This window comes from Loxodonta africana, chromosome 5, assembly GCF_030014295.1.
Source record: "Loxodonta africana isolate mLoxAfr1 chromosome 5, mLoxAfr1.hap2, whole genome shotgun sequence".
Lineage (NCBI taxonomy): Eukaryota > Metazoa > Chordata > Mammalia > Proboscidea > Elephantidae > Loxodonta > Loxodonta africana.
In genome coordinates, this window is record NC_087346.1 from 36607009 (window position 1) to 36751187 (window position 144179).

The following is a 144179-nucleotide window of genomic DNA, read 5'->3' on the forward strand; positions in this document are numbered from 1 at the left end:
ATAAGATTTATAGAAAAAAAAAGATGTTCTGTGGGGTTCATAGTAACTCGAATGAATCTTAAGTCAGGGACTACCTGTATTTCATTTATGATTTCTTTTTCCATTATATTTCACACTAATTTTTTTCCCTCTGTTCTTTAATTTTCCCAGAGTTCTAGTTTCTTCGCTTTTATCCTTACATTTAACCCTTTTTCAATCCTGCAATTACTTTTCAGTGCAGCAGCAAGAATGACCCCTAAAATTTAAGACAGATCATCATGTCACTCCTCTGTTGAAAACCTCCAGTACCTTCCCTTACAAGGGTTTACAAGACCCTACGCAGCTGGACTCCCTGGTTTCTTCGTTACCCACGTGTTTGAATTTCTTTTCACATGTTTATTAGATATATGGATTTATTTCTTCTGTGAATCATTCCAGCACTATTTATTGAATTTTCTTCCTACTGATTTGTAATGCCAGTTCTGTTATATATTAAGTTTCTGCATGTGTTTGCTTTCTGGGCCCTGTGTTATTTACCACTGACTTGGCTGTCTATGTGTCAATGCCATGCTGTTTTATTTATTTAAGATTTATAAAAAGTGTTGATATCTGGCGTTCCTTTCCCTTACTCTGCTTCCAATCTCTCAACAAGTTCTTTCTATTCTCTTTTAAAATGCTCCCCATATTTAGTTCACTTCCCTAAGACTGCTAATTTAGGCCAAGTCCCCATCATTAGTCATCTGGACTATTGAAATAGCGTCTCCATTGCTTTCCCCACTTTTTACCCATACCCAGTCAACTCTTCACATAATAGGTGGAAAAATCGTTTTCAAAATATTAATCAGATGTCTCACCCTCCTCTTTAAAAGTCTTAAATGATTTTCCATCAGACTTAGGGAAAAAATCCAAATTCCTTGCTATAGCCTACAAAGCCATTCATAATCTGACTCTTACCTACTTGTCCAACTTGCTTTGCTCACTACACCCCAGCCACAGTGCCATTCTTGCTGGTCTCTGGATATGTCAAGGTTGTTCCCATCTCGGAATCCTTTATGCTATTTTTGCCTCTCTCTGAAACATTATTTCCTTGGATCTTTGCGTGGCTCCATCCGTCTCATCAACTAAATCTCTGGTCCAGTATCATCTTTGTTGCTGTTAGGTGTTGTCAATTCGGATCAGACTCATAGCGAACCTCTGTATAACAGAACAAAACATTGCCTGATCTTGAGCCATCCTCACAATCATTGCTATGTTTGAGCCCATTGTTGCAGCCACTGGGTCAATCCATTTCATCCAAGGTCTTCCTCTTTTTCACTGACCCTTTGCTTCACCAGGCATGATGTCCTTCTCCAGGGACTGCTTCTTTCTGATTACACAACCAAAGTAAGTGAAGTCTTGCTATCCTAGCTTCTAAGGAACATTCTGGCTGTACTTCTTCCAAGACGAATTTTTGTTTTTTCTTCTGGCAGCCCATGGTATATTAAATATTCTTCACCAATACCATAATTCAAAGGCACCAATTCTTCTTTTGTCTTCCTTATTCATTGTCCAACTTTCACAAGTATATGAGGAAACTGAAAAGACCTTGGCTTGGGTCAGGCACACTTTAGCCCTCAAAGTGACATCTTTGCTTTTTAACATTTTAAAGAGGCCTTTTGTAGCAGATTTGCCCAATACTATATGTCATTTAATTTCTTGTCTGCTGCTTCTGTGGGGCATTGAATGTGAATCCAAGTAAAATGAAATACTTGACAACTTCAATATTTTCTCACTTTTAAAATGTCTAAAATATCTCCATCCTTCAGTGATTTTAAAATCTTTTATTCTTGATGACAGTATTCACAACATTTATAACTACCATAACTCATACTGTTTACTCATTTACTTGCCTACTGTCTGTTTCTTGTCCCTTAGGGGAATTTAAGCTCCAGGAGGGCAGGGACTTTATCTCCTTCACCATTTTACTTCTAGCAACTAATGCATTACCTGGCATGTAATAGGTGCTCGATAAACATTTGATGGATAACCAAAACCATCTTGGTTAAAAATATATTTACTTTATAGGCTATTTTTTTTTCAAATAGTCAAACATCTTATTTATGGACGTAATATATGTCTTCATATATGCAGGTCTCTATATCTTTTAGTAATATTTTATCATTCTCCAGAACTTTTGAAGAATATCTTTTAGTATATTTCTTCATAGAAATTTTAGATTTCTTGTTGATATAATAAACAGGAATTCTTTTTCTATTTCCAATGTATAGGGGAACTTGGTCTTGTTTTTATGATTTTTACATTGTTTCATATTTGTATTACCGTTCCTGCATTACTAATATTTGCATTTGTCTGCTATATTTATGCTCACCTCTTTAATGATTATATTTTTAAATGTTTTTCTTAAAACATATGTTCTGGGTTTTAATCCAATGTGACAATCTTACAGTTTGATGAGAGGATTCATTTACTGAGGTAACTAATATACTTGAAGTTATTACTGAAGCCTTACTTTATGGCTGTTTATTTTACATTGTTTCATTTTTTTTCTTTACGTTATTTCCTTTATCTAATTATAATTCTAGTCATTCCATTTTTTTATCCTTGTTAATTCAAAAGATCACCTGTAGTTTTCATTTCTTTAATAGAGTCAGCTTCCTTTTCCTTCATAAACAGGCACGTAATAGCCTATTATTTTCACAATCATGATATAGTTTCCTCCTTACCAAGATATTCTACTTCCATTTTGCCCAATAAAAGATAATCTTTAGAACACTTTCACTCCATCTCTCCTTTTCTCCTGTCTTTCCCTTTATCAGTGATACTTTTGGGATGCTTTGATTCCCTACCCTAGTTCCTAGCTTTTCCGAAGGTATTCAGTAACTATTTGAACTGCTTACGAAATGTCCATTTTAAGAGTCCTTAATTAGCCTTTATATTTTTCTTTCTTGGAAAATGTATTCTTCCCCTTTTAGAATCATGCTTCTGTTTGAATGGACAAGGTTCATTCCTCAACATTTTCCACTTCTTTTCCTCTACTCTCATCTTAAAGTTTCTATTTCTGCTGTTATCTGATGCCCGGTTAGAGTTTTTCTCAATTTTCTCAGATAGGGAGTATATGTTACATATTCTTTGAATTCTTACCCATATAAAATATCTTTTTTTTTTTTTAACAGTCAGTGTTGGATTGCAACTCTTTCACTAAATAATCTATGGGCTAGCACTTGATTTGCCACACCACTGAATTTGGATCTCAACAATGCCTGTAACCTTAATAATTAAATCTGCTTAATTATTCTATTGAATATTTTGATTCAAAAATCACATGAGTTCTTTTCACTCCAGAAACTATTTTTAAGCTGCCCTTGAATCTCCTTGAGTGCCATTATTATTGTTAAAATTATCACTTAATTCAGACATTCATTATTTTTTTCTATCAAAGTTCTACTTTCACTGTCTAGATAATCCAACTCTCATCTCTGACTTAAGAGCTCGGCTGCTAACCAAAAGGTTGGAAGTGCAAATTTATCAGCAGCTCCCTGGAAACCCTGAGGCAGTTCTACTCTGTCCTATAGGGTCGCTATGAGTCGAAATCGACTCAGTGGCAATGGGTTTGGTTGTGGTTTATGTGGGTCGTCATTTTTCTTGGGTATGGTTTAGGGACGTATAGATAGCGGCAATCCTATGTTTCAAAGCTAAACTTTCTCTTCCTTCTGAGAGTTGTAAGGAAAAATATCAAGGCATCAGTTCACTGGAAAACACCTGGAAGAAAGCATTTGTTGTCTTATTTACCTGTGCTTTCTCTGTCTCAGGAGGAAAGGAAACTACCCATTTGTTCAGCACCGCAGAGACCTTTGAGTGTGAGAGGAGATTAGGAAGGACCCCTATATTGGGGCTGACATTAATCACTACCCAGGAATCCTAAAGTCTCTATTTGCAAATTTTTTTCCCTAGGGTACATAGTTTTCAAGGCCTTTCCCCACATTCCTACTTTTGGCATATGTTTGACACATTTTCTCTGCTGGTATCCCAGCAGATTGCAAAGCCTCACTTATATTTCAATGTTACTTATACGACCAACAATTATTTATTTCAGGAGATGCTATCACTTTAGAAGTAGAATTGGAAGGTAAGAGATTTGTGGTTAGGTATCCATCTTCTTTTTCATGGTTCAATTTATCAAGTTTCTGTTCTCCTTGTTTTCTAATTTAGTAGGTCATAGCCAGAATTCCTGTAGTTCCGATGATGGAATAGAGCAATGGTTCTGGTCTCCCCTGATGTGTTAGAGTCCTCACTCTGTGAGGAAAGGAAGGCATCAGGAAGCCGTGTCCACTAACTTAAATCTGATTCCTTAATTTCCTTCAACTGTAGTTGCCGTTAATTGCCGCCAAGTCAATTCCTCATGGAGACTCCAAGCAACAGAGAACTGCCCCATAGGGTTTTATTGGCTGCAACCTTTATGAAAGCAGATCACCAGGTCTTTATTCCATAGCACTGCTTGGTGGGTCGAACCATTAACCTTTTGGTTAGTAGTCAGGTGCAAACCATGTGCTCCAGGCTTGGTTGACTTAAATTTTTGACACTTTTAAATTTTCTTCTGTCCTCTGAAATCCATTTCACATTTTGGTATTAATACTTTTGTTGCACATGATTCTATGCATTTTATGATTTATATTATGATTTCTTCTTTACATCATGAATTGTGTTTGAGTATTTTTTTAGTTTACAGACATGGTCTTTGGTGTCGTATTGATCTATATGCTATTAATTATTATCAATGTGATTTTTATATTGATATTTGGAATTATTTGAGGTTTTCTTATTGGCTGCTACATGATCAATTTCTAAAATAGTTCATATATGTTTAGAAGAATGTGTATTCTCAATTTGTTGTGTGCATTATTTTAGATATATCCACTAAAGACTATTAATTGTGTTGTTTAAACCCATGTCATTACTAATATTCTATGGCTTTACCTATCAATTTCAGGGAGAAGATTATGAAAATCTCCTAAGGTGATATGGATTTTTAAATTTACTCTTAGTTTTGCTTTATTGAAGCTATATTTTTAGGTACAATCATACTAATTGTTATATATTCTTAAATAATTATTTCATTTATCCACAAATAATGTCATCTTTTCACCCTATTAAGAAGCCCAGGTGGTGCAGTGGTTAAGTGCTCGGCTGCTAACTGAAAAGTCGGCAGTTTGAACCCACCGGCCACTCCTTGGGAGAAAGAGGTGGTAATCCGATTCTGTGAAGATTTACATTTTTGGAAACCCGATAGGGCAGTTCTACTCTGTCCTGTAGGATAGCTATGAGTCAAAACTGACTCCACAGCTATGGGATTGTGTTTTTTTTTTTTTTCTTCTTCTCCCTTTTAATCCTTTTTGTCTTTTATTAGCATTTCTATCAAAGAATTATTTTCGCTATCTTTTTATGTTCACATTTTTATGTCATTGTGTATTACAACTGTCGGTAAAAAAAAAAAAAACTGTTAATGTAGTGATTCTGTTGGTAATCCAATTTCAGAATCTCTACTTTAATATGTAAGTCTAATAAACTTTTATACATTGTAATGATTCTACCATCTTATACTACTCTTTTTCTGAGTTTTCGTTTGTGGTCGTTGTTTTCTTGCTTTGTTTCTCTTTCTTTCTGTGAACTGGTCTCATCTATCCCAGACAAATGATTAGGAAGTTTAAAACTTCCTAACTCTAAGGTGGAGCTCATGGTCTCATAATTCCCTTAATTGTGTGTATTTCTCCCTTTAGTTGTTTATGTTTATATTATTACTAGTATTATTACTACTATGATATCTGCATTGAAAGAAGTAGAAAATCTAGGAACCAGGGAGATAGTAGACCCCACTTTTCTGCAACTGTAAGACCATGCTCAAGTCATGATGCTTAATTTGGAGGCATTATACTTCAAGAGTGACATAGACTATCATGTAATCAGAAATGACCAGGATGTTGGGGCGATTTGAAACCATGTTATGTGAAAAATGGATGAAGTGGTTGAGGAAATAGAATTGTTCATATTAAAGTTGTGAAGATTTGTACTCCCTTCATCCATTTTTCATGTAATATAAGGACATTCAGAATAAAATGCCTGTCATTCTGTTTCTGTCAATATGGATGACATTCATGTTTCTTGTTTGACCAGAGCTATGGCTCTAGTCAGTTTACTAGACTGTTCAGTCTCCCAGTGGTTCACAGTAGGGCTCAGGCCACTCCACTGCTTATCACTTACCAAATGTCAATGCCAATGGGTGGCTTAATCCCTGTTTACATAAGAGGATGCTAAAGATACCATTGTATTCTAGTGAAGGCCTTTTACATTTGTTTCTGGTGAAATTCAAATATGAATGATCTTTATTTATATACCAAAGAATAAATTATAGCTTTTCACACTGAGAATAAACTCTTTCCATGTGTCTTTTCTCAAAATTGTGTTGGGCCACGCATGTGGCTTGTGTGAGCCACAGATAGAGTCACATTTCTTTCTACTAACTGAAACAAGCTTGTAGAAAGTTAACCATCAGAAAGTTAAATATTTGTTATGGGTTCTACAAATGGAAAATATGAACACAAAATTGGTTTTCTTTTTCTTGAAAATATGATCTATCTGTAAAATGGTAGGATGCCAATATTAAAATGACTTGGTGCATGATAAATTCATAGCTCTATACATCAGTTTGGGAAAAGATTGGGTAGAAAAAGTTGGAACTCTGGCTTGTTATCAAATTTAAATCATTACCAGACAAGATCACACTAAAGCCCAAAGACTGTGGGTTTGGAAATATCTGAATGTATTCCAAATTACCCTTGGACAACATCAAGACAGGTTTAAATTGATCGAGCTTATGTAAGAAATTACTTTTTGTCTGTACTGGTTCCATCTGTTCTAAGCTGCAATGAACATGTCCAGGTTGTGTCTGCAACACCAGTAAAGTGTCCAGCAGGTGCACACAGGGCTGTTCACTACTAGAAGGGTCATTGAAATTTCTTTCCAGCTCTTGTTTTAGGTTTAACCCTTTTCTTGGAGCATTGAAGAAAGAAACAGAGGAAGAGAATGCTTTACTCCTCAAAGTCAAAGAACATTTTATTCATATCTTTTCCTCCCCTTTTCCATGAAGGATTTAAACCTACACATAGTGTTTTATATGGAAACCCTGGTGGTGTAGTGGTTAAGTGCTATGGCTGCTAATCAAAAGACCGGCAGTTCGAATCCGCCAGGAGCTCCTTGGAAACTCTACGGGGCAGTTCTACTCTGTCCTATAGGGTCGCTATGTGTCGGAATCGACTCGACGGCAGTGGGTTTTTTTTAATAGCGTTTTATATTCAAATACTCTAGTTAAAGGTTAATTTCAAAACATCTCTGGCCACATCTTGTTTTATATCCTCTCAGATATGTCATTTCAGTTAAGTCTTGTTCATGCCAGTTCCAGTGAGGAGAATAAAGAGAAGATTTCACATCAGCTGTCAGACATAAAGTCTGAGACACTCCAGCACTTCTTGGAAATTATGTCTTTCAATGAAAAATAGTCATAGTCTCAACCTTTCACTCTTTATTGCCCCTTCTCCTCTTCCCATCAGCACCTTATGAAAGAAATTTGCACAGTTGATGTACTATAGAAATACACTTTTAAAATGATGATTGTGTTAGTTTCTCAGGGTGGCCGTAACAGTGTCACAAACTGGATGGCTTAAAACAACAGGAATTTACTGTCTCACAGCTTTAGAGCCTAGAAGTCTGAATTCAGGGTGTTGGCAGGGCCGTGGTTTCTCTGAAGTCTGTACTAGAAGATCCTTTCTTGTCTCTCTTAGCTTCTGATAGTTCTAGGCATTCCTTGGCTTGTGGCATAGCTACAATCTTTGCTTCTGTCTTCATGTAGCCATCTTCAGCAGGAGCCACGTCACATTGCACCCTCTGTGAATAGTGCCCCTTGAGGTCATATACTGCAGTGGCCTGAGGATTTGGATCCCTGAGTAATTTGTGGGGCAGAGCCACCGTACTGGTCCCCTTGTGCCTATAATTCATATGTATGAGAAAGAAACAAACTTTTTGTGGCCTTTGTGATTTGGATTTTACTGTTAATAATAATATTTTTTAGCTGTTTAATACTCTCTTATACACTCTTTATCTGAAAGAAGTTTATAGTCTTACTGGGGAATAAATATGCATACACAAAATGATTTGAGACTATTAACAAGTTATGTGCCAATAGGGATAAATGTCAAATTAAATTACCATATATTAGTGGGGAGTTATTTAATCTCCTAAATCTTAGGAATTATATAAAAGGTGAGAATTTCACAACAAGTTACATAAAGTCAAAAACTCAGATACGTTTGTGGAAAACAGATGAAGAGACTATAACAGAGAAACAGAATTAGGCAGTAATGAGGCATGGAGACACAAAATTGAGACACGGATGCCTAAAATGATACTGACTGTAATGAGAAAATTGGTATTTTACATAGGGAGACCATAAAGTAATTTTTGACTTGTATTTCAAAGGCTTTAAATGTATCTGTGTCTTCTCAGTCTATAAATGAAAATCTCTGGATTATAGATGATAATGATTCTGTATTTCATAATTTTCTACAATGGCATGTATTATTTTGATATTAAAAAAATAAATCAATGTCCTTAAAATAAGTCATCATCTTTTTGAGCACAAACTTCAGACACATTTAAATCATGAGGAATTTGAAATGTTTAATCAGAATCTTTAAGGAAATTTAATGTCAAGAAATTACATGATATATCCTGATAATTTTCTGCAGTAATTTATGACTTAAATTTTAAATTTTTCACTTTTGGGAAACTCTTCCACATACTTAGGTTAAATAATGTTGTTTAAGTCCATTTTTCTTGATTGTACCTTAATATAGATACAGTTCCATGTCACAGGGAACAGGAACAATCATCATTTTAAAAAGGGAATTCAACTGTATAATAGTAAAAGTAGCATTTCTGCATTGGAGAGCTTTATGTGTTACAATAGAATACAAAGTGTGTATTTCTCTTAATTTTCACAATAATTTGTGACAGAGGTGTTCTTATTATCCTGAGTAATAGCTTAATATCTCTCCTGGAAATAGCTGAACTGAGAATTATAAAGTTTTTTTTTTTTTCTTATAATGTCAAATCCAGAGGGCTAACTAAGGGTGTAGATCTAGGTTTTATGAGGTCTACAATGTAAACTGGAAACCCTGATAGTATAGTGATTAAATGCTATGGTTGCTAACCAAAAGGCGAGCAGTTTGAAGCCACCAGGCACTCCTTGAAAACTCTATGGGGCAGTTCTACCCTGTTCTATAGGGTCGCTATGAGTCAGAATTGACTAGACGACAATGGCTCTTTAAATGGGTTTAATGATGTAAATGATACAATTTTAGATGTTCTTTTTATGAAAGACAATGTAACATTAAAAATACAAATTTAGGTAGAGAAGTGAGCAATTATTTAGAAAGAGGAAGAAACCATAACAGTTCAAATTTTAAAAAGCTGACATAGGAAAAACATGTCAAAATCCATACAAACTAACATTTTTTAAAAATTGTCTGGTACACATCTGTAATAATTTCTATTATTTATTTTTTTGTAGAGAATACTCTGATTTCCTCTTTATATGGCAATGATTTTGTAATTAAAAAAAATAGAATGATATCTCAGTCTATCTTCTCTAATAGAAATAACTTTTTTAAAATTGATGGATCTGAAAATTTTTACCTTTCCAATTCATTTTAGTAAGGCCATATACATTTTTAGTCTTATTCTCATATTTGGGAAAATTTTTCATGTATAGGCTATGAAATTTCATTGCATTTCAAGTTTTCTTAAGCAATAAGTAATCTTAAGTACTCTTTGTATTAACCAATTTTTCCTCTGTTAAGTCCTTTTTGTAAAGGTTTATTGTGAAGCTTTGTCTACATCAGTATTTTATGTCAAATCAGCAAGAAATTAAGACTGAACCAATTTTTATATGATTTACTCCTCTTCATTAATTGGATCTCTAAATAATCTAAGAGCCTATTCCTTACTTCTTCTCAAAATTTATCTCTTCCTTTTCATGAATTTTTGTAGTTGGCATGGTTTAGTATTTTGTTATAATTTAATTTTCAATGTGAGAATAAATTCTGTTGGTTTACGTGCTTGTTTTATTACTTTTGTTTCATACCCTATTTTTTAAAATCAGAATATTCTTTGTTGTTTTCATGAAAAAAAATTAAATATGGCTAAAGAAGTTATCCATTATTTGTCTCCGCATCAGGAGTCTTGAGCTACGTGATAGTATAACCACATGCATTGCTTGATTAATAAATATGTGAGGAATTTGTCACTGAACATGTGTTTCTTCATATCGGCTTACTGCATCTGTAACAATTTTGTATGCCTTTTCTTCTGGAACCCTCAGACTTCATCAGGCCATGATGAGTCAGATACACTTAGACACGATCCAATACACTGGCATGCAGAAAGCGGGTAATTTCACTCAAATGTGCTAGTTTCACTCAAATGCAGTACTTTCTGGGCTTATGTTCTACAAACACAGGGTTTCTGACAAAATTCTAATGCAATTACCCTAAAGAAATAAAATATATGGTGCATTTATGATTTTTTTTTAAATGCTGCATTATTAAGTATATTCCTTTCCTGATAAGAGAGAACTTAGGTTTTGCTTAGGCGTTGATGAGAAGCAAATCCTCCACTTATAATTTTACGTGTCTGGTGATTGGAAGAATTATTCAAAGACTAGCTTCTGGTTCCATTCATTTCTTTCTTTCTTTTTTTAGTGCTCCACTACCCATACATTTCCAGTGACCTCTAAGGACACACTCATGTCATGGCACTATCTCTGTGCAGTTGATTGGCAGGTGGGTTTCTGAGTGCCTTGCCTATGGCTGCTGATAACTGTACACAGAAAACCCCCCTGCCGTTGAGTCAGTTCCAGCTCAAAGCAACGCCTTAGGGTTTCCAAGGCTGTAAATCTCTATGGAAGCAGACTGCCACATCTTTCCCCCACAGAGCTACTGGTGGTATTGAACCACCAATCATTCAGTTTGTACTTGATCACTTTAACAACTGCACCACCAGGGCTCCTCACTATACACAGAAGTCACTGCCAAATCCTAAAATATATCCTGGTAAATCTAAAGTAACTATTTCCCCAAATAAATTCCTCTGAGTTGGATCTCAGAAATGTTCATGGTCACTCTATTATCACCCAAAGTAAAGGGATGGTAATAGAAGGAAGAAAATTGGAATAGACTGAGAAAGACTTCTTACAAATTCAGCTAAAATATCTTACTTTTAACTATTTTGCAAAACCATATAACCTTTAGGGTCCTGAAAGGGGCTGGTGAAAAGGAGAGGTGCTGAAGTTTCTGTAGCTTTTTGGTAGCACTGCCTTAGTACAAAGTGCTACCATTTCAAAGGTGCAGATTTTGTATCTAAGGTTGAAACACTTGTTTGGATAAAAGTCAATTTGTTGGATAAAAGTGTAAAATCAGACTTAAGACTGAGCTTATTTTAAAATCCAGATTTCTTCTGTAACTTGTCAGTTGATTAGTCATTCTGTCTTGTTTGATCATGGTCTACATGGCATCTGTCTTAGTCATCTAGTGCTGCTATAACAGAAATGCCACAAGCGGATGGCTTTAACAAAGAGAAATTTATTCTCTCTCAGTCTGGTAGGCCACACGTCCAAATTCAGGATGTCTGCTCCAGGGGATGGATTTCTCTCTCTGTTGCCCTGTGGGAAGATTTCTTGTCACCAATCTTTCCCTGGTCGAGGAGTTTCTCAAGAGCAGGGACCCCAAGTCCAAAGAGCGAGCTCTGCTTCTGGTGCTGCTTTCTTGGTGATATGAGGTCCCCAACTCTCTGCTTGCTTCCATTTCCTTTTATCTCTTGTAAGATAAAAGGTGGTACAGGCCACACCCCAGGGAAACTCCCTTTACATTGGCTCAGGGATATAATCTTAGTAAAAAAAAAAAAAAAAAAGGGTGTTAAAATTCCACTCTAATCCTCTTTAACATAAAATTACAATCACAAAATGGAGGATAACAACACAATTTGGCCTAACCAAGTTGACACATATTTTGGGGGGACCCTATTCAATCCATGACAGCATCCGCAATTAGCTGTATATTTGAATGATCTGTTGGTTGCTAATATTTTCTAGTAGTTAGTGACTATGCCACACCTACTTAATAGGCCTCCATCAAGTTTTAGTAACTGTCTTCTGCCCACTTTAGTATATTTATTATATTTACTTTATATTATATTTATTATATTTTTCTTCAGTCTCTTCTCAGTTCTACTGAAGTTGAATTATTTTGCAGTAAGCAACCAAAAATCATTGTTTTCCATCAAAGAACTTTGGTAGAAATAATGCAGAGTTCTATTGATGAGCCTATAGTATTGAAACCACCATATTATCATGTTAGTGTTTGGACATGACATTAGGAGGAACCAGTCCCTGGAGAAGGACTTCACACTTGGTAGAGTAGAGGGTCAGTGAAAGAGAGGAAGACCCCTCAATGAGACGGACTGACATGGTGGCTCCAACGATGGGCTCAAGCATAGCAATAATTGTGAGGATGGGGCAGGACCAGGCAATGTTTCCTTCTGTTGTATATATGGTCACTATGAGTTGGAACTGGTTAGACAGGCGCTAACGACAACAGCAACACCAGCTGAATTCGTGATTTGTTGAAAGTTCATACATGCTTCTGCTATGTGCATATTTTCCTTAGGCTAAAACAATGCCACGTATTTTGTTAGCTAAATTTCAAAAGAACTAATATCATGTTCTTGATAGCCCAGCCCCATGTTCTTGACATAGCTTCCTATTTCTTTGGAGAATGCAATGATACTAGCTGTATTACTTTTCCTTAGATAGTGCAACATAGAAATTAAAATATCTTTTTTCTCGAATGAACTTTTGGTTTCAGTATTTATTGCAAACCATGCTTGACAAGAGTATCACCAGGTTAAAAATTCTCCACAGCAGGCTGGTACCATGACCTTAGATTTCACACTTTTTTTAAAGCTGGGAAAAAAAAAAAAAAGTTTTCCTGGGGTTAGTTTATAATACTTGGTGATGATATATGATAAGGGCTGGGCGTTTACATTACCTGTGTCAGAATGCCTTTAGGTCTATGATTAACATGCGCACCAAACACTATAGAATTCCCTGATGAATGTACTCAGCCTTTTAACTGAATGACCCAAGTATATATTGTATTTTAATCTCCAAAAGACTGCTGCATTCTCTTTTTCTAAACATTTTATTTGGCATTTATCACATTCAGTGCCCTCTCGTTCTTTTCATCCTTCTTGTTTTATTGATGGCTAATGAGGATGTTAACACTGCTTATCTTTCCTTTGGCAAATGAAGAGTGACTTGCCTGAGTTCACAGCCTGAATCAACTGGATGATTTCTGCATGTTTGCTTCCAGTTTTAAGCCATGATTGCTTACACCTAACAGTTGCTATAAAATACACATTTGTAGGGGAAGCTCTAATCTCACAGTCAATGACAGTAATCTTATTCTGTGATACGACTATAAATGAAATCACACCTTAAAATGGCTTGTCAGATGCTCATGTAAATCCAAAAAGGTTTAATACACACACACACACACACACACAATTCAAAAGAGATAATTCAACAGTCATTCTACTTACGTTAGCCTTCCCCCTCCCCAATTTAATTACCATTATGGTGAATATTCTTAAAATTCTCACAATTTTAATAATCTAGCCAGATATATATATACTTTTTTGTTCCTAGAGAAATGGGTTATATAACTGTGATGGAAGTTTGGATTCTGAAATCATAATGACATGAAAAACCATATCAGTCTAGGAAAAAGTTGTATTAGGGAAGAACTCTCAAGTAACACGTATTCTGAGGATGCTGAGTGGTGAGAAAATTTGGAAGTTTCGGGGAGATGTCTCATAGATATTCAGTGGTGCCTCAGTTACATAAAAATCAAACCCAAACCCATCGAAGTCAAGGTGATTCTGACTCATAGAGACTGAGTAGAACTGCCCCACAGGGTCTCCAAGGAGTGACTGGTGGATTCGGATTGCCAACCTTTTTGATTAGCGGCCAAATTTTTAAACCATTGTGCCACCAGGGCTTCAAATATCAGAATAGCATATATTATTCTAAAATAGTTTTTATATGATGCAGTGTATACTAGTTCTTTAGTCTGAAGCAACCATTGTTATTCTCTCTTAATATCCATATACATATGATTATATATAATATACATGTTATATACGTGTGATATGTTGTGGTTGCCAGCTGCTGTTGAGTCCATTCCAGCTCATGGCAACCCCATGTGTGCAGAGTACAACTGCTCCATGGTGTTTTCAAGGTTGTGACCTTTCGGAAGGAGGTAGCCAGGCCTACTGTCAGGCCTATCTTCCCAGGCTTCTCTTGGTGGGTTCCAACTCCCTACCTTTTGGCTAGTAGTTGAGCACTTAATCATTTGTGCCACTTGGGGACTCCTCATGTACAATTGGTATGTATATACTAATCCTCCATCAGAAAAAAATGAACTTTTATATCGCATTTGGCTAACTAAGCAACAGCTCTGGCAACTTCGGCACTTTAAATCCAGCTCATTCCTCAAACTGCTGAATTTATCTTTTATAAAAAAAATGAAATTGTTCTTGCATCTTACCTTTTAAATCTTCATGCTGCTTTGATTCTTCCTGAATAAGAATCCAACTAAGAGGCAGATTTGAATTTTACCAGTCAAAACTTCTGTCATTCTGCTTAGTCACACTAGATTGATACTTAGCTATCATCAAAGATTTTGCTAGAGCAGATCCAGCCACACGTTCTTCTGTTTTCATTTATTGACTACAGCATTGTTCATAGTTGTTGTTAGCTGCCTTTGAGTTGGCCCTGACTTCTGGCAACCACACGCGCAACTGAAGATGAGGAGACATTTTTGTCAGTGAATAAAATTCCCTTACTTTTAATATTATGTACCTTTAAATCTGCAAGTAGTTTATGCTGTTTTTGTTGCTTTAACATGGCATTTTTATTTCCTCTTTGGGATACAATGGAATTTAAGCAAAGTATGCGAAGTTAAGAAATATGCAATAAAGAAATGAGTAAGTGGGATAAAGTGTTCCACATTTACTAAGAAAATAACTAGTTCTGTTTAACACATATATTTTCTAAATATGCCATTTCTTCTAGAATGCTCATGAGATTTTTGAAGAGATGCCCCAAAAAGTAAGTAGGAGTCGGCAGTAATAATAATAATGTGAAAGCTGGACAAAGAATAAGGAAGACAGAAGAAGAATTAATGTCTTTGAATTATGGTGGTGGCAAAGAATAATGAATATGCCATGAACTGCCAGAAGAATAAGCAAATCTGTCTTAGAAGAAATATGGCCAAAATACTCCTTGGAAGCGAGGATGGTGAGACTTTACCTCACATACTTTGGATATTTTATCAGGAGGTAACAGTCCCTAGAGGACATCATGCTTGGTAGGTAAAGTAGAGGGTCAGCAAAAGAGAAGAAGACCCTCAACGAGATGGATTGACCCAGTGGCTGTAACAATGGGCTCAAACATAAAAATGATTGTGAGGATGGAGCAGAACCTAGCAGTGTTTCATTCTGTTGTACGTAGGGTCACTGTGAGTTGGATCTAACTGAACCACACCTAACAAGAGTCAGTACAACATAAGTAGACCACTGTGTGTATCTCGACAGTGGTATAATAGGCGAGGATATTGGAAGAAAATCAACTTTTCTCCATAAACTAAAACTAATTTCTTTTAAAACTTAAGCCCAGGCCTGTAAGGTTGTTTTTCATTGGAGAATCTGTGCTATAGTTTTACTTATATGAAGATACCCTTAAGTGTATGAACCCATTTCAAAATGTGTAAACTCTCAAGATACTCTGCTCTTGCTTTTAGGTCAAATAAACACAACTGTTTCAAATTGAAAACAGTAGAAATATTTCATAAAACTTTTGCGATGCCTTCAAAAATCTGTTGTTGTTAGGTGCTGTTGAGTCGGTTCCATCTCATAGGGACCCCATGTGATAGAGTATCACTGCTCCACAGGGTTTTCTTCACTGAAGCAGAGCACCAAGTCTTTCTCCCACAGAGCCACTGAGTGGGTTTGATCTGCCAACCTTTCAGTCAGCAGCCGAGGTCTTAACAACTGTTGCGCTACCAGAGCTCCTTAAAAAAGTCTGTAGTTCTCTGAAAAATTAGACAGAAACCTTAGGGGGCAGTCAGTTTATGTTAATGGGGAAGGAACAACTCAGAAAAAGCAGGTGAGAATGGTTACAGAACTTAAAGAATGCAATCAGTGTCACTGAATTGTACATGTAGAAACACTTGAATTGGTGTATGTTTTACTGTGTATATTCTCAACAACAATAACAAAATAATTAAAAAAATGAATTGCTAAAGAACAGTGTAGTTCTCTTAAATTCTGTTTCAATTAATCATTTTGCAAACTGATAGAATGTATTTAAATGTCACTAATCACATGAATCCATCAAATTGCTAATTTTTAAATTTTTTATATGTACCTTCTGGTGCTCTTGGTTGATGTTATAAATTGAGCATCAGGCTGAGCATAAGGTTATTTTATATTGAAAATACGTGCAATCTAAAGGACTGGGTCAGAGTTCTGACTTGGCCACTTGCTAGTTGTTTGACTTGGGAGAGGTAACTTTGGCCCAGTGAACTTCAGTTTTCCTGAGATAATTAAATGATATGTGCACGTGATTTTATATATGTATTGATTGTCTCTCATCTTTATATAGTAGTAGATTTTAGGTACCATCATTATTATAGTTAATAAGTAGAAAATAACCCAATCATGATTTCTCTGTCATGTCTCTGAAAAGAGCAAATACAAATAATTCTGTGAGCAAATATCCAGTACAGTGGATGGATGCGATTATTATATGCTAAGAAGCATTTCACGTATACTCGTGCTCACAGCTGATGAAAAGATAGTACTGTAGATGCCATAGTTTAGGCTTTTGTTTTAAGGGATTAAACTTGAAAGAGGAATATATACATTCACATAAAGGAAGGCATTTCTGTTGGAGAAGTCATAGGATCAGGAATCTGTTTCCATTTTATCAATTCATGTTGAAAATTATTATTAAGTGCTAAAAGTTCCATAAAAAACTGTTTAAAATATTTCAAGGAGACCAAGTACAGCTGTTTGGCACAATTTACTTATTGATAATAAATAAGCTTGATAGCTATTGATATAAAACAGCGGCACTTCATTGAGCTTAAGCAGCCCACTTTAGCGTGTGTCAAAGCTATAAATCTTTTTTGGGAGTTACGTTATGTAACATCACATGAAATCAAACACTAGCAATTTTTAAAGGTAATAAAGTTAAGGGGTAAGTAGGTTACTTTCATAGCTTTTCCATCTCTCAGGCTAGAGCTTGTTATGATCATTTAAAATATAGGGAGACACTTTGGCAGTCTTTAAAATCAATTCGTAATCTCTGCGCTGATATTATACAAGTAATTCTAAAAGCATTACAACCTCTTGAATGGCTTTAAAATACCTTTCAGTTCAGAAAAGAAGAGAATAGAGGAAAGAAAGAAAGAAAAGAGGAAAAGAAAATGAAAAATAACAGCAAAGAAAGGAAAAGAATCACTTTGTTTACATAATTATGCAGGGGCTGATAAAATATGTCAGTGAATGTTACTATTAATCCCAGGTAAAATATATGGATTTACTGCATGAAAAGTTTCTTAAAGGTGTTTATAAAAATGACAAAAAGTTTTTTAAAAGTGTCAAGTTGGTTCTCTCCTAGAGTGATTTAAACCTATTCATGAATTTGAAAAATTCTCTATTAACAATTGCTTCTTGCTTTTGATGTTCACTGCAGGTGCTCATAATTACCAGATTCCACAAAGGGGTTTGGCTCTGTTCATCCTTTAGTGGGGACGTTTTTTTCTATCTTCAGTATGATATCTTTAGAACTTACTAGTCAGTCACTAATTTTCCCGTGAGTGACCTTAATGGTGATGTTTGTCTAATGACAAGCATCCAATAAGAAAAATAAGTAAAATTATTTTACAAAAAAATAATTTTTTTTTCAAGTAGGTATTCATTTACATCAACATTTGCTTTATTGAATACATTTTCTATACAGATCATTATCTTTGGAGGTATATTGTTGCTGTTGTTAGGTGCTGTCCGGTCTGTTCCAACTCGTGGTGACCCTATGTATAACAGAATGAAACAGTGCCCTGTCCTGTACCATCCTCACAATCTTTGCTATGCTTGAGCCTATCATTGTAGCCACTGTGTCAATGCATCTTGTCGAAGGTCTTCCTATTTTTCACTGACCCTCTACCAGTCTAGTGTCTGTCAAACCACTGAGAATCATAGCCTATCCAAGTTGGCATAATATTAACCATCACAGTTGGCTTGCTGTGTCTCTACATACCATAATAATTAATCTTAATTTTCCTGTAAATACAGTCATGAAGACACCATTCTTAGAAAGTTTATAGGGCAGGTTTACAGCAAGGAGTATGTGGGAACTTCTGGATCCCTTCTGAGCTAAATGGGAGCCAAGAAAAACTTGGATGGTGTCATGGATTGAATTGTGTCCCCCCAAAATATGTGTCAACTTAGTTAGGCCATGATTCCCAGTATTGTGTGGTTATCCTCCATTTTGTGATCACTATTTTATGTTACAGAGGATTAGACTGGAATTGTAACACCTTTAGTAAGGTCACATCCCTGATCCAATGTAAAGGGACTTTCCCTGGGGCATGGCCTGCACCACCTTTTATCTTACAAGAGATAAAAGGAAATGGAAGGAAGCAGAGAGTTGGGGACATCATACCACCAAGAAAGAAATGCTGGGAGCAGAGTGCATCCTTTGGACGTGACGTTCCTGTGCTGAGATGCTCCCAGACCAAGGGAAGATTGATGACAAAGACCTTCCTCCAGAGCCAACAGAGAAAGAAATCCTTCTCCTGGAGCCAGTGCCCCGAATTCAATCTTCTAGCCTACTGGACTGTGAGAGAATAAACTTCTCTTTGTTAAAGACATCCACTTGTGGTATTTCTGATACAGCAGCACTAGATGACTAAGACTATATTTGGTACCAAGAGAGTGGCTGCTGCTCTAATGAATACCTAAAATGCGGAAGCGGTTTTGAAACTGTGAATGGATAGAAGACTCAGAAGGAAGTGAGAACTGTTAACACGAGAGAAGGCGCAGGTGGTGAGAAAAGGCAGCAGTTAACTGGCAGCAGCAGGGAGCCGGCAGCCACAGAACCAGGAGACCAGCACAAGACAGAGGTGGGGGCAACCCACAGAGTGAGAAATCTGAGTCCCTGTGAGCAAGAGGTTTCCTGGCAGAGTAGAGTGCCTCCAGGCACTTATTGGTGGAGTTGCTGATCTTTGGAACACTTGCCCCAGCAGGCCAGATATGGGCACGAGGCCAAGGAACACAGGAAGCCAAGCTGCCTCAGTCTCAAAAGGTATGGCCATGACCTCTGGGGTTTCAAAGGGTGAAACCATGGTCCCTGGTGTGTCTAAGTCTGGAGTTGCCCCTCAGAGGGACAAGGAGAATGGTGTGTCTAAAGCCAAGGGAGCAGAATTGCCATCCCAGTGGGTCTGGCAGGCAGAGCAGAAGCCCAGGGCTGAGGGGCCACCACTCAAAACTCTGAGAGTGTGGCCAGTTCCTGGAGGGCAGGGCCATTGTATGAATGGTCTCAGAGAACAGAGGATTATTTTCAAACCTTGAGGGCTAAGGTAAAGTGTTCTGCTGACTTGCTTGGTGCCTGTTCTCCCTTATTTATTCCACTTTCTCCCATTTGTGATAGAAATGTCTAACTTGTGCCTGTTCTCCACTATACCTTTGGAAGAAGATAACTTGTATTCTAGATTTCACAGATGAGGAGGAATTTTTGAAGTTTGGATTTGGAGTCGATTTGAGACTTTTGCTATGATATGATGGAGTGAATGTGTCTTACATGTAGCAAGGTCATGAATTTTGGGGGGCCAAGGGGTACAGTGTCATGGATTGAATTGTGTTCCCCCAAAATATGTGTCAACTTGGTTTAGGTCATGATCCCCAGTTTTGTGTGGTTGTCCTTTGGACCCAGAGTTCCTGTGCAGAGAAGCTTCCAGACTAAAGGAAGACTGACGACAAGGACCTTCCTTCAGAGCCAACAGAGATAGCCTTTCTCTGAAGCTGACACCCTGAATTTGGGCTTGTAGCCTATCAGACTGTGAGAGAATAAATTTATCTTTGCTAAAGCCATCTACTTGTGATGTTTCTGTTATAGCAGCACTAGATGTCTAAGACAGATGGTGACTCAGGTCTGCCTTCTGATTAACCACACTGTGCTGCCTTTTCAACTTTTCTGCAAGTTCCCAGACAGAAAAGACAATTCACCTAGAAGTACACTTAAGGGTGCTCAGCACTCAAAGAAGAAATAAACAGAACCTCTAGAGACAACAAGAAGGGCTCCGATTTCTCTATAGTAATATTCGATGCCAGACAGCAAATACAGCTTGATGACAATTTGAACAACAACAATAGAAAAATAATTAAAGAATCCAAGGAAATACAAATACAGAATTAAAAAGACCTGGAATAAAAATTAACTATTTTTAATTTTATATTTCAGTAGATAAATTCAGGGATCTGCTCTTGAGCTTCATCTCTTAAACCATTGAGAAATATATTTTTTTCCTTTTTAAATAAGTGAAGACATGCATTTCTTGAGTTCTTTCATGTTTAAAATAATATGTCCATTGCCTTTTTATTTGAGTAGTTTCTTAGCTGGGTATCAAAGTTTTGCATCATACTCATCAACATTGTGCAACTGTTTTCTGGCACTGAATATTTCTGTGGAGAAATCTGAGGCTGCCTTGATTTTTCCATCTAGTGGGTGAATTGCTTTCTCTGTCTTGAGGCTTGAAGAATTAATTCCTTTTCCTTGAAACTTTATGGGTAAACTATAACTGCACGTTGTGTCTCAAATTTTTCTATGTGCTCTTCAATCTACAGATTTTTTTTTTTTTTTTAATTTCAGATATATATGTTCATGTAAATAATATGAAACACATCCTCTGGTGTATTTCCTGGGTTTTATACTTCAGGGACACCATGTTCTTATGTTCATTTTGGCTTATCTTTCATGTATATTATTCTTTCTTCTGATTCTTTAAGGTCTTGAGCTCGTCCATCTGCATCCATGGTTATCATCTCAAGCATTTTATCTATGCCAACTAACTTTTCAGACACGTCTATTCTGAGCATTGTGTTTTTAATTTATTATTTATTCTGCAGTAAAGTTTGTTTTGTTCTTGCTTTGCTTCCTCAGTGCTGAAGAAACCTGCTTCATCCTATTCTGAGTTTTAACATCTCAACTCAATTGATCAATAGGAGATCTGAGTAGTACACTTTTCTGTTTCATTTAATTCATGTTCTTACTGTGTATTTTATAGTATGGAGAAGTTTTGATGAATCATCTTTTGTTCATTGATTGATATTTTCCTCCAGATTGGGTTCTTTTAATCTTGAAATGATTTGATACTTTCCTTGTACTGATGAGAGGTAGAAAATGTTGCCGGAGAGCAACCAGTGAGCAAGCAATAGGGCTGATTCTCAGATCGAAATGAAGCCTCTAGTGGTATATACTTAATTAAAGGAACGTTACGAAGTCCAAGGCAATCTCCCCTGGGATAAAATACATCTCCCATGGGAAGAAGTGTCAACACCATTGCTCATTTTTCAACAGCTTGTCCACTTCTCATCAATCAGAAGAGGAAAAAGGAAATTCATTCAGTATTTTTAATCCACATGTAGAAGTATTAATAAAGAGTCTCAAAACTTATTGACTCATAAAAAAAATTCATGAGAATTAGAAACTGAAATGTGTTCTTCTCTTTGTTGTATTCTAGACATATTCCATACTTGGTCATCAATTTTTGAAACTTATTAAATTATAATTTGTTTCAACTTTCTTTGTTTTATTGCAGTTGAGACTCTTTTAGCCAATTTTATTTTATTGCATGCCACTTATTATTTGGAGAGTGAAATTCTGCAATGTAATTTCAAATCAGCCAACTAAAGAAAATGAAAAAATTAACATATATAAGGAGATCAAATTATTTATCCACCCGATGTATACACACATAATGTTGGATTACAGAACACTTAGAAAAAATTCTAATAGCTTTTAGTAAAAAACACAACAATTACTAAATGAATTTGGTAAATAAAAATAAGCATATGCAATGCAATGTATCCTCTATATAAGCAACAATGAACTAAAATGAAATTATTAAAATACCATGCATATTACTGACAAAAAAAGTCATGCATATTGTTTTCAAACTCTTATGGAATTAACCAGAAAACTATGAATAAAGGTATAAAAATATTTTAAAGTAGTAACATAAGAACCGAACAAGTGAAAAGATAGACTGCTACTGGATGAAAGAAAATATCATAAACAGTTATTACAACATAAGTAACATATAGGTTAAATGTAATTGAATTAGAATCTCAATGGATTTTTTTTGGAATTGATTAAAATAATATTAATTTTATAGAGAAGAGTAAATATCAGAGGTGAGCTAAAAGTTATTTAAAAATTGATAGGAAAATAATTGTAAAGATATTAAAATATATCATAAAGTTGCTGTGATAATATTAGTATGCTATTTGCAGAGTGTAAACAAAATAGTAGAACAGAGAAAGTTCAGATGTAGATCCTATTAATTATGACAAATGAGCTTTTTTTTTAATCAATGTATTGGGAATTGTATGGTTTACTGAATTAATAGCGCCAATTCAACTAGTACTCTATCTGGAAGAAAATAAAGTGGGAAATCTGCCACATAGTGTGCTCAAAATAAATTCCTAATGGATTAAAATTTTTGTGAAAACAAAACAACAAATGGAGTAAATAAGTATATTCTAGTGGATTAAAAGACTTTTTAAACTAATCTAGAAATTTTGAAGAAAATATTTGTATCCATACTTAAGATTGGTGGAAAGAACTATCACAATCTCCAAAGGTATTCTGTAGATTGAAAAAAATCTATTTACAATGCATATGATGAATAAAAGTTTAATATCTAGTCATGCAAACTCTTCTACAACTTGAAAGTGAACAGACTTATGACCCTATAGTAAAATGAGTGAAAATTGTGATTGAGGTATGAGTAGAAGTGCAGGTCCAAAGGACCAAAAAATACATGAAAGTATGTTCAGCCTCACCAGTCTTCAGAGAATTTCACTTCAAATGCTTCTCCTGAAGTTTCTAATGATCCCCATAATTCCCATAAAGTATCTGTAATTGTTTTCCATTAAGACTTTAAAACTATAATGGAATAAAAATAGAAATGCTGGCATTGATTTTCTTAGCAAATTCTGCACATTGATTAATTTGCTAAGGTTTTATCAAATATTTTAAGGCACAAGAAGTGCATTTCTAATAATGAAGACACATTAGCAATAGCAATTTTGATTTAGGCTAGATGTCATTCATACCATGTCAAACAATCTTATCCTGGGTGACCAGTCTTTTGTGGTGAAAATCATTTTTCTGTTATTCCATTGTACTCTATTATTTTTTTTCTTATGAAACTTTATTTGCCTACCTTATCTCTTCTCGTAGGTTTTACTTCATCTTTTCATCTAATCCTATGAAATCATTCAAAAGCATAAGGAAGGGATCAGAAGGATATAGAAAGGGAACATGGTCTCCCCATCTGTCACAGAGAGATTTGGCTTGAGGAAGTGCTCTCAGCGCCTTCCTACTGCTAACCAAGAGCTGATGAAAGCTTTGTGTGAGGGTTCATTGTTATAAACCACCCCTCCAACCACCGCCCAGTTCTTCCCACAAACCTTAATTTACTAATAAGAGAAATGTGCCACTGAGCCAGGGCAAGAACTCAGATTTCCCAATTTCAGCCCAGAGACCTTTCCCTCTACACTAGTAATTTCCAGATTTATTTTTCTTTTTTATCCCTATAAATCCATTTTTATTATTATAGGGAATCTTTAAAAATCCACAGAAATTTTGAAAATTATATTTTTTTCATGACAAATGATAAAAAAATAAGTAGTGTATTACTAAACTGTATTATAGAGCTTTTATAATTTAATCATTAATACTGTTTTTTTACACCACTTATTTATTTATAATATAAAACAAGTTTTCAATTAATGAAATCAGTTTAATTTAAATAGAATATGTAAAGTAATAAGATTGGCAACTAAGAAATTTGAAAATAACCTGTCACATTTAGTTTGAGAACAACTAAAATAAAACATTTACAATAAAATATAAGTAGAGTTTACATAATCAAAATAAAAAAATAAAAGTAAATAAAAATATTGGAAAGATTTTTGAAATCTTTGGAAACGTTAGAATTTTTGGCACTTTTTGCATAAGAAAATAATTGTTTTGATAATGTTTAGAGTTTTATTTTTCTTTCTAATTGACGTAGACTGTTTAAGGCTATCATTTTGTTTATAAGATTTCCTCCATGTCTGACATTGCTGACATGGGTGGTCTTTATTCCTTAAAACTGAAATGCCAAGCTAGAAATAATTGTCACAATTTTTTTTTTTTTTTTTAAAAACACTGGATTTTTTCTCCTATAAAAGATACAGCTTGAGGTGCACACAATCATGCTGATCATAGGGGACCTGTAGAACTTTGTGAAGTGAACTCGCAGATCACAACTTTGGGCTCTGTGGCAGAGATGGTAATGCTCACAATTCTCCACTGGCTTCCTTACATCTCTTAGCCACCTTGCAGTTAGTTAAGACCATATGACTAACTTTTGCTAAGGGACATTTTTTGAAGAGAAGATGATACATGTCATCTGGGCCAAGACTATGTAAAGCTCATTCAAGATTCTCCAGTCTTGTTTCCTTGGTGACTCCAGATGGTGTAGTTACAAGATGGTGACATCTCCATCATCTTCATCATTTGGTAGAGTACCTCTTTGGTAGAATACCTCTTTCCTTTCAACTACCACCACCCAGTGCTGGCTACATTTGTGAATGAGAAATACACATTATTTCCGAGAATTTGGGATTGTTTGTGTCCACGGTGTAACCTAGCTAATCTAAACAAATGTAAGCTCTTTGTTGTTGTTGTTAGGTGCCATAGAGTTGATTCCAGCTCATAGTGAATGAAACACTACCCCGTTCTGCGCCATTCTCAAGATCGTTGCTATGTTTGAGTACATTGTTGCAGTCACTGTGTCAAGCTAGCTAGTTGAGGGTCTTCCTCTTTTTTGCTGACCCTCTATTTTACCAAGCATGATGTCCTTCTCCAGGGACTTGTCCCCCCCCAATAACACATCCAAAGTATGTGAGACAAAGTCTTGCCATTCTTGCTTTTGATGAATGTTCTGGCTGTACTTCCTCCAAGAGAGATTTGTTTGTTCTGCCAGTTCATGGTATATTCTTCACCCACACCTTAATTCAAAGGCATCAATTCTTCTTCAGTTTTCCTTATTCATTTCCAGCTTTCACATGCATATGATACGATTGAAAATACCATGACTTGGGTCAGACTCACCCTAGTCTTCAATGTGACATCCTTGCTTTTTAACACTTTAAAGAGATCTCTTGCAGCAGATTTGCCCAATGCAATGTGTTATCTGATTTCTTGACTGCTACTTCCATGGGTGTTGATTGTGGATTCAAGCCAAATGAAATTTTTGACAACTTCATTCTTTTCTCCATTTTTCATGATGTTGCTTATTGATACATTTGTGAGAATTTTTGCTTTCTTTATGTTGAGGTGTAGTCTTTAATCTTCATTAGTAAGTGCTTCAAGTCCTCTTCACTTTCAGCACACATGGCTATGTCATCTGCATGTCTCAGGTTGTTAATGAGTCTTCCTTCAATCCTGATGCTCCTTTCTTCTTCATATAGTCTGGTTTCTCGGATTATTTTCTCAATATACAAATTGAATAAGTCTGGTGAAAAGATACAACCCTAACCCACACATTTCCTGATTTTAAACCATGTGGTATCTCCTTGTTCTGTTGGAATGACTGTCTCTTGATCTAAGTATAGGTTCCTCTTGAGCACAATTAAGTGTTCTGGAATTCCCATTCTTCACGATGTTATTCATAATTTGTTAAGATCCACACAATTGAATGCCTTTGCAAAGTCAATAAAACACAGGTAAACATCTCTCCACTATTCTGTGCTTTCAGTCATGATCCACCTGACATCAGCAATGATATCCCTTGTTCCATGGCCTCTTCTGAAATCACGTGGTGGGTAAGCGCTTCATTACTTTATAATTATATTGAAATAAGGGTCCATTATGGATTCAAAATAAATCATTAGGCTATGGCTAAGAACAAAAATAATTTACCACACAATGGTCAAAAATATCATAGTTTGTGTATAGCTGAGGGGTGAATCTCTTGAGTGACTGAGGCATGGACGTGCTCATATGATCTTCATGCATCCTCAACGAAATTCACTTCACGTGTCTAGATGTTTTCACATTCCTCCATTTGAGAGAGGAAAAATGTAACTAGTTAATTAATTTATAAAAGTGGAAACAGATAATGTCATATTTACCACCTTCAATGAAATGAATCTTTGGAAACATTTTAATGCTCTGTATGACATGCTCAGAAGGCAATTCCAAACGCTCAGTTCCAAAGGGATTTTTGAAATCAGCATTGTTATTTGTAGCCTCTTAATATTATGAAGGGGAAAATATAAGCTAAATAAGCAAGTTCAGGTTGGTTTTAAGACTTGTCACAACTAATACTCAATACTGATGTTCAGGGAATTAGCTTATTTCAGCACGTAATCACAAAAACATGTAATGTGTACTTTGAAAAGATATAATTGAAGTCAGTATATTTGCTAAGATTCACCTCAAACTACTCTTTTTGTTTGTTTTTTAACAGAATTTAAAAATTTAGAAGAATTACATAAGAGTACCAAGCTGCTGATAAAACATGGATATGTTTGAGTCTCAGAAATAACTAAAACAGAATATGATTTTGACATTGACAAACCTCTCTGTCTCTCACCACTGTTTTTCTCTGGATGCTCATTATCTTCTTTTTTACTGCAGACTGACTTTATCCATTAGCAAGAAAGAAAAGGTATTGAAAGTTCTGAATTTTGCGTCTATCAGTCTTAAATGCCTGGTGACAGAATGAACTAACTCTTTTGGCCTCAAATCCAAAACTTCCTGGAAAGAAATTCATTTTCCCAGTTTGGGACAGAAACCTACATTTTTTCTTACCAACTATAGGTTTTCAGGTTGTTTATCAATATTTTGAGGTCCTTGATTGTCCATTCATGCTTGAGAATGAAGGGCAAACTAATTATTCCAGATAATTTATTTGGGCTTTCTCTTTTGGTTAGTAGGAATGTATATTCTGGAGAGAAGTTTGACTTGGTACATGGGATAAAGTTGCTGACTAATAGGCTTTACAGTGAAGTATGGGATTGGAGAGCAGAACTACTGACAGACAATCCCGTAAAAACAGAATTACCAAAGATTTTTATAAGATACCAAAATCCACACTTGGATCTACCCAGGAAAAGTGCTCTGTGCAGCACCTCTAGTTTTTGTTTGTCAGTAACAGCTGTGTGGGGAGGATGCAAAGAAGACAACTGGTACAACCTTAAATTAAGGCCTATTTATGAAACAGCTGTTTCATAAATCGATCTTAATTTAAGCCCCATGTTCCAGTCCAATTCTTCCACCTGTTTTCCTTTTCTTTCTTTGTTTCTTTCCTTCCTTCCTTCCTTTTCTTTCTTCTTCTTTCTCCCTCTCTTTTTTTACTACCAAGATGGTACACTGGGATTCTCTAAGATTCTTCCAATAGGAGTAACTTCTCCTTCCCCTGCAAGACCTTCATTTAAGTATTCTGGATTTAAGTTTCCTTTTTTTTTTTTTCTAGTCTGTTTTATCTTTCAACCCACTTCTATCTACTTTGTGTTTTCTGTGGTTGTTCGTGCCATTGAGTTAGCTCTGACGCATAATGACCTTATATATAACAGAACAAAATATAACTTGGCCCTGCACCATCTGCATGATCTTTGATATTTTTGAAGCATTGTTGATGCTATTGTGTCAATCCATCTCATCAAGGATTTTCCTCATTTTCGGTAACTCTCCACTTTACCAAATATGATGTCTTTCTCTAGAAATTGGTCTTTCCTAATGATGTACCCAAAGTAAACAAGATGAAGTCTCAATATCCTTGTTTCTAAAGAACATTGCAGTCGTATTTATTCTAAGGCTGATTTGTTTGTTTTTCTGGCAATCCATGTTATAGTCAACATTCTTCACCAGCATCACAATTCGAATGCATTAATTCTTCTGTCTTCTTTTTTCATTGTTTAGCTTTTGCATACACAAGGCAATTGAAATGGCCAAGGCTTGGATCAGGTGTACCTTATTTCTCAAAGTGACATCTTTGCTTCTCAGGACTTCAAAGAGGCTTTATTTATTAATTTTCTAGCAGATTTGCCTAAGGAAAAACATCATTTGATTTCTTGTCTGCTGCTTCCATGGGCATTGGCTGTTGATCCAAGCAGAACGAAATCCTTGAACACTACAACTTCCATTTTCTAGAGATATGTTAATATTTTATGTCCATTATTGATCATGAGTTTGATCTATCTTTGATATTCAAAATATTTAAAACTCTTGTGGCATAGAAAAAGTAAGGCAAGGAATTGATACTAGTATTAAACAACTGTGAAAACTGTCTGAATGAATAACAGCCTTGGTTTATTCCTCTCTGTTCTTCTATGTCGTTACTCTTGTAAAAGATTCTTGGAAGAGAGGAAGTGTGGTAAAGCCAGCTTAATTTAGCTTTAGAATCATTTATACTTTTTTTTTTTCCTCAGTCACTTGCTTCATATTTGCATCTTGTGAGGCAAAAAACCCAACACAATGAATGTTAGAGTCTGGATTATAAAGTCAATCTTCTGGTCCTTGATCCTATTTTCACATCAATCTTTTCTAAATGTTTTAATCTTACATATCTGATGGGAAAACAAAATATTTGACTAAAGTAGCTTTAATTAAATTACAATTTAGATATAGCTCAATCTGAGGGAGGTCATTACACCATAAACTCTTATAGGTTGTGAGGTTCATTGTTTTATTATAAATACATGTCCTAAGGGAAACTATGTACATCTGTTTTAGATTAATTTGGTTATATTTAAATCATTAAATTAGTCTTATTCAGAAGCTCTTAGGTGCTGCACACATATATTTATTTCCCCTATTACATTCTAGGAAACACTGGTTGTGTAGTGGTTAAGAGCTATGGCTGCTAACCAGAAGGTCAGCAGTTCGAATCCACCAGGTGCTCCTTGAAAACCCTAAGGGGAGTTCTACCCTGTCCTATAGGATTGTTATGAGTCAGAATCAACTGGATGGCAATGGGTTTGGTTTATTACATTGGGATTCCCTAAGAGATGGGAAATGTCTGTATACACAAGTTTCACATCCAGGGAACAATCCCAAACATATACATTTGGGCTAAGATACAAATTAAATGAAAGCTACCTGTTTTTATCTCCATTTTGTATTTTATTAGAAAAAGAATAGAACAAGTTTTTCCTTTGTGTCATAATGATTTTTCCTTCATTTCAATTTATGTTCTTAGTCCCTATAATGTTATATTTTCAGATAACTATATTATCTGAAATAATCTTATATGTTATATTATCAGATAATTCAGGTCTCAAATAATGCAATTAATTGAAAAATTTATCCTTAATAAGTTATTTTTTAGAAGAAATTGATAAAAAAAAAATAGATACTGTGTTGCCTTGCTCATAGAAGATCATGCAGTGATTATACTAACCACAGAAATAAAGAAAGGTAGTGACTCATTTAATTTTTGAAAGCTGTCTTCAGTTAATGTTGACCATTATTTGTTATTCCTCATGCTACTGATGTGGCCCAGAAATCAGTGTGTTTTCCGTTTTGCTCAAGAATTGATTTTATTAAATTACCATTAGCTAATACGACTTTGGTCTACTCTTATAAACTCATTATTTTGTTTGTTCTAAGAATATCACAGAAAACTTTGCTTACGTGATTACAGTCTCTTTTTTATCAAGAACAAGGAAGCAGTTTTCGATACTAGTGACAGGAATAGTAGGGTTTCTGAGAATTTTATTTTATTTTAAATCTTACTGCAACTGAATTATGAACTTGATTAGGTTTTCACTTTGAAATACAAAATGACACAGTTAAGTTTGTTGGTCATCTCCCAGTAAGCATTATATGTATTAATCTTACTGTTGGCTTCATTTTAGTTACCCTTACAGTATTTTCCCTTTGCCCACATTCTCATTTACTTTTATTTTTAGTATGGCTTTTAAACAGGCTTTAGGATTTGCAAGTTGCTTAAGATCCTTTTTGGGCAAAGTTGAAACTAAATGATATTTTTGTGAAGAGCTATTAGAATAATAGTTTCTGCTTAATTAATATAAAGGTGAACTTGTTTGTAGTAAAATTTTAATTTAATATATGAGCAGCTGTAGACAACATTTTTCTCTTTCTCTTTTTTAAGAGAGAAATGCTTTTATTTCAGGAAAGATAGTCACTGATCTGTATGTGTAGGTGACAGTTCAAGGGACAAGAACGTTCGCATGCACCAAAACATCAGAATCAGGGGGAGACAGCTAACCATAAGTTACGGAGACCTCTTGCTTTACATTTGAGAGGGAGAAAGAATGAGGAGGGAGTAGAAAGGGACGGAGAGAAAAAGAGACTGAAAAATGGCAAAAGGTTCCATGCCCTGGAAAGTGACCACACCAGGTGCCCTCCAAAGTCTTCAGTAAGATGGGAAGTGACTGTTCTCTTGTGCATACTGAACGGAAGCTGACTTTCATGCCAATGTCCATGTGATGCTGGACAGGGACACCTGGTGGGTATGTACAAGGCCAGAGGCAGGTGGGCTGAGGACAAAAGTCCCCTAATGATTATCTGAAATCTAGGAAAGGTTATGAACTTCCTTAGGCCAAAGAAAACTGACAGGGTACTAGAATAAGCCCCTAACTTGTATTTCATTTTTACTTGTATATTAAACAATTAAATGTAAATGCTTTTGAAGTTGACTGTACAAGTGTCTTGTAGGCTCTCAGATCAACTTATATTCTAGGTGGACCAATATAACACACTTGAGGTTTTTAGTATTTTTTAGCTGTTCCAATTATCTATTACATATACTGTGTTTTTAAGATCTTTTTGGTCTTTATCATATCTTATGGCCTTTCATTAAACACATATCATATATATATATGTATATATATATATATATACATATAATAAAAACACAAAATCTTAACTTCTGGAAATATGCAGCAGTTGTGGATAATCTTACCTAACAGCTATTAAGGAAATTAATAGTATGTTTATAAAAATGTAGATTGCTACTTTCCTTTAGCAAAAATCAATGGATGATTATGATTTTAAAGGATATTAAATAACTGAATGAAATCTGATTTTAGTTTTTATCAAGACCTTTTTAAAGTGTTGAAACATAAAGATATCACTTTGAGGACTAAGGTGCATCTGGCCCTGGCCTTGGTATTTTCAATAGTCTCATATACATGCGAAAGCTGAAAAATGAATAAGGAAGGCCTAAAAAGAATTGATGCCTTTGAATTATGGTGTTGGCAAAGAATATTGTATATACCATGGACTGCCAGAAGAATGAAGATTTTGTCTTGAAAGTTTGTCTTGGAAGAAGTACAGCCAGAGTCCTCTTTAGAAGCAAGGATGGTGAGACTATGTCTCAAGTACTTTGGACATGTTATCAGGAGGGACCAGTCCCTGGAGAAGGACATCATACTTGATAAGGTATAGGGTCATCAAAAAAGAGGAAGACCTCTATGACATGTATTAACATCGTGGCTATAACAATGGGCTCAAACATAACGATGATTGTGAGGATGGCGCAGGACCAGGCAATGTTTGGTTCTGTTGTACATAGGGTTGCTATGAGTAGGAATAGACTCAATGGCACCTAACACCAACAACAGATCCCAATATTAATAATTCTAGTCAAGTTACTTTTACTCACTTCACCTCAACTCCCTCCCCCCAAAAATAAAAAAATGCCAACGAACCAAACAAAGATGACATACTCAATGACATGCAATAGATACAGAGACAAACAAACATTCAGCTAATATTTAATTTGTGCCTCTGTGTTCTGAGCATTTTCTAAATCCTGAGAATAAAGCAGTGGAAAAAATAGACCAACATATCTGTCCTGATGGAACTTTATTCTCGTAAGAAGAGTTAGACAATAAATAAAGTAAATAATAAAACATAATGTATAACATTGTGAAACTTGTTAAGCAGAAAAATAAAAGTGGAATTGGAAGGAATGTGGACATCAAACATTTAAATAGGATGAAGAGAGAAAGCAACATGAAGAAGGTAATATTTGAGTAAAGATGAGAAGAAGGTGAGGGGGTGACCTGTGTATTATTTGGGATACTAGTCAACAGCAAGTACAAACGCCTTGAAGAAGAGCACAGTCAGTGTGTTGGAGAAACAGCAAGGTGAACTCTATCACTGGAGTGCAGTGGGAAAGGTAGAGTAATATAGTTGATGGTCAGATTTTGTAGGGCCGAATAAACCATTAAGAAGCTCTGGTGGTTAAGCACACTGGCTGCTAACCGAAAGGTCAAGGGTTGGAACCCACCAGTGGTTCCGTAGAAGAGAGTACTAACAATCTGTTTCTGTAAAGATTATAGCTTTGGAAACCCTCTGGGGCATTTCTACTCTGTCCTATAGGGTTGCTGTGAGTCAAAATCAACTAGATGGCAACAGTTTAATGGGTTATAGTCCTGGCAGTCTACTTCTGAAAAAGTTAGCCAGTGAAAACCTTATGAATAACAGCAGAACATTGTCTTATATAGTGCCAGAAGATGAGCCCCTCAGATTGGAAGGCACTCAAAAGACGACTGGGGAAGAGCTTTTACCTCAAAGCAGAGTTAACCTTAATGACCTGTATGGAGTCAAGCTTATGGGACTTTCATTTGCTAACATGGCATGACTCAAAATGAGATGAAAGAGCTGCAAAACATTCATTAATAATGAGAATGTGGAATGTATGAAGTATGAATCTAGGAAAATTGGAAATCATCAAAAATGAAGTTGAACACATAAACATCGATATACTAGGCATTAGCGAGCTGAAATGGACTGGTGTTGGCCATTTTTAATTGAACAGCCTATGGTCTACTATGCCAGGAATGACCAGTTGAAGAGGAATAACGTCACATTTATCATCAAAAAGAATATTTCAAGATCTACCCTGAAGTACAATGCTGTCAGTGATAGAATAATATCCATACTCCTACAAGGAAGACCAGTGAATACAACTGTCATTCAAATTACCAACCAACCATTAAAGCCAAAGGTTAAAAAAATCAAAGAATTTTACCAACTATTGCAGTATGAAATTAATCAATATGCAATCAGGATGCATTGATGATTATTGATGATGGGAACCCAAAATTTGGAAACAAAGAAGAAGGATCCGTATTTGGAAAATATGGCTTTGGTGATAGAAATGATGCCAGAGATCACATGATAGAGTTTTGCGAGACCCATGACTTATTCATTGCAAATACCTATTTTCAACAACAGAAACTGCAATTATACACGTGGAACTCACCGATGGAATACACAGGAATCAAATCGACTACACGCATGAAAAGAGATCATGGAAAAGCTCAGTATCACCAGCCAGAGCAAGGCCAGAAGCCAACTTCAGAAAAGACAATCAATTGCTCATATGCAATTTCAAGTTGAAGCTGAGGAAAATTAGAACAAGCCTGAGAAAGCTAAAGTATGACCTTGATTATATCCCACCTGAATTTAGAAATCATCTCAAGAATAGATTTGACGCAGTGAACACTAATGGCAAAAGACCAGATGAGTTGTGGAATGACATCAAGGGTATCATACATGAAGAAAGCAAGAGGTCATTAAAAAGACAGGAAAGAAAGAAAAGACCAAAATGGATGCCAGAAGAGACTCTGAAACTTGCTCTCGAACTTTGAGTAGCTAAAGTAAACGGGAGAAATAGTGAGGTAATAAAAGATCCGAATGGAAGATTTCAAAGAGTGGTTCAAGAAGACAAAGTAAAGTATTATAATGACACGTGCGAAGGCCGGGAGTTAGAAAACCAAAATGGAATAACAAGCTCTGCGTTTCTCAAGCTGAAAGAACTGAAGAAAAAATTCAAGCCTCAAGTTGCAATAGTGAAGGATTCTATGGGCAAAATACTAAACAACGCAGGAAGCATCAAAAGAAGATGGAAGGAATATGCAGAGTCAGTGTACCAAAAAGCATTTGTCTATGTTCAATCATTTCAGGAGGTAGCATATGATTAAGAACTGATGGTACCAAAGGAAGAAGCCCAAGCTGCACTGAAGACATCGGCAACACACAAGGCTCCAGGAATTGACAGGATACCAACTGAGATGTTTCAGCAAATGCAGCCCCGAAGTGCTAACTCATCTATGCCAAGAGATTTGGACGACAGCTACCTGGCCACCTGACTGGAAGGGATCCATACTTATGCCTATTACAAAGAGAGGTTTCCTAACCCAATATGGAAATTGTAGAACAATATCATTAATATCACATGCAAGTAAAATTTTGCTGAAGATTGTTCAAAAGCTATTGCAGCAGTGCATTGGCAGAGAACTGCCAGAAATTTAAGTCAGATTCAGAAGACATGGAGGGAGGGGCATTATTGCGGATGTGAAATTAATCCTGGCTGAAAGCAAAGAATACCAGAAAGATGTTTACCTCTGTTTTATTGGCTATGCAAAGGTATTCAACGATATGAATCCTAACCAATTATGGATAACATTGTGAAGAATGGGAATTTCAGGACACTTAATTGTGTCCACTTAATTGAATCTGTACATAAAGAGGCAGTAATTGGAGCAGACAAGGGGATACTTTGTGTTTTAAAATCTGGAAAGTTGTGCATGAAGGTTGTATCCTTTCACCAGATTTATTCAATCTGTATGCTGAACAAATAAACTGAGAAGCTGGACTATATGAAGAGGAATGTGGCATCAGGATTGGAGCAAGACTCACTAACAACCTGTAATATGCAGATGATGCAACTATGTTTGCCGAAAGTGAACAAGGCTCAAAGCACTTCCTGATGAAGATTAAAGGCTACAGCCTTCAGTATAGATGACACCTCAACATAAAGAAAGCAAAAATCCTCACAATGGGACCAACAGACAACATCATGATAAACACAGAAAATATCGAAGTTGTCAAGGATTTAATTTTACTTGGATCCACAATCAATGCCCATGGAAGCAGCAGCCAAGAAATCAAAGGATGCATTGGATTAAGCAAACATACTGTAAAAGACCTCTTAAAAGTGTTAAAAAGCAAAGATTTCACTTTAAGGACTAGGATGTGCCTGACCCAACAGCCATGGTGTTCTCAATGGCCTCATATCATGGAAAAGCTGGGCAATGAATAAGAAAGACTGAAGAAGTGATGACTTTGAATTATGGTGTTGGCAAACGATATTGAATACACCATGGACTGCCAAAAGAATAAACAAATCTGTTTTGGAAGTACAGCCAGAGTGCTCCTTAGAAGCAAGGATGACGGACTTTCTCTCACATACCTTGGGCATTATTGCCAGGAAGGACCAGTGCCTGGAGAAGGACATCATGCTTGATATAGTAGAGGGTCAGTGAAAAAGAGGAAGACCCTCAAAGAGATGGACCAACAATGTGGCTGCAACAACGGGCACAAGCATAAGAACAATCATGAGGATAGTGCAGGACCGACGGGGCAATGTTTCCTTCTGGTGTACCTAGGGTCTCTATGAGTCTGAACAAACTCGAAGGCACCTAACAACAACAGACCATTATAATGCATTGTTTCTTTTTCTTTCAGTGGGGGAGGGAAATTAGGTAAAAAGTTGTGAGAAGAGCACTGCAATCTGAAATGCTGTGAAAAGAAGCAGTCTAGCTGCTCTGTGAAGGCTTAAGGGGAGTGGGAACAAGAAGGAAAGCCTAAAGACTAGTTAAGATGTCAATGCAAAAATCCACGTAAGAAAATAGAGTGGCTTAGATCAAAAGGGAAGTAGTTGTGAAGAGTGGTTGGATTAGAGTATTAAACCCGCAGGGTTTGTTGAATAATTTGATGTAATCATTGTTGTTAGGTGCCGTTGAGTCGGTTCTGACTCATAGTGACCTTGTAGGACAGAGTAGAACTGCCTCATAGGGTTTCCAAGGAGTGTCTGGTGGATTTGAACTGCCGACCTTTTGGTTAGCAGCCGAGCTCTTAAATACTATGCTACCAGTGAAGATGCCGTGATTGTGTTCTGAACAACTGGAAGAATGGAGTTTCTAGAAACTAGGCTGAGGAATGTTGCTAAAATTGGATTTGCTGGGAAAATCTGCAGTTCAGGTTTGCTCATTTGAAACTTTAAATGCTTATCAACTACCCATGTAGAGATGTCAAGCGGATTCAAAATTACCCAGTATATTGTGTCTATGTAACTATACACAGAAACACACAACTCCAATGATCCAGAAAGCTTGGAGAGTCCTGTTTCCAGCTGACTAGATCCGTTTTTCCCTGTGATATCTCTATGTATTTCTGCTGCCTTTGGCGTCTACTCTAAGAATATCGGCTTCTACCTTGTTAACTGAGGTTCTTAATTCACTATTCATACTGAAATGAAGATAAGCTTTCAGGAAAACAAAAAGTCCATAAATAACAATAAGTAGTTCCTCATATTCTCATATGACTTTCTAGAGTTCCGTAAGAAATCCAAAGAGAGAAAGACAGAGGAATTTGATACAGAATAGGTCACAAAAATCAAAAGAGCCTGGTTCTTTCACTTTAAAAAGCAACTGAGGGTGAATAAATGTTTGTGGCTATCAAGGACCTTTTGTATTAAAGGGGGGTCCAAAATGACCAGGTTGTGTCTGGTGATATTATTAGCAGGACACTTCCCCTGAGAGAGCCTTGCTAGTTAAGGCTGTAAAAGGAGCAACTGATAAGGTGGAGTGCTCACAACTTAGCAACAGCTTGGAAAGTGTTGTCAATAAATGCTCCAGTTTGAAATGGGGCCACGTGATAGGATGTGATAATATTGTACAATTGAAGCAGCACTTCAGTATCTAATCGTGGGATTAGAGAAGATCTGGAGGTTCACACCACTGAAACCATGTCAGGGTGGAATTTATAGCTCTTCTCCATTGATATTTACAACAGTCACAGATTAGTGGAGGCAAACTTTGATATAGTTTACTTCAACAGTCTATGATAAAGCTTGGAAACTCACTCTTCATATCAAGAAAAAAAGAAGGAAAGAAAAAAAAAAAAAAAGACCCACCTCCCAAAAGTGTTGTGATAGAAACTAAAGCATCTGGTTCCCATTATCACCATTTAAAAAAAAAAAAAAAAAAAAATTATGCTTTAAGTGAAAGTTTACAGAGCGAATTAGTTTCCCATTCAATAGTTTGCACATAGTGTTCCATGACATTGGTTGCGTTCCCCACAATGTGTCAGTACATTCTGCATTTCTGCCCCAGGTTCTCTGTTTCTTTTCTTCTAGATTTCCTACCCCTTCCTACCTTCTCTTCTTTGCTTTTGGGAAAATATTGTTCTTTTGATCTCGTATAATTGATTGTTCTAGGGAACATGGTCCTCCTGGGTGTTATTGTTTATTTTATGGGCTTGTCTATTGTTTGGCTGGAAGGTGGTTTCCAGCAATGGCTTCAGTTCCAGGTGAGAAGGGTGTCCCTAGGGCTATAATCTCAGGAGTCCCTCTAGTCTCTGTCAGACAAGTAAGTCTGATCTTTTTTTGTGAATTTATTTTTCATCCTACATTTTTCTACTGCTCCGTCCAGGACTTTCTATTGTGATCCCAGTCAGAGTGGTCGGTAGTGGTAGCCAGGCACCATCTAGTTCTTCTGGCTGTGTAGGCTGTGGTTCATGTGTTTATCACCATGTTTTATGTAAGCGTTTCCAAAGCCGTTGTTCCATGATAATGACATTGGTAAATTCATTTAAGAAAAATTGGGCCCCACACCAACATTTCCCTATACAACAATGACTTTACAGGTGAGAAAGTCATTCTCCAGCCCAGCCTTTCATAGTTAGCATAATGCTGAGACAATTTGCATTTTGTCCACAAGAGGCAACAGGAAATCCCATGGAAGCGTGTTACCACTTCACAAACTGCTGACCCAGGAGCCAGGAGGGGAGGCAAAGGGATGACTACAGAAGGAAAAAGAGGATGAATGAAGAAGGGGAGCATGGAGAGTAATGGAGTGTGAGAGAGAATACAAATTGAAAACAGAAGCTTCGAAGAGAAAACGCCATCTTAGAAAGTAATCTTTTAAATTCTGTTTTTTAAGCCATGCCTAGAAGCTGTCTAAACTACAGCCAAATAATGATTCCCAATCCCAGCACTGTCAAGCCTGGTTAGTGTGATGTCTATAATATATTTGGTGTGGTTACTTTTTGTTTTGTAGCAGCAGCAGGACTCGTCTATATTGGATATAAATTGTTTACAGGTTTTGTTTTTGTTTTTTTCATTGCTGAATTTGCATGGAAACTTCAAAAATAACATTTTTTCTTTATGATTCTTCTTTTTTTTTTTTTTTTTAGACCAACTGACAGATACAGCTACTTCAGCAGAAACGAACATTACTACACCAAACAGTAATTCTCTTACGTGAGAGCTTCATGGTACTTTTATATCAGCATGACAGAAATCTCGTTAATTTTTTATTTTGGTTTGAAGTATATCACGACACTATTTTAATAATAAAAACGATTAATAATAATAACGATAATAAAACCAGTACCAACAAGAAAATATGGCTACATTTGGAAAGTTTAATCTGACGCGTTCCTTGTTTATAACTACTTCCTACATTTTCCTCATCGTATCTCAGGAATGTTTATTTATGGTTCAACACACAGAGTTTTTGAAAGAAGAAAACAGAATTATGACTAAGACGTGACATTGACATTAATTTTTAAGCTCACGATTTCACTAACTCTTTTTTATTCTTTTCCACTGGGAAAACTATATTTACAATTTCATTTCCTAAGAATGTTTACAGGAAACCCACTGCCATCAAGTCAATTCTGACTGACAGCAAGCCTATAGGACAGAGTAGAACTGCCCCATACAGTTTCCAAGGAGCGCCTGCTGGATTTGAACTGCTGACCTTTTGGTGGGCAGCTGTAACACTTAATCACTACACCACCAGGGTTTTCATGCTTACGAGACTGGTTAGTAAATGTTGGTCATTTCCCAATTGTCTACACCTCAAAATATTGCTATTATTAATAGTTCTGGTAGTTGTTAGCTTGATATGTCTATAAAGCAAAATTAGCTCATTTTATGGACCTTGTTCTTAGAAACGTAAACTAAGTTCAAATTCTGTGTTGAACACAATCTGAAAATATAAAGTCCGCACACCTGAATGGAATGGAATTTCAGTATGTTCTGATTTCTATCTCAGGCCCTTAAGTAATCTTACGTTAAGAATTAGTTACAGTAACATCTGAGTAAACAAGCTGCTTGCGCTGCTAAGGCCTGATGAGGGGCCAAATGATAACAATGTTGTTGTTATTTTTACTGTTGCACAGAACACATCTGAATAAAAGAAAAGAGAAAAATAGAATCTGGAGACTAAGATGTCCCGGAATTGCTGCACTTGGTCACTCTCTTAAATGCAAATTCTAATTCTCATTTGGAGTGTTCTGGCAGGGCTTTATAATGAATTAGCTTGGAACGTTTTACTGTTCTCAAACAAAGACTCTTGGAACTTCAATCATCTAGCCCTATAAATCTGCAGTGTTTCTTTTTTTTGTCAATAGGCACTCGGAGAGCCTTAAAAAGACACGTTTGTTTCATTTATGAGAAATTAAATCCAGATTTAAAGTTCTTCTGTCACCCACTACTGTTGGCTCTCTTTAGAATGATTCTGTGGTGGTGGTAGGCCCCAGGAAGCGTTGTAACATGTGTTGGCAATCTTGCAAACCAAATTTAGAGTCGCTTAGATTCAATATCAGGGTATTTATTAGGAGGAACGCTTGCCTTGAGCTTTTTCCGTGGGTTTATGTTAAGCCACTGGCAATGCTTCTAGGGTGAGTTTTTCTTGTTTATCCCTGTTGATGTTTATTACAAAAGCTAATCCACTTCCTGGGACATCCCACTGAGGTATAAATCACTCTACTAATAGCTAGCAGTCTTGGCTGTGATTTCCCACTGGGCTACGGAATTAGTGTCTATATCTTCTAGGTAGCTTTCATTTATACAAATCAAAATTTTCTTGAGACAATAGGAAAAAGATGAAATGAAAGAATGGAAGTTTTCTCTTGTTATTTATGACGTATTGCTGAACATTGTTTTAAATGTACTTAATTTGTTCTGAATTACTTTTTGAAACATTGTCCACAATTTTGGAAATGGGGCCAATTTTAATCTAAAAACTGTAATGACAGAAGACCTTTACTGTTTAATACTATCAGTTTGCTTATCCAGTTGAGAAAGGACCAGTTGTGTGCTGGTAAATGTTTAGCAACTGACTCTCCAGAAGAAAAAACAAAACAAAACATAGATTTGTAGCATTCATTAATTGTTTTGCTGTTGTGTGTCATACCAGGGTATAAATACTCCCGCCATGGTCAATTCCAAGCTACCAATCTGACGTCAATTGGCTTTCAAAATTCCTGAAAGTCTAACAATTGGATCTAACTATGGCTGGCCTCCTGCACTCCACTAACAAAGCACTCTCTGTTACATACATATATCTTCTGCGTTACCAAATGTAATCCTTCCCAAATTAAAGGACTGAAAATGATACAGTCTTTCCAGAGAACTTAATGATGTTCTCTGCAAAAGCGTATTGTTTGGATTGACCAACTCTTTATGTTTTAGAATCCCAGAAATTTGGGTGGACTTTTGTGAAACTCTGGTTCCACATTTTCATTTTGAAGAAACCGAGATTCAGAAAATACAGTGTGATTTTTATGTAAGCTCAAAATGTCAGCAGTAAGACTCAAAGCAGTTCTATGGAGCCTCGGCTGAGTGTTCTTTTCATTAATTTATACTTGTTTCTTAATGGCCCATCTGGATTATTTTGAGTTGCCAGGTATTCTTGATGGAGGCAGTTATATGGTCAGCTGTTTAACTCAATTGTAAAATTGTAGGAGGACTGAGCCATGAGTTGGTAATGAGTTTTAATTTATTTAGTGAATGTAGATAAGGAGTGTCGATTCTTAAAAAAAAAGTAAATCTTGCAGAAGAAATATATGCCCTTATAAATAAGATGATTCCCTCCATTTTATCACTTCAGATCTCAGCCAAACATGCAAAAAAAGTGGCATGACTTTTAAATTCACAACTTTGATCTTTTGTAACTTTTAACTAGAAAGTCATTTTAATTTTTCTGCTATGAAAGCCCTAGCTGGTATCTGCCTTCACGTGCTACCTTGCATAAGTCTTCCACTACAACATGACTAGATTATTTACCTACAAGTCACTTTCATGAATGCCACCTCTTTGTTTAAACTAACAAAAGTAGTATCTGCCTTTTCACCTAACCCAACAAATCCAAACTCCTTAACCCAAACCACTGGTGACAGGGATCAGATGTACTTTGCTCACTCAGTGCCACCGCAATGCTTGGCTCATATTGATAATTATCTTACATGTATCATCGTATGTATTCTAATAACACCCTGATGGTAGGCACTTTGAGATCCCTAGTTTATGCCTGACCAAATAAAAGAAAGTGAATCACAGTTAATTAGCAGCAATGCCTAGATTTGGACCCAAGTCTCCCTATTGTGCCTTAACCACCACATACCATACTACCTTGCTGTTATGTATTGAATTGTGTCCCTGAAAAATATGTTTTCAATCCTACCCCTATACTCACCACTTCTCTGTCAATTTGTTGTACTGTGGTTTCTTGAATGTTGTTGTAATTCTGGAAACGGTTCTACTAGTATTTCAAATGCCAGCAGGGTCACACATGATGGACACGTTTCAGGGGACCTTCCAGGATGAGAGAGATTGGAAAGAAGGACCTGGCGATCTACTTCTAAAAAAATTGGCCAGTAGAAACCTTATGAATAACAGTGAAATACTGTCTGATATAGTGCTGGAAGCTGAGCCCTTCAGGTTAGAAGGCAATCAAAATAAGACTGAAGAAGAGCTGTCCCCTCAAAGTAAAGTTGACTTTAATGACATGGATTTAAGAAAGTTTTTGGGATCTTCATTAGCTGATGTGGCATGACTCAAAATGAGACGATACAGCTGCAAACATCCTTTAATAGTTGGAATATGGAATTTACAAAGTATGAATCAAGGAAAATTGGAACTCTTCAAAAGTGAAATGCAATGCATAAAAATCAATATTCTAGGCATTAGTGAGCCAAAATGGGCTGGTATTGGCCATTCAGATTTGGGCTATCATGTGGTCTGCCATGCAGGAAATGACAAATTTAAGAGGAACGGCGTCACGTTCATAGTCAAAAAGAACACTTCAAGATCTATCCTAAAGAACAACTCTGTCAATGACAGGATAATATCCATACACGTACAAGGAAGACCTGTTAATATGACTATTATTCAAATTTACACACCAACCACTAATGCCAAAGATGAACCAACTCAAGATTTTTACCAACTTCTGCAGTCTAAAATTGATCAAACATGCAGTCAAGATACATTGATAATTACTGATAATTGGAAAACAAAAGTTGAAAAAACAAAGAAGGATCTAAAATATGGCCTTCGTGATAGAAACGATGCCAGAGATCCCGTGATAGAATTTTTCAGGACAAAGGACTTACTCATTGCAAATACCTTTTCAACAACATAAACAGCAATTATACATGTGGACCTCCCAGGGTGGGCTACACAGGAATTGAATTGACTACATCTGTGGAAAGATTTGTTGGAGAAGTTCAATACCATCATTCAGAACAAGGCCAGAGTAAACTGTGAAAGAGACTATCAATTGGTCATATGCAAGTTCAAGTCGAAACTGAAGGAAATTAAAACAAGTCCATGAGAGCCAAAGTACAACCTTGAGTGTAACCTACCTGAATTTATATACCATCTCCCCAAGAATAGATATGATGCAATGAACGCTAATGATCAAAGACCAGATGAGTTGTGAGATTACATCAAGGACACCACTCATGAAAGAAGCAAAAGGTGATTAAAAAGAGTGGAAAAAAAAGAAAAGACCATAATGGCTGTCAGAAAAGACTCTGAAACTCACTCTTGAATGTAGAATGGCTAAAGAGAATGGAAGAAATGAAGAAATAAAGAACTAACTATAAGATGTCAAAGGGCAGCTCAAGAAGACAAAGTAAAGTATTATAATGAAATGTTCAAAGACCTGGAGTTAGAAAGCCAAAAGGAAAGAACAGGTTCAGCATTTCTCATGCTGAAAGAAACGAAGAAAAAATTCAAGCCTCAGGTTGCAATATTACAGGATTCTATGGACGAAATATTGAATGATGCAGGAAGGATCAAAAGAATATGGAAGGAATACACAGAGTCGCTGTACCAAAAAGAATTGGTCAATGCTCAAACATTTCAGGAGGTAGCATGTGATCAAGAACTGATGCTATTGAAGGAAGAAGTCCAAGCTGCACTGGAGGCATTGGTGATAAACAAGCCTCCAGGAACTGATGGAATACCAATTATGATGTTTCAATAAGCAGAATGCAATGTTGGCAGGGTTCACTAATCTACGCCAAGAAATTTGGAAGATAGCTATTTGGCCAACTGACTAGGAGAGACCCATATTTGTCCCATTCCAAAGAAAAGTGATTCAACAGAATGTGGAAATTATCTAACAATATCATTTATATCCCAAGCAGGTAAAATTTTGCTGAAGATAATTCCAAAAACAATTGCAGCAATATATCCGCAGGGAACTGCCAGAAATTCAAGACAGATTCAGAAGAGGCAGTGAAATGAGGGATATCATTGCTGATGTCAGATGGATCTTGGCTGAAAGCAGAGAATACCAGAAAGATGTTTACCTGGGTTTCATTGACTATACAAAGGCATTCAGGTGTGTGGATCATAACAAATTATGAATAACATTGTGAGGAATGAGAATTCCAGAACACTTAATTGTGCTCACGAGGAACCTATACATAGTCTAACAGGCAGTCTTTAGAACACAACGAGTGGATACTGTGTGTTTTAAAATCAGGAAAGGTGTGCAGTAGGGTTTTATCTTTTTGCCAGATTTATTTAATCTGTATCCTGAGCAAATGATCTGAGAAGCTGGACTATATGAAGAGGAAAGGAGCATCAGAATTGGAGGAAGACTCATTAACAACCTACATTATGCAGATATACAGCCTTGCTTGCTGAAAGTGAAGAGGACTTGAAGCACTTAGTGATGAAGATCAAAGACCACAGCCTTCTGTATGGATTACACCTCAACATAAAGAAAGCAAAAACCCTTACAATTGGACCAATAAGCAACATCATGATAATGGGGAAAATATTGAAGTTGTCAAGGATTTCATTTTATTTGGGTGCACAATCAATCTCCATGGAAGCAGAAGTCAAGAAATCAAATGATGCATTGCATTGGGCAAATCTGTTGCAAAAGACTTTTTTAAGTATTAAAAAGCAAAGATATCACTTTGAGGATTAAGATGTGCCTGACCCAAGCCAAGGTATCTTCAATGGCCTCATACACGTGTAAAAGCTGGGCAATGAATAAGGAAGACTGAAAAAGAATCAATGCGTTTGAATTATGGTCTTAGCGAAGAATATTGAATGTACCGTGGACTACCAGAAGAATGAACAGATCTGCATTGGAAGAATTACAGCCAGACTGGTCCTTAGAAGGGAGGATGGTGAGACTTCATCTTAAATACTTTGTGCAGGTTATAAGGAGGGACCAGTTCCTGGAGAAGGACACCATTCTTGGTAAAGTAGAGGGTCAATGAAAGAGAGGGAGACCCTCAACAAGATGAATTGAGACAGTGGCTGCAATAATGGGCTCAAACATTACAACTATTGTGAGGATGGCGTAGGACCAGGCGGTGTTTCATTCTGTTTTACATGGAGTCTCTGTGAGTAAGGTTTGACTCAAGAGTACCTAACAGCAACAACATTCCTGTGGTTACAACCCCCCTTGGGAATAGGGTTTTGGTTGTTATGTTAATAAGGCAGTAGGGTGTGTTTTAAACGAAATATCTTTTGAGATATAAAAGAATAGATTAAACAAGCAGCCAAAAAACACAAACAGGGGAACACAGATAGAATGCCACAGGAGATCTCTTAGGAACCAAGAAACAGAAGCTGAAATGAAACAAAGACGTTCCCCCAGAGCCAACAGAAAGAGAAAACTTTCCTCTAGAGAGTGCCCAATCAATTCAGACTTCCAGCCTCCTAAACTGTGCTTAAATATACTTCTGTTTGTTAAAGCCTCCCATTTGTGGTATTTCTGTTATAGCAGCACCCGACAACTAAGACATTTGCTGGATATTTTTTTTTTTTTTTTTTAGCAAAAGGTGAAAGGCAATTACATTACTGGAAACATGTCAATTGGTGGTCTTATAGCAGTACCTAATTCAGAAGATTTTCTTTGTTTAAAAAGTGTAACGTCATAAAAAATCACTTATTATAAGACTAACTAAATAAATACATTTTAAATAAAGTCTGTTGAAAATACTTGGTCCCTTTCACTTTTTTTTTTATATTAACTTTTATTGAGCTTCAAGTGAACGTTTACAAATCAAGTCAGACTGTCACATATAAGTTTATATACATCTTACTCCGTACTCCCACTTGCTCTCCCCCTAATGAGTCAGCCCTTCCAGTCTCTCCTTTCATGACAATTTTGCCAGCTTCCAACTCTCTCTATCCTCCTATCCCCCCTCCAGAAAGGAGATGCCAACACAATCTCAAGTGTCCACCTGATATAATTAGCTCACTCTTCATCAGCATCTCTCTCCTACCCACTGTCCAGTCCCTTTCATGTCTGATGAGTTGTCTTCGGGGATGGTTCATGTTCTGTGCCAACAGAAGGTTTGGCGACCATGACCGCCGGGTTTCCTCTAGTCTCAGTCAGACCGTTAAGTATGGTCTTTTTATGAGAATTTGGGGTCTGCATCCCACTGATCTCCTGCTCCCTCAGGGGTTCTCTGTTGTGCTCCCTGTCAGGGCAGTCATCGATTGTGGCCGGGCACCAACTAGTTCTTCTGGTCTCAGGATGATGTAGGTCTCTGGTTCATGTGGCCCTTTCTGTCTCTTGGGCTCTTAGTTGTCGTGTGACCTTGGTGTTCTTCATTTTCCTTTGATCCAGGTGGGTTGAGACCAATTGATGCATCTTAGATGGCCGCTTGTTAACATTTAAGACCCCAGACACCACATTTCAAAGTGGGATGCAGAATATTTTCATAATAGAATTATTTTGCCAATTGACTTAGAAGTCCCCTTAAACCATGGTCCCCAAACCCCTGCCCTTGCTCTGCTGACCTTTGAAGCATTCATTTTATCCTGGAAACTTCTTTGCTTTTGGTCCAGTCCAATTAAGCTGACCTTCCATGTATTGAGTGTTGTCCTTCCCTTCACCTAAAGCAGTTCTTATCTACTAATTAATCAACAAAAAGCCCTCTCCCTCCCTCCCTCCCCCTCTCATAACCACAAAAGTATGTGTTCTTCTCAGTTTATACTATTTCTCAAGATCTTGTAATAGTGGTCTTATACAACATTTGTCCTTTTGCCTCTGATTTATTTCGCTCTTGCTGGATATTTTTGACAGCCTAACTTAGTAAGGAATGTTCTCCATAGTTTGGTAGGAGTCCATCTCTCTAGGTTTTCTCTCACTAAGCCTCTGAGCAGTCTTGTTTTTAGGCAAACTGATCTTCTCATGGAAGCCCCGGGTGGTGCAAATGCTTAAGCACTTGACTACAAACTGAAAGGCTGCTGGTTTGAGCCCACTCAGAGGTGAAAGAAAAGCCTGAAGATCTGTTTCCAAAAGATTACAGCCTTGAAAATCATGTGAAACCCAGTTTTACTCAGCAACACGTGGATTTCCCATGAGTCAGAATTGATAAGCCAACAACTGATTTGGTTCAGTTGTTGTTTGGTCCTCTCATGGAGTTCCTGATGGAATGAACAGTTAACACATTAGGCAGATAACTGAAAGGTTGGAGGTTCAGTTCCACTCAAAGGAGCCTCAGAAGAAAGGCCTGGGAATCTACTTCTGAAAAATCAGCCACTGAAAACTCTGTGGAGCACAATTCTACTCTGACACACACAGGGTCTCCATGAGTCTGAATTGACTCTAAGGCGACTGGTGTACTGGCAGCCCTCGTTTATGATCTAAATGGGCTTCAGAAATCCTCTGTGCCCTTGCTAAAACTGTTTTCATTGCCCTTATCATTGGAATTCCCCTCTTTTACCTTCATCCACCTACTAATCTCCCTTCAAGGATGTTCTTTAACCTCCTCAGCCTCTCCTTCTCCGAGTGCTCTCTTCCCCCCGAGCTCCATTAATGGCTTTGACTTCTGGTTGCCTTTTCTGTGCGTCAGGTCTCCCCAGGCAGTTTATATTTCCTTGAGAAGTGACAATACCTTACATACCATTATACTATGGGCTGTAATCAGCACAGTACTATAGTTATTGTATAATGCTTATTCAGCATATGTTGATGATAATTTCATTTGCCAATTATGCAGATCATTCAGGGATTTTGACCGCACCTGAGAAGTGAAATTCTGGAGAAGAGGATTGTATTGAAAAACATCTTTGGCAGGTTGAATGATGTCTAATGGAGACAATAAAGAATAATTCACCTGTGAAGAGAAAACTACCCTAAATACACAAGGCTGAGCATTTCAGAGTGAGGCAACAGCAGCAGAAAAATCATGGAATTAGACTGGATAACAAGCTAAACAGGAATCGAGAGTGTGCCTTCAGGAACCCTGCGTAAATAAAAGGAAGCACAGTGCACAGGAAGTCTATGCTAATCCTTTTACTGGATTTTGCATAGGTCAGGCTTTCTTAGGATCACTCACCCAGTTCTGAGTTGTTCTCTTTCCACTGATGTGATGAGGACGGAATGTAGCTGGGAAGATTTAAATTAAAAGTGAGAAAAATATTAGAAAAGAAAAGCAGCATAGAATTCTTCCAGCTTTCTGCCCTTTGAGAATTATCTAACCCATAAACCCAGAGCCAGGAATTTTTAAAAAACTGTTCTCAAACCAAACCAGAAGGGGCGTTAGCCTTGTCTACACTTTCCTTGGAGTTCCTGGGTGATGAAAAAAGCTTAATGCACTTGGCTGCTCAGTGAAAGTTTGGAGGGTCATATCTGCTCAGAGGTGCCTTGGAATTAAGACCTGGTGGTGCAGTGGTTAAGTGTTTGGCTGCAAACCAAAAGGTTGGTGGTTCGAATCCATCAGCTGCTTCTTGGAAATCTTTTGGGGCAGTCCTACTCTATCCTATGGGGTTGCTATGAGTCAGAACCAACTCAACAGCAAGGTTTTTTTTATTTAATCTACGTCTGGAAAATCACGCATGGAAAATCCTCCAGAGCATGTTGTACTCTGACACATATGGAGTCTCCAAGAGTCAGAATCAACTCCGTGGCAACTGGATTTTTTTTTTTTTACACTTTCCTTAGAGTTCACAAGCTCTTTTGGCAACACTGCTTTGGCTGCACAAACCTGATCATCAGGGACTTTCTCACAATACTGACTCCCAAAGAGTCCTGCTGTGATCTAGGTACAAACACTACTGCTCCAAGGAAAAAAAAAAAAAAAATCCCTGAACTAAAAGTATCTGTATTACAGAGATCCTTATTGGGGAAAAAAAAATAGCGTACAATTACAGTGAGGCATCTTTTTAAGAGTCACTTACAGTAATTCAAATCTGTTAACATTTGAGCTTCTTAAGTGCTCTTTTCTGTTATTAGCATTGTTACTACCAGAGGTTGCATTTTTACCATTTGCTTTGTTCCCACCATTTCCTTTTTCCATTAGGGCTCTGGGGCCTCCTTGAAGTATTGGTTGTTTCACTCCTATAGGCCTAATGGTGGAGTAACTTTACAGTAACCTCTTTAAATGGCTATCCCTTGACATGCTGATTTTTCACAAAGCTAGAACTGCAGTCTGTTAAAAGTAAATGCATTCCTTCCAGGCTGGTGGATTCACATGCAGATGACCCCTTGACATTTTACAGGCATTGGTGAGGTGCTGTCCTCTCTCTGGAAATAATCTAAACATTGACCCCAATGAATGGAGGAGAACCCTAGATAAGCAGAGACAAATGTGTTTATACATATTTTCAAATCATTCAAGCTGTGTTACTGAGGGGTACGTGCTTATGCTTTCAGAGAGTAGGTGCTGGGGAGGAAAGCATTACTTCCAAACTCAATTAAATATATTTTTTAATCCTCATGTAGAAGCGACCCCTGGGGTGCCTTATTAAGTTAGTAAAATGCAAAGTGTATTTGTTTCCTGTTAGGCTAAGGGGTAACTCATATTGAAAGAGGTGGGATAACATTAGATTATACTAAATAAAATCCTCCTTTCACTCTCTACACATTTTGGCTGTTACAAAAACACATTAGTTTAAAACATGTATCAGAGAACATAGATTTGATTTCACTGGACACTTCTGATTTGTTTAAAAATTCTAAATCATTTTTGAACAAAAGGGCTATAATGATTCTCATGTTAATAGAGGCACTTGATGTTTTACAAATTATGCCCTAGGAAGAATGGTTTAACTTTTTGCAAGTCTAGCGAACTGCAGCTCTTAATCTAAGCCTCAGTGGAGGGTTTGCTTATTTTGATAGTATTATGGGTTTAAAGTTCCAGGTAAAATATGTTCTCTAATATAGAAAAAACAATAGCTATATACATATGAATTTTTTTTTTTTTCAGAACTTATTTCAGGGAAATAAATTTTTGAGCAGCAAGCCAGAAACGTTCTCTAGAATGTAGCTTCCATTAAGGCCAAGAATTTCGTCTCTTTAGATTGTTGCTTTATTCTTAATGATTGACACAAGGTAGATGCTTGATAAATGTTTCTGAATGAATGAAAAGCCAGCTGAGGAGTGTTTACACTGTCCAGGAGAATTTGACTGCACTGAGGACTTGCTTGCCTGGGCAATGGTATAGTCCTCTTGTGCATATGGGCACCTGAGACTCTCTTAGATGTCATTATACGTTCAAATCACATAAGTAACTGCACTTGCTATGCTCTCATTCTCATCAAGAAAGCATTAATTATAATATGTTTTTCCATGTTGCTTGCCTATAGGTTAAAAATGGCATAACGTTAGGAATCCATTGTCTAGTATTCTGTGACCTTGCAAATCACTATTCTCTTTATAAACTAATAAATTGACGTTGGCTTTATAGTCAGCTATTTCCAGAGCTTGGCAATATTCGTCTGTCCCTGGGAGATAGTCTATATGTGGATCAGTATAATATACTAAACACTGCATGGGGATAGAAAACAAATATACTCCTGCCCTTCGAAGAGGAAACTGGATTGAGACACAAATGAGACTTAATCCTAAATAAACCACATACTGTCAGTGCATATTTATGGGACAAAATATGTACATGTGAGAAAGGAAGCACAGAAGTAAAGTTAAGGAAGGCTTCCGGGAAGTATACGAATAGATTGGCCTGGAATAAAGAGGAGTATCCCAGGGAATAAAAATATTATGGGCAAGAGTTGTAAAAATGGAAGCAAGAGGTTATATGAAGAATAGGCTAAGTAGATTCGCTTAAACAGAGTAAAGAGTCTGTGTTGGGAAAAGTGAAGCATGAGGTTGGTGTGACAGATAAAATAATAGCTTATTATCAAAAAGTAGAAGACATTGGGTAGAGATCCTTATATTTCATCGATAATTACAAAGATTTTGAAGATTAGCATATAGTTTTGCAACTAATACTAGATGTTTTGGTTATCCTACCCAAAGCTAAGTGACTTAAAATAGCAATGTTAATTATTTCTCGTGTTTTTGTTGATTGATATGGGTACAGATGGATGGTTCTGCAGGTCTCTCTTGGGGCCACTCATGTGACTGTGGTCAAATGATGGTTGGATCTAGAACGTCCAAGATGGCTTCACGAACATTTCCAGTGCCTTGGCAGGGATGGCTGGCAGGTTGGAGTCAGTAGGGATGATAGGATGGCTAGACATTTTTTTATCTCTTTGTGTAGTCTCTAAGGTCTTACTTCTCTTCATGGCTGTTATGGATTGAATTGTGTCCCCCCAAAATATATGTCTACTTGGCTAGACCATGATTCCCAGTATTACGTGGTTGTCCACCATTTTGTCATCTGATGTGATTTTCCTATGTGTTGTCAATCCTACCTCTATGATGTAAATGAGGCAGAATTGGAGGCTGTTATGTTAATGAGGGAGGACTCAATCTACAAAATTCGATTGTATCTTGAATCAATCTCTTTTGAGATATAAAAGAGAGAAGCGAGCAGGGAGAGAGAGGGACCTCCTACCACCAAGAAATGAGAGCCAGGACAATAGCACATCCTTTGAATCCTGGGTCCCTGTGCTAAGAAGCTCCTCTACTGGAGAAGATTGATGACAAGCATCTTCCCCCAGAGCTGACAGACACAGAAAGCCTTCCCCTGGAGCTGGGCTCTTAATTTGGACTTCTAACCTCCTAGACTGTGAGAAAATAAATTTCTCTTTGTTAAAGTCAACCACTTGTACTATTTCTGTTGTAGCAGCACAAGATGACTAAGAAAATGGCCTTTCCACATGTTCTCTCTACAAGATCTCTTTCCATCAAATTAGCCAGATTTTTATCCATGGCTCAAGGTTCCTGGAAGCATAGGCTTTCTTGAGGCTTATGCCAAAAACTAGAATGTTGTTACTTCTACCATATTCTATTGAATATGGTTGAAGCCAGTCACAATTTCGCTCGATATCCAATGTGGAGGTATACTACACAAAGGCATGAATGTCAGAGACTCATTGTTCATTGGGGACATCTCTGGAAACTATCATAATAGGTAACTTAAAGCCATTCTTATTCTCATCAACATCATCACAATAGTATCAGCAAAAACAAATAATGTTTATTAAGCCCTTACTGTGAACTATGCACTATAATACATGTGTTAATTTACTTAACTCCAGAGAAAAAGAATATTATAATCCCAATTTTAGAGACGAGGAAACTGAGGCCCATAGAGATTAAGAAACTTGCTCAAATTTATGTAATTTATAAATATTCAAGAAGGAATTTGAGCCCAACCATTCTGACTTCAGAGCCTGTGCTGGTGATTACACTGTTTCTCTTGTAGAGGTAGAAGAGTCCATGCATATCTGTCTTTCCATCTACCTACTTACCTACCTACCTATCTATCTATTATCTATCATACCTGAAAATCTACACTGAATTACAAAATGTCCAAAAACATTTTAAAAGTATGTGATATTCCTCATTATTTTTACTATTCTCAAAATGCTTCTGCACAGCTCAACAAGATAGCACCATTTGCTCTACAAAGGATCTTACATATACCAACGTCAAAGTTGAGTTTGACAAAGCTGAAAGGCTATGATATTACCCAGCTTCAGGAGGCTATGCACATTGTAACTGATGTGAGTAGAATCTCCTAGAGATATGCAAACCCCATATGTTTACGTGGACCACAATATGAATGTGTGCCCTGGTGCTGTGAAATGTGGCCAGTGGATGGTATCAAATTTACAGGCCATTATTTTAGATCTGCTATTTCCAGCTAAACATTACAAATTCCAAGTCTAGTTATTCTGTTTTTTTCTACTACTTTTTTTGTATATGTCTGTTTATACTAATCTATGATACAGGGACAATAAAAGTATTTCCTCATCTAAATATATAGATTGATTGATTTGCTGAGAAGATACACGGTTCAAGGCATCAAGAGCCCGTGAACTTTAAGCTAGAAAAAAAATGGGCCTTAAGCTTCATTTACATTCTGTAATATTGGTTGTGCTACTGTAAACAATCACCTGATTCCTCTAAATTTGAATATAGCTCTGTGGCCTTAAGAAGTCATTTGGGGCCACTGACATGTTTCCATAGCTATAAAATTGGGATGAGAATCCTCAGCTCTTAGAGATATATGAAAATGAAATGAATATGTAAATTTTTGTACACTAAAGAGTTCCTTGTAATTAAATGAATACAAATACAAGGTAGTATCAAAGGTTTCTGGGAAAAAATATATAGCTTAATTTATGTTTTCTAGCCAGTATTAGAAACCACTTCAATAATATTAACTGAACAGCCTACTGATCTTTCGGGCATGGTATTGAGATCCCCCAAATTTCAAGATTGGTTGAGGAAAAGTCTTTGAATATGTGAAAGGTAAAAAAAAAAAAAAAAAGGAAATTTATTTCCTTTGAAAAGAAGCTTTTATTAAATTTATATCTAGCTACTCAAAATATCTTTTTTAGTTTATCTATCATTCTTTTTGTCAGCTTTCATTGAGTGCCTCTTTCCCATGGGATATGCTAGGCAAGCACTGTCTAATAGTCATCCATGATGATGAATTGTCTTATATCTGCCCTGCCCAGCATGGGAGCCACTTGCCACGTGTGCCTATTGAGCAGTTGAAATGTGTCTAGTACAACTGATGGACTAAATTTTTAATTTTAACTTAAATTTAAGAAACCACGCATGACTGGCAGCTGTTGTATTGGACGGTGTCATTCTAGACACTATATCGTTGTATCCTACCTTCTTTCCCATCTGATCCTTTTTCTGAGCACACATGGAGTCATTCATCCTTTGACAGTGACAGATCTTGTTCATTCACACTCTTTAACCTTGCTCTTCTTGAGTTAAGGGCACACATTTTCAAGATGCTGACAAATGTTAGGGAGGCCCTCTGGCCCAGAGGAGTGCTGGTAACTGTCCTCTACAGGCATGTGAAGTTCATGTCTTCTACAGGCATGTGAAGTTCACGATTTTGTCTGATTTTCCTCAAACAAAATATTATATATTCTATGTATATGGGGTTATATATATGTATACACACACACACATATACGGAAACCCTGGTGTTGTAGTGGTTAAGAGCTATGGCTGCTAATCAAAAGACTGGCAGTTTGAATCCACGAGGAGCTCCTTGGAAACTCTATGAGGCAGTTCTATTCTGTCCTGTATGGTTACTATGAGTTGGAATAGACTGGATGGCAATGAGTTTTTATATACATATATACACATTAATGACAATATTTTTTTAAAAAAATAAAAAACTAATTGCATGCTCAATTCCCTAATTATAGTTTGAGAAAAATAAATCAAACATAATGGGTAACAAAGAGCTATTCTAACTAATAAAGAACCAGCATTAGAATTGGAAACAGTGGCTCCTCGAATTCAGTGTCTTACGTGATTTAATCTATTAGTCTGGCAAAAATCAAAATTCATTTTGTTACACTCTTTTCACTTAATTTTTAAACCTTTTGGAAAATTCAATCCATATGTTTATGATCAGTGTAGATGTAACTCATTGAGATGTGTTTGGTAAAAGTTGTTTTGAAGACGTTCCAGAAATTCTATGAGTCTTTAGATTAAGGAGAAAGACTGCATCAGTTTTGCACAAAACACCCATCTGGCCAGAGGTGATTTAGTCAAATGTCCAAACATCTACCAGGTCAGCTGAGCGCTGAGGCAATTTCCCCTTCTGTAGCTGGCTATGTGTGAATATTTAGAAATATGTTATCTCTGCACATACAGTTTCGGACTCAAAAGAGCCTAAAATTCACCTACCTCTTTCTTGTCAATGTTAAAAATGAGGAAACTATGACTCAGAGAGCAAAACAATTTGTGCAAGGTCTTTAAAGTAGTTTATGACAGATCTGAAATTTGAACCCAGGCTATCTGGTTATTTGTGATGGCCACTTTTCAACATAGCACACGCTCTGATCTTCTTTCTTTAAAAGACAATGTGAAGATTAGAGAAGTATTTTGATCTTATTGAGAGCATACAAAGATTCCTTTTATTTTGACAATTTTTTCTTTGATGATAAGTGATTTGACATTTCATATGTATATATATATGGAGTCCTGGTGGCATAGCGGTTAAGAGTTCAGCTGCTAACCAAAAGGTTGGCAGTTTGAATCCACCAGCTGCTCCTTGAAAACCCTATGGAGCAGCTCTACTCTGTCCTAAAAGGCCACTCAGTCATTGTCTTTAGGAAAAAAAAAAAAGTTTTAATGACACAAAAAAATGTAATTCTTACCCTGACTATCTACTAGAAATTTCTCTTGGCCGCCAGTTGTTTTTCGATCAAAGGTAAACGAAAAGAAGAGAAAAGATCTTTGCCTAATCACTTTCCAGAGGAAAAGAAGCGGAGCCATATTCTACATGATTTGTTAACATAGAGGCTTATAGAGTGATACGATATAATCCAAGGAATGAATGGTGTTTCAGTTCACACCTGATGCCTGGAGACCAGATTTTTTTTTTTTCTTCCCTAGGGATTTTAGAAAAGAGGTGTCACTTAAACTCTTAAGTGCTATCAGTTTGTCTGGGGAATGTCTGACCGAAGGAATCTTGCTGTCTCTAAATTCTCGTCTGTTGCTGTCATCAATTCAATAGCATTATAGCTCCTCTCTAAAAATTTATAAGCTAGCAAGATGGCTGAAGCTGGGAAGATGAAAAATGCCTATTGTGTTATCTATCATTTGCTTGTTTCAGAAATGTTTACACATGAAGGCTTTTTGTACAGTGACTATTCAAGCTCCTGACAATTTACAAATACTTCCCTAGATAGATTTTTAAAAATTAGCCTTCAGGAGAATGAGGAATGCGGAGTGGGAATGGGGTGTTTTGGGTACAGCCCTCTCCGTGCGTTTGATTAATGGGAATTCTGGGGATAAGACTCTGAGTGTCAGAGATCTTGGTTCCAGTCTACACTCCTCCTCTGTTTGCTCTGTGACTGAACAAGCTCTTCAACTGTCTGTGTTCATTCTAGTTTCTTAGTCTTTAAAGAGGGGAGATCAATTCCGTGGCAACCAAAGTGTTATTAATAGTTAAACAACCAAATTCACTGGAAATTGTCTTCTTTAAAAACCAGATTTTGTTACAAGAATCTGACTTTAATCTCATCCCAAAAAAATTCTATTATTGATTTTTTCTTTTTAAATGCGACTTCTAAATATTTTCATACAACAAAAAAAATACTCTCCTGACAGAATTAAGGTTATAAAAACCTCAAGAAAGAGAGGTGGACTAGAAAGGCTATACATTAAAAAAAAAAAAAGTGTTAAAATAATAAAAGCAGGTGCGCATCCTAGAATTTAAATAAAAAAAGATGTGAAGTTTAATTAAAAGGAAAAGAACATGATTAACAGAAAAATTGTAAATGGTCAAAGTTTTACAAAGTTATCAGTATACTATCCTAAGTAAAATTTCTCTGTGATTTTGATGAGGCATATAAGTTTTAAAATAAATACACGATATTTACTAATATTAGTAACATGATCAAACATGTTTGAGATCAGATATGTAGTTCTGTGGTTTGAATAAATCATATGTTAAAATGAATCAATTCACAGGTCATTTCAGGTTTCCAAAAAAAAATTTGCAATACATGTGGCCTAGTAGGCCAGCTTTAATTCCGATAGGCCTTGTTTATGCACCTTGCAGAATATTCACATTTTATCAAACACCAGAGAACAGCTTTTTCACCACTGGTCATTTTATTACCAAGATTGGATTTGCTATAACCTCAGCTCTAAGCAAGAGAATAAAGACTTCGATAATGTCAAATAAAATAGCATGCGTGTGTAAGTGGCCTTGTAATGTACTATTATTGTGTCATAGTCACATTTAATGATAATTATTCTTTGGAGAACTTTTCATTATGTGGTTTCGGTAGAGCTCCATGTGATTTAGTGAAAATGGCGTTCTTTTTAGTGATTACAGATTTAAAGGATTACTGAACCCTTTGGATTTTAAAACAACAGAATATCCAAGAGGATTTTATTTTCAACTCGTGTTTACTTCCTAAATCATGCATTAATGCGGTGTTTGGAAAATGCTCTAAACGTTCCAGTGCTGAACCAGAGCCATCTAGAATGTGAATTAGAAAAGTGGAAACAAATTACCCATGTGCACTGGCAATCATGTGTTACACACAAATGCATTTAAAAATAAAGCACACTGTAAATGTAAAAGCATTTACAAAAAGGCACGTTAAAAGTAGGGGTGTGGGGTGTGGAATGTGCACCTTGTTAGGAAATAAACCTATTTTTTGCATGCATGAGGTGACTTTATGTGAATCAAAGGGATTAATGTATTAAAATACATAGAAGAGTGCCTAACACAGTAAAAACTCTGCAAGTATTTGCTATTTTTGTTGTTATATTATCATTGTTATTCACCCTTCCTCTTTCTGGCTTCTTTGATCTGTATACTAAATTTAGATTCCTGGCTCAACTACTTTAAAAACTGTCTTAAAAGCCTACTCAATTCCTTCCTCCTTTTGCTATTCTACCCCAGCCTTGAGACAACTCGATCTTTCTCTTCCTCCAGAATTAGAAGGTGATGATGGAGAAAAAGGAGTAGGAGAGGCAAACAGCTAAGCGCTTGATTACTAATGGGAAGATTGGCAGTTCAAACCTACACAGAGGCGTTTGGGGAGAAAGTCATGGCAATCTGCTTCCAAAAGTTCACAGCCTTGACAACCCTATGGAGTCCAGTTCTACTCTTTACACATGGGGTCACCATGAGTCAGAATGGACTTGATGGCAACTGGTTTTTAGATGGGGAAAAATATTCACCTCCGCTATTTGGAACAGCAGCGTTTGAAATTGAATTTGCCTTAGGACTGTTCAGCAATCATTTTACTTATCTCTAAAACCAAAACCAAACCCACTGCTGCTGAGTCGATTCCAACTCATAGGGACCCTATACGGCAGAGTAGAACTGCCCCATAGGGTTTCCAGGGAGTGGCAGCCAAGCTCTTAGCCACTGCCCCACCAGGGCTCCATTAATTTTCCCATCTCCTAAAGAGGAAATTTCACAATTTTATCCTCCTTCAAACCTCTGCCTCAACTTATTTTTCCCTCTGTCTTTCAGTAAATGATCTCATCTCACTTTCTACTGTTAAATAAGTGAAATTATCAAACTCACACCACACACACACGTTGTAAAAACCCCTCGACTTGTCTCTCCTATGGCTAGAAATAACATCTGTGTCCCCCTAGATTTTTTGTTGTTGTTGTTGCTGCTAGTTTTGTTTTTCTCCCCTTTCCTTCCTGCCTCAAGAAAGGACTGCGCATATATTCTTTTCTGGGTTCTCCCCTCCTGCTATGCTATTGATCAAGGTCCATTTTATCTTCCCTCAAATCTTGCTCTATCATCCCATCTCTAGCATATTTTAAATGTATCCCTCTTCTCTGCTTCCTTTCTCTTATACATTAAAAAGAAACCCTAGTCTTTAAAAAATAATGAAAAATTCTCTTTTCTCTCAAGTTAGTCTGATAAATATTTTTGTTTACTTCCATTTTTTTCATAAAAGTTTGAAATATTGAGAGTACTACCTTACTTATCATTGACCTGCACACCATTGCCTCTAGCAGGCTAAGCATGCAGGAGAAACCTTCCAATTCCCTCATCAATGGACTCTCCTCAGTCCTTATCTTGATTAACCTTTCTGCAATTAGGGGTGAAAGCTGCTTCTGCTTTTGTGAAGTCCTTCTCCTCTGGATTGTGTGACATTCTCCTTGCTGTCTCTCCTTTCCTCTTCTTGATGTCTTGTTTTAATATCCTTCTCTCTATTTCCTGTAGTATTTCCTTTTCTTGTGTCTGTCCCTTACGCGGTGGGATTTCCCAAAGGTCTATCTTTTGCTTGCTCTTGTTACTTCATTTTCTGTCCCCTTGAGGGATCTCCTTTTCTTTGTTTACTCCAAAATCTTGACCTTTCCCACATTTTCAAATAGGAGAAACACACAGTACTTCCGTCTTACGTATACTACATACACTTGCATATACAGCATCATTACCGGTTGCTTTTGAGTTGATTCCAACTCATGGCTGCCCCATGTGTGTCAGAGTAGAACTGGGCTCCAAAGAGATTTCAATGGCTGATTTTTCACAAGTAGATCACTAGACCTTTCTTCTGAGGCATCTGTGGGTAGGCTCGAACCTCCAACCTTTTGGTTAGCAGTCAAATGAGTTAACTCTTTGCACCACAGAGGGATTTCATATATACAGGAGCCCTTTGTGGTGCAGTGGTTAAGTGCTCAGCTGCTACCATAAAGGTTGGCAATTCAAATCTGCCTAGCAGCTCCTCGGGAGAAAAGACCTACTGATCTGCTTCCATAAAGAATTTAGCCTAGAAAGCCCTATGGGGCAGACCTACTCTGTCATATGGGATTGCTATGATTTGAAATTGACTTGATGGCACCTAGCAATAACACATATAAATTATGATGGAAGTACTATAAATTCTACCTGTATCAGTGATCTTTCTTCTCTCCACAATTTATCTATTTCTGGCTCTGTTCTCTCTCTGGAACTACTGACACACATTTCTAACTACTTACTAGCAGCATGACCTGAATATCTTGAAGACTTCTCTCTCATTACTATTTATGTCCATTTATACACCAATTCATGACAATTTTATTTCTAGAGGAACCCTATATCCACCCCTTTATTCATATTCCTGGTTTAACAGTTCAAGCTTCTCTTCTTACCTGAATTATTTGAGTGATCTCACCATGATTTTGTTTTTAATTGACTTTTGCTTGCATTTATTCAGGAATCACCAATTCCAATCCATCTTTAACTTTTCCAACATAATTATTCTTTCCAAAAATCAGATATAATCTTATGGCTCCTTTGCTTAAAAATTTAACCTGACTCTATTTCCTGTAGGATAAATTCCAAATTTCTTATCATGGTATCCAGAGAGTTCTTCAAAACCTGATCTTACTCTTTAATCTTTAAAATATTGCCATCATTTCCCCAGTGTACTCATGTATTGGGTATAAAGGACCATGTGAAGCTTCCTCTATTTAATATTTCAACTCTGGTCAAGTCTGCTATTTTCTGCAAAATCACCTTCTTTCACACTTATCTGAAAGTGACACACATAAAACACTTAGAATAGTACACATCATAATCATTTAATGAATATTGGCAAATTTATTATTCATTGTTTTTATTTTTCTTATATTTTCAGATTCAACTACAGTATCACCTCTTCTATTTTGCCTGAGCTGATTCTCTCAAGTGGGAATTCACCACTCTCCTCAATTTCCCATAGTGCTTAATACATTCTGTCGTGTCTTATGGCTGGTTATTGATTTATTTGCCTTTCCCATTCAAGAACATAAGCTAGTGTCAGAGGGATCTGAATTCATATTTCAGATTTACCACTTGATGGCTTGGCAACTTTTCAAGTTACTTAGATTAGACCTCATGGTCAAAATATAGAGCATATGGCCTACTACCTACTTAACATTTAATAAATGTTAGTTTTTGTCATTTTTCTCCTTTCCTTTTATTTTCCATCACCTGGCACAGTACATACAGTATATACTCAATTATTTTGTTCTTGTTGCTGCTTCTTATAAGAAATCAAAATATCCACCTGACAGTATTTTGGAATTATTATTGGTTCCATCTTTACTATCACATGATAAAAAAAGACCTTTGCATTGTTAATTATAATTACAACATTTATCGGGCACTGTCTGGAACAGTACCAAGTACTTTTTATACGTTGTTCATTTCATCCACATATTAACCTCATGAAGTAGGTGCTTTTATCACATCCAGAGTCCTGTGGACAGTAATGGGTAGGAATGTAAACCTAGGTTGAAACTCTTAACCACTGTTACATTAACTTCAGTTCTACTTCTGCCCTCAGTACTTCCATTTTTATATATCAATTGATAAAACATGAAGACAAATATTAGAGAGTCAAAATTGGGTATTGGGAAAGACTGAAAATATAAACCCAGGGAGATCAAATCTGAATATGGAATTATATGGCCAATGGAAAGAATTGAAGGGATAATAGGATCAGGGTATAATAATCAAGAAAGATCTGGACCATTAGAATGGTAGATCAAAGAGTAAGAAAAACTAACACTTTATATGGCCTATATAAGCACTACTCAACCAGTTCAGTGGTAAGTTTTCTCAATTGTGAAAGAAGATATGATATACTGGAGTCATATACCACTGTATTTCTGTATGACTTGTTTCTGATCCATTTGATAGACAACTCTGTGTAATGACTCTGATCTCCAAGAAATAAGTGCTTTGTGTACTATGCTTTGGGAATACATATATGTTCCTTTTCTTTTTTTTTTTTTTTTAAATAAAGTATGGTTAAATAAATATTAAAAAATTCCTGTTATTAGCTATGGAATATTTTTCTTGCTATAACAAAAATTATGCATTTATAAATCTCAGAATATCAAAAGTTCTTAGAAGAAAGTTGATAATATGGGAATGCACATTGTTTGCCAAGTCCAAAGAAAATAAGATTTTAGAAACAATATTTTTATGTAATGGATTTACAATGAGAATTATATGTGCCATTTCAAAAATTAATGTGTGCATTATAAACAATTTCCACTCAGTTAAGTTCTTGATTACTGTGTAATTTTCCCCTAAATGAGACGCCGAGCTTAATCTAGAGATAGAGTAGGTCATTCATGTTCAAAGCCTATCTTTGACAGCAAAGTGGAATACTTATTTGAACAATAAAACAACAGCTTATGGAGGATGATAGGGCAAAAAAGATTATGAAGGCTTTAAAATGTTTGCAGGAAGAAAATAGAGGACAAAACTCAGCTCAAAATTTCACAAAACCTGGGAGGTGTTGCTGCATTGAAAGCTTCTGCACATAGGTTGTTTTGTTTCTTGAATTAGTTATGTGATAATTACTTTTGGACTTTAAGCATTAGTACATCCTGAGAATCTTTTTGGTATACTTTTCATAAAATAAATAACTTTTTTTTTTTAATCTGTTCTTTTTATAACTGTGAGATGCCGGGTGTAACTTTTAATTGTAAACCCACTTTACTTTTCAAAGGATGTTGCTCTTCTAGAAAAGACACTCTGCTAATGGTTATGGGCTCTTGCTGTAAGGAATGCTAACGTGGTCATCTTCTAGAGGTAAACTAGTATTAACATTTTATTGTCTAGCACACCGTTCCTATCTGAAAAAGGCATGAGGCCTGAACAGAAATTTCATCATAAGGAAACAGACTTAAAATGACAATCACTTTACACTAGATAAATTAGTGAGAGTCATGACCACCTACCAAGAAATCAGTAAGTGACTATTGTCACTTGTCATTTTCTGTATTGTAAATTTTTTTCTATTTGGGGGAAAGACTGATAGGAGCTCTTTATATCCTTGAGCATCTTTAAACTGGAGAGAAGTAGAGTTTATTTTTTGTTAAAAAATTTGTGACCACGTTGGCTTTAATTTATGTGTGTTATGTACGGGTACCGCTTTACTGCCCTTTGCATGGGTGCTGCAGCTCAGCTCCTGAATTGAGATCTAAAGATTCCCATGGATGCTTTGACTGCAAGGACAAAGCAAGTGTCCCCAGGCCTTAGTGTGTCTGATAGATATCTCCATAAAATGGAGAAATGAAATACAGAAACTAAATTGATGGTATTCTTTCAAATTTCAAAAATGTATCACCCTTGAACTAGTAATATTTTCAAAGGATGAAGAGTGAGCTACTTGTATCAGATGGACAGTTGAGACTGTATTGGCATCCCTTGTCTGGTGGGGAGATAGGAGGGTAGAGAGGGTTAGAAACTGGCAAAACTGTCATGAAAGGAGAGACTGGAAGGGCTGACTCATTAGGGGGAGAGTAAGTGGGAGTATGGAGTAAGGTGTATATAAGCTTATATGTGACAGACTGACTTGATTTGTAAACGTTCACTTAAAGCTCAATAAAAATTATTTTAAAAAAAAGGAAGAACTCAGAAATAAGCATCTGTTGGATGCATATTGTGGAGGAAAAATATATATCACCCAGGAAATACTGCTATATGTATAAAAACAAAGAACAAAACAAAACAAACCGTTGTCATGGAGTTAATTCTGACTTGTGGTAACCCCATGTGTGTTAGAGTAGAACTGTGTCCATAGGGTTTTCAACTGCTGACTTTTTGGAAGTAGATTGCTAGGCCTTTCTTCCAAGGCACCTCTGGGTTAATCGCTGAGAGTGCTGTTTGCCCCACCCAGGGACTCTGATATATGTGTTATGTATTGAAATGAAATTTATAGAGCTAATTTTAAGCTGACAGTTGGTTCAGGTTTTCTATTTTGAATGAAGAAAGCTATACAATCATTATAACCTTTTGAAAAGTGAGGGTCTCATTTGAAGTTCAAAATGATTAAAATGGTATAAGTTTGGAATTAAAGAAAACAAGATTTTCCCAGACTTCCTTAATGAAATGGGCCTACTAACTTCTGCATCTTTGTGGGAAATATTGTCACTGATGTATTGAGTCTTCTTAGGAGATAGTCAGATAGCCTAACCCCACTGTCATAAACTTCTGGCATCATGAAGGATAAGGATATCATTTTTCCTGTGCAGGATTTGTACAAATAATTTAGAAATGTGTCTTTCCTGTTTTTCACTTAAGCGAATTGGTGTTAATAGGCTTTAACAATAATATCTGTAAAAGGCATCCCAACTGTATGTAATGCGGTTTAGTATTTGTGTGAAATTGCATTGATGTCTCATTTACACAGCAGCGGAGGATGAGATAGTTCAGGCAGACATTTTCCAAATAACTCAAGCTTACCCTTTTATATGGCAAACCATTTTATGTATTTATTATTCTGGATTAAGTTGTTATAAAATATATTACGCATGTTCATGCTTTCTAGCACACAGGATTCTACACTATATTTAGCCTTTTCTTGATTACTCGCATGCATCATTTTGAAAAACATGCATTCCTATATAGCAGTACATCTCAACGTCTCCGTTTTTCTTGTCACATCTCTTGATGTCAGCCTGTCAATTGTGACTTCATTGCTGTCAGAGTAGCTGTCTCTGAATTTCTATGGCCACCTCTAAAACCTTCATTCTGTTTGCTATAATTTTCTGAGCACGGGGAAATCATGTAGCACAGCTTTAAAAAAAATTCTAATTATAAATGTATGTTCGTAATAGAATAAGAGTAACAGAAATAAAAATGAAAATAGGAAATGCCAATAGTTTTATTGTTGACATTTGATCTAATGTTCTTTTTACTATGGGTACGCAATATTTTTACAAATAAGTTAATCTCTGAATGAACTTTGAAGGAGCACCATCCAGTGACACAGTTACTTTGACATGGGTCAGATTTCTAGGGAGTTGGGAGTGGTCCGCAGAATAAGTAGGACTAAACCAAGAAAACCTTAAGCCCTATCCATGAGTGAGAGCATTTTTTCAGAATGAAGAATAGTTAAAAATGAATAGGCTTGAACAAGCAGACAGAGTGAAAGAACTAGAGGTAAATGTGGTAGTTGGGCAAGAGTGGTGAATTGGTTTGTTTTCTTCAACCTGGAGCCAAAGCTAAGCATACAGATGACTGTTGTACAAAGCAGTTTCTTTTTTTTCTTTTTCCTCTTAATTTTAAATACCATATAACTGATAATTCTAGGATACTTTGGCTTTGAGGGGGAAAAAAATGGATTTTTTATCCTGTTTGCAAGGTGCAAAGGCACAAAATGTTATATTTGACAAAAATAAGCTGGAAGTTTATAAGAATATAATTCATTTGAATAACTATTAATATGTCATTTTTGACAGTGTGGAAGAATATTGGCAAACAAGGATCAGAAATAGAGTTTGGAATAATAAATGTACATTTCTGGATTCAAACAGAACATTTAAAATTGACATTGATGATTGCCCCTCTGCAGCAAAGACCTAAAAAACTAATTAAAACAGATACAAACTTCAATTCTGGAACCCTAAGCATCAAATGAAGGGTTTAAGAACTAGATCAAACACCAGATGGAAGAAGAAACTGACAGAAAACAGAGAGAGAGGAGAGATACAGAGTGGAGGTCCCCTGCCAACTAACATGGTATACCATCATCATCTTGGAACACAGCCGGCAATGACCCTAGACAGGGAGTATGGGAAGACAGCTTCATGGAGCTCTCAACAGGAGACAGAGCACCCAGTAACCAGAGAAGCACACTTCCTCACCCCTCACCCTTCTGCCCCATACTCCACATCCACCTCTTCCCAATGGGCCACACTGTGCCACTCAGCTAGAGAGCCATCGACCTTCTGCCATCCTAGGTCTGCCCCACTCCCACCTGTCAGCTCCCACTGTACCTTTTTTCCTTTTTTTCCCCCTTTCTTCCTTTTCTTTCCCCCTCCCACCTAGCCCCATATGCCACCTCCCCACATTACCATAACCCCTGGTATACCCAAACTCACCCACAGGCTACCGTTTTTAAAAAAGTTTCTCTCTTTTCTTTCTTTACCTCACCTAGCCCTATATACAGCCCCCAACTTCCTGCCAGCTGCTGCCATGCTGCCCTGGCTACAGCATCCCAAGGCCTGCTGTTGTACTGGACCTGCACGACATCTCCCTTCCTGCCTCTTGACCAAGTGCTGAATGGTGGGAAGAGAGCCTGCACCACTCACCATCCAACACCCTCGCTTATCTAGTGAGGGGATGTGAATGCTCCCGACCTCTGAACCAACAACAGGAGGCAGACAGCCCACACCTACTCTGACCTCTGCCATCTTGCCAAACTAGTGTACATTGAAGTGGGCTCACCCTGACTGCTGCTGTCCTGTCCAGCTGGTCATGGTGGTGGGAGCTATCATACTCACAGACGAGCAAGCAGCAAAACACTACTGGCCCACCTGCCCTAACATATCAACACAAAACAAAGAAGCAGGACTAAACAAATGAACCTACAAGCAATAAATAAGAAAATAATACCTTAATGTCTCAGAGACAGCAGACAATACCAAAATATATTTTTAAAAAAAGCAAGAAAAGATGGCTGTAGCAAGTGTCCAAAATAAAGAATCAGATGATTCTTTAGAAGAAAAGACAGTGGAACTACCTGATATCGAATTCAAAATACTAACACTTAAGGCTCTCCAAGAGATTAGGAAAGAAATCAAGAGAAAACATAGATAAAATCATGGAAAGCACAGACAAAACCAATGAAAACATAGCCAAAATCAAGGAAAATACAGACAAAGCAATGGGAGAATTCTGGAAAATAATATAAGAACGAAACGTCAAAAAAAAAAAAAAAAATTAGAAATCATACAAAAACAGCAACTATAAACCCAAAAGATAAACAACAAGATTTCAGAAATGGACAACTCATTAGAAGGTTTTAGGAGCAAATTTGAAGCAATGGAAGACAGTATAATCAAGATTGAAGACAAATCCATGGATGCCACTTTGAGGAGAAATTAGAGAAAAAAAAATGAAGAAAACCTATGAATTCTGAGGGACACAATCAAAAGCAAAAAATTGCATGTAATTAGAGTTCCAGATTGTTGAAAATTTGGTGGCAGAAAATTTCCCATATATAAAAGACAAAAAGCTGATCATTCAAGAAGCTCAATGAACCCTATATAGGAAAGACCCAAAAAAAAGTTACCAAGACATCATAATCACACTGCCAAAACCAAAGACAAAGAAAGAACCCTGAGAGTAGCTCAAGAAAAACGAAAAGTCACTTACAAAGGGGAAGCAATAAGACTAAACTCTGATTATGTGGCAAAAAGTATGCAGACAAGAAGGCAATGGATGATATACATAAAAACTTTGAAAGAAAGAAAGAAAGAAAAAGCTGCCAACCAAGAATAATATATCTTGCAAAACTCTCTCTAAAATATGGTGGCGAAATTAAAACATTTCCAGATAAACAGGAATTAAGGGGATTTGTAAAAACCAAACCAAACTTACAAGAACTATTAAAAGGAGTCCTTCAGTTAGAGAAAAAAAAAAATAATAACAGACAACAACCAGAGTTGAGGACACAGGACACCATTAGCTAGCTACCAACTTAGGTAAAGAACCCTTAATAATAAAACAGTGATACAAGACTTAAAACAGAAACAGAGATGACAATCTGTAAATGACTACAACATTAAAACAATAAAAGGGGGAATAAACAATGTTGGTATAGAACTTACAAGTGGAGAGGAAGACAAGGTGATGTCATTGATTAAAGACTGGTTCAAACTTAGAAAGATAAGCGTAAATTTCAAGGTAACCTAAAGAAAGTTAACAAATCTACTTATCAGAGTAAAATAAAGAAAAATGAGAAGTCTCAAAAAACACAAAACTATAATAACAAAAGAAAAGAAAAAGAAAATCCACAAAAAAAAAGGAATTCAGCTCAGGAAATTAAGAAGAACAAAGAAAACATTAGCACCACAAAAAAAAGAGCACAACAATGTGACAGAAATAAACTCATACCTATCAATAATAACACAGAATGTAAATGGTTTAAATACTTATGTAAAGAGACAGAGAGTGGCAGAATGGATAAAAAAGCATGACCCATCAATATGCTGTGTACAGGAGACATATCTTAGAAACAAAGACATAAATATATTAAAGATCACAGCATGAAAAAACATATCAAGCAAACAGTAACCAAGAAAGGGTAGGAGTGGCAATAATCTCAGATAAAATAGACTTTAAGGCAAAATCAACCATAAAAGACAAAGAAGGACATTATATAATGATTAAAGGAGCAATCCACCAAGAAGACATAACCTTAATAAATATCTATGCACCCAGTGACAGGGCTCCAAAATACATAAAAACAAACTCTAACAGTACTGAAAAGAAAAATAGATAGTTCCACAATAATAGTAGGAGATTTCAACACACCACTGTCAGTAGAGGACAGGACATCTAGAAAGAAACTCAACAAAAATACAGAAGATCTAAAGGCCAAAATCAACCAATCTGACCTCAAAGACATATATAGGACACTCTACCCAGCAGCAACAAAGTATACATTCTTTTCCAATGCACATGGAACATTCTCCAGAACAGACCACATTTTAGGCCACAAAGCCACATGCAATAGAATTCAGAACATTGAAATAATACAAAAGATTGTCTCTGATGACAATGACAAAAAACTAAAAATCAATAGCAGGAAGATCAAGAAAAAAAAAAAAACGAATACATGGAAACTGAATAACACCTTGCTTAAGAACAACTTGGTAATAGAAAAAATCAAAAAGGGAATAAAAAAAATTCCTAGTATCAAATGAGAATGAAAACACATCTTACCATAAATCTTTGGGATGCAGCAAAAGCAGTGCTTAGAGGTGAGTTTATAGCAACAAATGTACACATTAAAAAAGAAAGGGCCAAAATCAGAACATTAACCCTACAACTTGAACAAGTAGAAAGAAGGCAGCAAAAGAAGCCCACAGGCATCAGAAGAAAGGAAATAATAAAGATTAGAGCAGAAATAAATGAAATAGAGAATAGAAAAACAATTGAAAGAATCAACAAGGCCAAAAGTTGGTTCTTTGAAAAGATGAACAAAATTGATAAACCGTTCTCCAAACTGACAAAAGAAAACCAGGAGAGGAAACAAATGACTCAAATAAGAAATGAGATGGGTGATATCACAACAGACCCAACTTAAATAAAAAGGATCATAACAGGATACTATGAAAAACTGTACTTCAAAAAATTTGAGAACCTAAAGGAAATGGACGAATTTCTAGAAACACACTACCTACTTTAACACAAGCTGAGACAGAAAAATGAACAGACTCGTAAGAGAAGAGACTGAAGAGGTAATAGAAAAAACTCCCAAGGAGGGGAAAATAAAAAAGCCCTGGCCCAGATGGTTTCACTAGAGAATTTTACCAAATATTCAGAGAAGAGGTCACACCAGTACTACTCAAACTATTTCAGAACATCAAAAAGGAAGGAATGCTCCCAAATTCATTCTTTGAAGCCAGCATAGCCCTGATACCAAAGCTAGGCAAAGACATGATTAAAAAAAAAAATTAAAGACCAATATCTCCCATGAATGTAGATACAAAAATTCTCAACAAAATTATAGCCAATAGAATTCAGCATCATATCAAAAAAATAAAACATCACTACCAAATGGAATTCATACCAGGTTTGCAAGAATGGTTCAGCAGTAGAAAATCACCACAGAAAATAGAACACAATAAAAGAATCATATGATCATCTCAATAAATGCAGAAAAAGCATTTGATGAAGTCCAACACCCATTTCTGATGAAAACTCTCAATAATTTAGGAATAGAAGCAAAATTTCTCAACATAATAAAGGGCATCTATACAAAATCACAGAACCCCTGGTGGTACAGTGGTTAAGAGCTACAGCTGCTAACCAAAAGGTCAGCAGTTCAAATCTACCAGGCACTCCTTGGAAACCCTATGGAGCAGTTCTACTCTGTCCTTCAGGATCACTATGAGTCAGAATCGACTCAAAGGCAATGGGGTTGGTTTTCTGGTTTTTTTAAATACAAAAACAATGAGCCCTGGTGGCACGGTCATTAAGCACTCAGCTGCTAACCAAAAGATCAGCAGTTTGAATCCACCAGGCACTCTTTGGAAATCCCATGGGACAGTTCTACTCTGTCCTATAGGGCCACTATGAGTTAGAATTGACTGGATGGCAATGATTTTTTTGTTTGTTTGTTTGTTTGTTTTTGATTATACAAAACCAGCAGGCAACATCATTCTCAGTGGAAAGGGGCTGGAAGCATTCTCTCTGAGAATGGGAGAAAACAAGGTTGCCTTTTATTGCCACTCCTATTTGTTATTGTGCTGGAAGTCCTAGCTAGAGCAATAAGGTGAAAAAAAGAAATAAAGGGCATACAAATTGGAAAGAAAGAAGTAAAACTATCCCTATTTGCAGGTAACATGATGCTATACAGGGGAAACCCGAAAGATTCCACAAGAAACATTACTGGAAGTAATAGATCCCGTGGAGTAGCAGGATACAAGTAGCAGATCCATATATCAGTTGTATTCCTATACACCAACAAAGAGAACTTTGAAAAGGAAATCAGGAAAACAATACCATTTATTATAGCCCCTAAAAAAGATAAAATACTTAGTAGTACATCTAACTGGGGATGGAAAACGTCTATACAAGGAAAATTACAAAACACTATTTTTTTTTTTATTGCAAGGAACCAAAAGAGACCTACATAAATGGAAAAACAACCCATGCTCATACATAGGAAGACTCAACATTGTGAAAACATCAATCCTACCCAAAGTGATCTACAGATAAAACGTAATCCCTATTCAAGTACCAGCAGCATTCCTTAACAAGATGGAAAAGCTAATGACAAACTTTATGTGGAAAGGAAAGAGGCCCTGGATAAGCACAGCATTATCGAAGAAAAAGAACAAAGTAGGAGGCCTCACACTACCTGATCTCAGAGCCTACTATACAGCCACGGTAGTGAATATAGCCTGGTAATGGTATAACGGCAGACACATAGGCCAATGGAACAGTATCGGGAACCCAGGTGTAAATCCATCTACCTATGGCCTGCTGATCTTTTACAAAGGACCGGAGGTCCTTAAATGAGGAAAAGACAGTGTTTTTAACAAATGATGCTGGCAAAACACGATGTCCATCTGTAAAAAAAAAAGAAAAAGAAACAGGGCCCATACCTTATAACATACACAAAAACTAACTTAAAATGGATCAAAGACCTAAATATAAAACCTAAAATGATAAAGATCATGGAAGAAAAAATAGGGACAATACTAGGGGCTCTAATACATGGCATAAGTACAGTATAAATTGTAACTAACAGTGCACAAACACCAGAAGATGAACTAGATAACTGGGGGCTCCTAAAAATTAAACACTTTTGTTTATCAAAAGGCTTCACCAAAAGACTAAAAAGACAACCTACAGACTGGGAAACAATTTAAGGTTAAGACATATCCAACAAGGATCTGATCTCTAAAATCTATAGAATACTTCAACACCTCAACAACAGAAAAGGCAAATAATCCAATTAAAAAAATAGGCAAAGGATATGAACAGACACTTCACCAAATAAGACAGGCAGCTAACAGACACATGAGGAAATGCTCACAATCATGAGCCATTAGAGATATGCAAACCAAAATTACAGTGAGAGACCAACTCACTCTGACATGACCAGCACTGATAAAAAAAAAAAAAAAACAGGAAATAACAAATGTTGAAGAGGTTGCAAGGAGACTGGAACTCTTATGCACTGCTGGTGGGAATGCAAAATGATACAATTATGGAAAATGATATGATGCCTCCATAAAAAGCTAGAAATAGAAATTCTATATGATCCAGCAATCCCACTGCTAGGAATATAAGAGCCATCACTTGAATAGACATATGCACAACCATGTTCACTGCAGCATAATTTACAATAACAAAAAGATGGAAACAAACTAAGTGCCCATCAACATATAAATGGGTAAACAAATTATGATACATACACACAATGGAATACTACCCAAGATAAAGAACAATGATGAACCTGGGAAACATATCACAACATGGGTGAATCTGGATGACATTATGGTGAGTGAAACAAGTCAATCACAAAAGGACAAATATTGTATGAGACCACTATTATAAAAACCCAAGACATAGTTTACACACACACACACACACACAAACACAATCTTTGATAGTTACAAGGGAGGTGTGCTGTGATGAGGGGGAATCACTAACTAAAGAGTAGACAGGTATTAATTTTGGTGAAGGGAAAGACTACACACAAAATAGGGGAAGGCAGCACAACTTGACCAAGACAAAGCCATAGAAGCTTTCTAGACACATCCAAACACCTTGAGAGACAATTACTGGGGCTGAGGACTGGGAACCATGGTCTTGCAGGACATCTAGGTCAATTTGCATAACATAATTTATAAAGAAAATGTTCTACTTGCAACTTTGGTGAGTGGCGTTTGGGGTCTTAGAAGCCTTCGAGAAGCCATCTAAGATACCTCTATTGGTCTCATCATGTTTGGAGCAAAGGAGAATGAAGAAAACCAAAGACACAAGAAAAATATTAGTCCAAAGGCCTAATGGGCCACATGAATCACTCTTCCACCAGCCTGAGCCCAAAAGAACTACATGGTACCCAGCTACCACCACCGACTGCTCTGACAGGAATCACAGTAGATGTTCCTGGGCAGAGCAGGATAAAAATGTAGAACAAAATTCAAACTCACAAAAAGAGGCCAGATTTACTGGTCTGACAGAGATTGGAGGAACTCCAAGACTACGATCCCCAGACACCCTGCTAACTCAGAACTCTAGGCACACCCAAAGTCCACTTTCAGCCAAAGATTAGACAGGCCTATGAAACAAACAATAGCACATGTGAGGAATATGATTCTTAGTTCAACCAAGTGTAGGAGACCAAATGGGCAACAGCTGCCCAAAAGCAAAGATGAGAAGACAGGAAGGGACAGGAAACCTGGATGAATGGACGTGGAGAACCTGGGGTGGAAAGGGAAAGGGGGAGAGTGCTGACACATTGCAGGGATTGCAACCAATGTCTCAAAACAATTTGTGTATAAATTTTTGATTGAGAAACTAATTTGTACTGTAAACTTTCACCTAATCCACAATAAAATTTTTTAAAAAATGGTATTGTCATTTTGCCTCTATTATTTTTAAAGAAAGCTTTCAGATAATCAGATCATGCGAGTAAATCTGATAGATTCATAAAATTCTGGAATTAAAAATGTTCCAGCATTTTCCATAATTCCTTAAAGCACCATCCTTTCTGATGCCGCGCACCATTCTTTGTGATGCTGTGCCCATGCATGCACACACACACACACACACACATACACACACCCATCCCTATATTCCTTTGTCAAATAACTCAGGAAACATTCCAAGCTATATCTCCCTTTCTGAAGATTTGTGATACACTTCGGTATTGTAAAAATTATAAGTCCTACAATAAACAAAATCTGTTTAAACAAGCATTTCCAAGTGTATTTGAACAGAGGGCACTTTGCTTGCTTTGCTAAGGTTTTAAAATCTTATGAGGAACAACCTGTGGGATATGTTGATTTTGTATTAAACCGTCTTTTCACTTAGAAAGAATTATGCCCAGGAAGGTCCTCAAAAGTAATGGTAGATTCAGAACCAAAAACTAGGCTCTGCAACTACCAAGCTAGTACTCTTCCCACATGCCTTTTTAAGCCTTCTTTAGTGACTGTCTTCTTCTGCCTTGCAACCTTGTGTTCCCTTGTGTTCCAATCACCCCTTTTTATTCTTCTCTGGCTTGCCTACCCTTTGAACTTCCTTCTATATTCACTCTTGGGATGGTTCACCCACTTTCACAGCTTCATATACCACCTCTATGCTGATGCCACCTCCCTGTCCTGCTCAAACCTGACTGCTCACCAGAGTGTCATTGTAGAATTACAGGCACCTGTTGGATTTATTTGTTCTGTATCATGACTTTACTTCAAACTCATCTAAAGCCAAACTCATCTTCCCAGCAAATTGATTCTCCTTGCAAACTTCTCTCTGTCTACAACTGACAACAAAATCCTCCTGATCCTGAACTCTTCTTTATGGCAGTCAATTTTGAAGTATTAGGGTCATTGAAAAAGAGGAAGAACCTCAATGAGATGGACTGACACAGTGGCTACAACAATGGGCTCAAGCATAGCAACAACTGTGAGGACGGAGCAGAACTGGGCAGTGTTTCATTCTGTTGTGCATAGGGTTGCTATGAGTTGGAACCGACTCGATGGCACCTAACAACAACATTTCTTTTATTATATTTAGATTCAGTTAGGTCCTAATTTCTCAAGTATTTTGAAATATTTTTTCTCGGATATTATTCTAATTCACCATCTCTTTTTCCTTCTCCATTCTAGACTTGCATTTATATCTGCATTGCTAAGAATTCCACCTTTCCTGACTCTCACACCAGTCTCTTTCCATTTTGTCATAATTTAAATATAATTCCCAGGTTATTCACTCTAAAGCACGGTTCATCTTGTTACTTCCCTGCTCAAGAGTCTCTAATGGGTATATATATTTCTTTTTTTAACGTCCTTTTTTAAAATTGTGTTTTAAGTGAAAGTTTACAGCTCAAGTTAGTTTCTCATACAAAAATTTATACGCATGTTTCTGTGGCTCTAGTTACTCTCTCTATAATGTGACCGCACACTCCTCCTTTCCACCTCGTATTTCCAGTGTCCATTCAACCAGCCCATGTCCCTTTCTGCCTTCTCACCTTGCCTCCAGACAGGAGCTGCCCATTTAGTCTCGTGTATCTACTTGAGATAAGAAGCACTCTTCAAGAGTATCATTTTACGTCTTATAGTCCAGTCTAATCTTTGTCTGAAGAGTTGGCTTTGGGAATGGTTTTAGTTCTGGGTTAACAGAGACTCCGGGGGCATGTCTTTTGGGGTTCCTCTAGTCTCAGTCCGGCCATTAAGTCTGATCTTTTTACGTGAATTTCAGTTTTTTACCCCACTTTTCTCCTGCTCCGGCAGAGGCTCTCTGTTGTGTTCCTCGTCAGGGCAGTCGGTGGTGGTAGCTGGCCCCATCTAGTTCTTCTGGTCTCAGGCTGATGGAGTCTCTGGTTTAAGTGGCCTTTTCAGTCTCTTAGGGTAGTATTTTCCCTGTGTCTTTGGTGTTCTTCAGTCTCCTTTACTCCAGGTGGGTTGGGACAAATTCATTCATCTTAGATGTCTGCTTGCTAGCTTTTAAAACCTCAGACACCACTCACCAAAGTGGGATGCAGAACACTTTCGTAATAAACTTTGTTATGCCAATTGACCTAGATGGACCCTGAACCCAAGGTTGCCAGACTCCCACTGCTGCTACTCTGTCCCTCAAAGTGTTTTGTTGTATTCAGGAAACTTCTTCCAGTTGTGCTGACTTTCCCTGTATTTTGTGTTGTCCTTCCCTTCACCTAAGATAGTTCTTGTCTACTCTCTAGTTAATGAATGCCCCTCTCCTTCCCTCCCCACCCTCCTAACAATCAAAGAATGTTCTCTTCTGTGTTTTAAACTTTTCTTGAATTCTTATGATAGTGGTCTCATAAGTATTTGTTCTTTTGTGACTAATTTCATTCAGCATAATACCTTCCAGGTTCATCCATGTTATGAGATGTTTCACGGATTCATTGTTGTTCTTTATCGTTTTGTAGTATTCCATTGTGTGAATACACCATAATTTGTTTATCCATTCATCTGTCGATGGGCACCTAGGTTGTTTCCATCTTTTTACTATTGTGAACAGTGTTGCAAAGAACATGGGTGTGCATATATCTATTCATGTGAAGGCTCTTATTTCTCTAGGGTATATTTCAAGGAGTAGGATTGCTGGATTGTATGGTAGTTCTATTTTTAGCTTTCTAAGGAAGCGCCAAATCAATTTCCAAAGTGGCTGTACCATTTTACATTCCCACCAGCAGTGTATAAGTGTTCCAGTCTCTCCACAACCTCTCCAACATTTATTATTTTGTGTTTTTTGGATTAATGTCAACCTTGTTGGTGTGAGATGGTATCTCATTGTAGTTTTGATTTGCATTTCTCTTGATGGCTAATGATCGTGAGCGTTTCCTCATGTATCTGTTAGTTACCTGAATGTCTTCTTTAGTGAAGTATCTAATCATATCTTTTGCTTACTTCTTAATTGGTTTATTTGTCTTTTTGTTGTTGAGGTTTTGCAGTATCATGTAGATTTTAGGGATAGGCGCTGATCAGATTTGTCATAGCCAAAAGCTTTTTCCTACTCTGTAGGTTGTCTTACTCTTTTGGTGAAGTCTTTGGATGAGGATAAATGTTTGATTTTTAGGAACTCCCAGTTACCAAGTTTCTCTTCTGGTATTTGCGCATTCTTAGTAATGTTTTGTATTCTGTTTATGACATGTATTAGGTCTTCTAGTGTTTTCTCTATTTTTTCTTCCATGTCTTTATTGTTTTAGATTTTATATTTAGGTCTTTGGTCCATTTTGAGTTAGTTTTTGTGCACGGTGTGAGGTATGGATCTTGTTTCATTTTTTTGCAGGTGTATATATATAAAAAAAAATGCCAGCACCATTTGTTAAAAAGACTGTCTTTTCTCCATGTAATAAACTTTGGGCCTTTGTCAAATATCAGCTGCTTGTAGATGGAAGAATTTATGTCTGGATTCTAAATTCTGTTCCATTGATCTATGTATCTGCTGTTGTACTAGTACCAGGCTGTTTTGACTACCGTGGTGGTATAAAAAAATAAATAAAAGGTTCTAAAATCAGATAGAGTGAGCCTCCCACTTTGTTCTTCTTCTTCAGTAATGCTTCACTTATCCAGGGCCTTTTCTCTTTCAATATGAAGTTGGCGATTTGTTTCTCCATCTCATTAAAAAATTTCGTTGGAATTTGGATCTGGATTGCATTGTATCTATAGATCGCTTTGGGTGGAATAGACATTTTCACAATGTTGAGTCTTCCTATCCATGAGCAACGTATATTTTTCCACTTATGTATGTTTCTTGCAGTAGTGCCTTGTAGTTTTCTTTGCATAGGTCTTTTACATCTCTGGTTAGATTTATTGCTAAGTATTTTATCTTCTTGGGAGCTTTTGTAAGTGGTATTGATTTGATTTCCTCTTCGAAGTTCTCTTTGTTGGTATAGAGGAATCCAAATGATTTTGTATGTTGATCTTGTGTCCTGGCACTTTGCTAAAATCTTGTATTAGTTCTTGTATTTTTTTGGTGGATTCTTTGGTGTTCTCTGTGTATAAGAACATATCATCTACAAATAAGGATACTTTCACTTCTTGCTTACCAGTTTGGATGCCCTTTATTTCTTTTTCCAGCCTAATTGCTCTGGCTAGGACCTCCAGCACAATGTTGAATAAGAGTGGTAATAAAGGGCATCCTTGTCTGGTTCCTGTTATCAAGGGGAATTTTCCTTCTATGCCTGTTTTGTTGAGAGTTTTTATCATGAATTGATGTTGAACTTGTCAAGTGCCTTTTCTGCATCAATCGATAAAAACATGTGGTTCTTGTATTTTGTTTTATCTATGTGATGGATTACGTTGATTGTTTTTCTAGTATTGAACCATCCCCGTATACCTGGTATGAATCGCACTTGGTCATGATGAATTATTATTTTTTTTTTTTGATATGTTGTTGGATTCTATTGTCTAGAATTTTGCTGAGGAATTTTGGGTCTAATTTCATGAGAGATATTAGTCTGTAATTTTCTTTTATTGTGGTGTCTTTATCTGGTTTTGGTATCAAGGTTATGCTGGCTTCATAGAATGAGTTTTGGGAGTATTGCAACCTTTTCTATGTCCTGAAATACCTCTAGTAGCAGTGGTGTTAACTCTTCTCTGAAATTTTGGTAGAATTCTCCAGTGAAGCCATCAGGGCCAGGGTTTTTGGGGGGGGTGGGAGTGGATTTTTAAATTACCTTTTTAATCTCTTCCTTTGTTAAAGGTTTATTTAGTTGTTCTACCTCTGTTTGTGTTATTTTAGGTATTTAGAGTGTTTCTAGATATTTGTCCATTTTCTCTAGGTTCTACTCTGTCCTATAGTGTCACTGTGAGTTGGAATTGACTCAATGGCAACAGGTTTCAGATTGATGAATAGGCTAGCTCCAAGTCAAGATTTGGTCAGAATGAAAATCATAGCTGGTTCTCCATTTGAACATAATCATCAGTAGATTATTTAAAAGGCCACATCTGTTTCAAATAACATTACCTTGTGTTAGCTTACTATATGTTATCAGTTCATTAAAAAAGATACTTAAATTGTCCAAGCATAAGAAGGCATAAAAAATCTAATTAACATAATTTGCTGAGATGGAGAGGTGCTAACTGAGGAGCTTCATTATCTTTCACAGCTTTACCCAACATCTCTCTCACTGAGGGCTAGCTTTCTCCCCATGCCTGTTGGAAAAGTAGGATTCAATTCCAGCAAATCTTCTCATTATATTGTCATGATAGAATATCCTGTAGAGCTTTTCTGTATTACTTCGGTATGTAAAGTGGTTTGTGGAAACACTGGTGGCATAGTGGTTGAGAGCTACAGCTGCTAACCAAAAGGCCAGCAGTTCAAATCCACCAGGTGCTCCTTGGAAACCTCTGTCCTATAGGGTTGCTATGAGTTAGAATTGAGTCCATGGCAATGGCTTTTTTTTTTTTTTTTTTTGGTTTTTGAAAAGTGGTTTGGCAAGCTAATTGAACAAAACTGTATCAAATAATAATGTAATGATAAACATCGTGGTATGCAAGAACATGGCGTAAATATATGGAAAGAGACAAGTAACCTTTCAATATGTGAAAAAGGTGGTGAAAACTCTCACCAACTCTTTTTGTTGACTCAGAGTCCAATGCTAGAACTTCAGGAGACACTTAGAGATTCTGTTCTTAAGTAGGTCAATTAGTCCAGTTCATCCTAAGATATGAGAACAGGTGGTTTTATATATATATATGTAATATTACATTCAATCCCTCAAATTTGGCACCATCTGAGATCATTAATTTTCCTTTGTAGAGACGGCTTTCTTATTTGAAGAAGGTATCTCACTTTATATATTTAGGTGTTTTATATGTTGATATTTTCCAAAAAGTCAATGAGTGGTTGATAAAAAGCAGATTTCTTCTTTACTTGGTGGAGTCACGAAAAAAAGCATCACTCCCTTGCTGGTACAGATAAGGAAAATTGATGGTGGGAGCGGATAAGAGACCATTTGATTCCATTTTGCAAATTTTATGTATAGAGGAACTTTTAAATAAATCACTTTATGAGAACATTGAAAAAAATTGTTACTATCTTGACTTCAAAAAAATAGAAGCACTTATGAAATTATTCGCCATCAGTATTTCAGGTTGCAGCAAGTGAGCTCTTAGCATTTTATCCTAAGTGCTATCAGCCCCACTACTCTCTCTTTCCTTCCTTCTGACTTCATTCCCTAATTTATGCCTCATTTCCCTTTACTCCCTCCTTCCACATGTTCATTCAATAGACATTTAATTTTTTATTTTTCAATATTTCATGTTTGCAGAACTATCTGCGAAAAGTGACAAACTATTTTCTAAAAATTTCTTTCTACACCAGTAGTGCAATTCTCTTCCCGCAACTCGCCCCCTCCAAAGGAAAGATAATATGCCAGTTCCACTTTTCCTATTGCTTTAGGAATAGACATTCAAATCCCCACTTTCTTTAAGAAAATATATACTTTGCATGGAGGAAAAAGTAACATACTTTATGACAAAATAAAAGAAACTTGAAGGCCAGTGGAAAAATTGTATGTGTATTTAAGACAGATAATGTGTGCACGTAAGGACCGAAGACTGGGCTATTTATCGTACACAACTACAAGGTCCAATTTGGAGGGGAAAAAAAGTATTCCCACTGAGTTGATTCTGACTCATAACGACAATCTAGGACAGAACAGACCTGCCACATAGAGTTTCCAAAGCTGTAATCTTTACAGACCATCACTCATCTGTCACTTTATCATACTATGGTGGCTTGTATGCTGCTACAATGCTGGAAGCTATGTTATCAGTATCTCAAATACCAGCCGGATCAGCCATGGTGGACAAACAGGTTTCAACAGAGCTTCCAGACTAAGACAGACTAGGAAAAAGACCTGGTAATCTACTTCTAAAAAAAAAAAGTTGATCAGTGAAAATGTGAATAGCAGTGTAACTTTGTCTGATACAGTGCAGGAAGATGAATAGCTCAAGTTAGAAGGCAATCAAAATATGACTGAGGAAGAGCTGCCCCCTCAAAGTTGAGTTAACCATAATGTCTTAGATGGAGTGAAACTTTCAGGACCTTTATTTGCTGATGTGGCATGATTCAAAATGAGAAGAAACAGTTGCAAATATCCATGAATATTCAGAATGTGGAATGAACAAAGTATGAATCTAGAAAAATTATAATGTATCAAAAATGAAATGGAATGCATAAAGATCAATATCCTAGGCATTAGTGAGCTGAAATGGACTGGTATTAGCCATTTTGAATCAGACAATCATATGGTCTACTATGCCAGGAATGACAAATTGAAGAGGAAAGGTGTCTCATACATCACCAAAAAGAATATTACAAGAGCTATCTTAAATTACAATGCTGTCAGTGAAAGGATAATATCCATACACCTACAAGGAAAGTCAGTTAATACTACTGTTATTCAAATTTACACACCAACCACTAATGCCAAAGATGAAGAAATCAAAGATTTTTTTTTTAATTGTACTTTAGGGGAAACCTAATAGCTCAAGTTAGTTTCTTATACAAAAATTCATACACATATTGTTTTGTCACATTATTTGTAATCCCCACGATGTGACAGCACACTCCCCCTTTCTACCTCATTTGACCAGTTCCTGTCCCTTCTTGCCTTCTCATCCTGTTTTGGACAGGAGCTGCACATTTGGTCTTCTGTATCTGAACTAAGAAGCACACTCCTCACCTGTAGTATTTTTTATTTTATAGTACTTTCTAGTTTTTGTATGAAGAGTGGGCTTTAAGAATGGTTTCAGCTCTGAGTTAACAGTGCATTTGAGGTGATAGTTTTAGGGGTTCCTCCAGCCTCTGTCAGACCATTAAATCTGGTCTTTTTATGTGAGGAAATTGAAGATTTTTACCAACTGTGCAGTCTGAAACTGAGCAAACATGCAATCAGGATGCACTGATAATTACTTGTGATTGGAATGTGAAAGTTGGAAACAAAGAAGGGGATAATAAATTAAGAAGTGGTCTTGGTTATAGAAATGATGCCAGAGATTACATGATGGAATTTTGCAAGACCAGTGACTTATTCACTGCAAATAACTTTTTTCAACAACATAAACGGTGACTATTTTTTTTTTTATATACATGTGAAACTCACTGGTTAGAATACACAGGAATCAAATAAGCTACATCTGTGGAAAGAGACAATGGGAAAGCTCAACATCATCAGTCAGAATAAGGCCAGGGGCTGACTACAGAGCAAACCATCCATTGCTCATATGCAAGTTCAAGTTGAAGCCGAAGAAAATTAAAATAAGTCCACAAGAGCTAAAGTACAACCTTGAGTATATCCCACCTGAATTTAGAGACTGTCTCAAGAATCGATTTTACATGCCGAACACTAATGACAGAAGATAAGCTGAGTTGTAGGATGATATCAAGGATATCATACAAGAAGAAAGTAAGAGAACATTAAAAAGACAGGAAAGAAAGGAAACACCAAAACAGATGAGGGAAGGAATTCTGAAACTTGTTCTTGAACATACAGTAGCTAAGGAGAATGAAAGAAATATGAAGCAAAAATCTGAGCAGAATATTTCAAAGGGTGGTTTGAAAGACAAAGTAAAGTATTATAATGAAACGTGCAAAGACCTGAACTTAGAAAACTGAGATGGAAGTACAACTTTAACATTCCTCAGGTTGAAAGAAATGAAGAAAAAATCAAGCCTTGAGTTGTAATATGGAAGGATTCAATGGTAAGATATTAAATGCTGCAGGAAGCATCAAAAAAGGAGATGGAAGGAATACACAGAGTCACTGTATGCAAAAGATTTGGTCAACATTCAACCATTTCAGGAGGTAGCATATGATCAAGAACCAATGGTACTGAAGGAAGAATTCAAGCTGTACTGAAGAAATTGGCAAAAAAAAAAAAAAAAAAAAAAGCAAGGCTTCAGGAATTGATTGAATACCAATTGAGATGTTTCAACAAACAGATGCAACACTGGAAACACTCCCTCATCAATGCCACGAAATTTGGAGGACACTGCCCAGCCAGGTGACTGGAAGAGATCCATATCTGTACCCATTCCAAAGAAAGATGATCTAGAAGAATTCAGAAATTATCAAATAATATCATTAATAGCACCTGCAAGTAAAATTTGCTGAAGATAATTCAAAAGCAGTTCCAGCAGTACATCAGCAGGGAACTGCTGTAATTCATGCCAGATTCAGAAGAGGACATGGAACAAGGGATAGCATTGCTGATATCAGATGGATCTTAGCTGAAAGTAGAGAATTTCAGAAAGATGTTGTGATGGTTAAGCTGTATGTCAACTTGGTTGGGCCGTGATCCTCAGTGGTTGGGCAGTTATTAAGAGTGTGGCAGCTAAGCAATGATGTAATCCTCCCCATAATGAGATTTGTCAGTTTGTCGTACCATGGGGGCTTGTGTGTTGCTGTGATGCTGGAAGCTATGCCACCGGTATTCAGATACCAGCAGGGTCACCCATGGAGGACAGGTTTCAGCTAAGTTTCCAGACTAAGACAGACTAGGAAGAAGGACCCGGCACTCTACTCCTAAAAAGCATTAACCAGTGAAAACCTTACGAATAGCAGTGGAACATTGTCTGATATAGTGCTGGAAGATGAGCCCCCCAGGTTGGAAGGCACTTGAAAGATGACTGGAGAAGAGATGCCTCCTCAAAGTAGAGTCGACCTTAATGACACGGATGGAGTAAAGCTTTTGGAACCTTCATTTGCTGATGTGGCATGACTCAAAATGAGAAGAAACAGCTGAAAACATCCATTAATAATTGGAACCTGGAATGTATGATGTATGAATCTAGGAAAATTGGAAATCATCAAAAATGAAATGGAATGCATAAACGTCAATATCCTAGGCATTAGTGAGCTGAACTGGACTGGTATTGGCCATTTTGAATCAGACAATCATATAGTCTACTATGCTGGGAATGACAACTCAAAGAGGAATGGTGTTGCATTCATTGTCAAAAAGAACATTTCAAGATCTGTCCTGAAGTACAACTCTGTCAGTGATAGGATAATATCCAAACACCTACAAGGAAGACCAGTTAATACGACTATTATTCAAATTTACGTACCAACCACTAGGGCCAAAGATGAAGAAATAGAAGATTTTTATCAGCTGCTACAGTCTGAAATTGATCAAACATGTAATCAAGATGCATTGATAATTATTGGCGATTGGAATGCAAAAGTTGGAAACAAAGAAGAAGGATCAGTAGTTGGAAAATATGGCCTTGGTGATAGAAACAATGCTGGAGATCGAATGATAGAATTTTGCAAGACCAACGACTTCTTCATTGCAAATACCTTCTTTCACCAACATAAACAGCGACTATACACATGTACCTTGCCCAGATGGAACACACAGAAATCAAATTGACTACATCTGTGGAAAGAGACAATGGAAAAGCTCAATATCATCAGTCAGAATAAGGCCAGGGGCCGACTCTGGAACAGACCATCAATTGCTCATATGCAAGAACAAGCTGAAACTGAAGAAAATCAGAGCAAGTCCATGAGAGCTAAAATATGAACTTGAGTATATCCCACCTGAATTTAGAGACTATCTGAAGAATAGACTTGGCGCATTGAACACTAGTGACCGAAGACCAGAGGAGTTGTGGAAAGACATCAAGGATGTCATCCATGAAGAAAGCAAGAGGTCATTGAAAAGACAGGAAAGAAAGAAAAGACCAAGATGGATGTCAGAGGAGACTCTGAAACTTGCTCTTGAGCATCAAGCAGCTAAAGCAAAAGGAAGAATTGATGAAGTAAAAGAATTGAACAGAAGGTTTCAAAGGGCCTCATGAGAAGACAAAGTAAAGTATTATAATGACATGTGCAAAGAGCTGGAGATGGAAAACCAAAAGGGAAGAACATGCTCGGCATTTCTCAAGCTGAAAGAACTGAAGAAAAAATTCAAGTCTTGAGTTGCAATAGTGAGCGATTCCATGGGGAAAATATTAAATGATTCAGGAAGCATCAAAAGAAGATGGAAGGAATACACAGAGTCATTATACCAAAAAGAATTAGTTGATATTCAACCGTTTCAAGAGGTGGCATATGATCAGGAACTGACGGTACTGAAGGAAGAAGTCCAAGCTGCTCTGAAGGCATTGGCGAAAAACAAGGCTTCAGGGATTGATGGAGTATCAATTGAGATGTTTTAACAAACAGATGCAGTGCTGGAGGTGCTCACTCGTCTATGCCGAGAAATATGGAAGACAGCTTCCTGGCAAACTGACTGGAAGAGATCCATATTTATGCCTATTCCCAAGAAAGGTGATTCAACCGAATGTGGAAATTATAGAACAATATCATTAATATCACACACAAGCAAAATTTGCTGAAGATCATTCAAAAAGGGCTGAGCAGTATATCAACAGGGAAATGCCAGAAATTCAGGCTGGTTTCAGAAGAGGACGTGGAACCAGGGATATCATTGCTGATGTCAGATGGATCCTGGCTGAACGCAGAGAATACCAGAAGGATGTTTACCTGTGTTTTATTGACTATGCAAAGGCATTCTACTGTGTGGAACATAACAAACTATGGGTAACACTGTGAAGAATGGGAATTCCATAACACTTAATTGTGCTCATGAGGAACCTTTACATAGATCAAGAGGCAGTTGTTTGAACAGAACAAGGGGATACTGATTGGTTTAAAGTCAGGAAAGGTGAGTGTCAGGGTTGTATTCTTCCACCATACCTATTTAACCTGTATGCTGAACAAATAATACGCTGGACTATATGAAGAAGAACGGGGCATCAGGATTGGAGGAGGACTCATCAATAATCTGTGTCATGCAAATGACACAACCTTGCTTGCTGAAAGTGAAGAGAACTTGAAGCACTTACTAATGAAGATCAAAGACCACAACCTTCAGTATGGATCACACCTCAACATAAAGAAAATAAAAATCCTCACAACTGGACCAATGAGCAACATCATGATAAATGGAGAAAAGATTGAAGTTGTCAAGGATTTAATTTTAGTTGGATCCACAATCAACAGCCATGGAAGCAGTAGTCAAGAAATCAAAAGATGCATTGCATTGGGCAAATCTGCTGCAAAGGACCTCTTCAATGTGTTGAAGAGCAAAGATATCACCCTGAAGACTAAGGTGCGCCTGACCTAAGCCATGGTATTTTCAATCGCATCATATGCATGTGAAACTGGACAATCAATAAGGAAGACAGAAGAAGAGTTGACGCCTTTGAGGTGGTGTTGGCGAAGAATATTGAATATACCATGGACTGCCAAAAGAATGAACAAATCTGTCCTGGAAGAAGTGTGGCCAGAATGCTCCTTAGAGGCAAGGATGGCGAGACTTCTTCTTACATACTTTGGACATGTTGTCAGGAGGGATCAGTCCCTGGAGAAGGACATCATGCTTGGCAAAGTACAGGGTCAGAGGAAAAGAGGAAGACCCTCAAGGAAGTGGATTGACACAGTGGCTGAACAATGAGCTCAAGCATAACAACGATCATAAGGATGGTGCAGAACCGGGTAGTGTTTGTTCTGTTGTGCATAGGGTCGCTATAAGTCGGAACTGACTCGACGGCACCTGACAACAACAACAATCACCTCCATGATTAGATCTGTTAAGAGCAACCAATCAGTTGAAAGGGAGTTTCCTTGGGGGTATTGCCTGCATCCAACATAGGCGGGTTTTCTGGCAAAGTTCGCTGGCTTTTGCTTGCTCTGGATCCTGCAGCTTGCTCCTGTTTATCAGACCTATGTTTCTGGGGACTTGAGCTAGAAGCTTACCTGCAGATCTTGGGATTCATCAGCCTCCACAACCTGTGTGCCAGAGGCTGCCCTTTCTTCCTGTTGATCTTGGGATTCATTGACTTCTGCAGCCTGTGAGCCAGAGGCCTATTGTCTAACCTGCCGTTCTTGGGTTCTCCAGCCCTTGCAGCTACATGAGTAAGAAGAAGCCTCTGGCCTTACCCACAGACTTGAGATTTTCCACCTCTACAACCATGTGTGCCATTTCCTTGATATAAATCTCTCTATATACATATTTATACAATTCACTGGTTTTGTTTCTCTAGATAACCCAACCTAAGACATTTGGTACCAGGAGTGGTTCTAGAGAAACAAAATTGTAAGGATAGTTTCTAAATTGGTTCTTAAGTCCGGTTAGTCTTAAAGATGTTGCTGATTCTGCTTCCAGTAGTAAAGAGGGCATGTTTGATATCTTTCTACAATTTTGTCAGAATGAGGAGTATAAGGAAGTTAGTTAGTTGGTCCTACTTTCTCTAGACAAAGTGGTAAAAGAAAGAGATGAACTTAGGGCTTCAGAGTCACAGCTTAAGTGCCACATGAGAGACTTCAAAGTTTCTACCTGTGCCTTGAGAGAAAGCCCTATTTCTTTCAGTAACAGAGCTGATATTGCCAAAAACTGAACCCGGAATTTTATCATAAGAGTGGCTGAATTATAATGCCAATTGAATTCTCAACCTCAAATGATGTCTGAAGTTAAAGTGAGGGCATTGATTAGTGAGAATTGAGATCCTGAAACTTGGAATGGGGCCATATGGGCAGATAATCAGGAAGCTGGGGACACTGGGCCTCTAAATTCAGTTGAATCGCTCCTCCCAACAGAACCAGCCCTCTCACTCCCATATGAAGTGATTACTCCACCTTTGCCTGGTAAGCCACCCTCCCCAGCAAAACCATGAGCCCCTCTACCACTATCTGATGAGATTAACCCAGCCGTGTGTGAAGAGCCTTTGTCTGAGTCATTGCAGATGCTTTGCTGAGGCAGATGCTTTATAAGACATTGCTGAACGTTCTCAGAACACATTATTTTTCCTTCTAGAACTATAACTAGGCTTAAGTCCCAGCAAGCCCCAAAAGATGAAGTACAAAGTGTGACCCAGGAAGAGGTATGCTACACTGCAAAAGAACTGCTTGAGTTTTCTAATATGTGCAAACAGAAACCTGAAGAATATGTGTGGGAATGGCTATTAAGGGTGTGGGATAATTGTGCTAGGAACATAGAGTGGATCAGTCTGAATTTATTGATACAGGCCCACTAAGCACAGATCATTCATTCAATGTTTCAGCCCGAGAAGTTAGGAAAGGATTTAATAGTGAATTTGGCTGGTTTGCTAAAGCAGGAATTTTGTGGTGGCCCACACTAAATCAAATTGAAGTGCCAGACCTGCCTTAGTGTACCGTGGAAGAAGGAATCCAAAGGCTTAAGGAAATTTGCATGTTAGAGTTTGTTTATCAGGTTAGAACCACAGAACCACACATGGAGTGCCCAGAGGACACATTTTTACCACAATGATGAGGAATAAATTTGTGAAGGGAGCCCCAGCATGCTTGAAGACTGCTGTGATTGCTATTTTATGTAAGTCAAATTTGACGGTGGAAATTGCCTTAACTGAATAAAGACACCTAACTACAATGGGGCTGATTGGATCCTGTGTTGGCATCAACAAGGACATGGTGGGCTTTGTTACCATAATGGACAGAGGAGTCAAACAGTAATCAGAATGGTCTGACTTCTGTGAACTTATGGAATTGGCTACTTAGTCATGGTGTCTTCTTTCTTAGTTACCTAGTGCTGCTATAACGGAAATACCACAAGTTGATGGTTTTGCCAAACAGAAATTTATTCTTTGACAGTTTTGGAGGTTAGAAGTTCAAATTCAGGGTGCCAGCTCCAGAGGAAAGTGTTCCCTCTCTTTCAGTTCTTGAGATAAGTCCTTGTCAATAATCTTCAACTAGTCTAGGAAATTCTCAATGTAGGGACGTTGGGTCCAAAGGACATGCTCTGCTCCTGACACTTCTTTCCTGGTGGTGTGAGGTCCCTCTTCTCTCTGCTTGCTTCTCTCTTTTATATCTCAAAAGAGATTGACTCAAGATACAAACTAATCCCCTAGATTGAGTCCTACCTCATTAACATAATTGCCTCTAATTCTGTCTCATTAACATCATAGAGTTAAGATTTACAACATGTATATAATCACATCAGATCACAAAATGGTGCACAACCACACAATACTGGGAAGCATGGCCTAGCCAAAAACACACTTTTGGGGAACATAGTTCAATCCATAATAAATGTTTACCTGTGTTTTACTGACTATGCAAAGGCTTTCTACTGTGTGGATCATAATAAATTATGGATGACATTGAGAAGAACGGGAATTTCAGAACGCTTAATTGTGGTCATAAGGAATCTGTACATAGGCCAAGAAGCAGCCGTTCAAACAGCACAAAGGGATACTGTATAGTTTAAAATCAGGAAAGGTAAGCCTCAGGGTTTTATTCTTTCACCATACTTATTTACTCCTGTATAATGAACAAATAATCCAAGAAGCTGGACAACATGAAGAAGAACGTAGCATCGGGACTGGAGGAAGACTCACTAACAACCTGTGATATGCAGATAACACAACCTAGCTTGCTGAAAGTGAAGAGAACTTGAAGCACGTACTGATGAAGATCAAAGACTACAACATTTATTATTGGTTACATCTCAACATAAAGAGAAAATCCTCAGAAGTGGACCAATAAGCAACATCACGATAAATGGAGAAAATATTGAAGCTGTCAAGGATTTCATTTTACTTGGATCCACAATCATCCCTCATGGAAGCAGCAGTCAAGAAATCAAATGACGTAGTGCATTGGGTAAATCTGCTGCAAATGATCTCTTTAAAGTTTTAAAATACCAAGATGTCACTTTGACAACTAAGGTATGCCTGTCCAAGTCATGGTCTTTTCAATCACCTCATATGCATGTGAAAACTTTATATTTAAAAAGGAAGACTCTAGAAGACCTGGTCCATTTGAATTATGGTGTTGGTGAAGAATATTGAACACACCATGGAGTGCTGGAAGAATGAATAAATCTGTCTTGGAAGAAGTACCGAGAGAATGCTCCTTAGAAATGAGCATGGTGAGACTTTGTCTCACGTACTTTGGGCTTGTTATCAGGAGGGACCAGTCCCTGGAGAAAGACATTATGCTTGGTAAAGCAGAGGGTCATCGAAAGACAGGAAGGCCTTCAAAGAGATGGATTGACACTGTGGCTACAACAATGGGCTCAAACACAGCAAGAATTGTGAGGATGGCACAGAACTGGGTAGTATTTTTTTTGTTGTTGTTGTTGTTCATAGGGTTGCTGTGAGTCAGAACCGACTCAATGACACCTAACGATGAAACAACAATCTTTATGGAAGTAGACTTGCCACATCTTTCTCTCATAGAGTGGCTTCTGGGTTCAAACTGTCAACCTTTCATTTAGTAGCTAAGTGCTTAGCCACTGTGCCACCAGGGTTCCTTGGCAGCAAACAAGCTTCCCATAAAAAAGTATTGGGATGTCTTGGGAGAGAGGGAGGGGTTACTTGCTCCCTGTGTAACTCTAGGGGATTCTCTACCATGATAATCGCTTCTATTTTTGCCTTCAAAATATACCCAAGAAGGAAGCTACTTATACTGGCCTGCATGCATTTCAAATGATTGGTGATGCCAAATCCAATTACTCTCACCTACAGGACCACTGGTGGTGCAGTGGTTAAGCACTCATCTGCTAATGGAAAATTCAGGAATTCAAACACACCAGCTGCTCTGTGGGAGAAAGATGTGGCAGTCTGCTTCAGTAAAGATTTATAGCCTTGGAAGCCCTATGGGGCAGTTCTACTCTGTCCTGTAGGCTTGCTATGAGTCAGAATTGACTCCACAGCAGCGGTTTATTTATTTATTTTTTTACATAACCACTGATATCCTCAAAGCAAGGACAGAAAGGTAACAGAATGAATACTGCTTTGCATAAGGCAGCAGGTGGGGATAATAAAGGGAAGGAACCTTAAGGAGAGGACATAATAAGAGAGCTAACGTGTTAAAGTAAAGCAAGACAGAGTGGAAGGGAAGAATGAAAAGGATTTGTAAGCCTGCATCAATTACAAATATCTTTTACAAAAGGCCATGCCATAGCCTGCTGCGCTGATCAAAAACCACTAGTGGTCTCTGTCATGGATTGAGTTTTGTCCCCCCAAAATATCTGTCAACTTGGCTAGGTCATGGTTGCTAGTATTGTATGATTGTCTACCGTTTTGTCTTCCGATGTGATTTCTCCATGTGTTATAAATCCTATCGCTATGATCTTGATGAGGCGGTTTAGCGGCAGTCATGTTGATGAGATCTACAAGATTAGATAGCATTTTAAGCCAATCTCTTTTGAGATATAAAACAGAGAAGCGAGCATAGAGACATGGGGACCTCATACCACCAAGAAAGCAGCACCAGGAGCAGAGTGCATTCTTTGGGCCTGGGACTCCTGCACAGAGAAGTTCCTAGTCCAGGAGAAGATTGATGAGTAAAGGACCTTCCTCCAGAGCCAACAGAGAGAGAAAGCCTTCCCCTGGAGCTGATGCCCTAAATTTGGACTATTAGCCCACCAGACTTGTTAGTCATCCACTTGCAGTATTTCTGTTATAGCAGCTCCAGATAACCAAGAGCGTCTCAAAATGGATTCCCACAAACATTACTACATTTGTGGTTCTCGACACGACAGCATTAGAGTTATGAGGGAACTTTCATAAATGCCAATACTCAGGTCACAGCCCAGGTCAATTAAATCAAAACCTCTGAGTGGGGAACCAAGATATAGCTAAAAAGATTCCCAGGTGGTTGTGAAGTGCAGCTGGAATTGAGACGCATTTAGTCAAGGAAGCACTCAGTAAAGGCAATGCAAAAGTCCTAGAATGCAAAATTTTTAAAGCATTTTAATTTGCGGTATCAAGGCTGAAGTAGATGGAGAGATCTTCTCTATTAATTAAGGCAATTTCTCACACATTTACCCCATTTTGCCCTGCTTTTATTTACCCGAAGTCTCACATGGCTCCCACAGATCAAACAGTATTCTTCAACAGTAATATTTTCAGATATTTCATTGACATGAAAGTCAGTAAACAGAAATGTTTGGGAAATGCCATACTTTCTGGAAGTTTTCAGAGTCTTCATTATGCTAATGTGTACGGTTAATATTAAAAAGTTTTTAAAAATAGATATGTACAATGTTTCTGAAACTTATTTGATCGAAGGAATCTGTGAGGAGAGAGAACATCTACGTAGTTTTGTGTTCCATAAAATACTCTGTGCAGAGGCTTTGTATATGGTTTCCACAACCCGCCCCTGCATTTTCGTCTTGTAGCTTCTGCCACATTGGCTGACGATAGTTATGTTGTTTCTGAGTGTAATTCTGAGTATCAGTAAAAGATTGCCATTATAAAGATTCACATAAATATGTTTCTTTCACAGTACCTAGGTGGACATGGTCCTTGATCAGTGTATTATTGGTAGCCCTCTCAAGCCATGGGGTAAATAAACAGCTTTTCTTTTTTTTAATGTCAAGTTCCAGAAAGAGAATTTGACCTCTGTAGCTCTTCAATGGGATCCAGTATTTCTAGTTACACTAAAGATTTTTGAACATCAACAATTTCCCATCAGTATACTATTACACCCTGGTTTCTATTGAGAGCTTGCAATGCCCTGTGCCTATCCTTAATATGTCAACCTTGAAAATAGGCAAAATTATATGTTAACTTTTGAACAATTTCCCACTCAGTGTTATCTCAGGTGGAGTAAGCTAGGAGTTAAGAGAGTATTGAGTTACATATAGGAAAAGTCGAATAGAGTTTAAATTGTATCAGACACCTATGGACAGAGAAAATTGTTTGCTCAACTATTTTTCTATCGACATCTGCCTTCTTGCTTTCCTTAGGGCCTTACAAAGTCATCCCCCATTTCTCTGTCTCTTCTATCACTTTTTCTTTACTCTTCTTGTTTGTGTGTGTGTGTGTGCGTGTGTTTTTCTTATGTCAATTTCTTTTGCATTTAAATCTTTAAGATCTGGTTCCATGGCATGATCTATAAGTTATAGGCTTAATGGTCTAATAATTACGTATTATTTTGTCAGCCCTGCTCAGTAGGAGAGGTTTTTTCAAAACAAAGCTGTAGGGGTTCAAATTAACTAAGCACAAATATCCCAGATAAAAAAAAAGTCATTTATTTCCTCAAATCAACTCGATGTTAGCTGCTGTCTAGTTGGCCATTGATTTAGGGTGACCCCGCACACAATGGAATGAAACACTGCCTGGTAGCGGATCAGACTGCTGTGGTCTATAAGGTTTTCACTGGCTGATGTTGGAAGTAGATTGCCAGGCCTTCCTTCCTAGTCTATCTTAGTCTGGAAGATCTGCTGAAGCCTGTCCAGCATCACAGGAACACGCAAGCCTCCACGCACGGACAAGTGGCGGCTGTGCATGGGCTGTATTGTGATGGTATAAAACCGGGTCTCTCACATGGAAGGTGAGAATTCTACTGCTGAGTCACCACTGCCCCCTCACAAATCGGCTTCAGAACTTTAATACACTGTAATTATATTTTAATTAGTCATTAGAGTATGTTCATGCAGAACAAACCTGTAAAAATTATGACATTTATTTTGCATAGATTTTTCTCAAGGGGTAAGAAGAAATGCTTTCACTGAGGACAAAATAAATAAATAAATAAATAAGTAGTGAAGTTTCTTTTTTAAATGTACTTAGACTTTTTCCTTTGACAATATTTAGAGTTTTCTTTGAGATAACAGATGCTATTCCAAAACTACCAAGCCTCTGGAGGCCAAAAAAAAAAAAAAGATGTTTTATTACCCATCAAGATTTTCTCATCCTTTCATCTTTGCAAGGTGAATAAATTGTTTTCTATTCAGCAACCTTTTCTCTGGAGACCCAAATCTTCTTTTGCCCTTTGTAACCATGTCTTTAAAATCCTATGATATTTTCCAGAAGAGTAGGCCTTTGAGTTTAGCCTCAGTAGACTCAAATGTTAGAACTCTAATGAGCATCAGGAGAGTTAAGGACTTTTCTTACCTCAGGGGTGCATTGTTGTTTGAAGGGAGAGTGTCTTAAAACAGTTTCTTTGATATTTATAACGTACTTCATATTTTTATTTATTTATTAATTTTTGTACTTTATCTTCTTAATAGGAAGTTTAGTCTAATCATCTTATGAGATCCTTTTCTTGTGTCAAGGGCATAATAACTTCTGTCAGCCATTATTTACAAAGAAGAAAATGCTGTTTAGAATGGTCACATGATGCCCCTTCATTTACACAGAGAGTCAAGAGAGAATCACAACCAGAATCCATGTTCTGAGTACCAGATTCCTGCAGTTAGATCCATTCACTCTTCTGACTAGCCTAAGGAGCAATAATGGGGAAGAACAGGAAGTAATAATAGAAGTAGTAGGCTTTTGAAAATGGGAATGAAACTGTCTTTGATAATGGATCAAAAGAAATGTTTTAAGATAAGAAGCAATGAAATAACGAAAGCTCATAATGAAATATCACTCAGTGGTATGCTCATAATCTAGTTTCTTCAGACCTATATCAACTTCTTTCTTTCCTTTCTTTTTCTTTTATCCCCCTTTCTATCTTTTCCTTCTTTTCTTTCCTCCTATCTTTTTCATGTTTATGATGTGTGGTACTGATAAATTGGTCAAGACAAAGTTTGAAGTATCAAGAATTAATATTTTAAGCTATAAAGAGGAGGATCAGGTTATTTGTTAATCTAATGCTAATCCTGTCAACAAAGGGATCAAGAAAGTTTGTTTTATCCTTTCTTATAAGTAATATTCCATGTCAGCCCTAAGTCCCTTAAACAAACTATTATGAGAAGATACTTTAAGAAGAGATTGACTAGTGCCCCATAGATTTTCTCGGTAGCAAACTCTATCTTCCTGTTCTGCTTTCTGGGGCTAAAATAAAAGAGTTTTCAAGTTTCAGAGCAAACGAGGTAGGTAGCAAATGCCTCCACTTCATTCTTGAGGATTGTAGAACATTTTATGGTCTTTATTCATGATTATAGGTCATAAAGGGTTTTGTATCAAAGATGTAAAAAGTTATGGAAAGAATCCGAGGGAATTTTCCCCAACCCTGACATGCTATCCTCTCTCTCTCTCTTTGGTCCATTAATTTTATTAATCAGGGGGGCTGTATTAGCCCATGTTTTTACATTTTCCTATGATGTCCAAAAGTTCTTGGATTAATTTGATTATGTAAGGAAATGTAATTTGATAAAGATAACTGTTTTGTTGTTATTTGTGGGTCTGTGATAAAACAGGCTTGGGCATTTCACTTGCAAAAATACATTAGCAAGTATAGATTTAATAAGGTAATAAACATACTATTTGACAAATGCAGTATCCAGGATAACCTCTTCACCTCTTTCAGCAGAAAGCACTAAGAGATTTTTCTTAATTTACTGACCACAGCTGGCTGATTCTATTTATCATGTACAGGGTGAAAACTCTGAGTTACACAGGGTAGGCATACATTTTGTATTTGGAGAGAAAGCTCTATGTCAGGATTCAAAGATTCATAGACTCACGTCTCATTTTGGGATGTTTAAAGGCCCCTATTTCAACATGCTATTTCATGCTTAAATCACCTTAAATTCCAATAGCTACCATCTGCCAGGGTCTATAATAAGTGCTTTAGAAGACACACGCTTACATTTAATCTTCCTATGAGCTATAGGTTGTTGACAAAGAAATTGAAGCTCAAGGAAGTTAAATAATTTACTCAAAGATATATAGCTACTAAGTGGTAGATTCAAGATTTGAACCTTTACCTATATGGCTCCATAACGGTGTTCTTTACATTATGGTCTACATTGTCAGCACGTGCCTTGTGCCTGTAACACAACTTACATTTAAGAATCTGAGAAAACTATGTTTTTTGGCCAACCAAATTCAGATGCTGCATTAATTTGCCCTCTTAATATAGCTGAGGTTCCTAGATGAGATAAATGGTTTGTTCTTGACTACTAACGTAAAGTTGGTGGTTCAAACCTACTCGGCAGCACCGTGGAAGAAAGGCCTGGCGATCTGCTTCCATAAAGATTACAGCCAAGAAAATCCTCTGCGATGCCTGGGGCCACCATGTCACCATGAACAGGAATTATCTATTTTAGTATAGCTGGGAATGGTTTCTCTCTCAGTACCTTAACATTTCAAGAATGAGCCTCTATAGCTAGTATCTTTTATAGTTAGATATCGCTGATGTTGCTTGGACTTGTATTTGTAGATCCAAATCCACCTCTCTCCCACTAAAGAGGGGGAACTGTCTTTACAGAAGATGATAGTTTTTGAATGAAGAGAAATGTCAAACTGCCTTCAAATTATGGACAACTTGGGATATAGTATTTATCTCTGAGCAAGGAAAGAAAAATATATTTTAGAAACAACCCATACTTGGTCTGTGCCAGTTCTTAGTAGTTACAGGATCCTATTCTCCTAGTGCCTAGAGTACTGTGATCTGTCAATGAATTGTTCTGAATCTTGGTTTTTTCACTTGTATGGTGGAATAAGAACCAATCCTACATATCTCAGAAAGTGTTTGAAAAGTTAAGTATTCATATACGGTGATTTATTATTAGGCTGAAAATCTTGACCCTTGCAACTTTAAAACATGTATTTGATATTTATTGAGTGAAGATTTGCTAAAGACTGGAAACTGTTTTAATTGTCTTATGTGCATTATCTCACCTGGCCCTTTTAATAGACCTAACAGGTAAGCACTGTTCTTATGTTTATTTTATAGAAAGAAATGAAACATTTTGCTTGTGCACATGCTAATATTAAATGGGAGACCCAGGATTCAGACCCTAGAAGGAAACTAGAGAGGTAACCAGGAAGCACATTGGGCAGTCATTTGCAGAGGCGTTAGTGGTCCTTTCGCTTTGCACATGCCTGAAGATCTCAAAGCAGAACTATTACCCAAAAGAAAAAATAGTTTTGGAAACAGATAACATGAATACAGCCATCCAAGTCTTTCTCCTAAAGAAATGCCTTTCCCAAGTGACTCTGGCACATTCCACCTTGTACTACAGCCAAGTTCCAACCAAAAATTCGATATGACTAATGACAGTGCAAGAGGTAAGAGCAGCTTTTTTTTTTTTTTTTTCAGATTTCAGATGGAGTTTTTGATTTGTCAGATAGAAAGTTATTTGATTTACAGCCTTAGTACATTCTGTATGGATACTTTTCTGAGACACAAGAAATGTAGGCTTTTTATAGTATACTCTAGTTTCTAGTTTTTAAAATATATTTACTGTGTTTTAAAATTTAGCACAACTTTTGGAAATTGAGAACACTAATGGTAATCAACTTGGCTTAATAATTACGAAAACCATAAAAAACCTTCTGCCGTCGAGTTGATTTCAACTCATAGTGACCCTACAAGACAGAGTAGAACTGCCCCATAGGGTTTCCAAGGAGCAGCTGGTGGATTCGAACTGCCAACCTTTTGCTTAGCAGCTGAGCTCTTAACTACTGTACCACCAGGGCCCCTGATAATTATGAAGGCTCATAAAATCATAAAGATAAAAGCATGAGCTCTTAGAGTCAGACTATCTAGGATTGGAATCTGATTTAACTTGTTGGATATTTTTAAAAATAATCCTGTACCTCAATTGCCTTATCTGGAAAAAGGAGGGTAATAACCTTCAGGGTTGTTTGGGAGATTAAGTGAATTAAACACAAACAAAGCACTGAAAACAGTTCAGGCACATAGGAAGTAATTAAACCAAGTTAGCTCTTTTAAGTCTCACTTCAACTTCCTTGGGTTGGACAAGTTATTGTTGTTAGTGCCTTCCAGTGGGCTCCAACTCATGCTGACCTCATGTATAACAGAAACGTTACCCAGTCGCGCACCATCTTCACGATCACTGGTTATGTTTGAGTTCTTTGTTGGAGCCATTGTGTTAATCCATCTCATCGAGGGTTTCCCTCTCCTTTGCTGGCCCTCTACTTTACCAAACATGATGTTCTTCTCTAGTGAACAGTCCTTCCTGATGATGCATTCAAATTAAGTGAGTTGAAGCCTAGGATAATATTCTGTGATCCATAGGGTTTTCATTGGCTAATTTTCAAAAGTAGAACACCAGGCCTTTCTTCCTACTCTTAGTCTGAAAGCTCTGCTGAAATCTGTCCACCATGGTGACCTTGTTGGTGTTTGAAATATACTGGTGGCATAGCTTCCAGCAACATACAAGTACACAGTGCAACAAACTGACGGATGGGTGGTGAATATAAACACTATGGCTTTTTTTAATTCCTTTTTTTAAAGCTTAATTTATGGTGACTATTTTTAGGTTTTTCCCATTAACTACTATCAGTTACATTTAGTTCTAAGTGTGTGCTCTCCAAGCCACACTTCTTCATACTTAATAACAGATTCATTCATGAGACGGTTCCTTTTGTTGTGCAAAGGATTTTCGAGGGACAGATTTTTTTCTGCAAATAGTATATTCAAAATCAAGTTTCTAGTGGGGTTAACTTTAATAGATATTTTTGTAAAACAAACCCTCTGTTCCCATTCCTTTCAATAGTAGTATTGGGATGTGGGAGGCTTAGAAGGCAAACTCTCGTGTCAGATGACTGAGTTTTATCCTTGCTCAGTCACTATTTCCATGGCCTTGGGCAAATTATTTATCCATGTTCACCAAATCTTAGTTCCTCATCTGTATAATCTGACCTACTTTTTATGTACAACAAAAATGAATTTTCATCCTCTTGAAACCAACCAACTCTTTAGCTTAATTGGTAAAGTGACTGCCTTGAGCATTTTGCTCTTTTAAAGAACTATCTGTATGGTATATGGAATTAAATTAACAAGAAAAACCCAAACGGTTAGAAAGAAAGCATAGGGAGTAGTAATAGTGAGTTTGTCTACTGGGAGGAACAATTCGGAAAAGGAGGGTGAGAATTATTGCACACCTTGAAGAATGTAATCAGTGTCACTGAATTGTGCATGCGGAAATTGTTGAATTGTTGTATGTTTTGCTGTGTATATTTTCAACAATCTTAAAAAATACAAAAAATGAGCCTTCAGTTAGTTAATTGTGATGATAATTTTTATTGTTTATATATTTTCATATTAACCTTTAATTGGTTTGTGTTTTAACTGTTAGAAGGAGCTAAGGATGATAACGAAGTCGCAGTGGTAAGATTAAATATCTTCTCTACAATTCACAATATAGTAAGAACCATGAAGTTTGAAAAATATGGTAAAATGTAAATATATGGAATTTTTCATATGCATTTCAAAAAAAAAAAACAGCCACATGTGCTCAGACAGGTACTGAAATGTTTTAGATTCAATGCTGTACAAACAAGAGTTTCTAGGGGAAGCTGATGATTGGGGGATGGAAAGGATAGAGTTCACCTGCTGCAGAGGCTTGAGGGTGGGAGACTGTAGGAGAGTGTCGTTGAGAGCTGCCTCAGCCTGGAACCCCTGGTTACTAAGAGTTTCCCAAAGTTGCTGAGCAACCAAAAGGCCCTTGTCTTAAAATGGTGCAACTGATTCTGAGCAGTGTGCTTTATCTTGTCCAACTATAACAAAAGAGAGTTGGAATAACCTTGGTAGAGTGTGGCCCAGGTGGAACCACTCCCTGTTTAGAGCTACAAGATAGTGTCTGCCACTGGGATAGTTTCTAACACAGAATACTCAGAAATTGTTGTATTATTTGGAATGGGTTTATTCTTGCCCCAACTCTGCTGCTTACTGGCTATATAAATTTAGAGACATTTTTAGTTTCAGTTTTCTTATGGCAAAAGTAGGGCTGACAGTAGTTTCTAGCTTGTAATCTTCCTTAACATAATAAAAAAAATACATGTGGATTATCTTTGTGAACTCTAAGTTGCTACCCCATATTAGAATGCAAGAGAGCTACTTCCATACTGTTATTGCTCAAGTAATTCCAGATGCTAAGATTTTAGTGTTAATTTTCTCAATAGCAATTATCTAATAAATGTAATATAACTTGCAACAGTAAGCATATTCTCCATGTAATTCAACACTATAGTTTGTTAAAAAAAAAAAAAGTGTCCCTCGAACATGTTTATTTTTACTGAACTGGGTCTCATGAACATATTTCTCATGTGTTCTAAGGGTTGCTACGTCTTACTCAGTCTTGAGTTGTCAATTTTAACCCTTTTGTATACACCGCTGTGTAGGCTATGTCTGCAGGTCGCAAGGGAAATGGTGTGACTTGCTGATGCGTTTATGTTAGTGTTGGCAAATTATTGTAACAAACAATCCACAAATTTTAGTGGCTTCCCACAATATTTTTCTCTCCAATAAGAGTCCAATGTGGATGTTCCTGGTCAGACAGTTTTTTTGGTGGCTCTCCTCCAAGTGGTGATCCAGGGACCCAGCTCCTTTTGTAATATGGTTCTGCCATCCCCTAAGGCCTTGGGATCCTCTCCAGTTGGAAGGTGGACAGAGAAGTAGAGAGTACATGGAAGATTGTTGGTGAAAGGGTTTTATTTACTACTGGAGGTGGCCTGTATCACTTTCACCCATATTCCATTTGTCGAAAGAAACTTGGTCACATTGGCCTACCTACCGGAAATGAGGCTTGTAAATGTGGTCTAGCTGCATGTCTAAGAGAAAAAGGAAAAAAGGATTATGTGAATACATATTTGTCTCTGCCACAAATATAGGGGTATTTCAAAATTCTGTAGGTGCATTTTAATGAATATTATGTTTGCATCTCTAAGCAATGTTAATTTAAAAAGTGTGGCAATAAAGTGAAAGACACACATTCTTTGAATCTTCATCTTGTATGTATGTGTGACATACAAACGTGGTCTAAGAGTGTTTTAGTACTGTCTTAGTTACCTTTTTTTTTTTTTTTTCAGTTACCTAGTGCTGCTATAACAGAAATACCACAAGTGGATGGCTTTAACAAAGAGAAATTTATTTTCTCACAGTAAAGTAGGCTAGAAGTCCAAATTCAGAGTGTCAGCTCCAGGGGAAGTCTCTCTCTCTCTCTCTGTCGGCTCTGGAGGAAGGTCCTTCCCATCGATCTTCCCCTAAAATAGGAGCTTCCCCGCACAAGAACCTTGGGTCTGAAGGATGCACTCTGCTCCTGGCATTGCTTTCTGGAGGATATGAGGCCCTCAACTCTCCACTTGTCGACCTTTCCTCTTATCTCTTATAAGATAAAAGATGGTTCAGGCCACACCCCAGGGAAACTCCCTTTACATTGGATCAGGGATGTGACCTGAGCAAGGGTGTTATATTTCACCCTAATCCTCTTTAACCACAGGAAGAGATTATGATTTATAACACATAGGAAAACCACAAAATGGAGGGAGAACAACCACACAATACTGGGAATTATGGCCTAATGAAGTTGACACATATTTTGGGGGGACACAATTCAATTAATGACCCTCCACTCTTTGGCCCCCCAAAATTCATGTCCTTGCCACATATAAAACACATTCACCCCATCATATCATAGCAGAAGTCTTAAATCAGCTCCAAGTCCAAAACCCAAAAATTCCTCTTCATCTGTGAAATCTAGAATACAAGTTATCTGCTTCCAAAGTAGAATAGTAGAACAAGCAAGCACACGCTGGGCATTTCCATTCCAAATGGGAAAAACTGGAGGGAAAGAAGGCATAATAGGCACCAAGAAAGTCAGCAGAACACATTGCATTAGCCCTCAAGGCTTAAAAATAACCCTCTGTTCTCTAAGACCATTTACATAATAGCCCTGCCCTCCAGACTCTAGGTATTGGCCACACTTTCCAGGTTCTGAGTGGAGACTCCTTGGGCCTGTGCTTCAGCTCCACCTTCCAGGGATGGAAACTCTGCTCCCTCAGCTTTAGGCACACTGTTCTCCTAGTCCATCTGAGTGCGACTCCACCCTTAAACACACCAGAGGCCAAGGATCCACCCTTTGGAACCCCAGAGGTCATGGCCATACTTTTTGAGACTGAGGCAGCTCAGTTTCCTGTGTTTCTTGGCCTCTTGGCCCTTGGGCCTCACGCACATCTGCCCTGCTGGGGTAAGTGTTCCAAAGCCCTGAAGCTCCACTGAGAAGTGCCTGAAGGCACTCCCACTCTACCAGGAAGCCCCTTGCACACAGGCACTCAGCTCTCTCACGCTGTGGGTTGGCTCCATCACTGTCTGTCCCTGGTCTTCTGGTTCTGCTGCTGCTGCTGGCCCTCTGCTACAGCTTTTCACTATTTGTGCCTTTTCAGGTGTTGACAGTTCTCCTCGCTTCCTTCTAAGTTCTCTAGCCATTCACAGTTTCAAAACCGCTTCCATATTTTAAGTATCTGTTAGAGCAGCAGCCAATCGTGGTACCAAATTCCGCCTTAGTCATGTAGTGCTGCTATAACAGAAGTACCACAAGTGGATGGCTTTAACATAGAGAAATTTATTTTCTCACAGTAAAGAAGGCTGGAAGCCCAAATTCAGGGTTTCAGCTCTCTCTCTGTCAGCTCTGGAGGAAGGTCCTTCTCATCGATCTTTCCATGGACTAGGAGCTTTTCCGCACAAGAACCTTAGGTCCAAAGGATGTGCTGTGCTCCTGACACTGCTTTCTTGGTCATATGGAGTCCCCGACTTTCTGCTTGCCTACCTTTCCTTTTATCTCTTATAAGATAAAAGGTGGTGCAGGCCACATCTCCGAGAAACTCCATTTACATTGGACCAGGGATGTGACCTGAGCAAGGGTGTTACATTTCAACCTAATCTTCTCTTTAATCACAGGCAGAGATTATGATTTATCATACATAGGGAAATCACACAATGGAGGATAACCGCACGATACTGGGAATCATGGCCTAATCACGTTGACAGATATTTTGGGGAGACACATTTCAATCCATGACAAGTACATGGAAAATACTTTCAGAAAAACTTGCCTTAGCAACATTTTCTTTTATTTTCCTATTCATAAGACATACATTAATTTGTTGTCCATCATTTTTCAATTGAGAAAGCTTAATTGGATATGAAAATATGCAATTCTCCTTCACATAATTTAATCAAAACTAAATCACTTTTCCAAATTTCTTAAGACATTCCTAACACAAAAATTAATCTTGAAAATTGTCACCCCTTATAAAAATGATTTGCTATAAAGGTACTTTTTTAATGTTAAGTATAACTACTGCAATTCACCATTTGATAAACTTTGTACCATGTTTTTGAAGCCAAAATAGCCTCATGCATGGGATAACATGAGTACCTTAAAGTCACTCTAGACCTCTGGGAATATTCATATTAAGATGTGCTTTGAATGAAAATAATGAGATCGTGAATTATAACTATATGTGTAAAAATTTGTTTACAAAAATTCACATCATGTTCTGTATTCTTTGCATACCTAGAGATGCATCAATCTTTAAAAAGTTTACTGCTAGGGCATCTAAGACTGGTAACAAATAAAGGCAGTAAATAAATAATATAAATATGCTAAGCCCTGAAAGAGATTCAGGTAATTTAGTCAAAACTGAAAGCAAAACATCAAATAAACTCTTTGCTGTTAAATATTTGGTTTATTTCCTATAGATGAAATCTTCAGATAGTCATAAGATGATGACAAAATATAACTAAGCAAATATTCTCCAACCTTACTATACCTTTTAAGCAGAAGTACACTAGGCTTTTCTGCATGGTATTTTAATATACTGGACAGAGTTCATTGACAAATGGCTCACACAAGTGGACTTCATAAACATTGTCTCATTTGCAAGTGATCGCTTCTAACAATATTATATGAAGGACCTAGAGATTTGTTGGTTCTCAGTAAAAATTACAATTAATAATTTCTTATTTATAATTATTAATAATGAGCCCAGTGGCAAGCGAATAAGTGCTCGGCTGCTAACTAAAGGTCAGCAGTTCAAACCCACTCAGTATCTCTATAGGAGAAAGGCCTGGCAATCTGCTCCCATAAAGATTAAAGCCTAGGAAACACTACTGGGCAGTTCTGCTCTGTCCTATAGAGTCACAATGAGTTGGAATTGACTCAGCAGCACACAACAACAACAATTAATAATTGCATATATACAACAAAATTGAAATCACTCTAAGATAATACCTTCTTTTGAAGAGTTCTTCAAAGGAATTGAAAAGCAAGCTGCAATTGAAATGATATTCAATAGTTGGAGTTATCACTGAACTATCAAAAGGAAAACACATTTATCTACTTCGCCATCCAGTCAGTACACACACTGATCCAAAACTCCATTATACAGATTTTTTTCACCCACAGCAAAGCTGTTGCTGTTGTTTGGTGCCATCAAGCTGGTTCCCACTCATAGCAATCCTATGAACAACAGAATGAAACACTGCCCAGTCCTTTCACCGTTGTTATGCTTGAGCCCATTGTTGCAGTCACTGTGTCAACCCAGCTGGTTGAGGGTTTTCCTCTTTTTCACTGATCTTTTACTTTACCAAGCGTGATGTCCTTCTCCAGGGACTGATCCCTCCTGATAACATGTCCAAAATATGTGAGACAAAATCTCAAAATCCTTGCTTCTAAGGAGAATTCAGGTTGTACTTCTTCCAAGACAGATTTGTTCATTCTTCTGGCAGTCCATGGTATATTCAATATTCTTCACCAACGACACAATTTGAAGGCATCAATTCTCCTTGGGTCTTCCTTGTTCACTGTCCAGCTTTCACATGTATATGAGGTGATTGAAAACACCATGGCTTGGATCAGGCACACCTTAGTCTTCAAGGTGACATCTTTGCTTTTTAACACTTTAAAGAAGTCTTTTGCAGCAGATTTGCTCAATGCAATGCATCTTTTGATTTTTTGACTGCTGCTTCCATGGGTGTTGATTGTGGATCCAAGTAAAACGAAATCCTTGAAAACTTCAGTCTTTTCTCCATTTATCACAATGTTGCTTATTTGTCCAGTTGTGAGGATTTTTGTTTTCTTTATGTTGAGGTGTAATCCACACTGAAGGCTGTGGTCCTTGATCTTCATCAATAAGTGCTTCAACTCCTCTTCACTTTCAGCAAGCAAGGTTGTATCGTCTTCACATCACAGGTTGTTAATGAGTCTTCCTCCAATCCCGATGCCCGTTCTTCATATCGTCCAGCTTCTTGGATTATTTACTCAACGTACAGGTTGAATCGGTATGGTGAAAGGATACAACCCTGACGCACACCTTCCCAGACTTTAAACCACTCAGTATCCCCTTGTCCTGTTGAAACAACTGCCTCTTGATCTATAGACAGGCTCTTCATAAGCACAATTAAGACTTCTGGAATTCCCATTCTTTGAAATGTTATCCATAATTTGTTACGATCCACACAGTCAAATGCATTTGCATAGTCAATAAAACACAAGTAAACATCTTTCTTGGTATTCCCTGCTTTCAGCCAGGATCCATCTAACATCGGCAATGATATCCCTGGTTCCACATCCTTTTCTGAATCTGGCTTGAATTTCTGGCAGCTCCCTGTCTGTATACTGTTGCAGCCATTTTTGAATGATCTTCATCAAAATTTTACTTCCATGTGATATCAATGATAACTGTTCGACAATTTCCTCATTTAGTTGAATCACTTTTTTTGGGAATAGGCATAAACGTGGATCTCTTCTAGTCGGCTGGCCAGGTAGCTGTTCTCCAAATTTCTCGGCATAGACAAATGAGCACTTCCAACGCCTAATCCATTTGTTGAAAAATCTAAACTAGTATTCTGTCAATTCCTGGAACCTTGTTTTTCACCAGTGCATTCAGCGCAGCTTGGACTTATGCCTTCAGTACCATCGCTTCCAGATCATATGCTGCCTAATCAAATGGCTGAAAGTCAACCAATTCTTTTTCGTATGGTGACTCTGTATATTCCTTCCATACTTTTGATGCTTTCTGTGTAGTTTAATATTTTCCCGGTATAATCCATCAATACTGGAACTTAAGGCTTGAATTTTTTCCTCAGTTCTTTCAGCCTGAGAAATACTGAGCATGTTCTTCCTTTTTGGTTTTTTTTTTTTTTTAACTCCAGGTCTTTGCACATATTATCATAATACTTTGTATTCTTGAGCTGCCCTTTGAAATATTCATTTCTTCCTCTTGCTTTAGCTACTTGATGTTCAAGAACAACTTTCAGAGTCTCTCCTGACATCCATTTTGGTCTTTTCTTTCATTCTTGTCTCTTTAATGACCTCTTGCTTTCTTCATGTATGATGTTCATGATATCATTCCATAATGCATCTGGTCTTTGGTCATTAGTGTTCAATTCGTCAAATCTGTTCTTGAGGTGGTCTCTAAATTCAGGTGGGATATACTCAAGGTCGTACTTTGGCTCTTGAGGACTTGTTCTAATTTTCTTCAGTTTCAGCTAAACTTTCCTATGAGCAATTGATGGACTGTTCTGCAGTCAGCCCCTGGCCTTGTTCTGACTGATGATTTTGAGCTTTCCAGTTGTCTCTTTCCACAGATGTAGTCAATTTGACTCCTGTATATTCCATCTGGCGAGGTCCATGTGTATTGTCACCATTTATGTTGGTGAAGAAAGGTATTTGCAATGAAGAAGTTGTTGGTCTTGCAAAACTCTATCATGCAATCTCCAGTATTTTTTCTATCACCAAGGCCATGTTTTCCAACTACCAGCCCTTCTTCGTTTCCAACTTTTGCATTCCAATCACCAGTAATTATCGATACATACTGATTGCATTTTTGATCAATTTCAGACTGCAGGAGTTGGTAAAAATCCTCTATTTGTTCATCTTTGACCTTAGTGGCTGGTGTGTAAATTTGAGTAACAGTCATGTTAACAGGTCTTCCTTGTAGGTGTATGGATGTTATCCTATCACTGACAGAGTTGTACTTCAGGATAGATCTTGAAATGTTCGTTTTGATGATGAATGCAATGCCATTCCTCTTCAAGTTATCATTCCCAGAATAGTAGACCATAATATTGTTTAACTCATAATGGCCTATACCAGCCCATTGCAGCTCACTAATGCCTAGGATATCAATGTTTATGTGTTTCATTTCATTTTTGAAGATTTCCAATTCCCCTAGATTCATTCTTCGTACATTCCAGGTTCCGATTATTAATGGATGTTTGCAGTTGTTTCTTCTCGTTTTGATTCATGCCACATCAGCAATGAAGGTCCCGAAAGCTTGACTCCATCTACGCCACTAAGGTCAACTTTACTTTGAGGAGGCAATGCTTCCCCAGTTGTCTTTTGAACGCCTTCCAACCTGAGGGGCTCATCTCCCAGCACTATATCAGACAATGTTCCGCTGCTATTCATAAGGTTTTCACTGGCTAATTTTTTTTCAGAAGTAGACTGCTGGGTCCTTCTTCCTAGTCTGTCTTAGTCTAGAAGCTCAGCTGGAAACCTGTCCACCATGGGTGGCCCTGCTGGTATTTGAATACTGGTGGCATAGCTTCCAGCATCACAGCAACAAGGAAGCCCCCACAGTTCAACAAACTGACAGATGTGTACAGCAAAACTACTTTATATTAAATGATGTACTTCCATTATTGTCATATGAATGACATAGTTTATCTGCTGCCAATTAGGTTTCTGGAATATATAGGTGTTATACAGCTATGGAGGAACTAATGTGATAACTCAGTGATTTAAAAAAAAAAAAACTTGAAATGATGAGATTTCTACGGAAATTTATTCACCAACCTCAAACTTTGTGTTAAAAAAAAAAAAAAGTAGGTCATATATTTATTTTTTAAATGGAAAGTAGTTAACCTTAATTTTATTGTTTTATATACACAGTTCACTGACAATGGCTACATACTTCACGTTGTGTCACCGTTCTCCCTATCTCTGCCCGAATTGTTTTACCACCATTAACGCAGGCTCTTTGCCCCTTAAAACTCTCATCTGTGTTTGAGTTTCTGTTGTCCATTTAATCTCATACAGATAATTCTTCAAAAGAGTGCAATGCTCAAGGAGAACATTCCTTATTAAATGAGCCAAATTGTTTAAAATTAATTTTATTTTAAAAATGCTGCTATATTCTGGATTATGACTGGTAATAAAGTATGCTAAAATCAAGTTTGGAATTCAGTGCTTACCAATTTCCTTTTGAAATCTAAACTTTATACCAGTGCCTCCAGCAGAGGGCACCACACATAATCTCGCACCCTGAAGAGTCTTTCTTCTGGCAACCTTTGGTTTTCTTAAATCGTGCAGGGGCTCCCTCTGCTGTCCTTTTAGACCAGAGAACAGAAAGATGTCAATGTACTGACCCCAAACCTCACACATTTTGTGCAATTATATTCTAAGGATTATTGCATAATCTTGTAGTTCCAGATCTATCCAACTTCACTACCCACAGGACTACAAGAAAAGATAGCAAACAAGTTGAGTAAGGCTTAGTTAAACACTTCTGTAAATAAATGCTGACAAATGTTATTTCTCTAAGTCTAATGAGGGAAAGAAAAGGTACCTCCACGGTATACAATAAGAGGAGAGAATGACACGTAGACACTAAAGCTTCGAATAACTGTGATTTATTAAATCATCCAAATACCTGGGTGAATATCTGCGTTCATTGGTGTGTGTGTATGTGTGTGTATGCCAGCTTTTGGGTTGGGGGGGTGAAGAAGCCACTTGATCCCTGCAGCTACTTTTAATTCAAATTATTTTCCTTGTAGTTTTTTAATTTGCTTTTTTGTTTTATGAAACCAGTGAGTAGTTTTGGTAAGACTCCTAGAGTTTGTCCGTTCGTCTTAAAACAATGAAATTAAATGAGATTGTGTGTCTTTCCACATGTAAAAAAGGACTCATATTGAGACATTTATCTTGATAATTGATTTTTTTTCTAAAATCACTTTCGTATTAAAAAGCAGGTAAGTAGAGGAAGAGTCGTCCTTAGCTTGCTAAGCATCTTGGTACATTCTGAATACTATCCAAATTCTTTAGCTAAACAGTTAGCAAGTTAATGAATTCACGTCAACTTTAATTTCAAATAAATTTTCTAATTGTTTACTTTCCTACCGGGATTTGCCTTCATTCCATGCATTAGTAAATAAAATTGTGCTGGATTATCACAAGCTCAAACCCAACACAAGCTACACTTCCAAACAAATTCATGGAAACGCTTGGAATGTTCAAATCAATCAGCTCCTTTTTAATAATAAATTTTAATACATGGAATATTGAAGCTTTAACACCACAATAATGATAGAGCCCTTTTCTACTAGTTAGCCAAGTGAGTTCTGAAATTTTTAATAATAAAGAATAATTAACTATATCATATTAGTTAAATCAATATTTTTTAAAGTAGTTGCTGACAGAAGAGAGAAATGTTTCTATGCAGTATAGTAAGAAATAGATTTCTGTAAGATCTGTCGGCCTATTCTAAACCCTACCAACAGTGGGGTTTCTGTAGTGAAAAACCAATGTTTTAAGTACTTTCTATAAGATTTCCCTTCTAGGGTTTGAGATAACATGGTTCTTGAATCAAAATGTTCTCTGGGCACATGAAGTTACCATCTTGATTGTAGGCATTCTTTGGCATTCTTTGCACCACTAACACTTATATTTGTGGAGTGGTTTTTGGACCAAAATTTGGGAAAAATTACAAAACCATTCAGTGACTTGCTTACCATTAAAACGTTTTGGTTTCCTTTTTAGAGTCAAATAAATGTATCACTCCATAGTCAGAGAACATTTCCAAGCAAACACAATGAGAACATAACATAAAAAGAAAGAGAGCTTAAAATTTGGGGGGTTAAGTTTTTAATTAAGTTGATCCATTTGTTTCATGATTGTTCTAGGTTTTGGGGCTGGTTGGAGTGCCGAAGATAATATGCTAACCTTTAATGACTAATGCAATCATGTGCTTACCAGAAACAAATCTTCCTTGATATTTTAGAATAAATCTTTGCTTTTAGGTATATTTCAAAGGATAGATTTTATTCTTCCTCCTTGGAGTAATTTTACCTTAGAATTTATGTTCTTGAATTTTTTTTTCTTTTTCCACACACAGTTTGGTTTCAAAGGAATATGGAAAATTTAGAGCACATGTCACCTTTAAAAATCCTCCTAGTTGTGACTTAATTCCTACCTTCTGCACATACCAGTAGGATGATGCCATATTGAGGAAGCACCAAGTCCATGCCAAACTCAATATTTTACTCAGCATTACTACTAAGATCACATTTTATTCAGAAACAAGAAACACTCTCTCTTTATTTAGAGTTTATAAATAGACCCAAAATAAACCTTACCAATTAAACATTACCATAAAAATATAATTCCAATTATCTGCAAATGATTTTTAGATGATTTTGTATTAAAAGTTTTGACCAGATACAGACTGACTTATCATGAAAGCATTCCTTTGGCATGTTTATGTGTGTATGAATTGTTTTCTTTCGATCTGCTACAAAAATGAAAAAAAGAAAATGACTCAGATTCATACAGGAGTCCTCTTGCTGCAACTAATCCGTCCAGATTAGTTGAGTCGTTCGGGCTGTACTTCCTGCCTGAACCTGTCTATATGAACGCAAGGCAGAGTGAAAACAAAATAAAAATTCGGCAAAGATCCTTTTCATTATTTTTTAAGAAGGTCAAAATTTGTTGTCAAATGATTTCAAACTTCAAAGTGCCTCCCTGACTCTCTCTCATTGTCTGTGTGTAAAATCCTATTCATTCACTGTCTTCACAGAAAGAGGGCACAGGCCTTTTTCAGCAAGCTTTTCAAGGAACCCTGCCTATTCCAGCAATGGGAAGACAAACAGGTTCGTAAAATTACAGCAAATCAATCCCTGTCTCCTTAGAAGAAGAGTCACCTACAATAATATCATGAAATCACAAGGGATTTTTTCTTTTTTTTTTTTTGAGAAAGCCTTATGAGATAATCCATTTACGTGTGTTTGTGTGTATGTGTTTTCCTTTCTCTATTTTTAAAGATAAGGGGAATAAGAATGATAGATAATTCATATGGATCAAAGTGGCTTGATTTCGTTATCTATTATAAGGTTTTATTTGAATCTTTGACAAAAAGATTATAGGGCAAGTCTTGTTAGATCTCTGTTTTGCAACTCTAAGCCCTGTGTTATTTATAATATTTTAACAAGGATTAGTAGAAGTGAGGTAAAATGATAAACTTCTATATTTAAATAGTTTTTCTGATAAATTTTAGTTAAAATATCACAGACTGTATTTACACAGACTGAATGCATGGATAAAGCATCAGCCGGCCAGTGACTCATAAGTCCAGGATTCTTTTGAGGACATTTGTCCATGGAAGACATTTCCCAATAGACAGTGGACCCATTTGGTCCAAATGCTAATATTTCTAGTTTTCACCTAGACCACTATGAATTCACTATCGGTATGACAAGAATTTTTAGAAAATTGGACTAAAAAGTGTTCAAGGATTAGGCCACTTCACCATTTTATGATTCTGAATCCCCCAAAAGATATCATCAGCCAATATGTTCTTCAGGGGAATATCTACTTTTGAAGCCTATCATTTCAGAGAGATGAGCTGTAGAACGTACACCATTAGTAAAAACAAGTTTCAGTTCTAAAATAAACACACATATTTTTCACAAAAGAAATTCATCCTATACACATTTTCTCCAAGGTGACCTCTGTAGTAGGGCAACTATTTATTGGGAGTTGTTGACTTTTTCCCTTTAGTTTTCCACTCTAGCTGTATTTTGGTGGTACTCAAATCTGCTAATTTCTAGGGGAGATCTCTTAGTTTCCCTAATTTTGGAAGCTGAACATGTCGTGTAGGAATTCTTTGACTTTCTTTGGGTAGTTTGACCTGGGTGGTTTTGTTTCCCATGGAAGAATGTAATCTCCCTATGGGCAGGGACCAGGTATATTATTTTTATTCATTCCACATCCTGTGACTATGCTCTCAAGGCTTGGTAAAAGCTTTCACACTTACTTCACTGGTAGACTCTGATCTATGAGAATTTACATAGCTCTGTAGTTTGTGAGCACAGCCAGGGTCACATGGGACTCTCCATATTATGCACTGGAGATAAATATACAGTGAACCCTGTGAGAGCAGGAACTCAACAGGACTGCCTTTTTTTCCAGGTCTCACAAGTTTTCCTCCTTTGACAGGGTGCAGTCTTACCACTTTTTTTATTGCTCCTTTTAGTAGAAAATATTTTAGTTTTCCTTTACTGACAGGTTTCCACCTTACACAGTTTCTGGCTTTTGTCGGTTTTACTGTATCAGTGATCAAGTGCCATACCTGGCCTAATACACAGCAAGTGTTCGATAAATATTTGTGGAAATATTTTTCCAGAAAGACCAAAAATGGGTTTCAAATAAATGTTCAGACCCGGAAAATATTTATTTTCTTGACAAAAAAGAAGAAATACAAAATCCCTGACTTACACACAACTTCCCCAAACCTAAACCCACTGCCATGAAGTGGGCTCTGACTCCTAGTGACCATATAGGACAAAGTGGAATCACCCCATAGGGGTTCCTAGGCAGACCTTCAGGTCTCTTTTCCCATGGAATGGCTGGTGGGTTCAAACCATCAACCTTTGGCTGAGACCCTGTATGTTTAACTACTGTGCCACCAGGGCTCCTTAGGTACAACTTAAATTCAATAAAAGAATTCTCATAGTAAGTCTATCAGCCCAACTTTGTTCCTGTGAAAGATCTGCTGTGTAGAACAAAGGGCTTTTTATCTTCTTCAGTATCAACCTCAAAATTTAAAGATGGAGAAAAGACATCCTACTTTCTGTGACTAATATTTTGTTAGTCTGTTATCTGTGAATTCATATGAATCTTAAAATGTTCATTTTCAGGGAAGATACTTTCCAAACTCATTAGTCTTTTCAAATTGTATTTTCAAATTCGTTAGTCTTTTTAAGCCCTAGTAGATAATTAAGATATTCCTATGTTTATATATGTACTCACACACATATACCCAGAGAACACAGTACAGATAGTGTCACTGAGTGTTTATACATTCATATATTAGTGTGCCTCTTTGCATGTCCAGGTTGACTGAACACATTTTTGCATGTATGCACATGAACTCACAGGTGCCCTCTACTGCAGACACACCCACACAGTTTCCCAATTGTTATCTTCAACCTTGCACAGCACTATTTCCCAACTTCCATGACCTCAAGCATAAACATACCTTTCCTCTCCTGTTTACTGATTTATTCTTTAGCGGATAAACACAATCTGGTGACCACCACTGCCCTCTTTTCCTGTCTGCCTTGGCCAACTGAGGGAACCATGGCTGCCTGAGATTCCTATCCGGGGGAAAAAATAATTTATCAGTGGTAAAGTTTTTTTTTTTTAAAGTTTAGGACTTGTGCAAGGGCAGCTGACACTTCTGCACAGCCCACTGACTAACTGGAGTCGGCAGATGTTACTCTGCACGTTTTCAGCTTCATGACCTCTCCCACCATGTAAAGATTATAATGCTTCATTTCTCAGTAAACTTAAATGAAAACCTACTATTTGAGAATGAATATCATTTCTCCGGGATAAACAAATCAATACCAGTTCTCTAATTTCAATACTGACAGTAAGTGTGTATTTCTCATGCTTTGTTCTCAAAGGCATTCCTTTATATGAACGAATAAATTTAGATGCTCGAGAAAATTCGGCGAGGGCAGCCTGAATCTGTTAGAACACTGGGAAGTCAAGGTTTTCACACAGCGCTCATGTGCACATTTTGCTTGCTTTATATTAACAATTGAGAAATATAGTTGGGAATATGTATACCACTGGCAACCACGAATGTCTATATTACAGCTTATGTGGTTGGGCTGAAAGCTATTGCACTTTACAAGAATGTCCAGCACCAAGTTGCTTTTTCCAATACCATGACATTATGAATTATCATATATTTACAGTAAAAAATAAAACTGGAGAAATTGAACCCTTGCTGTCTAAGAAAGGTATGACGTACAACTTTCACATTATTGGCTAGAAAGAATACATTAACTACTGGCTTTACCCATGTTTAAAATCTTTCTCATTTGCAAGATGTCCTTCTTGTTAGCTTAATTGCACGGTATACCATTTCACACTTATCTCTTAAATCTCCATTTTCCGAGTAAAATTCTAGTACAAGAACCCCCAGTACTCCCCAATATTTCTGGATTTTATGTTAAACTATTTTTATGTTGTAATTATTGGAAATATTGCAATAGCAATTTCTTTATCACCAGAGTCTCCAAATGAGCCAGATACTTCCTTGTTATACATAGTACCGTGAAGAATGGCAAATCAAGGAAGGGCCACAGGGATTTCTTTTACACTGCAGATCCATTTGTTGTCTGTATTATTAATTCCTAGGATTGCACATAGTAAAACATCACATGTGGATTCCAAATGTGCAGCAAATTTACACCAACTTACCATATTTTTCTTCCAGGCTGTGCTCACCACGTCCTTCCCCTCCTGTCTGACAACGTGTTGCCATGCTATAAAAGCCCTAATGCCCATTTTCAACGATTAGCTGTGCATCAGCATTACCGCCACAAATCCACAAGTTTCACATCAAGCATTAAATGGGATGAATATTGATCTGCTAAAGAGGATTTATTTATTTCTAGCTCTATCCAAAGATCAACTGCTAGCAGCTTTTGGGGGATCTGCGAAGCTCTCACAGCACAAAGCTACTGCATACATGACACTGGACTTGACATTTCAGTTCTGGAAGAAAACCAAACAGTAAATTCAGTGCAATAATCCTAGATAAATGAGATGATCACTGGGAAAGCTGAGATAGTTAAGTGGTCTATCAGAGAAGTCCAACGGATGGTATTGAACAGTTGCTACATAGAATCCTCACTCATGTCAATATGGTCTAAAGCACCATCATATCAGATGCCAATATAATCACATTAAAACAATCTCTACCTCCTGCTTCGATTTCTCTGCCTGTGTATTTTTCTGGATTTATAAGTGGCTGTAAATAATGCACAATATGGCAAAAGTTGCAGTTTAAAGGCTATGGGCAACAATTGTTTTGAATATGTGCAAGCTGCATTAGAACTTAGCATAACGTATATGAAATTAAATCAAATTGTGGTATATAGCACATGAGATGCAGCTCTGAGTTCTCACAAGTGGCACCAGAGATGGTGGGTAGTATTGTGCAAGTGAAATCAGTCATTTCTGAGAAACAAGGAAGGTTGAATTCTGTCTTAATTTCCAAGACTTGGAGACGCCTCCCTCTTTCTCCAAACGTGGAATATATACTTCTGCTATACCATTCAAGTACTATAATTGTCTGAAAATCAGAACTGGACATGGGATGAACCAAATACAAATTCAGTCCTTGCATGAATTCGGTGTTGCTGAGAGACTCAGTCCTTTGACGCAACAAAACTTTACTCCTACTCATATGGGCATTTAAAAAGTAGTTTTATATCTCTGGTCATCAGAAATTCTGGAAATGTGCACTCATTCAATTAATTTAATAGAATTACAATAAATAACCATTTACCTGTCTTTATTCCAGTACCACAAATTAAAAAAAAAAAATCCAAACAAAATTTTTTGTGACTATAAACATAAAAAAATTCTTAATTACCTAATCCGACATATCAAACAAATTCATTCAGAAATTCTGCAAGCTCGGTACTATACCCACAAAAATAATTTATAATAAAGATTGATGAGGAGAAAATGGTGGTATCTTTGTCATTTTTATACTACTTTTTTCATGTTAAAACATGTACATAAGCAGTATCTTAAAAGAGCACAAACCCTTGTGAAGGGCAAAATAGTACAGTGAAATCCGTGAGAGCTAGAACTTGACCGGACTACCTGGCTTTTCCGGGTCAAGTTTTTCATGTTTGACAGGATAGAGTCTTACCACTTTTCTATCACTATTACCAAAAACCAAACCTGTTGCCCTGGAGTCGATTCCGACTCTCAGTAACCCAATAGGACAAAGTAGAACTGCCCCATAGGATCTCCACAGAGGGGCTGGTGGATTCGACCTGCCGGCCTATTGGTTAGTAGCCTTGCCTCTTAAACACTGAGTCACCAGGGCTCTCTATCGCTATTAGTGAAGGATATTTTGAGTTTTCCCTCTCTGACAGGTTTCCTCCTTAGAGGAGCCCCAGCTTTCACAGATTTTTCTGTACCTTTATGACAGTTTTACAGATGAAGGTAGTAAGGATTAGAGAGGGTAAGTTACTTACATGATGGAAAGAGACTTCAGCTCAGCTGTCCTCACTTCAGCTCCCATGGTTTTATTCATTGACTCCGTGGTCTGCAATAGCCAGCTTGGTTGTCCACACCACACAGATCAACTGGAAAGCTGTCCCTTTTATTTTACCCTGTAGAGACACCATCTTAAAGAAAATGTTTCAGAAATCCATAGGGATAGAGGGAAAGTTTAACTAAGAGAAAAAAATCTTAGAATATCTCCCAGTCTCTACTGCATTATAACGCTTTGCTGCTCAATCATTTACATTTGTTTTAATCGTTAAACCCATCAAACTATGGAAGAGTCTAAACAATTAAAGAAATAGGAAAAAAAAAATGAACTAGGGTAAGTCTGTGGGTTTTGCAGTTCTAAGATATTAGGAGCAATATCTCAATTTGTAACTTTACCCTTTTAGAAAATAAATAATAACTTCTGTATTAATCATAATGTTTCTGGGAGCTGAAGAATAATGATTTGTTGTGGATATTTGAAACTTTTGGTAGCAGGTGTCCTTGGACGAGGTACCACTTAAATTAATTTGGTTTTGTCCACAGACCTGAGGGTCTAGATTGCTAAATCCAGCTGATGCTTATCAGTTAAAACAGTGTCATTGGAAGACAAAGAAAACAGAATAAAAATTGCATTTTGTTCTCCTCAGTCTCTGGTCATGCAGCTCATTTTAATTCATGTTAGTCACACAGAAAATAGGAATCACAGACACTGATTTTAAAAAGGTATTAAAATATATGCAGACTGCATGGGACAGTAGTTTGGGGTTACTTTCTAAGATTTTCAGTTAATTGTTTTGAGGATCTCTACAAATAATACCATGCACCAAATAATAGTTTCTTCTCGTGAGATAAATTTTCCACCTTCCTGAATCATAAACCTTTCGGGGAAGGAAATAATATGCCACCTAAACAAAAATTGGAAGGGGGAGGAGTACAGCAAAAAATGTGATCTTATATTTATAGTGTTATTGGAACCATTGGTTCTGGAAACTGGAAAAGTCTTGAGAGCTTCAAGGGGTCAATAATGTCATAAAATATGGGCTTGCCTTGTTTATACGAGTTACAATTGATACTTTTGAAATTTACTCATGATGAGAACAACCTGTTCTCTTGGATAGTTTTGCCTCCTGAGTAGTCATCTCAATACTTCACCTTCTTTGAAAATATTTCCTCTCCAGCAGCTTTTGTGGGATAGTTCATTATTCACTGAAAGTATCTACAAAAATCAAAGACTTGAGGAGATTGAGAACCCCTAGCCTCAGCTAACAAACCATTCATCTCTATTATACTTAAAATTGTGCAAAATTATCACAAGGTTCTTAGTAAGCAGCCAATGAATGTTTTCATATCAAATTAAATTGAAAAAATTTTAAAGCCACCTTTTCTTAAATATGATTACAATTGAATCTGTTTTATAATTACTGTTACTCAATGGGAAATCCTGGTGGCATAGTGGTTAAGAGCTATGGCTGCTCACCTAAAGGTTGGCAGTTCGAATCCACCAGGTGCTTCTTGGAAACTCTGTGGGGCAGTTCTACCCTGTCCTATAGGGTCGCTACAAATTGGAATAGACTTGATGGCAACAAGTATTTTTATGGGTTATTCGATAATAAAAAAACAACTGTCGCCATTGAGTCGATTCTAACTTATAGCTACCCTATAGGACAGAGTAGAACTGCACCATAGGGTTTCTAAGGAGTGGCTGGTGGATTCAAACTGTCAACCTTCTGGTTAGCAGCCGCATCAAGCTATTTAAAAAATTAGGAAATGCATCCATGTATAGCTTAAACACATATTTAAAAAAAAAACATACATTTATTTATATCCACATACTCAAGATTCTAAAATCATTTTACATGTTCCAGTAGGTATGAGTCTAGTACACATAGGATAATCCTACCAAAGCTAAGACTCCAAAATACTTAAGTCATTTTTCTTAGACATAATGCTGTTAACTAACAATAACTCTTTTCTTCAGAAACACTTCATAACATATGCCCACTGAAGTCGACTGCCATACTTGTGGTTCGAGTGACATAGCAACATTTCAGATGGAAAGGAAAGCATGTCTATTTCAGAGAGCATCCCTCTCCTTTTAAAAAATATTTCCAGTCATACATTTTCCCTTTCTGTTGGGTATGTAAGACAATAGCAATTCTCTCTTTGTTGCAGGTTAAACCAAGGTCATTTAGGTAATGTGCTGCTTTTGTCTTGATTGTTTATGCTGGCTAGGAGCAAACATACAAGCAAGGTGCCAAAGACAGGCTTTCAAGGCATTGCACTGAGAGCTGGACTAGAAATATGAGTTGAATTACTTAGTTAATCAAATGTCTCAAGGTAAAAAGAGTGTGGAAGCACTGTTTGGTGGTAGCTTATTTCAGAGACAGGTCTGCTTAGATCCCTGCTAACGTTTTTCCAATTTCCTACCAAGAGTAAATTGGCTTTGCTCACATTATTGCTCTTTCTCACGTTTCAGTTGGCCTTACCAGAGAAAATGGCTCAACGCTGTAGCAATGTCTTGGAGAATACCAATCTCTTGATTTAGACAACAGGTTTTTATTTCTTCTCATTCATTGTTCTGGATGCTTTTTCTTCTTTTTATAAACAGACTAGAACAAAGGACTATTGTTCTTAGCACACACTGCATGCGCTAGCAATATACATGGGAAAATATCACTGGACAGGTTTTCTTTTCCAGTTAAACATTATATTACTGCCTAACAAAAGTGCTAGCAGCATAACATGATGCAATAAACCTCTCCAACAGTAGCTGATTTGTATGCAACAATGACCGTAAGGGTAACTCTTCAGCAAACCTGAATCTCATATATAATGCATAGCAGTTAATAAATCATAGTAAAATCAGATGGCTTAGAGCCAACAATACCTAACTAGTAATGGAAAGGGGGTGAAGATATATAGAGAGACAGATTCTGTCTGGATTTTGCTTTTAAGATGCTCACCAACAGCAATGGAGTATCTTGCATGGTTTCTAAGTAGACGTTTGTATTCTGTTGATTTACTCCATCTTTTTTTCTAAGGAATTTTTGAGGAAAGCTGATATCCTTTTTTTTCTAACCACCAGGTGGAGTGTTTCCTATTTAACATTTAAGGTTTCATACATCAGAACCAGTACAAATCTATAGGGAGAAAATGTTCCTTTTGAGCCTCTAGTTACCTGAATAACAACTTTTTAGGATGCTGTTTTCCTCAGCCAAGTATGTGCAGATAAATATATCTTGAAATGTTCAAAAAAACTAACTTTTGTTTTAAATGGCATTCCACATATCTTAACAAGGAAGCAGAACTATACTTCTGCTTTATAGTTTCAGAATAAAGTATTCTTAGGTGCACTCATTTTGTCCAGTGTTTTACTCACTATACCATGTGAATCTGAAAAATGCAGAATTTGAAAATTTGTCATATGTCAAAGGGAAGAATATTGAAGACAACATGTGCCATACAGATCTGAGAGAAGCATTCACTTCAAATCTGTTTCTGGTTATTAGCAGATCTTGGCCAATTTCCGGTGCTGACATGGACTATTGAGATGTGTGGCAAACATGTCACCTCAGACTTAGGGATATTTCAATCTGCTGAATTATGACCTTCTACAAATTCTTAACATTAAAAAAAAATGAAGATAAATTGCTAAAGTAGGAAATGGGTAGTAGAAATTATTAATGCCTACCTAATTTTCTATCCTGTGGAGTCTAAAGTATTTATTTTTAAAATACCTTAAACTACTCCCTGATTTTAATGACTCATAAGAAAGAGATCATCTTCCTGGATGTTAGGAAGCTTAGGTGTATATTTTCACTGAAAAACTGTGTGGATTAAAGTGTCACTTTAACGATGTGTATTGGAAGCAATTTTTTTTTTTTTTTTCATTAGGAATATTTGCATTCAATTATGATAGCCACAAGATGGCAGTAATACCTTATTAAACGGACCGTCGCCTCTTCAAGGCTTGCAGAGTACTGACTGGCTCCTGGTAAGAGAGAAGGAAGAAAATAAAGAGAAGGACCGCCTTGCATTAAGGGTGAAAATTAAATGGAGCAAAGGTTAAAGATAATGGGAGTGGCCTAAAGTAGAGTGAAATTAGTTTTATCCCGATGTCTTTAGGTTTTCAGACCGCAGAACTTTCAAGTGAAATGGAGTCTTCAATCAGAATGATCACCTAGAAGGCAATGTTCTAAAAAGACCTATTTTGGAATAATCTGGGGATATATGTATAATAATTAATTTCCCAATGATTATAAATTCTTAGGCTTGTTTTGGCAGGTTTAATTCTTGGCTTCCATGTGATGGTGCTGCGTTATGGCAGTGATTTGTAGATGGTCAGGGATGGTCCACTGTAAAAACACTCATAGGACCCTGAAGTTAAATATAACTCGGAACAAAATAACTAGAGACAAAATACATAAGTCAGCGCCCCGACATTACGATTGTTCCCCCCCACCCCCCGGCCCTGCTCCAAAGCGCTGTACTTGGCGAACGCAGAACTGCCCGCATTTTTAAGTAGTAGAGGTTTGTGCAGAAACGTAGCGAACAAATCAAATTTGAAAATAGTACTTTTTGTCGGTTTATTCTCTACAGATTTTTCCAATTGATAAAGAAAGTGACACTTATTTTTGTAAATGTTATCAAACTTGGATAAGATATTTAGGCATTGGTAGTTCAGAAATAAACATTGTCAACAAAAATATTTTTAAAACAATTATGGAGATCGGATATATCCACATGCTAGTTAACAGCAAAGATAGAGGAAGCGATGGTCAGCCAGTTACTCGTCACAGACATCTAAAAGGTTTGAAAATGCAACATAAAATGAATGTTTCTACTACCCGATGAATTGGATTAACTTTTTAATCATTTAACGGGAAGAAATTTTACCCATTTTTTGTTTATATGTGTAAGCTATATTTAGACTCCATTTTGTATAAATAACCTTTGGTTTCCTGCTCTATATTACTAGTTCAATTGTAGTGTTTCAATATTGTGGGGAAATTTCTTTGTGTCCACACATGAAAAGTAAAGAGTCAAGAGGGTTATATGGATACTTCCACTTTAAAATATTATTATTGGGACTATCTAAATAATTAGAACAAAAGACCGTTCTGAAAAATAATCCTTGTTATTTTGACTTATTTACACTATATATTTTCTTAGCATAGATCTGTTGATCAAGAAAAATAGTTCTTTCTGGGTATTTATAAGACCAACTGAATTGAATTTCTCATTTCGAATATAAAGGCATATGGTAATTTCCTTTCTATAAATATATGATATATATCAACATATGCTCACAACTGTTTCCATGCGTATTTAAGCGGCTGGACTATTGCCACAGTTGGAGCTGGAGTTAAAACGAGGTGTAGTTATAGCAGGGGGACTGGAGAGTTTTCATCACACTTTCTTTCTCTAGATAAATCATGTCTTAAAGGAGAGAGCCCGTATTGAGAGCAAGAAAGAGGGGAAAAGGATAGTTGAGCAAGCTTCTATCTCTTTTCTCTGCCTTTTATAAGCTTTGATTTATTCAAGATGTAACAATACATTAGAACTTAAGTTTAAAAATTGTGCACTAGAATAAGAAATTTCTCCTGAGAAGTAGACACTTCTTAGGCTGAGAAACCTTCAAAGAAGAGAAAGCTGAGACTCATAATTTAGACTTTCTCCTTCTTAAATCCTTTTAAATTATAATTATCAAAGTCATTTAATATGGAAGAGAATGTATATTTACTCATCATTTAGGAAATTATTTAAAATGTATTAAGTTATTGCTTACCATGGTGTAAAGAAACTGTATAACATAGAGTTCTACAGAGCCAACACATGCACTTGAATAATCATGACAAAATTCAATACTGTTCAGCAACCACTTTTTAATAAAATTGGTAGTCATAAAGAGAATATTATTTCTAATATCTCAAAGATCAGAGGTTTTTAAATGAATACATCCTTTTGTTAATGATGTAAACAGAATGACCACACATGGAGTTTTAATGTAAGCTTTATTTCATTTTGGAAAAATTCACGCTGAAAGTGTAAAATTGGAATTGCCTATGAAAAATTGTGACCATTTTATATATCTTGTGGAAAAATCTGTAGCATTCAGTTATAAGGAATAGCCGTGTTTTGCTTAGACTTGTTCTCACCCTACCAAATAACTTTAAAATATATATATATTTGCAATAATGACATGATTGAAAATGGGTGTGACTATCTCAGTAATCTGGGCCTTAAGCACGTGTCCTTCAATTATCTGAATATTTCAGTTAAAACATTCATTTGACTTGCATATTGGCATGGTTGCCTTGCTTCTTCACTAGCACGGTAAGTGCTAGTTACATAACGATTTACCATGGAACCCAATCGACCACCATTGGATTCTCCATGGCTCATAGATCTTGGCTTGGTTACAACGTGGACACACAGCCCCTTACAAAGCCTTCTTATGGAAATGCACTCAGCAGAATATGATTAACTCAGCCCGAAAGATCAAAGAAAAAGGCTTCCTCCATTTCTTCATTTTATTTACTCCTTTCCAGAAAAAAGAACCTTACTTCAATGCTATAATTTTGAACAAAATTATGATATTATCATTAAAATGCATCAAAAGTAGCTAAACATGCAAGGTTATAGGTAGGCAAATTTTTGAAACATATGTGTAAGCTTAGTGCATGTACACCACAATGAGAAAACATTCTTAAACATATGACACATGACTGATAGACATAGTCTGTACTCAGAATTCTATCTTTTGATTAGTAATATGCAAACCTGAGGGAAGATTTAATGACTGCAATCCATTGTTGACTTTAGAAATATTCCAGGACCTACCATATTGGGGTCACAGCCGCTTGGTGATATTGCACAGTGGACACTGTGCTGGCAGACTCAGCCAACGGGCTGTCTACGTCGTGTCTGCAGCTTCACTTTGAAACCATTTGCCAAGATATACATTCCACTACCGCTTGGTTCTAAGGAGTAAAACTATACTTCTCTGGCTACGTAATGTAGTAAAATCAAAAAAACTAAGCTAAAATGAACATTATTGGATGGTTGATAAGATCTTCCAAAAATGTATTATTAGAGAAAACATATAGCGTGGAAATTTTCTCATGAGGTATTATTTTTTCAAATTACGTGTTCACATAAATGTATGCTGACACCCAAAATATATGCTCATACATATACATATTGGAATAAATATTTATGTGATGTCTTTATTTGCATGATGTAGAATTTAAGCAATCTCATCCAAATGAAAGGATGAAATAAAAGAAACCATGGAAATAAATGAAACAAAAACAAAATTATTCTTTTACTTTGACTCATCTGTGTTTTATTTTCCCTAGCTCTCTATCTAGTCTTTAGCACAGGAAAAACATGACCACTTGGAGCACACAGACACACACACACACATACACATTCACACAAACAGAAAGAGAATTATGTGGATTAGATACAGCCTGCATCATTTTTGAAGCTTGCCTGAGTTATCTTGAGCTTATGGAATAAATGCAGGAAAATAAACTATCTGTTTTAGGATCAGTTACTGGTTTGGAGGATTTGGTTACCGTTAGTTAAAATAACACTTTTAGCCGTTTGCATCTTGTACTTATTCATTTATTCTCATTTCCAGTCCTCTTTAATGTTCAAATTAGTAGGCATTGAGTATGAAATGCTGGGCAGACAATCAAGCAAACATTAAGGATGGGAGGTATACCAGACAGATCTCTGCCCCCATCCCCATTTATTTACTCAATAAATATTTATACAGCACATTCTATATGTTCTTTAGGAACTTGGGATATATCAGTGAAAAAAATGCAAAAGGCTACTGACTTTGTAGAGCATATATTCTAATTGGGGGAGACAGACAATAAGCAATAATAAAAAAAGCAATAAGTATGAGTAAAAAGTATATTATGAAGCATGATATGAGGTGAGAGTGCTAATAGAAGAAAGGAAAAAATCAAGCAAGGTAAGGGGTATTGGAAACATGACCACAAGAATGTGGTTTGTTTAATGAAATTAGATGGTCAGAGTAGACTATTCATTTGGAAATTAATGGGGGAAGCATTTACATAGCTGTAGAAATAATAATTGCAATTATAATAACTACTATGAAGCAAAGGACAGGGCATTGTGAGAGTGTTCATAGCCTTGGGGTCAGGGAAAGTTTTCTTAAGTAATTGACATTTAAGCTGAGACTTGGAGGATGAGACCTGAAGCGACCTTGAATTTTATTGTTTAGCACTCTGGTCTTCCACCCCTATCTGGAGTACTCTGGGGCATTAAGTAGTTGTTCCTGAGAGTATCACCTGACTGCCCCTGCTTTGAAGAAGTCAGCCATATAGCTTTAGGTCTGCAACACAAAAGGGAAAACAAAATGAAATCCCCAACCTTCCAAAGCAGTTCCCTAAAGACTATTTAATATAGTCTGGACAGCACTGAGGCTTGGAGTTGTGTTGGATTATTGCCAGGCAAATGTGGGAGAAGTTTTCTGCTTGCCAGGTAAAGGCTGTTTTATCCCTGTTTTCACTGGGCTGACACTAAGGGAGGAAGGATTTGTAGGCGCTGTGTAGGTTCTCCAGGGGACCGTCAAGAAGGAAGGAAGCTGGTGAACTGAAGAAATCATTATTAACATGACTCATGCTTTTCCCTGGAACTCTGGCTTTTATCAGGTGAAGACTAAGGATCAAAGAGATCATTGTTTCAACTTTGCTGTAACCCATTCTCATCCCCAAACTGACCCTCCATAGGGTGAGGTGTTTAAAGAGGAGAAATTGAAACACTATTCTGTACCATGAAACTGTGAATATATCTACTTACGTGAAAAAAATGGGGGGGGGGACTGTGGATTAGAATGATGGAAATGGGCAACATACCAAGAGAAAGAACTACAGTTTTTAGACTAAGTAAGAAAACCATCCAGAGGAAGTTTAGTAAAAATATCCAGGAAGCACTCAGAATTTTACAGGAATCTAATAGAGTTCTCATGAGGTTTTTTGTTGTTAACTGCCTTCGATTAAGCCTCTGACTCATGGTGGCCCCATGAACAAGGCAACATTGCCTAGTTCTGTGGAATCTCTGTGATCAGGCCGTTGTGAAGCAAAAGGTTTGCATTGGCTGATTTTCAGAAAAGACTGCCAAGCCTTTCTTCCTATATCATGAGTAATATCACCTGACTGCCCCTGGCTTTGAAGAAGTCAGTGGTATAGCTGGCTTTGGAGAAAGAGGCTGGAGAATCCTAGCAAATGGTCCATGTGGAAGAAGGAGATTATTTAATTCCCCCAATAGGTCTGATTTCAAATGCCTTTTTCTTCTCTATTTTTTCTTCTTTTCCCCCTCTCTTCTTTTCTTTCTTTGGCTTTTTCCTAGTAGGAGAGAGTGAGGAGAGGCTGGAAAGATAGCTGATTGAGATAGGTTAATTGGAAGAGATTGGGGACATCAGAACGGGGTAACATTGGCAGCTATCTAATAAATCTTTGCAGCTCAGTCAGTGGGCTGACAACTTGCAGATACAACAGGAGAAATGGCAAGTTAGTTCTAGCCACCTAGGTAATCCTGCAAAACAAAGATCCTACTCATCCTTAAATAATCTCTTTTCTGAATTCTGTTCTGTACCTTATGTCCTGTCTCCTAACTTTTCACGTGCCCAGCACAGCTTCTGGTTTGGTTGATGGGACCACCATTCAATAGCTCTGTGGCCTTGGAAAAATTATTCCATTTCTCTGTACCTCTGTTTCCTCATTTGAAAAATGTGAAAATAAAAAAAATTTTTTTTTATTAAGTCATAGGGTTGTTGTGAGAATTAAATAAAATAATCTAAGTAACACCCTTACATATTACTTAATACATGATAGCTGCTATTACCATTATCATTTATTTACATTGCATTTCGTCTATATGAAATTCAAAGCATTCATTCACCTGCGAATTGGGGACATTGTTAGGTTTTGAGGATACCAGAGTGACCAACACTCAATTCTTACACTCAAAAATCTCTTGGTCTAATGAAGGAAAGTTGCAGTAGAATACAATAATTGTTCTAATTGATAGTTTTATAGGACAATAAGGAGTACAGGGTAGGAACTCCTAATTTGACTCAGTTTACTCCATGCTGATCTTGGCCACCTATTCAGTCCCTTCTCGCACTATTCCCCATGATTTCTCCCTTTTGCCATTTCCCTTCTAGTACCTTTAAATTTCCTTATCACTATTATCCTCACCTCCTGACACACATGCATTGATAACTTATCTCATTCTTCAAGATTTCACTCAGGGTTTTCCTCCCCTCTGATCGACCATAATCAATCATTTCCTTATTTGTATGATAATTATTTGTTTCACGTTCTGCCATTATTCCACCTAACCAAAAACCAGAGCCACTGCCATCTAGTAGATCCCAGTTCATAGTGACCCAGTAGGACAGATAGAACTGCTCCACAGGATTTCTAAGTCTGTAAATCTTTATGGAAACAGACTGCCACATCTTTCTCCTGTGGAGCAGCTGGTGGGTTTGAACGGCTGACCTTTTGGTTAGCAGCTGAGCATGGTAACCACTGCCCCATCAGGGCTCCGTATTCTACCTAACACTAACTTGTAATTGATTACCTTGTTGTATCCCTCCGCTAGGCAGAAAGATCCTTGACAATGAGGCTTATGCTTTATTTATTATTATACACTTAGAATCTAGCACAAAGCCTGTCGACAAAATAAGCCCTCAACAGTGGTTCAAAAATTAGTTAAAAATTGAAATTACTCTTCTTTGAAATGTCCCCTGCTTCAGAAATGACCTCTTCTTATCTTATCCCTTTTCCTCATATTCAAAACTCTCATTTATTGAAAATGAGCTCCCATTTTATTAATTGCTGTTAAGGAATTAATGACTAATACAATTACTCTTCTTGGAAAATACAGCTATCCCTCTTTAACCAAATTAAATCCATTCCTGAAAATGTATTCAGAGAACAGCGACCTATATGCCATTGCTATAATTGGGAAAATATCAATGCATGTACAGCCCAAATAAATAACCCTAAAACACTCAAACATTTATAAGCCAATATCTCATAGATTTCTATGCAATAAGGCATTTAAAAAAATTTTGAAATCATTTAACATTTTGTACAGTCATTAATGGGTATGCAGGGATACCACACAGTATTAGATATTATGTTCTACTTCTGCACTGCAATAAATAATTTAATTTAAATACATAAATTAATCATCATTTTCAAACCATTCTTTCATTTCTAAATTTTCTTTTAAAAGTATGGGCATTTCTAACTTTCTTGTTATTGTTGTTAGTTGTTGAGTTGGTGCCAATTCATGGCAACATTATTTATAACAGAACAAAATATTGCTTATTCCTGTGCCATCTTCATCATCTTTTATGTTTGTCATGGATTGAATTATGTCCCCCCAAAACTATGTGTATTGGTTTGCCTGGGCCATGATTCCCAGTATTGTGTGATTTTCCTATATGTTGTAAATTCTGCCTCTGTGACGTTAATGAGGGAGGATGGGTGGCAGTAGTGTTAGTGAGGCAGGACTCAGTCTATAAGACTTGGTTGTGCCTTGAGGCAATCTCTTGAGATAGAAAGAAGAGAGCAGAGAGACGGAGGACCTCATTCTACAGAAAGCAGTGGCGGGAGCAAAGCGTGCCCTTTGGACCCGAGGTCCCTGTGCAGAGAAACTCCTAGTCCAGGGGAATATTGTTGAAAAGGCTGACAGAAAGAGAAAGCCTTCCCCTGGAGCTGATGCTCTGAATTTGGACTTTCAGCCTACTTTACTGTGAGGAAATAAAATTCTCTTTGTTAAAGCCATCCACTTTGTGGTATTTCTGTTATAGCAGCACTAGATAACCAAGACAATGTTTGAGTCCATTACTGCAGCTCTTGTGTAATGTCTTCCTACCTAGGGAGCTCATCTTTCAGCGCTATATCAGCCAATGTTCTGCTGTGATCCCTAAGGTTTTCATTGGCTAATTTTTTCTGAAGTAGATCTCCAGGCTTTTCTTCCTAGTCTGTCTTAGTCTGGAAGCTCCACTGTAGCCTGTCCACCATTGATAACTCCGCTGGCATTTGAAATATCAGTGGCATAGCTTTCTTCCAGCATCATGGCAACATACAAGCCACCACAGTATGACAAACCGACAGCTAGAGTGAGTACTTTATTTGTGCTCTACCCTGATTTCTTTTGCTGCTAGAACTATCTGCTATTGTGACAGTCACAACTGTATTCCTCCCAGGGAATTGACAAAGGTCACAGGAGACTGTCTCCCTCAATATTATCCCCCCTTCCAGGACACAGCCTGTGGTCAGTCATTGGCTCATGTAGGGATGCAAAAGCCTTGATCACTTGCTTTAGCTTGGGACAACTCTGAAGGGTCATTCCAGCTCCAGGAGTTGCAGGATTGGTTGAAACCACATGTAGGTTCATCTTTCTTCTTTGGTCAGTGATGCCTTCCTCACTTCCTTCCAGATGTACACCCTGGTCGTACTCAGCAAGAAACCTTCTACATGCAATTCTCTATCTCAGAGTCCGTGTCCAGGAAACCCAGTGGAAGCCTTTTGATAACAGGAGTGGTTCTACGAAAGAGACCCCCACAATGAGATTTTTGAGGTGGACTTCTTGCTGACTGACTGACATTAAGAACTCCATCCAACACCAGTGGTAGGTGGAATATGACTAGCCCTTGGCATGCTCTAACAGTGGAATTCAAACTTTCCCTGGTGCTGAGTTGAGGTGGTCTACTGAAGAGACCGCATTTACTGGTGTAATATCTCTAGTGCTTGAGATGCATGAGAAAAATAATAAGTATTATTAGGAACATGGAATTAAGAGGTTATTGCAGAGCACAAAAAGAGAAAATGGTAGACTTGGGATAAATACTTGCCAATTTGTGAAAGCTGGAGGACATTCTGGGAAGCATTTAAGGAAACTTTCACCTTGCAGCTGAAGGCAGACAGACTCAGAGACCAGGCTCAGGACTTTATACTACGAACCACGTAATGGAGCTTCAGAAAATGTTAAATTCTTAGCCCCAGCCTGCCTCCTTGCCTAGGCCAGGGCTGTAATAGGGAAGGAATAGTATCCTGAGACTTGGAATGGGGGATTTTGGTAGATACAGTTAAGAACCTTGTACTCCCAAATTCCCTTAAACCTGCTGAACCTGTAGAAGTGACCATTTCTTTTTGTTAGAAGATAGCTTCTTCCTTTCTGGGAGATCAGGAAAGAGTCCTCAAATGAGAAAAGACAACTTTGCCCCCTTTATGCCCCTTAACTCCACCTCTCTTTTTGGCAACCAGGGCAATTATAAGGATCAAATCCCAGTATAGGCCCAGTGGAGATGGGATGGGTCTGCAAAGAAAAGAGAGACAACTTGCCAAAGGATCTGCAATGTGTGCCTAACATATACCAGCAGGAGACTAGGAAGCATGCCTGAGAATAGATCCTGAGGGTGCTGTATTAAGGGGACAGGAACATAAAGTTGAGTAAGGAAAAGTTTTTCAATATGGTTTCTCTTATGATACTAAATTTAGCACCTTGGCATGAACCCCAAAAGAAAGTGTTAAAAAGCAACTAAGATGGTTCTTGGAAGCTTGGAAAAAACAACAATGGCCCACCCTAAATAAAGTAGAAATGCTAGCATTACTTTGGCAGATGGAGGATAGGATCTCAAGGCTCATAGGAGTGGGCATGATAAAGTGGGTATATCATGTAAGGCTGGGAAACCTACTAGCTGGGTACATTTTGCAAAAGGGCCCAGAAGGCTCTTTTTTTTCTTTTTTTGCTTGATTTATTCAATCAAAGAAATCAAGAATGGGTGTTTAGGAGACTGAAAGTATTCACCTCAACAAAATGTCCTTTGCTCAGTTTCTTTACTTGAGTCAGTTCTCAGACCCAGGATCCACTAATTGAAGGAAAGAGTAGGCTCTTATAAAGAAGTACCAAGCAAGTGTTATTGTAGTGGCAAATATACACCAGTAGTCAAGATCGTATATCACACACCATATTGCACCTTGGGGGAAGGACAGAGATTGGTGTCACCATAAAGCTTAAAGAATCCAGAGATGGTGATCCCTGTTATATTTCCTTTTAATTCATCAGTCTGGGCCCTACAAAAACTGGGATCACAGTGGATGATAGTCAACTATTACAAACTCAATCAAATAATAGTCCCAGTTGTTGCAGTTGTGCCAAATGTGATGTTTTTGACATAGTAGATTAGTAGTTTCTGGCACATGGTATATGGCCATTGGTTTGGCAAACGCTTTCTTTGTCATTATTATTTAAAGGAGGATCGAAAGCAATTTGCATTCACATGGCATGAACAAGAGTGTACAGTTATGATCTTGCCTCTTCCGTTCTCTGTCGTAATACAGTCCAAAAGGCCTTGGGCGATTTGAACATTCTTCGGAACCACACATTGGCCCACAATATTGATGGCATTATATTAATTAGATCATATGAACAAGAAAGTATGTTGAAGATCTTGTAAGAAACAGGCTCTCCAGATCATGGAACACTACAAAGATTCAGAGTCCTGTATTGTCACTGAAGTTTGAGGGGGCTAATGGTCTTGGGCATGCTAGGATATCTTCTCTAAAATAAAGAACACATCATTTCTACCACAAAAAAAGAAGTACAGTATTTGGAAGATTTTTCTGGGTTTGAGGCAATAGATTCTAAACTTGTCGTTGTTAGGTGCCATCCAGTCTATTCCCACTCATAGTGATAACAGGATGAAACACTGCCTAGTCTGCATCATCCTCGTAATCATCACTATGTTTGAGCCCATTGTTTCTGCCACTGTGTCAGTTCATCTCATTGAGTGTCTTTGTCTTTTTCGATAACCCTCTCCTTTACCAAGCATGATGTTCTTCTCCAGGGACTGGACTGGTCCCTCCTGATAACATGTCAAAGTCTGGCCATCCTCTCTTCTAAGCAGTATTCTGGCTGTACTTCTTCCATGACAGATTTGTTCATTCTTTTGGCAGCCCATGATATGTTCAATATTCTTCGCCAACACCATAATTCATTTTTTCTTAAGTCCTCCTGATTCATTGTTCAGCTTTCCCACACATATGAGGTGATTGAAAATACCATGGCTTGGGTCAGGCACATCTTTTGCTTTATAACACTTTAAAGAGGTCTTTTGCAGTAGATTTTCCCAATGCAATTTTCTTTGACTTTTTGACTGCTGCTTCTGTGGGCATTGATTGTGGATCCAAGTAAAATGAAATCCTTGACAACTTCAATCTTTTCTCTGTTTATCATGATGTTGCTTATTGGTCCAGTTTGATGATTTCTGTTTTCTTTATGTTGAGGTGTAATCCATTCTGGAGACGGTAATCTTTGATCTTCATCAGTAAGTACGTCATGACCTCTTTACTTTTCACTAAGCAAGTTTGTGTCATCTGCATATCACAGGTTATTAATGAACCTTCCTCCAATCTTAACGCCCTGTTCTCATATAGTCCAGATTCTCGGATTATTTTTTTCAGCATACTAATTAAATGTTGTTAGGTGCCGTCGACTCGGTTCTGACTCATAGTGACCCTATGCACAACAGAATGAAACACTGCCTGGTCCTGAGCCATCCTTACAGTTAAATAAAAAAAAAAAATACAGTTAAATAAGGATGGTAAAAAGATACAACCCCGATGTATAACTTTCCTGACTTTAAACCACTCAGTGTCCCTTTGTTCTGTTCAAACGACTTCCTGTTGATCTATGTACAGATTCCTCATGAGCACAATTAAGTGTGTTGGAATTGCCATTCTTCACAATGTTATTTATAATTTGTTATGATCCACAGAGTCAAATGCCTTTGCATAGTCAATAAAACACAGGTAAACATCTTTCTGGTATTCTCTGCTTTCAACCAAGATCCATTTGACATTAGCATATAACTTAGTAATTATGAAACCAAATAATACTCTCATACAGTAAACTCTTAACAGATTTTCATTCTGTTCACCCTTTTTGTAGTCTTTGTTTTCTCCTGTATTCTCTCCAACATCGAACTATCTCTTTAAAGCTCAAATTTGTTCATGTTGTTCTCTGCCTGAATTCTCATACTGATTCCCCAAAAACCTACAGAATGAATCCCAACCACCTTAGTGAGTTATGTAAGCTCTTAATGATCTGGAGACAGCCTGCCTCCTTCAGATCACACATTTTGACAAATCACATTTCATGTGACTTTGTATATGTATATTTCTGTTATTTGCACTAATTACTTGCTATTGTTATTATTGGCGTAAATGTCTGTCTCTTTCATGGACTCAGTTTCTTTCCATCTCCCCCGACATTGCTGCAAATAATTACATGTACTTCACTAACGCTCGATTTTTTCATTCAATCTTTCAGTAAACGTATCCCTTTAGGTTCTGCTATATTCTAGGCGTTGTGTGGAGAGAGAACTATGGGTACAAATATTAACAAGACAAAAGCTAAGTCCATGCAAATTCTTTGTTACATTAGGGAGGACAACTTTATAAAGAAAAGAACTGATACACAGAAATGTTAAGCAACTTACACAAACTGTAGAGTTCAAGTTAGAATTCAGACAGTCTAAGTCCTAATCCAGAATTAGTTTCTCTTTACCAAGTAGATTTCAGAACATAACAAATAGGAATGGAAAATTTTATCATTTTGATTGGGTCCTAATATCTCGTACTAGTTTAAAAATGTAGAAACGTTTATATTTTATAGTCATCATATATTCTAAGGCACATAATATCACAAATGATGTTTTCTCCTAAATTATGTCACAAGCATGGGGGAAAAAGCAGGCATGCCAGTGAGAAAAGGTGGTATCTTGGAAATTTAGAAATTTAAGAAAGATGCTGTCAGTAGTTATTAGTGAAATAGTGAGAATTTAGTGCCATGTACATAGCAATCCTTGAAAATTTTGAAAAAAGAAATGTATATTTACATAAATTAATTATTTCAGCAGATACTTATTAAGTAGAAGCCCTTGTGGCTCAGTGGTTCAGCATTCAGCTGCCAACCAAAAGGTCAGCCATTTGGTTCCACCAGCCACTCCTTAGAAACTCCTTGGGGCAGTTCTACTCTGTCCTATAGGGTTGCTAGGAGTTGGAATCGACTCCATGGCAACATTTTTTTTTTTTTAATCTGCAAAATACTCTCCTATGAACTAGAAATAAGGCAAGCAAACGTATAATTAAAGTACAGCATGTTAGTTGCTTATATAAGCTCATTTACATGGTGCTAAGGGAATAACAAAGATATATTCTCAGAGAAGGTGTCATTTGACCTTTAGGAAAAGATGAGTAGGTTTTCAACAGGCAAAAGAAGGAATGTTTTCAAGAGGCGGAAGTATAATTTAGGAATATTAGCACATGCCAAGACTTGTGGTATAACAATAAAACCAATAGCATCAACGATAAACTGAAATAATAACTTATTAGGTAATGAGTATATTCCAACTATTCTGTATGTGCTTTTTGCTCTTCTGTGTACTAAACAGGAAACCCTGGAGGCATAGTGGTTAAATGCTATGGCTGTTAACCAAGAGGTTGGCAGTTCAAATCCACCGCGCGCTCCCTGGAAACTCTATGGGGCAGTTCTACTCTGTCCTATAGGGTCGCTATGAGTCGGAATCAACTGGACGGCAGTGGGTTGGTTATGTACTAAGCCAGTTGTCATAGCCTATTCTTACTCATGATCACCCCATGTGTGTCAGGGTAAAACTATGCTGCACAGGGTTTTAAAGGTCTGATTTGGGGGAAGTAGATTGCCAGACCTTCCTTCTGAGGTACCTCTGGGTGGACTCCAAGCTCCAACCTTTCAGTCAGCAGCCTGGTGTATTAACTGTTGGCATCACCTGTGGGCTTCTCTATGTACCAGAGAGTAAGTAGTATTTTAACTTTCCGTATGTTTTTAAATGTTATGTATAGATTTTGTTGTGTACTTTGAAAAGGGTTTGTACATTTTACAATTGTTTTTAGCAAGACTGCTTTTTTTTTTAATAAAAATTTATTTGCAGTCCTTCTATTTGAAAATATTTATTTGAGTTCAAAAATTTTGCCTCAGATTTAAAAGGATTTTAGGAAAGCAAACAGATCGAATGTGACTGTCTACAGATTCTGCTGAAATACAAATAAATTTTATAAACCTATGAGTCGTTAAAAAAAGAAAAAGAAAATTGCCATCGGGTCAATTCCAACTCATAGCAACTCTGTAAGTTTTCCAAGACTGTGGCTGCCAACCAAAATATCGGTAGTTCGAATTCACCAGCCACTCTTTGGAAACCCTAGGGTCACTGAGAGTCAAAATAGACTCAAAGGCAACAGGTAATCTTTATGGAAACAGACTGTCACATCTTTCTCCCACAGGGAAGCCGGCTGTTTCAAACCACCAAACTTTTGGTTAGCAGCCAAGCTCTTAACAAGTGCACCACCAGGGCTCACTTACTTTGAACGTGTTACCAGGAGGGACCAATTCCTGACATCATGCTTAGTAAAGTAGTGGGTCAGTGAAAATGAGGAAGATCCTTGTCTTGGGCTGGGTTCTCTAGAAAAGCAAAACCAGTAAAGCATATAAGTACATATATAGAGAGAAAGATTTATATCAAGGAAACAGCTCACACAATAGTAAAGGCTGAAATGTCCCAAGTCCATGGATCAGAACAGAGGCTTCTCCTGATTCACATAGCCACAGGGGCTGGTGATTCCAAGATTGGCAGGTCAGATTGTGAAGGTTGATGAATCCCAAGATCGGCAAGTAAGCTGCTAGCTCAAGTTCCTAGAACCAGTCAAGTTTCAAGAACCAGAGGTCAGTCTAACAAAAGGCAGCTGCAGGATCCAGAAGAAGCCAAATACCTTGGCAAGGCAAGCAGGAAGGAAGGAGGTGGCAGAGGGTGGAGAGATGAAGATTGAGGGGGTGGTGGGCCACACAGGCCCCGCCCCCACCAGTACTACTCAGCAGATTCCATCATGCGCATGATCACATATCAGATTTCAACACAGAAGTGATAACAGCATTATACAACTATTAAAACACTGAGAATTATGGCCTAGCCAAGTTGACACACAATTTTAACCATCACAACCCTCAACGAGATGGACTGACACAGTGGCTGCAACAACGGGCCCTGAGTATGTCTCTTAGAATTTTTTTAAGAGTCATTTCATTTCAGTTTGTCTATTCGGAAAATGTAATTTCAATTAATTTTTTTGAAAAATTCTCATGGAACCAGATGGCCATATGTAGTGGGAATGAGATGAGACTGATTCACTAGTGTCAGGTATTAAATGCTAAGCTAAATAACAATTACATGCTGAATAACAAGAATCTTATTCCAAACCTGGAGGCAATGAGGATTTCCAAGGGCCAGTACAAAAACCGTAGTATTTTACTTTAAGAGAGGATTTAACTTCACTCAACTTCAATTAAGTGAAGTTAAATGCGCTCCTAAAGTAAAATTTACTTAACTTCAACTGGAAACCTTGGTGGTATAGTGGTTAAGTGCTGCAACTGCTAACCTATAAGGGCTGACAGTTCAAATCCATCAGGCGCTCCTTAAAAAACTCCATGGGGCAGTTCCACTCTGCCGTATAGGGTTGTTATGTTGCAATTGCCTTGACCACAACAGGTTTGGTTTTTAACTTCAATTGTGAAATGCGACTCATGCAATACACCATGAAACTTTTCCAAGTGTTATCACATATATTTTTATTTAAGTGTCACAATAACTGTTTGAGGTAGGTAAGGATTTTATTTCTTTATTTCATAGATGAAAATACAGCCATCTCAAGTGCCAGTCTTTGCGCTTCTCTTAATAGTCCATGCATAAGCATGTTTATATAATCATGTATGTGAAAGCCGGACAATGAAAAATAAGGGCTAAGAAGAATTGATGCATTTGAATGGTGGTGGAGAAGAATACAGAATATACCATGGACTGCCAGAAGAGCCTTGCTTGCTGAAAGTAAAAGGACTTGAAGTACTTACTAACAAAGCTCAAAGACCATAGCCTTCAGTATGGATTATACCTCAACATAAAGAAAACAAAAATCCTCAGAACTGGACCAATAAGCAACACCATGATAAACAGAGAAAAGATTGAAATTGTCAAGGATTTCATTTTACTTGGATCCACAATCAACAGCCATGGAAGCAGCAATCAAGAAATCAAAAGACTCATTGTATTGGGCAAATCTGCTGGAAAGGACCTCTTTAAAGTGTTGAAAATCAAAGGTGTCACCTTGAAGACTAAGGTGCTCCTGACCCAAGCCACGGTATTTTCAATCACATCATGTGCATGTGAAAGCTGGTCAATGAATAAGGAAGACTGAAGAAGAATTGACACCTTTGAACTGTGGCGTAGGTGAAGAATATTGAATATACCATGGACTGCCAAAAGAACAAACAAATCTGTCTTGGAAGAAGTACAACCAGAATGCTCCTTAGAGGCAAGGATGGCTAGACTGCATCTTACATATTTTGGACATGTTGTCAGGAAGGATCAGTCCCTGGAGAAGGACATCATGCTTGGTAAAGTAAGGGTCAGTGGAAGAGAGGAAGACCCTCAACAAGATGGACTGACACAGTGGCTACAATAATGGGCTCAAGCATAGCAATGATTGTGAGGATGGCACAAGACAGAGCAGTGTTTCCTTCTGTTGTGCATAGGGTCGCTATGAGTCAGAAGCACCTCGACGGCACCTAACAACAAGCCCAAAGAATGAACAAATCTGCCTAGAAGAAGCACAGCCAGAATGCTTCTTAGAAGTGAGGAAGGCAAGACTTTGTATCCCTTACTTTGGACATGTTACCAGGAGGGACTAGTCCTTGGAGGACATCTTGCTTGGTAAAATAGACGGTCATTGAACAAGAGGAAGACCCTCAATGAGATGGATTGACACTGGCTGCAACAGTGGACTCAAACAACGATTCTGAGGATGGCACAGGGCCAGAGAGTGTTTCCTTCTGTTTGTTGTACCTGGGGTCACTGTCAGTTGGAATCGACAAGATGACACCTAATAACAACGACAAAATCATGTCTTTTTTGCTCATCTTAAAAATTACTTCATATGTGATCCTTCGTATGTTAGAATGTTTTAGTATACTAGAACCAGGTCTTGGATGTCTTCCAAGACTTGGCCTTTTTACCTCGAGTTCTACTATAATTGCCAGGAATGTGTTAAGTGTAAAATAACCTGTAGTCTTATTTGAATTCAATCCTGATATCTGCATAAAAAGAGTTGCCACACTCATGGGTGGTTTAACCAGTAAACACAGTATGCACTGACTTGTATTGAGCAAGGTACCCAGGGGCTTAATTGCACTTACTTGTTAATTTTTGGTGAGCAATTTCACATGGGTTTCACCATATCTTTGACATGGTGGGGGACAGGTGAAATTATGCACTGCAGATTGGTGGGAAGGCACAATTGTGCCCGTGGGTACCATACTTATTGGGTAATCTGGCCCTAGCCACACTATTTTCACAAACACTATCATTATCAAAACTGCATTTTTAACACTCAGTGGATTTTATTGCAAATGGGAAAGTTCCATGTCCAGTGCTTCAATAAAAGTTACAATAAAAACCAAACCCATTGGGGTTATGTTGATTCTGACTCATAGCGACCCTATAGGACAGACCAGAACTGCCCGATAGAGTTTCCAAGGAGCACCTGGCAGATTTGAACTCCTGACCCTTTGGTCAGCAGCCGTAGCACTTAACCACCACGCCACCAGGGTTTCCCGAAGTACAATAGAAAACCATAAAAGCTAGAGCATTTTAAATCCAGCATAATCTGCTTAGTATTTATAATTACTTAGAAAAAGTAATAAATAAGCTAAATGTTCGTGTGTTGTGCTGGTGTTCTGGGCTAAGGAGTAAATTCCGTCTTATAGCGACCCTATCGGACAGAGTAGGACTGCCCCATAGGTTTTCCTAGGCTGTAATCTTTAAGGGAGGCAATTACCTGGCCTTTTCTCTCACAGAGCAGCTGGTGAGTTCGAAATTGCCAACCTTTTAATTAGCAGCCTAGTCCTTAACCATTGTGCCACAAACCAAAACCAAACCCATTTCTGTCAAGTCCATTCTGACTCGTAGTCCTTAAATTTACATATAGGAGTATATACATTACATTTACTGGATATGAAAAATCAAGAATCATATACATAAAATAAGCCATGTTCACTTTAATAATCTGTTAATAGCTGATAGCATTAGCAGATTATGATAAATTAAGTTTACCATCTTTAACATACAAAAATTTGCAGTCTTTCAAGATAGTAAATAATTTTTTTAGTGCACCTTTAATTGTTTTGTTTTTATTGCCTCTAGAGTTTTATATTATCACCATCAACAGTTTTTCTTGTTTTCTAAGACAAAATTATTATTCTCCTGTTCTTAAAAAAAAAAGTAAAGGTAAAAGGTATACTCAGCATATTTACACATAGCAGACAGTATTTAAAAGCCCACACATGAAGCAACGTGTTATTGGTTCAAAGAATACGCAAGTAAATGACTAGCAGTTTGGAACTTTTCATTGCAGAACAATGCACGGATGAGCTGAGGGCATTAGATTTGGAAAGAAAGCTGTTCCCATTACTAGTAATTATAGTTAATCAGCTACAATTGTCTTGACCAAGATATAGATCAACACTGGGCACTAACTTAACAGGACTAATTAGGGTAATGGAGGATGAAGAAAGCCTGACTGAACTCAGCAAGGCATTGAATAGCCTAAGCAGACGATGCGTTTTCAGTCTCGGCTCACTCTCCACCTGTTGTTTTAGTCTAGAAGGCACTAGGTTTACTCAAACCGGAAGACCTTGGTTGTAATACTTAGCTTTAAACATTGTAAAATGATTAATGTTTAACGCGATAGGTAATATTTATTTGCATGGCCACATTGCTATGCTGGCCCTATCTTTTAATCCTTTCTACTCAAAATATGGTTTGAGAACCAGCAGAATTGGCCTCACATGGGAGCTTGCTAGCTATGAAGCCTCTCAGGCCCCATCTCAGACCTACTGAATCAGAATCTGCGTGGTAACAAGATTCCCTGGGGATTCCTATGCACTTTAAAATATGAGAAATACTGATGCTGTAATTCAAGGATTTGGACCTAACCATTCAGCTGTCTCATACTGTTCAGTACTGGCCAAGTACAGTTTCTTAAAAATGGAAAAGTCTAATAACTTGTACTCCTGTCTATAATAAAAATAATGTATTTGATTGAGAAAAAAAGTCCTATTTCTTATTATGCCTTTAATCCAAGATAACATTTAGTGTTCACAAAACAAGAGGTGAAAGGTCTCTCCTGGGAAGGAAGAGCTGGGTCAGGTCTATGTAAACAGTACATACAGCACAAAGCCTTCCAGTAAATTAAAAACCACTTTTGTTTGTGTTGCAACTCTTTTGCAAGAAGCCAGCGTTCTTCACACAGGTAATGTTTCATTTTTACAGCTCCGAGTAGGTAACTAGCATCACTGTTCCTTTTGCATTCATGTGGAGAGAACTTCTGAGTCATGAGAAAGTTAGATGATTTGGGCAACTTATTCAGGAAATTTTGAGAGCAGAAAAAGAAATCTGTAATTTCCTGCCATTCCATGCAATGCATTATATTTGTGAATGTCAAGGTCTACCCCAATGTATCGAACCCTTCACTAAATCCATTTAATATCATATTCTTAAATTGCATACCTTGTAGCCTTGGCCTTACAGACCTTATGCATTTATATTGCACATTCAAATTAATTTTGGCAAGTGTTCCCAGTTTAAGAGCGCAAAATACTTGGGCGTTTATTCAGAAAACTGAAAACACAAAGGGAAGGGAAAAGAGACCTCCCACATATTGACACTGTGATACGTCCTGGGTACTTTTCAATTGTTATCTTATTTCTGTTAACAGCATTACTGAGAAGGTGTTATTAACTTTCCATATTTACCAATACAGAAACTGAGGGTAAGAGAGACCAAGTAATTTACCTAAGGTAGTAAGTGGAAGAGCCTATATGCAAATCACGTCTGCTTCACGTGAAATCTGGTTCTTTGTTTATCACAATTTTGCTAACTTACACAGCTTGATGAGGCTTTATGTGCGTACTGTATACCTGTGAAATGTAATTCTTTATTACCCAAGCAGAACTAAATGAACATTATTACTTTATTACAAATACAACAATCCCTTGCCCTGTACCTTCCGTACAGTTTTCTGCTCCCAGAGCCAAGCACTTTCCATTCTCAGATCTGCTTCTTCTTGCTCTTATATCCATGCATTTAAATAATGTTTATACTCTTATTGAGTAAAAAAAAAAAAAAAAAAAAAAACACACACACACAGTTAGGCATTACCTATTCGCCCTACATTTTCATAGCTGAAGATTTAGGCTTTTTATATTTTCTACCTTTCTCTAATTAAAAAAAAAAAAATCCTGTGGTTGATAATCACTGCTTATTTAATTTGTTTAGTTTTGTATGTGGCTATCATCATTTGTTTTCAAAGGATCTATCAAGCATCTCCCTATAAATAATTTTTCAAAATGCCCAAACTCTCTGTAAATTTATTTTCCCCCTCTAGAGGCTGGATCTGAAGTTCTGTATGAAGTTTATAATCCTCCTTCTTCTTCCTCTCCAGGACAGAATGACCTGTGTTTTGGCTCTGTTTCTCATTTTCTTGGATGACCCATCACATTGCTACCCAGTGCCCCAGTGCCGTCGATTCAATTCCACATATTATGGGAGTGTCCTAAGAAATGATGTTTGGTAGGTAAATTTTCTGGATCTCTGCGTGGTTGAAGAAGTCTTTATTATGACTTCACATTCAGTTGATGGTTTAGCGGGTGTTCTGGTTATTTACTGCTATATAACACATCACCTGAAAATTTATTAGTGTAAAATAATAACCATTTGGTTGTATTTACAGATGTTGTGATTTAGGAATTTAGGCAGGGCTCTATGGAGATGGCTTGTCTCAGCTCCACAACAGGTCTTCAGTTTGGAAGATTCTTTGGATGTCTGGGAAGACTCAGAAGGCTAGGCAGGTATCATTTGGAGCTTCTTCACTCACATAGCTGACACTAGATTAGGTTCAGCTGGTATTACTGACTGGTGTGCTTACATGTGGTCTCTCCATAAGGCTTAGACTTCCTCCGTTATGGCAGTCTCAAGGTAGATGGCCATGTTTAAAATCAAAATAAACCAAAAAACCAAACCCATTGCCGTCTAGTTGATTTCAACTCATAGTGACCCTACAGGATGGATAGAACTGCCTCATAGGGTTTCCAAGGCTGTAAATCTTTTCAGAATCAGACTGCCACATTTTTCTCCCATGAAGCAACTGGTGGGTTCAAACCACCAACCTTTTGGTTAGGAGCCAAGCTCTTAACCATAGTGCCAATGGGGCTCTTTCATAATCACCATAGCTGGATATAAAATTTTAAATTTAAAACCCTTTTTTTTTTTCTTTAGAATTTGAAGTAACTTAGTGGGAATATTCAATCTGGAAACCAACAACTTTTAGTATTATCCTTTTTTGTAGGTTTTTTTTTTTTTTGATAATTTTCTCTTAATTTCTAAAGTTTAACACTATGGAGCAGTTCTACTCTGTAACATGGATTTGTCAACTTGGCACCTATACACATCTCCTTAAATCAGACATAATCTCTAAATAAACACAGTCATAGAGTCATATTTGCACCTAACATGATACAGCTAATATGCATACAGCCAAAAATGCACTAGCCATGATTATACCTTATACTTTATAATGAGTAACAGGATAAGGGAGGGAAGAAAACAAAAATATCTATGTACATAAATGCACAACAAAGCCAAGAAGAAATAAATACTCCTGTTACAGCTCTCATTTCTACAACTGATCATCACATGGTTGTAGCTGGTATTTAGAACTACTGTCTTTCACCACCAATTTCATATTCCCTTTGCCCTCAGCAAGCACCTCAGCTGGTTGTAGTTCTTTGCCTAGTGGGCCATTAGTAGTCATATCAGAATTGGTTTGCTATAGTTTTCCACTGATTTTAATTACAGGGCACGATAGTACTAAGAGATACCCTAAGGGATCCCCTGTATTCTAGACACACTGTACCTCAATTATGTAAAATCAATTTGATTTCTCCTTAATAATCAGGATCAATCACACCAGCCGGTATGGTAATTCTCTTCTTTGCCTATTGATCCAGAGGTGTGAGGAGCCGAAAGTGGCCAGCTGGCATTCTTACCTTCCAGTTCAATAGAATCAGTGTTGTGCCTCCTGGTGGGAGCACTCCTCCTTTTGGACCTGAGACCTCTAGACCTGAAGCGCATAGGGCCACAGGGAAAGGAAGCAAAAATTTTATGAGTGGGTCACTAGGGGTGATAGTGAGTGGTGCTATTCCCATTTCCATCCCTTGAATTCTGGACCTATGAATACTGGCTATGGGAGAAAGGGGACCATATATTGGATGCTGGTTTAGAGCATATGTAGCCTCCTGGAGAACACTGCCCCAGTCCTGCAAGGTATGGCCACCTAGCTAATGGCTATTCCATCATTCTATCAAGCCAGCTGGTTCAAATAATAAGTAACGTCATAAGACCAGTGAATTCCATGAGCATGATTCCATTGCCACACTTCATTTGCTCTCAATGAGTTCCTTAATCCAAGGCATTGCTCTGTGTGGGATACTATGATGGTGGACAAGGGATTCTGCAAGTCCATAGATAGTAATTTTGGTAGAAGCACAGCATGCAGAGAAGGAAAATTCAAATCCAGAGTAAGTGTCCATCCCAACAAGAACAAAACGCTGCCCTTACCATCATGGTAGTGGTCCAGTGTAATCAAGGTTGCTGGCTGATCATCCCAAAGACTGGTGCCACATTGGAGACTCGGTGTTGGCCTCTGGGTGGGTCTGTGGGTGCAACCTGATAAATCCACTCTAACATGCCAATTTCTCTATGCCTTTGGACACATTCTTCTATAGTACACCAAGGCAGTTCTGGCATTTCACCTTGATTCAGTATAAGCCACCACTTAATCCGTGCTTCAGCCAACCAACCAAATAAATAATTAGATCTTTTCTAATCTCTCAATGAAACACTGAATGGAGAATCTGTGCTTAGTGGGCCCATACCAATAAACACAGACCGATCCACGTTCCTTAAATCATTATCCCACACCCTTAAGAGCCATTTCCACACATACTACCCAGGTTTCTGTTTGTATGTATTAGAAAAATCAAGCAGTTCCAGACAAAGACTTTGGGCACAGCTAGGTTAATTTCATTAGAGTGAAAGGGCTGGTTCTGTTAGTAGGAGTTTTCAATGGAATTTAGGGGTTCAGTGTACCCAGTTTCCTAATTATCTGCCCATATGTCCCCATCCCAAGTTTCAGGGTCCCTTTTCTTCCCAATCAGTGCCCTCACTTTAACTTCAGACACCACTCGAGACTGGGAACTTAATTGGCATTGTAATTGAGAGATTCTTAAAATAAGACTCTGGGTTTGGTGTTCTGCAATACCAGCTCTGTTACTACAAAAAATAAGGGTTTCTTTAAGGGCACAAGTGGCAACTCTTAGATTCTTTTATGCGATGCTTGAGATGTGACTCTTAAGCCTTGAACTCATCTCTTTGTTTCATCATTTTGTCTAGCAAAAGCAGGACCAACCAACTAGCCTGCTGTACTTCTCAGCATGACAGAACTGTTGAAAGCAATCAAATATACAATCACCCAGAGCCTTGTTTCTCACAAATATTTGATCCAATGGTAGTGATATTTTACATATTTCTACTGCTACCTCACACCATGAATTAGCAGTGCCCCCTTCACTACTGGAATTAAACTCACTGATGCCTTTAAGTCTAGCCAGGCTAGGGAATCGATTCAGGCAGCTCACACTTAAGATTTTGCTCCTCTAGAACCACTCTGGGTACCAATTGTCTTAGGCTGAGTTCTCAAAGAGCAAAACCAGAGAAGCTTTTATATAAGTATACAGAGAGATTTATTTTAAGGAACATGCAATTGTGGAGGCTGGCAAGTCTCAAATCCATAGGGGCAAGCAGAAGGCTGGAGGCTTCTCCTGACTCACGTGGTTACAGGGGGCTGACAGACCCAAAATCTGCAGGTCAGATGGCAGGCTCTACTCTTCTCACATCCCAAGAACCACAGATCAGAGGATAGAAAGAAAAATGCAGGATGGAGAGAGGGCAAGCTTGGCCAGAACATTTGTTTTTATATCATGAATTCAAGCCACATGCCCAAGGAAACTCCTCTTCTGCCTGATTGGCTGCTCACATCAGATCACAAAATAGAAGATGATACACAGTGCCTGCCAAACCACTGAGAATTACAGCCTAGCCAAGTTGACACATAACATTAACCCATCACAGGAATCAAACCAGGGTCTTCCACATGGAAGGTAACTGTGGTCTAATTTCTCCTAATTTCAACAGACCCTCTCTTCTGAACCTATACCTAACCCTGACCTCTAATGTTACTTGGTTACGTAAAGAAGTAAGCTTTTCAAGAGTTCAAGGTAAATTGGTTCAACTCCTTATTATTGCCATCTAAGTTTCACCTTCTTCTACTCTGCTATGTAAGTTACCCATCCCTAGTTCACATTCCAGTTTTAAAATTATAAGCCTAATATTTACTTAGAACAGAACAAGGAGATACTGTGTGGTTTAATGTCAGGAAAGGTGTGCATCAGAGACACAGCTAGACTACATGTCCCAACCTTTCCTGAACTTAGTCATAGGCATGTGCATAAAGTGATATGTTTACTCATCAGTCTGGAAATAAACCTCCCACCCTATCATCTATTTCAACTTTTATCAAATCATCTGCATATAATTTTCACATCTATAAAATGGGGTTGATTCTCGGCACCCTTCTAGTTGTACACTCTTCTTAAAGAATACCCAAATAATTACCCATTTAGGATATTCGGTGAGTGTTTTGGAAGAAAGGCCTGTAGAAATGTAAAAGGACAAAACACTAAGGAGAGAAACTGAAAAAGAAAACAGTGTTCTTTTTCAATGTTTTAGTTTTAAATTGTTGGTTATACTGTCTAAATTTTGCCCTGGTTTTTCTAAATTGTTAGTTCAGCTACGTCTTCACCTATATTGATTCTCTAGATTTGATTGTAAGTTTTAATGTTAAGTACGATAAATTTTAATTTTTTTCTATAAGTGGGTGTGGCTAGTTGTATATCTTGTTGAGTGGCTGATTTTGCAAACATCAAAGACTCCGTCGACAAAGCCCATGTCTATACAGGTCTGGCTACAAA

The 144179-nt window shown here is 37.3% G+C and overlaps 1 long non-coding RNA gene across 1 annotated transcript; it reads left to right on the top strand.

Moving 5' to 3' along the window:
- The first annotated feature begins 18769 nt into the window (after positions 1–18769).
- On the top strand, positions 18770–114334 carry LOC135231424 (uncharacterized). Its single transcript, XR_010322033.1, has 3 exons — positions 18770–19513; positions 109378–109450; positions 113089–114334. It is a non-coding gene; the product is annotated as an uncharacterized LOC135231424 (long non-coding RNA).
- Positions 114335–144179: the final 29845 nt, after the last annotated feature.